A 116531-nucleotide genomic window follows, 5' to 3' on the forward strand; every position below is an offset into this window, starting at 1 on the left:
TCTTTATTAGTTGTAAGGTTATAAGCAACCTGATGCGTGTTATCACACACGAGGCTTGAGAAGCTCAGGAAATAAAGGCTTTTATTTGCTGTAACAATGCAGCTACTAATTATATACACGATCCCAGACTGAGGGGTCTCAGACAGAGCAGAGACCTTTATACCTCTCCCAGGAGGCGGAGCCCGACTGGGATGTACCACGATAACTATAATACAAGGTGTAACAGCCCAACCCTAACCCCAACAGCAACAAGTAGAACAACCCATCCCTAACCCCAACAGCAACATATATACATACTTGTAGTATTGGCCAGACCCTGGCTCAGTACTATCTAGTGGGAACCAACAATGGTTCACCACATTCACCCCTCCTTTGAAGACAAAGGCCGGCGGGGTACAAAAAACAGAATAATTTGTCATCAGTCTATAAGTTCAGACGGTCAGGGGGACCGCACCGTCGTTGTGACCTCCTCAATACCAGCGATGACACCGGAGTAGGCACTCGCGGTGGCGTTCTCCCCAAGGCGATGTCCAACTGTTCCTCCACAGACTCACGGGCCGGTTGACCCTGAGGTGATGGTAATCCATGGAGTTCCGACACGCCCTGAAGTGGCGACCATCCTCTGGACTCAGGCAAGCTGTACACGGGAGTAAAAGGGTTAAGTAATGGTCCCGATGCTGCCCGCGCCATGTCCAGAGGGGAAACAAGAGTTATGGGGTTTGTAACAGGGGGTATGGGAGCGACAGGGGTTTCTACGTCCCCTGCTGGCGCCAGGTCTCGGATCGAGACCGTGTCCTCTCGCCCATCAGGGTATGCCACATAGGCATACTGAGGGTTGGCGTGGAGGAGATGGACCTGTTCGACCAACAGGTTGGACTTGTGGGCCCTTACATGTCGCTGCAGGAGGACAGGTCCTGAGTACATCAACCAAGACGGTAATGAGGTCCCAGAGGAAGACTTCCGAGGGAATGAAAACAGCCTCTCATGGGGAGTAGCGTTGGTTGCCGTACACAGGAGTGAGCGTGCATCAGGGAGCACCTCTTGCCAACGGGAGACTGGAAGGCTTTTTGACTTCAACGCCAGTAAGACAGCCTTCCAAACTGTAGCATTCTCACGTTCCACCTGTCCGTTACCCCTAGGGTTGTAGCTCGTGGTTCTACTAGAGGCAATCCCGTATGAGAGCAGGTATTGCCTCAAGTCATCGCTCATGAACGACGAGCCCCTGTCGCTGTGAATGTAGCTGGGGTACCCGAACAGGGTAAAAAGATCACGGATGCCTTGATAACTGTGGCAGCAGATGTATCAGAGCAGGGAATAACAAAAGGGAATCTCGAGTACTCATCAATGATGTTGAGGAAGTACACATTCCGATCTGTTGAGGGAATGGGGCCCTTAAAATCGACACTCAGTCTTTCGAAGGGACGAGTGGCCTTGACTAATTGTGCCCGGTCAGGTCGGTAAAAGTGCGGTTTGCATTCCGCGCATACCCGACAGCTTCTTGTTATGGACCTGACATCTTCCACCGAGTAGGGCAGATTGCGGGCTTTTATAAAGTGGTAGAGCCGAGTGACCCCAGGATGGCATAGGTCATTATGGAGAGCCTGCAAACGGTCCTCCTGTATACTGCGCATGTTCCACGCGAGAGGGCATCCGAGGGCTCATTGAGTTTCCCTGGACGATACATGATGTCATAGTTATAGGTGGAGAGTTCAATTCTCCACCGCAAGATCTTGTCGTTCTTGATTTTGCCCCTCAGCGTGTTATTAAACATGAACGCCACAGACCGCTGGTCCGTGATCAGGGTGAACCGTTTTCCTGCCAAGTAATGGCGCCAGTCCCTGACAGCCTCCACAATGGCCTGGGCCTCCTTTTCCACTGCTGAATGCCGAATTTCGGGGCCTTGGAGGGTGCGGGAAAAAAAGGCGACGGGCCTGCCCGCCTGGTTAAGTGTGGCGGCCAGGGCGAAATCAGATGCATCGCTCTCCACCTGAAAGGGGATGGACTCATCAACAGCGTGCATCGTAGCTTTCGCGATGTCGGCTTTTAGTTTATCAAAGGCCAATCGGGCCTCTGGTGTTAGGGGAAAAGAAGTGGACTTGATGGGCGGACGGGCTTTGTCCGCGTAATTGGGAACCCACTGTGCATAATAAGAGAAGAAGCCTAAGCATCTTCTCAGTGCTTTTGCACTAGTGGGCAGGGGAAGTTCAAAGAGGGGATGCATACGGTCTGGATCAGGGCCAATAACCCCGTTTTCCATCACGTATCCGAGGATGGCTAAACGGCGCGTACGAAACACACACTTCTCCCTCTTGTAGGTCAGGTTCAGGCGAGATGCAGTGTGTAGGAAATTCAGGAGATTTGTGTCGTGGTCCTGCTGGTCATGGCCGCAGATGGTGACGTTATCCAGGTACGGGAAGGTAGCCCGCAGCCCGTTCTGGTCCACCATTCGGTCCATAGCACGCTGGAAGACCGAGACCCCATTGGTGACACCAAAGGGAACCCTGAGAAAGTGATACAAGCGACCATCCGCCTCAAAAGCCGTATCTTGTCGGTCCTCTGGGTGAATGGGGAGTTGGTGGTAGGCAGACTTGAGGTCTATGGTGGAGAACACCCGGTACTGCGCAATCTGGTTGACCATGTCAGATATGCGCGGGAGGGGATACGCATCCAGCTGCGTGTATCTATTAATGGTCTGACTATAGTCAATGACCATCCGGGGTTTGTTCCCACTCTTGACCACCACGACCTGCGCTCTCCACGGACTAGCGCTAGGTTGTCTGATCCTTTCCTTGAGGAGCCGCTGAACTTCAGATCGAATGAAGATCCGATCCTCAGCGCTGTAACGCCTACTCTTAGTCACAATGGGCTTGCAGCCTGGCACAAGATTCTGGAACAGGGCGGGTGTGGTAATCTTCAGCGTCGAGAGGCTACAGGCGTTGGGCAATTTGGAGGCTGCTGTTCTCCCACTGAAAGCGAAGGGAGTGGCCCACCGTACTGTAGGGTTACACTCCTCAAGTGGACCATGAAGTTTAGTCCAAGAAGTATTGGCGCGCAAAGGTGCGGCAACACCAGGAGCTTGAAACGCTTGTAAACTGTGCCTTGCACCGTTAAAGTTACCACGCAACTCCCTAGCACGGTGACAGACCGGGACCTTGATGCCATAGAAATTGTCTGTTTGACAGGTTGAATCCGGAGTCCACACCGCTTCACAGCGTCTGGGTGGATAAAACTCTCAGTGCTCCCGCTGTCAAACAGACAATAAATCAAGTGGTCATTTACCTGAATGTCCATCATAGACTTGTCAAGTCTATGAGGCTTGGCCTGGTCCAGGATGATCGACGCCACCATTGGTTCATGAACGCCACTGCAGGCAGCTGAGATTGACGAGTATGACCCCTGCTGGTCGTTCACGGTCGGTGCCGACCAACATGGCCGCTCCCATAGGTCGCACGTGGGTGATGGCGCAAAACTCAGCGACCCCTGGTGGTCACACGTCTCCAACTCCGTCGACCGTAATGGCGTCGTCCTGGCCTCGCACGTGGACGAAACCCTCGACGATGTCGACGACGAAGAACCGGGCTCTGAGGAATCGCAGGCCACACTGCTGTTCCGAGAAGCAGGTGTAGATCGGCACACTTTCGAATAGTGCCCCTTCTTACCGCAGGCGGAGCACAACACAGCTTTAGCGGGACACCATTGCCGAGTATGCTTCACTCCCCCACAAAAGTAACACCGCAGGCCGCCCGGAGCTGCTGCCGTCGTCTGGCCCGAGTGTGAGCACGCCATCACGCAGCATTTCGAACCCGAGGGACGAGGAGGGATTGGCGACTGCTCCTGCCATGTTGTCTCCACGTGGTCTTCAGGATACAATACTAGGCTTTTGGAGGCCGTCTCCAACATCTCCGCTAGTTCTATTGCCTGGGTGTGGTCAAGATTACCTTTCTCCAGTAGTTTGAGTCGGATGTAAGATGATCCGACTCCTGCCACAAACGCATCTCGAGCGAGGTCATTCATATTCTGCTCTGCCGACACTGCTTTGTAGTTACAGCCCCTGGCTAGCTGTAGGAGCTCGTTCGCGTATTCCTCCATCATTTCGCCGGACTGCCGTCGTCGAGTGTCTAAGAGTAACGAGCATGTATTTCGTTGGGCGGTTTAATATAACGCTTCTTAAGAAGCTCGAGGGCCTTTGTGTAGTCGGTGGCCGCACGGATCGCGAAGTAGACGGTGTCGCTTACCCTCGCATGGAGGACCCGGAGTCTGTCATCATCTGTGGTGACCGCTGCGGAGGCTGCCAGGTAGTCCTCAAAACATTTCAACCAGTGGTCGAAGGTGTTAGAGGCGCCCGCCGCACGTGGATCTAGTGTAAGGCGTTCAGGCTTCAGTATCTGCTCCATACTCTCTCTATATCGTTTTTTTTCCGACTAGAGTTTATTTACAGCAAATAAAATTGATGCACGTTATCACACATGAGGCTTGAGAAGCTCAGGAAACAAAGGCTTTTATTTGCTGTAACAATGCAGCTCCTGATTATAGACACGATCCCAGACTGAGGGGTCCCAGACAGAGCAGAGACCTTTATACCTCTCCCATGAGGCGGAGCCCGACTGGGATGTTCCACAATAACTATAATACAAGGTGTAACAGCCCAACCCTAACCCCAACAGCAACAAGTAGAACAACCCATCCCTAACCCCAACAGCAACATATATACATACTTGTAGTACTGGCCAGACCCTGGCTCAGTACTATCTAGTGGGAACCAACGATGGTTCGCCGCACAACCTTACCACTCTGAGTAAACTAATTCCTCGTAACCACAGAGAGAAGTAATATCAACCTTTAAATGGCTTCCAAAAACGAAGTGTCACTGATAGAGATCCAATTTAATATCAATTAAGTTAATTCCAATACTCAATGAGCTCAGTCATGAGAGCATGACAGCATATTTCCCCAGTCCCAAACAAATGGCCACAGTAAGAAGCCTCACAACACCAGGTTAAAGTCCAATAGGTTTATTTGGAATCATGAGCTTTCGGAATGCTGCTCCTTTCACGATTCCAAATAAACCTGTTTGACTTTAACCTGGTGTTGTGAGACTTCTTATTGTACCCACCCCAGTCCAATGCCGGCATCTCCACATCCAAACAAATGGGTAAGGGATATATCATAAAACATTATTTTATCTTAACAAGTAGTAAAGTAAGAAATTATAATGAGTAGGATAATCCCATGTGTAATTGATGCCTTACTGTGCCAGTCAAGGGACAATGGGAAATGACATCAATAAATGGTCATCATCCTCAAGAAATTAATTGGAAACTGATCATGCCCATCTAGAACAATCACAGATTGATTACACACCCACAAGCCAATTAGGAAGTAGCCTTGCCTCATTTGGACCAGTTAGAATGCAAAAACGTCTTGGTCTTTTGGCGAATATCAAGTGTCCGATCAAGCCCAGGAAGCCTCATCTTGTCAACTTGGATCTTGTTTGTCTGCCTTCTGGGGACCTTGACTTGGATTCAATTGGATTTTGAATTTGTTGTTTGGAGCAAGCAAGGAATGGATTTGGGTTGCCCAGTCCACTCTGAGCATTGACTTTGTAACTTTAATAATTGGCTAAGTTCAAGCATCAGATCAAGAACAAGATGGGGTGCTGTGACTTATGTTGTCAGCTTGGATCTTGTTTGACTCTCTTGTGGGGACCATGAATTAGATTTGAATTTAGTTTTTGGAGCAAGCAAGGAATGGATTTGGGTTTGCCTGGTCCATTCTGAACATTGGTTTTGTAACATTAATGAAGGAATTTTTTTTTAAGAATCGTTGGTTGTGGCTTGGAATGTGTTCATGAGCAGAAGCTTTCACTGACTAAGTTACACAGCATGTCCCTGGTGTCAGGAAGGAAGCAGAAGTTACAGAGAAAGAACAGAGACCGAGTATCAACATGGACCAAGGTTGAACTGGAAAGCAAGAGGCCCACGTAATATGATAGTTAAGTCCTGCCCTCTCTTTAATAGGTATTAACTTATTGCAACTTATTAAAGCTTTCCTGAGTTACTTCACCAAACTGCCTCCTGTTGCCTAAATGGTTTTAACGTCACTAATGAACACGATGAGAATTTTCGTTCAAATAATACCTAACTAGACATTTGGGACTAAATGGGAACACTTGTTTTGACAAAGGATCTCAGTGAATCTACTCGGCCGTCAGTGCAGTCAGAAAGGGGAAGCCTTTAGATTGCAGAATTACTGTGAACCTGCCAGTGACTACTGACAGTTCTGACAAGATGTCAGTTAGAATGATCTCTCCTCTCAACCGAGGTAGGACAGAAAAGATGTGCAGCAAAAGTGGCCAAACACCTATTGCAGAATGGTTGGAGAAGTGGGATCGGGATCCTTTGGAAATGATAGTTACATAAGAACATAAGAAATAGGAGCAGGAGTAGGCCATCTAGCCCCTCGAGCCTGCCCCGCCATTCAATAAGATCATGGCTGATCTGACGTGGATCAGTACCACTTACCCGCCTGATCCCCATAACCCTTAATTCCCTTACCGATCAGGAATCCATCCATCCGCGCTTTAAACATATTCAGCGAGGTAGCCTCCACCACCTCAGTGGGCAGAGAATTCCAGAGATTCACCACCCTCTGGGAGAAGAAGTTCCTCCTCAACTCTGTCTTAAACCGACCCCCCTTTATTTTGAGGCTGTGTCCTCTAGTTTTAACTTCCTTACTAAGTGGAAAGAATCTCTCCGCCTCCACCCTATCCAGCCCCCGCATTATCTTATAAGTCTCCATAAGATCCCCCCTCATCCTTCTAAACTCCAACGAGTACAAACCCAATCTCCTCAGCCTCTCCTCATAATCCAAACCCCTCATCTCCGGTATCAACCTGGTGAACCTTCTCTGCACTCCCTCCAATGCCAATATATCCTTCCTCATATAAGGGGACCAATACTGCACACAGTATTCCAGCTGCGGCCTCATCAATGCCCTGTACAGGTGCATCAAGACATCCCTGCTTTTATATTCTATGCCCTTCGCAATATAGGCCAACATCCCATTTGCCTTCTTGATCACCTGTTGTACCTGCAGACTGGGCTTTTGCGTCTCATGCACAAGGACCCCCAGGTCCCTTTGCACGGTAGCATGTTTTAATTTGTTTCCATTGAGATAGTAATCCCATTTGTTATTATTTCCTCCCAAGTGTATAACCTCGCATTTCTCAACGTTATACTCCATTTGCCATATCCTCGCCCACTCACTCAGCCTGTCCAAATCTCTCTGCAGATCTTCTCCGTCCTCCACACGATTCACTTTTCCCGTTCGATCAGAAACAGGTGGACGAGAAGAAATTAAGAGCTGAATTGGCAAGGAGTCTTTTGGCTCTTTGGGATATGGATGGTTTGGAGAGCCCGGAGTCGGAGCTCAGCAGTCAGCCATAATATTGCAACAGCAGAGAAGATGCAGTTTGAATGACAAATCTGCCTTAGTTGTACATCCACTTGGCAGGAGTTCACAGAGTGTAACAAGGCACAAGAGAGGCTCACACACCAGCTGAGATGCCAGTGGAGCTTGAAGCAGTTAAGCGGACTCAGAGAGAAGTTGGTCACTGCCTATGGAAAACCGCAGGCGTTCGTGGCCAAATTGCGAGATGACAGACCAGCTGCTTGTGTGTCTGACCAAAAAGCAAAACAATCCGTTTCTCTAAATTCAAGCTCGCCATAACGGCTCAGATGCGGTTAGTCAGAGGAATTATAGATGCTGCAACCACTTGTTCCGTGGAAGAGGTTGTGAAAGCGGGTATTTGCCACGTCTAATCTCACTATAGCAGCCTGCCGTGAAAATACCAATTGCTCAAAGCATTTCTGAAAATTACATGGTCTTTAGAGTTCAGAAATTCCACTTAGAAATATTTTTTCTCTCAACATTACACTCACTCGGCAGTTATTTTTGCCGGCAAGTTTCTATGAATTGTTCCAGGAAGAATCGACTAGACGTGCAAAGTTGGAAGGGAAGATGGGTCAGATACATTTGTGTTTGTTCTGCAGGTTTGCGAGTTGTGCAAACACATTATTGTCCATGGATTTTAATTGCAATAAAATAGAGCAGTCAGTGATTGTTTTAAAGTGCGACAATGTGAACAGAACATTTGAACCATCGGACCCCTACAGTGTAGAAAGAGGCCATTCAGCCCATCGAGTCTGTGCCGACTCTCCGAAACCGCCTCTTACCCATCTTAACCTATCGCTGTGTTGCTAAGTTTCACGCAGTAAACCCTCTCCGGCTGTAGGACTTTGCCCTGCATTCCTTCTCCCTCGGTGCTTCATGCCCTAAGATCCGGATTGGCGACCATAGATAAAATCCATGATTTTAGTTGGTAAGGTGCTGCAGTGGTTTGCCGTTGCCTTTTCCATATGGCTGGACATTTCACTCTCCCATTCTTACGGCCTACCATAAATGGTTTTGTAAGGATATACCGGCTGTTACTCGATCTGTCTGGCCACGTTATAAACTCATCTTCCATTGTGATCAAGTCCTGGAATGAAACTTGAATCTGGAGCTTCTGGCTCAGGATCAGGGACATTATTAGAGCACCACACAGGTCCCTCGGAGCCTTTCTATGTCGAGCTTATATTTAAGATTCCGAATGTTTAACTCAAACTCAAGTTGAAACATCTTCTCTGGACTTACTATTTCAAATGCCTTCAACATTACAAGAACCTCTTTTAGAAAGCTGCTGAATCTCTCATTTCCGTAGGAAATTCAGCCTTTTTTGATATTTATCAGCTGCAATATTCATATCACCTTTGTACATTTATGATCTTACCGTGGAATCTTACAATTTAAATGTGTAATTATTATGTTACGGAAAGCAGTTGTAGCTACATGATGTTTCGAATTCTGTCAATTATCTTAGTGATTGCTTTCATCATTTAGGGAACGATTAAAATGTTCACCCAATAAACCGTGCACTGGAGCATCGATTCCGACGCAATAACTGAAAGTTCAGGTTGAAATGTTCATCGGGTCAGGGGAACTTGACGGGTGCAGCGGAAGTGCCCGCACAACTGTGTTTAACGTAAAAAGGATTGACCAAGGGAAAGACAGAAGAGACAGGAGGAAAAGAACTGTTGTTTCCGAGAGCAACATGATCCTGAAAGAGGAGCACAGAATACATTCAAACCTAAGGAACGCATAGGGAAGAGGTCCCAGCATTTTTCTGTCCTGTTTCTCAGAACCTGTTCGGTTTCGGGCTATTAGTATAACGCCATGTAGCGAAAAGCAGTGCATAGGGACAGGGAGAGATTTACAGTGTGAGATGGAACATGAGGCGAGCGGACAAAGTGCAAGACAGAGAGTCTCACTGTGGCAGAAATGTGGACGGAGCGAGATAGGGAGGAAATGGCAGAGACGGACACGCTAAGAGACAGGCTAAGACTGATAGAGATAGAGAAACTGAATGGGATTGAAGACAACCAGGGAGACGAGACAGGCATATTGAAATGATTAATGAAGGTAATAGTTCTTGCACACACTCATTCTCTAATTTCCCTAAACTTGGAATCCCAGTCGCTGAACTACGCAAAGTCGCAGGGTACAAATTCATGGAACCTGCAGCGTAATATCACGGAAATATCTCTAACTTTGCTGACCTAGACCCAGCCTTGGGACCCAAGAGGCCTCCGCCCAGTCCAATAAAATAAGATAATTTCCTCACCACTTCCTGTACATTTGAATCCTGGTGTCCTTCATTTAGTTTAATTGTAAATCAGGAGGTAACTGCACATACCCACAATGAATCATCAGTTATTTCTATGGTTTGGATTTCAACTATCACAAACCCTCATCTTTGTTCTTCCGTAACTTTGCGGCTACATTGTCCGATTCTATTGACCCAGAATCCAATCAGTTTTGCACAGTCCTCCAATCTGACCAGCATCTTTTTGTTTTTCAACCCAGTTCACTCATACAATTCATAATGCGGTCCTGGCTCGGAAATAAACAAACCTAAACCGAGCATATAATTCATTACAAAACCGATTTAGAGAGGAAGGTAATTCTTTCCACAGATCCATGTGCTGTCCCTTTGTCACACCAGTCCTTTTCATTTCAGAATTTTCATGAGGTCCCTCCTTTCGTAAATCCGCAACCATCAGACATCCACTCTCTATATTTGTACCGTAAAAATAATTCACCAAAAATATTTATTTAACGGCAACACCTTCTGCCTCGATGGAGTGGTTAATGTAGAAAAGAGAAGAAAGCACATCTCAGACGATGAATTGTCATCAACTCAAAGAACACCGGGGCGATTCTCCCAGCCCGTTGCGCTGCTACAACGGAGGCCGTTTAGCGGGATCCCCGCTGAGCGCCACGGCCTCTGCGGGGCCAGGATTTCTGGCATCATCAGCTCCGCGCTGATTCCAATTACCATTGGCATCATATGAGCCTCTCCCCAGCAGGAGTGGTTCACTCCAGCGGGGTTTACAACAGCTCCCCACTAACAGGGGGCTGGCAGCCCGACCCCGTTGGAGTGAAGGGAGGCATGGGGGCCCCTCAGCAGATCGGGGGTAAGGGGCGGCGGGGGGGGGGGGGGGTGGGGGGGTGCCTCCGAAGCTGCGACTGTTGATTTTGAGAAAGCTGCAGCAGCGTTTGACAGGGTGCTGGAGCCGGTCGTCGTGATGGAGAACTCGCAGATGGATGTGATCAGAACAAAGCCCGATTGTCGCCGCTATTTGAATGAGGATATGTCCATTCTCCGGACGATGGCGTGTATAATGGACCAGCTGCAACTAACCATAAACCTGAGTGGCAGAGCCAGGCAGGAGTGGGACTCCTGTCTGAAAACCATTTCCAAACAGTTCGCCTCCAGAACGTTCCGGGGGCTGGAGAGGTGTCCGGTACAGAAATTTCTAACTGCCATGAAGGAGTGATGGAGAGAGCGGAGAAGGCCGTGGAGTTGAGAGGAAATCTCACTGGGCTTGTAATGCCCGTGGCTGTGGGAAGCTGGACTTTGCTCAGGATCTAAGCTGAGACTTTACTGCTTTTACACTTCATACTGACAGTAAAGAGGTTAGTGATGCCTCCCCTCCCCACCCAACCCCCTGAGCTCTGCAGTGAAAGGCAGCACCTCCCGCCCTCCAAAACAAATTGAACATTTAGTTTCGTGGATCCTGAGTGGCAGGTACTCCAGATGTTGAATGAGCAAGGAGACGGCTCCCAGTGGATCACTAACCAGTGTTGGTGCCTGTGTGAGAGTATCGAATCAGGCCAGCTCCACATTTCGCAGTGGATTATGCTGCTGTTCTTGCTGCCTCTACTGTCAGGAATGATCACTTGGAACAGAGTATTTAGGGCAGCACGATGGCACAGTGGTAGCACTGCTGCCTCACAGCACCAGGGACCCATGTTCAATTCTGGCTCCAGGTCACTGTGCAGAGGCTGCACGATCTCCCTGTGTCTGCGTGGGTTTCCTCCCACACTCCAAAGATGTGTGGGTTAGGTTGATTGGCCACAATAAATTGTCCCTAGTGTCAGGAGGATTAGCAGGGTACATACGTGGAGTTACAGGGCTAGGGGGGGTCTGGGTGGGATTGTGGTGGATACAGACTTGATGACCACCTCTTGTACTGTAGGGATTCTGAGCCTGAGTGTCAATGCATCCAAGGCTGAAGGAGGCCAGAAAAGATTGAATTGATGCCTGAGGAAGCCAAGCCTCCAACAGAAATTATCTTTATTTTCTTTAAACTTGTAGTGAGATTATGGTTTATTAAACCAACACCAGAGTAGCTGCTGCTATTGTGCACTGAAATTGGTCTTGCTTTGAGCCCACATTGTGGGGCGCCACGGTGGCACAGTGGTTAGCACTGCTGCTTCACAGCTCCAGGGACCTGGGTTCGATTCCCGGCTTGGGTCACTGTCTGTGTGGAGTTTGCACATTTTCCTCGTGTCTGCGTGGGTTTCCTCCCACAGTCCAAAGATGTGCAGGCTAGGTTGATTGGCCATGCTAAAAAAAAATTGCCCGTCGTGTCCTGAGGTGCAGGTTAGAGGGATTAGTGGGTAAAATATGTAGGGATATGGGGGTAGGGCCTGGGTGGGATTGTGGTTGGTGCAGACTCGATGGGCCGAATGGCCTCTTTCTGTACTGTAGGAATTCTATGATTCTATATTTTTTTCATCCCCATTCTCCTGCCTTTTTCCCATAACCCCGAATATTAATCAAGAACCTATTTATCTCTGAAGTGGTTGATTGGGGCTGAGTGGGAACGGGCTGCCAGGGGGGCCGGGGCTGTGGGGCGGCTCGGGACTGGGGGGGGAGGAGCAGAGGGGGGCAGATCGGGACTGTGGGGAGGGGGGGTAGATCGGGGATTGTAAAGGGGAAAATACAAGGGAGCACACTTTAAAATGGCAATACAAGAAAGCACACTTTAAAATGGCTGCCTGGCACATAAAGGATTAACTGGGAAAGCCAAAAGAGCAGACACAGGCTCCTGCTGTTCAGAAAAACCTAACAGACAAGCCATTTCCAAATCACAGACAGTGACTCATAGCAAACAAACACCTCAGGAAGCCAAAGCCAAGGGTCAAGACATCTTTTAAGATAAGGAAACCCCAAAACAAAGAGCTTAGATTAATGTTAAAGGAAGGTGGGAAATATGAATGCGAGGGAACCGATTAGCACCTGAACGAGACGAAACTAGCCATTGATAGATACAGACATAAGGAGATGTACCCATTCATAAAATGCTAAATGTCTATACCTGTTTGTACTTTTGTAAACATGAGGAAATGTACCCATTCATAAAATGTTAAATACTTGTACTCACTTAAACAATGTGATAATGTTCGAATCACCGGTTTACCCATTGTGCAAAGGGTATAAAAATGAACCACTCCTGACATACTATGGAGAGAAGGTTTGCTACAGACCATGTGCCTTGTCTCCACGGAGCTCCGTTTAATAAATCGTATTTTCTGAATCTCGAAGTCTGATGACTAGTGGATTTTTCCCACAACAAATGGCGTAGTCGGCTAGGATCCTATTACTGGTGAGACCGATTGGCCACGGTCGCAACCGGGGTAGAGATCACGGAACCTGTGACAGTCGGACTGGATCAGAAAATACGGTTTATAAGGGGGAAATATTTGTACTGTGTATTTGTGATAGTATTTGTTATAGTGATAAGTACTAACTGCTGATAGGAATAAAAATAACTGTGATTTGTGCTGATCAACAAAAGGACAAGGTAGTGCCTGTCTCAAATGCTCTGCCTTAGACTGGCTATTAAGAGCAGAAATCTGCCACGTGAAGGTCAGGAATTGAAGTGAGTGAGAGACACCAAGGGCACTAAAGGATTGTGAAGCACAAAAGGGCAGAAGTCGGTTTAACATCACCCTCTGTAGTGGTGAACAGACGCAGAGGTGCCAGCTGATTGCATGAATGTATTGAAAAGTTGGGAACTGTACTGTCAATGTGGTGAAAAGCGGGGCGGAACAGGAGTTTGATCAACTCTGACCTAAACCGAAATCCGGTGGAGAAGCACATTGCCGAAGTGGTAATCGTGGAAGCCGTGAGTATAACTTAAAACCCTGTAACGGCAGTAAAACACGGTGTGAGAATAGCAATAGTGGCCGGGGGTAGTGAAGTCCCTACGGTAGTTAGCACACTTTGCTAAGAGTAGTAATAGTGGCCAGGGGTAGTGAAGTCCCTACGGTAGTTAGCACACTTTGCTAAGAGTAGTAATAGTGGCCGGGGGTAGTGAAGTCCCTACGGTAGTTAGCACACTTTACTAAAGAATAATCGTGGCCGGGGTTAGTGAAATCTGCGAAATGGCAGATAGTGAAGTTAAAAGGGGATCTGCAGTTTCCCTGATTGAAATCTACATGATGTGGAGATGCCGGCGTTGGACTGGGGTAAACACAGTAAGAAGTTTAACAACACCAGGTTAAAGTCCAACAGGTTTATTTGGTAGCAAAAGCCACACAAGCTTTCGGAGCTCTTAACCCCTTCTTCAGGTGAGTGGGAATTCTGTTCACAAACAGAGCTTATAAAGACACAGACTCAATTTACATGAATAATGGTTGGAATGCGAATACTTACAACTAATCAAGTTTTTAAGAAACGAAACAATGTGAGTGGAGAGAGCATCAAGACAGGCTAAAAAGATGTGTATTGTCTCCAGACAAGACAGCCAGTGAAACTCTGCAGGTCCACGCAACTGTGAGAGTTACAAATAGTGTGACATGAACCCAATATCCCGGTTGAGGCCGTCCTCGTGTGTGCGGAACTTGGCTATCAGACACACGACAGCGCAGAGTCGCTGAGCAGAAACTGATAGCCAAGTTCCGCACACACGAGGACGGCCTCAACCGGGATATTGGGTTCATGTCACACTATTTGTAACTCTCACAGTTGCGTGGACCTGCAAAGTTTCACTGGCTGTCTTGTCTGGAGACAATACACATCTTTTTAGCCTGTCTTGATGCTCTCTCCACTCCCATTGTTTCGTTTCTTAAAGACTTGATTAGTTGTAAGTATTCGCATTCCAACCATTATTCATGTAAATTGAGTCTGTGTCTTTATAAGCTCTGTTTGTGAACAGAATTCCCACTCACCTGAAGAAGGGGCTAAGAGCTCCGAAAGCTTGTGTGGCTTTTGCTACCAAATAAACCTGTTGGACTTTAACCTGGTGTTGTTAAACTTCTTACTGTGAAATCTACATGACAGACAGGAAGGAGTTAATAAAGAGAATGCAAAAGGATGGCTGGGATACTTCTCAAACCTTAGAGCAGCAGAGAAAGTGGATAGATAAAGTAAAAAGAAACAGAACGAAGAAAATAGGAATAATGTTAACACATCAGTTAGCAGGTCTAATTGAACAGACAATTGCCTCTACAAGGAAATGGAGAGAGGACAAAGAAAGAATTAGAGAACTAGAATCCCAAGTGAGGGAATTGGAAAAACGAAATCAGGTTTTAGAAAGGCAAGGGGGAGGAGAAACTGATCCTCTACTTTCTTATGAGTCTACCCAGCAAGGGCCAACAGCACCCTCAGAAGAGTGGGAACAGCTGGAACACAACTTAGCGCCCATAACTAGAGGGGGGACCGCAGCGCGACCCAAGGCAAATTATAAACCCTTTACCCCAGGTGAGAGACAGCAGATAATGGCTTCCCTGGGCAAATTACAAACCAGAAGCGCGAACACTACATTCTGGGAAGAATTAGACACAATCTGGGTAGGACATCAATTACACCTAAGAGACGTACACCAGCTGGTCAGGGCAGCCTGTCCAGCGGATAAGTGGAGGCAGGTAGCAGGGGGACCCGTTGCCCCTATAGAACAGGATTATAATGGGGGACGGTGGACACATGTAATCCCCCTAACAGCAGAAATAGATGCCCAACAGGCACCCTTCTTACAGTTTAAAGAAGAAATTCAGAGGGTCTTAGGGAATGCTCCCACTAACTGGAGCAGAATTACCACCACAAAGCAGCTAAAAGGAGAAGGAGCCTCTGAGTACGGGGAACGACTGTTCCGAATATACCAAGAGTGCTCAGGACAAGGGAATCCAGGGCGAGGAGATCGAGCGTTCATCCAGGCTTTTAAGGATGGACTCTCTAGTTCTCACCAGGTCATCCTAAAAATGGGAGTGATTATGTCCCAAGATTACGATGAATTGGTAGAATGGGCTAGTGGCATACCTGCAGATGGATAGGAGAGATCTTAGTTTTTGTATTTCAGTGTGTTTGTGAGATCTGGTAGCCTGTCGAATGTAGGTGGTTGTTGTTGTAATTAGATTGAGAGCAGGGAGCTGTAGTAGCCTCTTTGTTCCTGTGGAATGTTTGCTACAGGCAGTGGGTGCAGTGTATTGCACCTTGGTTTAGCCTCAGGGGGCTGGGAGAGTGTTAAAACTGTTAAAGATTAAAGTGATAGGATTTCTTGAATTTACTTCTGTTTTGAGTCAATTACAGTTTGGAAGAAAGAAGAATAAAAGCGACTGTCTTAATCAATGTTCTGTATTCTCTTTGAATGTTTTACACTCATCCCAGTTTGAAATGATAAGTTTGAATGAAAAAGGATGTGCTGTGGAATGACTTGGAAGCTTCCATGTGTGTGTGTTTAAACAAAGTGGTTGCGTGGATGTTTTGTTGTTGTTTGCTTTAATGTTTTAATGTTAAGAAAGGATTTAAACCTTGGAAGGAAGCATGTGCTCTTTCCTTTGTCTTGAAGTAGAAATTATAAGAGTTAGTTGAGGAGTTAAGAGGAGAAAATAAGTTATTTTGTGGAAAGGTAGAAAAGCAGGAACAAAAGACTGAGGTAAATATATTGTCTATGAGTCAGTTTAAAGTATATCAAGTCAGTGAAATACAGTATTAATCGCAGAATATCGCGATTTACGAACGTCAGATAGTTTAGTATTCTGAACTAGTTAAAATTATGTACTGCCGTCGGAATTTCATATGCCATTTATTGTTCAAGGTTTGCCAAATATAAAAACACTGCAAAGCTTAAAATCTAGCCAGTTAAGAAACCAAAATGTTCCTAATCAAATAACTGGCATGTATTGTACCTGCTTTGATTTTGATTCGGCGCCTGTTACTTTTCCTAGAGTGCGGGGGTTTCGATCTGAAGCTCAGTTTAAAAATGGAAACGGCTTGAATTAAAAGGGTTTGGATATCACGGTTACGATGTGTAAAGTGGTATGATACAACTGCCGCTTGGTTATTGATATTATACAGTATAGCACTGCCATATAGACACAAGAATAACATCAAATCCTGAAAAGCCTTAACCAACTTTGTATGATATATTTATATACTATATATTGTGTATTGATAAAGACATAATTATTTTGTGAAGTACTGTGGTGCGGCGCTTGCACGCAAACAAATGATCAAATTAGAGATAATGTAAGAGTACATCATATAAAGATCGGAACTGTATGGCATGTGATTTTAATGGGGAAAGCAATGTCTTTTGATAAGATTACATACAAATGAATGGATGTCCAATTGCAGCCAAAAAAGGCCAGTACAAAGTGTTATTTAATTCACACTAAGCTTGCTATGGAAGGGGGATATATAGTTAAAATGTATAATGCACTAGCTAAAGACATACAAACATCAGGGAGAAGGTGGACAGAGGTATTGCCCACTATACGAATGAAATTAAGGGCGACCACAAACCGGACAACCGGATTAACCCCTTATGAACTAATGACAGGACGGGCGATGCAGTTACCAGAAAGCATCATAACAGGTGGGACCGATGTCGGTCCACTAAAAGATAAAATCAAGAGATACGTTCTGGACCTGAGCACCCAGCTAAAAGGGATGCGCAAATTGGTAAGAGATAATCAGGAGATAAAAGACACAGAGAGAGAGCTGGAAATGCTCCCTGACGTCCCAACAGTGGGAAGTCGCGTCCTAGTGAAAACATTACCCGACAAACCAGGGTTTGCACCAAAGTGGAATGGGCCACATGAAATTATAATTAGTGGGGACACCTGTGCCTGTATAGACATAAGAGGGAAAGGTGTCTGGAAGCACTGGACGCAGCTGAAATTATACAAAGGAGATAAGTAGCTAAATTGATGAACTAACAGAACTGCTTTCCTCAACACAGGCAAAGACTGCAAGCAAGAGCCGGCGTGCACGGGTTAATAAATGAAATAACTGTAAAAAATTGAATTGTAGTGTTAAGTTTTATAACTGTTGCGAATATGTATGTAATCGCGTATGTAATTGTATTATTTTGCGTTGTGGCAACTGTAAATCTGACTGGGCTAGAAGATAATTTGTTTTACAAAGCTCACATACATTTACATGGGAATCGGACTGTATGTTACCCGTTAACCCAATCTGTAGAAGCCCTATTTGTAGCCACCCCTGGGTGGACCCCTCATGACTTATATACTGAAGATACATCAGAGACCCCCTGTAAGGGACAGATTGGCAAATATAAAAGAGGTTTACAGGGGAGATGTGTGGGACTTGTAAATCCCACAAATCCTACATGCGAGGGGTCCCAAAAGGAGGGAGGAAAAGCTTGCCCAGATACTGCAAGCTATCCGCTTTGTTTCACGGGGCAGGGATGGGGATGTGCCTATGCCCTAGTCCCTAAGAATGATTCTTGTGTACAGACACAGTGTGTCCGTCAACATTGTCGGATTAACAAGGGACAGATTACTTGTATTTGTGACGAATGGAAATGTTTAAACATAACCGCGGGAAGACAGCTTATTTGCGGGCAATGTAATGGAACTCACGTAAGGTCAGCCAAATGGACATACCCCTTTGATACTTACCAGGTGGTGGGATCAAACGGGAAGCCAAATAAACTGAACAATTGACAGAAACACCAAACCTCCCAAACCGTTTTGCGGTAGGAACAATCGGGCCACTGACTGTTCCATGCCCTCAGAAGGGGTACATTCGGAGGAGAATAGTAACCCGGGCTATTAGCAGGGAATTCTGCGCTGACTGGGAAGCCCCGGGTACACTAGGATCCTCACTGGGGTATGGGTTCCTCGGAGCTTTATCTCTAGGAGGGTCAGCCGGGGTAATTGGAGCAAAGAATAGAAACCACATTGTTTGTGGGCTAACAATCCTGGAAAACAGCACTTCAAAAGCATTGGAGACTGTCAACCAAGAAATGGCTGAATTAAGATTGTATGCTCAGCAGACACGATACGCAGTGGACTACCAGTTAGCACAACAAGGGGGAGTATGTGTAATCATAGGCAACAAATGCATAACCCATGTCACAGATGAGTCTTACAATATTACACAGGTCATCAATGACATCAGGACGCAACTTGATAACTTTAGACAGGGACCCAAAAGAGGAAGTAGTTGGCTGGCATGGCTGGTGGGAGAATCCTGGGAATCGTACCTGTTACATGAATTGATCATACTCATTGTCGTTATACTTGTCTGTTGTCTGACTGTGGGATGCCTTAAAGTCTGTTTTAAAATAATGTTGACAAGAATTGTGCCAGGAGCCAGTGTGTACATCGAAGAAGAGCCCCTAATGAAGATCCCCAAAGACATCAAAAGAAGCAAAGAAGGAGAGAAGAACGAAGACCTGTATATGTGAATGTATGATTGTTGGTCTGAGGATTGTCCAAGCTATAATCCGACCAAAAGGAGGGACTGTAAAGGGGAAAATACAAGGGAGCACACTTTAAAATGGCAATACAAGAAAGCACACTTTAAAATGGCTGCCTGGCACATAAAGGGTTAATTGGGAAAGCCAAAAGAGCAGACACAGGCTCCTGCTGTTCAGAAAAACCTAACAGACAAGCCATTTCCAAATCACAGACAGTGACTCATAGCAAACAAACACCTCAGGAAGCCAAAGCCAAGGGTCAAGACATCTTTTAAGATAAGGAAACCCCAAAACAAAGAGCTTAGATTAATGTTAAAGGAAGGTGGGAAATATGAATGCGAGGGAACCGATTAGCACCTGAACGAGACGAAACTAGCCATTGATAGATACAGACATAAGGAGATGTACCCATTCATAAAATGCTAAATGTCTATACTTGTTTGTACTTTTGTAAACATGAGGAAATGTACCCATTCATAAAATGTTAAATACTAGTACTCACTTAAACAATGTGATAATGTTCGAATCACCGGTTTACCCATTGTGTAAAGGGTATAAAAATGAACTGCTCCCGACATACTATTGAGAGAAGGTTTGCTACAGACCATGTGCCTTGTCTCCACGGAGCTCCGTTTAATAAATGGTATTTTCTGAATCTCGAAGTCTGACTACTAGTGGATTTTTCCCACAACAGGGATGGTGGGGGCAGGGGGTGACATGCGAGAGCCAGAAATTGAGGGGTTGTGGGGTCTGTGTGACAGCGATGGGGTTGCTGTGCTGGCCAGTGATCGAGCGACCGATCAGGAGGCCAGTAGTGTGAGGCTGCTGTGTGCATGCACCGATCTCCACTCTGGCAGATTGGCGCATGCGCAGTGACCCGTTCAGTGCTATGCTGCTGGCCTCTTCAGAGGGAATATGCCCACCCCCTGATTTCCAGCGTGAATCTCACTGTGACACTCTGCAGTGCACAGAGTGTGGGAGATTCATTTTGAAAATCCTGCTGTAAAAAACAGCGGCATTTACTCCAGTTTTTACGCAAATTCAGCACTTAGAATCTTCTTGGGAGAATCCCAGCCCACCACACTGGTAGTGGTACCAATACCCTGGTGAAAGAATTGGGATTTTTAGGAAGGCTTTCGCAGAACAGGGGGTGAAGAGGGGAAGAAGTTTGTGAGATAGGTGTCCGGAGCTGATATGACGAGAGGCATGTTTAGCATTGTAGCAAAAAGGAAGGAAAAGCCAGATTCAGAGGAATGAACAGTTCCAGAATATTGAATGGAGAGAGTAACGGGAATCTGATGAAGGAATTTAAACAGGAGGATGAAACATTCCCGATTGACTGTATTAGGGACTGAGATATCACAATGTTCATAAACAGAGGGATTGTTGCTAAATAAGAAAATGTGGTGCAGGATAAAGTACAGGCAGCTGATTATCGGTGAGTAAAATTTACAGAGGATTGAGGTTGTGAGACTGTATTGGAAGAGAAAGGGGGTTGGACATGGAATTAGACATCAAAATTAACATCGGTTACAAGGACATTAGCTGGGAAATGGGATGTAAAGTGCACATAACTGTCCATGGGTGCCGAAGCCGATGTCCTTCACCTTCATAAAGCTCCATCTGATTCATTTCGGTATTCAACAAGCAGGATGACATCACCCATTCAATGGAGAGGTGAGAAAGGTGGTAGGTAGAGATAGATGTTTAGAGAGTTTATGTGGAAACAGATCTGACAACAAAGGAAGTTTTGAAAGGTTAGTCATGGCACAAAAGAATTTGAGAAGTGCTTCGAAAGGTTAGTCATGGCAGGAATTAATTCCAGCCTCCCAGATTGCCTGGATCCACGACAGTTCATCGATCGCTACAACAGGTCCACAGCAAACGCCACCTCCCTGGCCCTACATCCAGCCCTGGATAACAAATACACTTATATCAGACTCCTACTTATTAACTACAGCTGAGCCTTCAACACCTTTATTCCTACTAAACTCACTCCAACTCCACGGCCTAGGGCTCGGCTCCTCCCTCTGCACCTGAATCCCAGACTTCCTAACCCACAGACTGCAGTCAGTAAAGATAGGCAACAACACCTCCTCCACAATCATCCTCAACATTGGTGCCCCACAAGGCTGTGTCCGCAACCCCTTACTATACTCCTTATGACTGTGTGGCCAAATGCCCCTCCAACTCGATTTTCAAGTTTGCTGATGACACCACCCTAGTCGGTAGGATCGCAAACAATGAGACAAAGTACAGGAAATAGATAGAGAATGTGGTGAACTGGTGTGATGACAATAATCTCTCCCTCAATGTCAGCAAAATGAAGGAGATAGTCATTGACTTCAAGAAGCATAGTGGAGGACATGCCTCTGTCTACGTTAACAGGGATGAAGTGGAAATGGTTGAGAGCTTCAAGTTTCTAAGTCACCAACAACCTGTCCTGGTCCCTCCATGACAGCACTATAGTTAAGAAAGCCCACCAACACCTTTGCTTTCTCAGGAGGCTGAGGAAATTTGGCATGTCCGCTACGACTCTCACCAATTTTTACAGATGCACTGGAGAAAGCATTCTTTCTGGTTGTATCACAGCTCTGTCCAAGACTGCAGGAAACTACAAAGGGTCGTGAACAAAGCCCAGTCCATCATTCAAACCAGCCTCCCATCCATTGACTCTGTCTACACTTCGCGCTGCCTTGGAAAAGCAGCCAGCATAATCAGGGATCCCACGCACCCCGGACATACTCACTAGCACCTTCTTCCATTGGGAAAAGGATACAAAAGTCTGAGGTCACCTATCAACCAACTTAAGAACAGCTTCTTCCCTGCTGCCTTCAGTCTTTTGAATGGACCTACCTCATATTAAGTTCATCTTTCTCTGCACCCTAGCTATGATTATAATACTACATTCTGCATCCTTTCCTTTCCTTCTCTATATACGGTATGCTTTGTCTGTGTAGCGCACAACAAACAATACTTTTCACTGTATACTAATACATGTGACAATAATAAATCAAATAAAAGCTGTTACTGGACATTAACTTGTAGATTAAGAAAAAGCACGTCCAGGCATAGTCCAGTGGGTTAATCCATGGATAAAAGTTGCAGCATGAGAAAAGATGAGGCATTCCTGGAAATTAACTGCCGAGAATTAAATTGGGATGAGTGAAATTAAGGAATAGCAATTCCATTGTGTCCATCATTGACAATGATGAATTTGCTGACTGTGTTCAAATATGCAAAATGGTCGCAGGATAAGGAATGATTATGCTCCTGACCAGTCAAAGATACAATGCTCTTATTTTTTAAATTCCCATATGGGCTGTGGATGTCGCCAGCGAGGCTAGCATTTATTGATCGTCCCTACTTGCACTTGAGCATTTGATTTGATTTATTACAGTCACATGTATTAGCATACAGTGAAAAGTATTGTTTCTTGTGCGCTATACAGACAGAGCATATCTTTCATAGAGAAGGAAATGAGAGAGTGCAGAGTGTTACAGTCATAGCTTGGGTGTAGAGAAAGATCAACTTAAGCAAGATAGGTCCATTCAAAAGCGTGACAGCAACAAGGAAAGAACTGTTCTTGAGTCAGTTGGTATGTGATCTCAGACTTTTGTATCTTTTTCCCGACGGAAGAAGGTGGAAGACAGAATGTCCGGGGTGCGTCAGGTCCTTAACTATGCTGGCTGCTTTGCTGAGGTAGTGTGAAGTGTAGACAGAGTCAATGAATGGGAGGCTGCTTTGTGTGATGGATTGGGCTACATTCACAACCTTTTATCGTTACTTGCGGTCTTGGGCAGAGCAGGAGTCATAGCAAGCTGTAATACAATCAGAAAGAATGCTTTCTGTGGTGCATCTGTAAATTTGGTGAGAGTTGTGGTTGACATGCCAAATTTCCTTAGTCTTCTGAGAAAGTAGAGGCGCTGGTGGGCTTTCTTAACTATAGTGTCGGGGGGACCAGACAGGTTGTTGGTGATCTGGACACCTAAAAATTTGAAGCTCTCAACCCTTTCTCCTTCATCCCCTTTAATGTAGACAGGGGCATGTTCTCCTTTACACTTCCTGAAGCCGATGACAATCTTCTTCGTTTTGTTGACATTGAGGGAGAGATGATTGTCACCGTAACAGTTCACTAGATTCTCTATCTCATTCCTGTACTCTGTCTCATCATTGTTTGAGATCCGACCCACTACAGTGGTGTTATCAGCAAACTTGAAAATCGAATTGGAGGGGAGTTTGGCCACACAGTCATCGGTGTATAAGGAGTATAGTAGGGAGCTGAGAACACAGCCTTGTGGGGCACCAGTGCTGAGGATGATCGTGGAGGAAGTGTTGTTGCCTATCCTTACTGATTGTGGTCTGTGAGTTAGGAAGTTCAGGCTCTAGTCGCAGAGGGAGAAGCCGAGGCCCAGGCCATGGTGTTTGGAGATGATTTTTATGCGAATAATGGTGTTGAAGGCTGAGCTGTAGTCAATAAATAAGAGTCTGACATAGGTGTCTTTGTTATGTAGGTGTTCCAGGATTGAGTGCAGGGCCAGGGAGATGGCGTCTGCTGTTGACCTGTTGTGGCGGTAGGCAAACTGTAGTCGATCCAGGTAGTCTGGGAGGCTGGAATTGATTTGTGCCATGACTAGCCTTTTGAAGCACTCCATAATGATGGATGTCAGAGCCATCGGCCGATAGTCATTAAGGCATGCTGCTTGGTTTTTCTTAGGTACAGGGATGATGGTTGTCTTCTTAAAGCAGATAGGGACCTCAGAATGATGTGAAGAGAGGTTGAAGATATCTGCGAATACCCTTGCCAACTGATCTGTGCAGGATCTGAGTGCTCGTCCGGGTACCCCATCTGGACCAGTCACTTCCCGTGGGTTGACCTTTGAGAAAGCTGCTCTGACATCCATCAATGATGACCCCAGATACAGGTTCATCCAGGGCTTCCAGGGTGCAAGGTGGCGCTGATCTGTATTCTTGAACTGCAGTTCCATTTGTGTTGGCACACCGACAGTGCTGTTAGGGAGGGAGTTCCAGGATTTTGATCCACTGACAGTGAATGAATGGTGATATTTTTCCAAGTTAGGAAGGTGAGTGTCTTGGAGGGAAATTTCCAAGTGGTGGTGTTCTCATTTGTCTTCTGACCTTGTTCTTCTGGATGATAGTGGTAATTGGTTTGGGAGTTGCTCCCATTGATGTATTCCTGCAGTGCATCATATAGATGGTGTGCACTGCTGCCACTATTTGTTGGTGGTGGAGGGAATGAATGTTTGTAGAAGGGATGCCAATAAGTAGATTGCTTTATCCTGGATGATGTCAAGCTTCCTGACATTGTTGGTGCTGCACTTATCCAGGCAAGTGGTCAATATTCCATCACACTCCTGACTTGTGCCTTGTGGACAGGCTTTGAGGAGTCAGGAGGTAAGTTACTCACTGCAGGATTCCTCGCCTCTGACTTGTACATGTAGACATAGTATTTACATGACTAGCCCTGTTCAGTTTCTGGTCAATGGTAAACATGAGGCTGTTGATTGTGGGGCATCCAGCGATGGTAATGCCATTGAATGTCAAGGGTCGATGGTGAGATTCTCTTTTGTTGGAGATGATATTTGCTTCGCGCTTGTGTGGTGCATGTGTTACTTGCCACTTCTCAGGCCAAGTCTGGATATTGTCCAGGTCATGCTGCATTTGGACAAGCACTGTTTCAGTATCTCATGAGTGGTGCAAGATGCTGAACATTGTCAGCAAACATCCCTGCTTCTGATCGTATGATGGAAGCAAGGCCATTGATGAAGCAGCTGAAGATATTTGGGTCGAGGACACTGCTCTGAGGAACTCCTGCAGTGATGTCCTGGAACTGAGATGATTGAACTCCATTACAACCATCTTCCTCTGTGCTAGGTATGACTCCATCCAAAAATTGGGCTTGTGGGAGCAACGCTCCCTCTCTATCACCGGGAAAAACCTGGTCATCCGGTGCGAGGTACTGTCCGTGTTGTTGTACGTGACGCAGGTCTGGCCTATCCTCAAATCCTGCGCAGCAGCAGTGACCCAGGCCATCTTCAAATTTATCTGGAGATCAAAGATGGATCGCGTCCGGAGGGAAGCGATGCACAAATCTCCAGAGAACGGAGGGAAAAACGTTCCCAAAGCCGCCCTCATCCTGATGGCCACCTTTGTGTGCGGCTGCATTAAGCTGTGTGTAGATCCACGGTACGCTAACAGCAAGTGCCACTACTTTTTGAGGTTCTACCTGTCCCAAGTGTTGCGGAGGATGGGTCTGGCCACACTGCCATGGAACGCTCCAAGTAGTTGGACTGTACTGCAGCACCTGTCCTTCGTGGAGAAATTTTTCCACAAACACACCTTTGACCACATGGCGATCGAGCAGTGGTCAGCACGTAATGTCCTTGAGGCCCTGAGAGAAAAGGAGACGGCAGATCCTGTCGGATGGTTCCCTGAGCAGACTGTCAGTGTCATCTGGCAGAATGCCTCATCACCAGAACTCACAAAGAAGCACCAAGACCTGGCTTGGCTGGTGGTGAGAAGGGCACTCCCCATCAGATCCTTTATGCACGCTCGAGGTCTCATCACCGCACGCTGCCCTCGAAGCAGCTGCAGGGGTGATGAGATGGTCACACACCTCCTTGTGGAATGTGCCTTTGCAAAGAAGGTCTGGAGTGAGATGCAGTGGTATTTGTTGAGGTTCGTCCCGAGCAGTTCGGTGACGCGGGACTCTGTGTTCTACGGGCTGTTTCCGGGGACGCACACCGAGACAAATATCAACTGCTGCTGGAGGGTCATCAACTCGGTGAAGGGCGCACTTTGGTCCGCCCAAAACTTGCTGATCTCCCAATTGAAAGATTTGTCCTCGACCGAGTGTTGCAGACTGGCACATTCCAAGGTCCAGGACTACGTGGTGAGAGATGCGCTCAAGCTTGGGGCAGCCGCCGTAAAGGCACAATGGGGAAAGGCCACTGTGTAAAGCCTTACGACCGAGGCAGACCAAGGGCCCGGTAACCGCAGAACACCCTCGGCCTGCATAACTGTGTGCTTATCTGAAAAACAAAAAGCACACAGTAAAATCTGATGTATGTATATAGTTTAAGTGCTGAAATAGAATTAATGTAATGTCATGTAAATAAGCATAGTATTGTACTGTAAAAATTATTCTTTTTTTGCACTGTTTGTAATTTTTGGATCTGTTGTTTTGCAATGGTTTATTTGAGAGTTTTTTTTATGAATAAAGTATATTTTTGAAATTAAAAAAAAGTCAGCAGGAGGACCATAAGCAACGGAGAGGCGAGTTGAAATTCTTTGATCCTTTTATCTGTATAAGGGCAGTATGGCAGTTAGGGCAATGGTATGCTTCTCCTGCCAGGTATGGGAAATTAGGGAGGAATTTAGTCTCCCTGACAACTTTGTCTGCAGGAAATATGTTCAGTTGCAGCTCCTCACAGACCGCATTGTTCGGTTAGAGCGGCAGATGGATGCACTGCGGAGCATACAGGAGGCAGAGAGTGTGATAGACACTAGTTACAGGGAGGTTGTCACCAGAGGTTCAGACAGGTAGATGGGTGACCACTAGGTGTGGTGAACCATCGTTGGTTACCACTGTGGGGTTATTCTAATGTTGCCGTTGGGCTAGGGTGTTCACACTGTGGGGTTGTTATAATGTTGTTGTTGGGCTAGGGTGTTTACACTGTGGGATTAATATACCTGTGGTGGTTGCTGTTGTGGCACATCCCAGTCGGGCCCCGCCCCCTGGGAGAGGTATAAGACCCTCTGCTCGGGCGGGACCCCTCCAGTCTGGAATGGTGTACTCGTGTTTAAATAGTTCCATTGTTAGACAATAAAAGCCTTCAATTACAGAAGCCTTGTGTCTCGTGCTCGATTGTCGCGCATCAATTTTATTGTCTAACACGAAACTCTCGACAGAAAGGAGAGTATGGAACAAATGCTAAAGCCAGAGCGTCTGACGCTGGATCCACGTGCGGTCGGCGCCTCTAACACCTTCGACCACTGGCTGAAGTGTTTCGAGGACTACCTGGCAGCCTCTGCAGCAGTCACCACGGATAACGACAGACTCCAGGTCCTCCATGCGAGGGTAAGCGACACTGTCTACCTTGCGATTCGTGCGGCCACCACTTACCCGAGGGCCCTCGAGCTTTTGAAAAAGCGATACACGAGACCTCCCAACGAGATCCACGCACGTTACCTCCTCGCTACACGACGTCGGCAGTCGGGCGAAACCATGGAGGATTACGCCAATGAGCTCTTGCAGCTTGCCAGGGGCTGCGACTGCAAAGCTGTGTCGGCTGAGCAGTACATGTACGACCTCGCCCGAGATGCGTTTGTGGCAGGGGTAGGGTCTTCGTACATCCGGCTCAAGCTGTTGGGAAGGGGAATCTCAACCTGACCCAAGCTATGGAGATGGCTGAAATGCTGGAGGCGGCGTCGAAAAGCTTGGCCCTGTATCCGGAGGACCACGTGGAGACAACGTGGTAGGAGCAGGCACAAATCCCTCCTCGCCCCACGGGCTCGCGCTCCCATATCGACCCGACGACGGCGGCAGCCCCAGGCGGCCCGCGGTGCTACTTCTGCGGAGGAGCCAAGCATCCACGGCAACAGTGTCCTGCTAAAACGGTGGTCTGCAATCAATGCGGTAAAAAGGGGCACTACGCGAAAGTCTGCAGATCGAAGCCCAAGAACGGCAGTGCAGCCTGTGACCCTCCAGAACGGAGATCATCTCCATCGGCGTCGCAGTACCCATGAGGTCCGTCCATGTGCGAGCCCAGGTCGACGCCATTGTGGCTAGCGGAGTCGGAGGAGGATGACCACCAGGAGTCGCTACGCTTGGCGCCCTCAACCATGTGCGATTCATGGGGGCGGCCATCTTGGTCGACGACGACCAGGAGCGACCAGCAGGGGTCCTCAGCATCAACCTCGGCTGCCTGCAGTGACGTCCAAGGGCCAACGGTGGCGTCGATCACCCTGGACCAGGCTAAGCACCACAGGCTTGACTGTTCAATGATGAACATTAAGGTAAATGGTCATACTGTTTATTGTCTGTTTGACAGTGGGAGCACCGAGAGTTTTATTCACCCTGACACTGCAAAGAGGTGTGGACTCCGGGTTCTACCTGCCAAACAGACAATTTCTATGGCATCACGGTCCCGGTCTGTACCGATCCAAGGACGTTGTGTGGTAACTCTGAAAGTGCAGGGCACAATTTACGAGCGATACAGGCTCCTTGTGTTGCCGCATCTTTGCGCGCCAATTCTCCTCGGACTAAACTTTATGGTCCACATGAAGAGTGTGATCCTACAGTACGGTGGGCCACTCCCTTCGCTGACAGTAGGGGATCAGCCGCAGCCTCCAAATTGTCCAAAGCGCCCCGCATGCAATCTTTCCACACTAAAAATCACCACACCCTCTTTATTTAAGAATCTGGTACCAGGCTGCAAGCCCATCGCTACTAAAAGTAGGCGTTATAGTGCTGAAGACCGGATCTTCATCAGATCTGAGGTTCAGCGACTCCTCAAAGAAGGGATCATACAGTCCAGCGTTAGTCCGTGGAGAGCACAGGTCATGGTGGTTAAGAGCGGGAACAAACCCCGGATGGTCATCGACTACAGTCAGACCATTAATCGTTATACGCAGCTGGATGCGTATCCTCTCCCGCGCATATCTGATATGGTCAATCAGATTGCGCAGTACCGGGTGTTCTCCACCATAGACCTTAAGTCCGCCTACCACCAACTCCCCATCCGCCCAGAGGACCGACATTACACGGCTTTTGAGGCGGATGGTCGTCTGTATCAGTTTCTTAGGGTTCCATTTGGTGTCACCAATGGGGTCTCGGTCTTCCAGCGTGCTATGGACCGAATGGTGGACCAGAACGGGCTGCGGGCTACCTTCCCGTACCTGGATAATGTCACCATCTGCGGCCATGACCAGCAGGACCATGACACAAATCTCCAGAACTTTTTGCGCACTGCATCTCGCCTGAATCTGACCTACAACAGGGAGAAGTGTGTATTCCGTACGCGCCGGTTAGCCATCCTGGGATACGTAGTGGAAAACGGGGTCATTGGCCCCGATCCCGACCGTATGCGCCCCCTTACTGAACTTCCTTTGCCCGCTAGCGCAAAAGCACTGAGGAGATGCCTCGGCTTCTTCTCCTATTATGCGCAGTGGGTCCCCAACTACGCGGACAAAGCCCGTCCGCTTATTAAGTCCACGACTTTTCCACTCACGCTAGAGGCCCAATTGGCCTTCAAGGCATTGAAAAGCGACATTGCGAAAGCCACGATGCACGCGATGGATGAATCCATCCCTTTCCAGGTGGAAAGTGATGCATCTGATTTCGCCCTGGCCGCCACACTAAACCAGGCAGGCAGGCCCGTCGCGTTTTTCTCCCGCACCCTTCAAGGTCCCGAAATTCAGCATTCAGTGGTGGAAAAGGAGGCCCAGGCTATTGTGGAGGCCGTCAGACACTGGCGCCATTACCTGGCGGGGAAGCGGTTCACCCTGATCACGGACCAGAGGTCCGTGGCGTTTATGTTCAATAATACGCAGAGGGGCAAGATCAAGAATGACAAGATCTTGCGGTGGAGAATTGAGCTCTCCACCTATAATTACGATATTATGTATCGTCCAAGGAAACTCAATGAGCCCTCGGATGCCCTCTCGCGCGGAACATGCGCTACTATGCAGGAGGACCGCTTGAACGCCCTCCATAATGACTTGTGCCATCCTGGGGTCACTTGGCTCTACCACTTCATCAAAGCCCGCAACCTGCCCTACTCTGTGGAGGATGTCAGGTCAGTAACAAGAAGCTGTCGGATTTGCGCGGAATGCAAACCGCACTTTTACCGACCTGACCGGGCACAATTGGTCAAGGCCACTCGCCCCTTCGAGAGGCTGAGTGTGGATTTTAAGGGCCCCCTTCCCTCAACGGACCGGAACGTGTACTTTCTTAACATCATAGATGAGTACTCCCGGTTCCCGTTTGTTGTCCCCTGTGCGGATACGTCGACTGCCACGGTGATCAAGGCATTCCGTGATCTTTTTACCCTGTTTGGGTACCCCTGCTATATACATAGCGACAGGGGCTCGTCGTTCATGAGTAACGACTTGAGGCAATTCCTGCTCTCATACGGGATTGCCTCTAGTAGAACCACGAGTTACAACCCTAGGGGCAACGGACAGGTGGAGAGAGAGAATGCTACAGTCTGGAAGGTTGTCCTATTGGCGCTGAAGTCCAAAGGCCTTCCAGTCTCCCATTGGCAGGAGGTCCTCCCAAATGCGCTTCACTCCATTCGCTCCCTCCTGTGTACGGCAACCAATGCTACTCCCCACGAGAGGATGTTCTCATTCCCTCGGAAGTCGTCCTCGGGGATATCTTTACCAGCCTGGTTGACGTACCCAGGACCCGTCCTTCTGCGGCGACATGTAAGGGCCCGCAAGTCTGACCCCTTGGTCGAACCGGTCCACCTCCTCCACGCCAACCCTCAGTATGCCTATGTGGCATATCCTGACGGGCGAGAGGACACAGTCTCGATCCGAGACCTGGCGCCCGCAGGGGACGTAGCAACTCCTGTCGCTCCCATACCCCCAGTCACGAATCCCCTATCACTTATTTCTCCCCCGGACGTGGCGCGGTCAGCACCGGGACCAGTGCATAACAGTTATACTCCACTGTACAGCTTGCCTGAGACTCGGAGATCGGCGCCATCGCAGAAGGTACCGGGATCCCCTGCACTACCGCTTCATCAGGGTCAACCGGCCCGTGAGTCCTCGAGGGGACAGCCGGACGCTGTTTTGGAGAGAACACCACCGCAAGCACCTGCTCCGGTGTCACAGCCGGTATTGAGGAGGTCACAACGACGGTGCGGTCCTCCAGACCGTCTGGACTTGTAGATTTTTTTTTTGTATATATAGTCTGTTTTCGCACCCCGCCGGCCTTTGTTCTCAAAGGAGGGGTGAATGTGGTGAACCATCGTTGGTTACCACTGTGGGGTTATTCTATTGTTGCTGTTGGGCTAGGGTGTTCACACTGTGGGGTTGTTATAATGTTGTTGTTGGGCTAGGGTGTTTACACTGTGGGATTAATATACCTGTGGTGGTTGCTGTTGTGGCACATCCCAGTCGGGCCCCGCCCCCTGGGAGAGGTATAAGACCCTCTGCTCGGGCGGGACCCCTCCAGTCTGGAATGGTGTACTCGTGTTTAAATAGTTCCATTGTGAGACAATAAAAGCCTTCAATTACAGAAGCCTTGTGTCTCGTGCTCGATTGTCGCGCATCACTAGGTGAGGCAGACAGGTAGTGCAGGAGCCTCCTATGCCTATTCCCCTTTCAAACAGGTATACCGTTTTGGATACTGTTAAGGGGGATAGCATGTTTGGGAGAAATACCAGCAGCAGCCAGGCCTGTGGCACCACAGCTGGTTCTCCTGTGGGACAAGGTCATGCAAAGAGCAAACGAGCAGTAGTAATAGGGGACTCACTAGGTAGAGGCACAGATAGGCATTTCTGTGGCCGCAAGCGATACTCCAGAATGGTGTGTTGCCTCCCTGGTACCAGGGTCAAGGACGTCTCTGAGCAATTGCAGGACATTCTTAAGGGGGAGGGTGAGCAGCCAGAGGTTGTTGTACATATTGGTACCAATGACATATGTAGGAAAAGGGATGAGGTCCTGAAGTGTGAATATAGAGAGTTAGGCAGAAGGCTAAAGTGCAGGTAATAATTTCAGGACTACTACCAGTGCCACATGCTACTGAGAGTAGAAATAGGAAGATTAGGCAGATGAATGCATGGCTTGAGAGCTGGTGCAGGGGACAGGGATTTAGATTTTTAGATCATTGGGATCTTTTCTGGGGAAGGGCTGACCTGTTCAAGAGGGACGGGTTACACCTGAACTGGACGGGGACTAACATCCTGGCGGGGAGATTTGCTAGAGCCACTCAGGAGGATTTAAACTAGTTTGGCAGGGGGATGGGATCCAAAGCAGTAGGGAGACAGAAGAGAAGTTTGAGGACAGCACAAAAGTTAAAGAGAGCACATTAAGTAGTAAAGGCAGTGTCAGTAATCCTAGTAACAGACAGATCAGGCAAAAGCAAGAGAGCAAGGGGAGTCCAGATTAAACTGCAATTATTTCAATGTAAGAGGCCTAACGGGCAAGGCAGATGAACTCAGGGCATGGATGGGTACGTGGGACTGGGATATGATAGCAATCATTGATCCACTGGAGCAAGCTGAGAGGGGTGATTGAAAAGCAGCAGTGCTGGTAAGAGATTAATTGGATTAATTGAATTGTTTATTTATTTAATTAGTCAGCTAGTGTGTGTATTTTTTTGGCCTTTACTTTAACAGCAGTTTTTCAAGTTTAAAGTGAAAACTAGAAGTGGGCAGCAAAGGAGTCTGGGAAGGGTTTTTATTTTAACTTTAAAAGTCAGTTACCTGGGTGGTTCCCCCTCAGTAGTAGTTTTTTTTTTCTCTCGGGCCCCTAGCCCTATAAATTGGTGCAGAGGAGATACCCGATCCTCTACACTGGTAGAGGATCCCACCCTTCCATCCTCCTCTAACCTAATTATAAGTGTGGGGAAGTTTTTTGTTTTCTTTTTTTCTTGCTGGTAATGGCTTCAGGGATGGCAGTTCAGGCAGTATGCTGCATCTCCTGTGGGATGTATGTGGTGAGGAAATCCAGTAGTGTTTCAGGAGATTTTAGTTGTAAGAAGTGCATTAGATTGCAGCTTCTGGAGGAGCGTGTAAAGGAGCTGGAGGGGGAGGTAGAGGAACTCCGCATAATTCGGGAGGCGGAGGTGGAAGTTGATAGGAGTTATAGAGAAATAGTAACTCCTAGAAATGAGGCTTGGGTCAATGCCAGGAGGAGGGGTAAGAAGCAATCGGGAAGACAATCCCCTGGGGCGGTTCCCCTCCATAATAGGTTTTCGGTGCTGGAGGCTACAGTTGAGGAGGAATCAACTGAGCATAGAGAGCAGATCTCTGGGGGTGAGCCGAGTGAGAAAGCTCAGGTGGTTAGGGGCTGTAAAAGACTGGGCCTTGTGGTTGGGGACTCCACAATTAAGGGGACAGATAGGAGGGTCGGAACTAAAGGTAGGGACTCAGGGTTGGTGTGTTGCCTACCAGGGGCTGGGGTCCGGGATGTGTCGGACAGGGTATTCAGGACTCTTAGGGGGGAGGGAGATAAACCACAAGTTATTGTACATGTGGGGACACACGACATAGGGAGGATAGGGGAAGGGGATATTAGGCAGGGATTTATGGAGTTGGGGTGGAAACTAAAGGCCAAGACTGACAGAGTGGTTATCTCTGGACTCTTGCCTGTACCACGGGATAGTTTAGAGAGGAATAGGGAGAGGGAAGGTTTGAATTCATGGCTGAGGGGATGGTGCAGGAGGGAGGGGTTCAGGTACTTAAGCAATTGGGGCTCGTACTGGGGAAGGTGTGACCTCTATGAGAAGGATGGTCTACACCTTAATCAGAAGGGGACCAATATCCTGGGGGGTAAATTTGCTAAGGCCATGCAGGGAGGTTTAAACTGATTCGGGGGGGGGGAGGGATCCTGAGTAGTGGGGCTGAAAGTGAGGGATGCATGGATGGGGACTGCAATGCACGGCATTGCAGAGGTGGGGTGGAGCAGGGTTTGAAATGTGTATACTTCAATGCCAGGAGTATTCGCAATAAAGTGGGTGAACTTGCAGCGTGGATCAGTACCTGGGACTTCGATGTTGTGGCTATTTCAGAGACATGGATAGAGCAGGGGCAGGAATGGATGCTGCAGGTCCCGGGGTTCAAATGTTTTAGTCGAAGTAGGGAAGGAGGTAGAAGAGGGGGAGGGGTAGCATTATTGGTCAGAGATTGTATCACAGTGTCAGAGAGGAGGTTTGATGAGGACTTATCTGTTGAGGTAGTATGGGCGGAGATTAGAAATAGGAGAGGAGAGGTCACCCTGTTGGGAGTCTTTTATAGACCTCCTAAAAGTTCTAGAGAGGTTGAGGAAAGGATTGCGGAGTCAATCCTGCTTAGGAGTGAAAGTAATAGGGCAATTGTTATGGGGGATTTTAACTTGACTAATATTGACTGGAATTGTTATGGCTCTAGCTCGTTAGAGGGGTCAGTTTTTGTTCAAAGCGTGCAGGAAGGTTTTTTGACTCAGTATGTAGACAGGCCAACTAGAGGTGAGGCTATATTGGATCTGGTGCTGGGAAATGAGCCAGACCAGGTGCTAGACTTGGAAGTTGGTGTGCATTTTGGTGATAGTGACCACAATTCGGTTACGTTCACCTTAGTGATGGAAAGGGATAGGCATGAACCTCGGGCCAGTGGTTTTAGCTGGGGGAAGGGTAATTATGAGGCTATTAGGAGAGAATTAGGAAACATAGGTTGGACTAGGAGATTACAGGGACTGGGAACGTCCGACATGTGGAGTTTTTTCAAGGAGCAGCTACTGCGAGTCTGTGATAGGTATGTCCCTGTCAGGCAAGGAGGAATTGGTAGGGCTAGGGAACCGTGGTGCACCAATAAAGTTTCTTTGTTGGTTAAAAAGAAAAAGGAGGCTTATGTTCGGATGAGACGTGAGCACTCGGGTAGTGCACTAGAAAGCTTTAGATTGGCTAAGAGGGAGTTGAAGAGCGAGCTTAGAAGGGCTAAAAGGGGACATGAGAAGACTTTGGCGGATAGGGTTAAAGAGAATCCTAAGGCGTTCTATAGGTATGTCAAGAACAGAAGGTTGGTTAGGGCAAGTTTAGGGCCAGTTATAGATGGCAGAGGGAAGTTATGTGTGGAACCGGAGGAGATTGGTGAAGCATTGAACCAATATTTCTCTTCGGTGTTCACGCAAGGGGACATGAATATAGCTGAGGAGGACACTGGGTTGCAAGGGAGTAGAATAGACAGTATTACAGTTGATAAGGAGGATGTGCAGGATATTCTGGAGGGTCTGAAAATAGATAAATCCCCTGGTCCGGATGGGATTTATCCAAGGATTCTCTGGGAGGCAAGAGAAGTGATTGCAGAGCCTCTGGCTCTGATCTTCAGGTCGTCGTTGGCCTCTGGTATAGTACCAGAAGATTGGAGGTTAGCGAATGTTGTCCCATTGTTTAAGAAGGGGAACAGAGACTTCCCCGGGAATTATAGACCGGTGAGTCTCACTTCTGTTGTCGGCAAGATGTTGGAAAAAATTATAAGGGATAGGATTTATAGTTATTTGGAGAGTAATGAATTGATAGGTGATAGTCAGCATGGTTTTGTGGCAGGTAGGTCGTGCCTTACTAACCTTATTGAGTTTTTTGAGAAAGTGACCAAGGAGGTGGATGGGGGCAAGGCAGTGGACGTGGTATATATGGATTTTAGTAAGGCGTTTGATAAGGTTCACCATGGTAGGCTTCTGCAGAAAATGCAGATGTATGGGATTGGGGGTGATCTAGGAAATTGGATCAGGAATTGGCTAGCGGATAGGAAACAGAGGGTGGTGGTTGATAGTAAATATTCATCATGGAGTGCGGTTACAAGTGGTGTACCTCAGGGATCTGTTTTGGGGCCACTGCTGTTTGTAATATTTATTAATGATCTGGATGAGGGTATAGTTGGGTGGATTAGCAAATTTGCTGATGACACCAAAGTCGGTGGTGTGGTAGACAGTGAGGAAGGGTGTCGTAGTTTGCAGGAAGACTTAGACAGGTTGCAAAGTTGGGCCGAGAGGTGGCGGATGGAGTTTAATGCGGAGAAGTGTGAGGTAATTCACTTTGGTAGGAATAACAGATGTGTTGAGTATAGGGCTAACGGGAGGACTTTGAATAGTGTGGAGGAGCAGAGGGATCTAGGTGTATGTGTGCATAGATCCCTGAAAGTTGGGAATCAAGTAGATAAGGTTGTTAAGAAGGCATATGGTGTCTTGGCGTTTATTGGTAGGGGGATTGAATTTAGGAGTCGTAGCGTTATGTTGCAACTGTACACAACTCTGGTGCGGCCGCACTTGGAGTACTGTGTGCAGTTCTGGTCCCCACATTACAGGAAGGATGTGGAGGCTTTGGAGAGGGTGCAGAGGAGGTTTACCAGGATGTTGCCTGGTATGGAGGGGAGATCCTATGAGGAGAGGCTGAGGGATTTGGGATTGTTTTCGCTGGAAAGGCGGCGGCTAAGAGGGGATCTTATTGAAACATATAAGATGATTAGAGGTTTAGATAGGGTGGATAGTGATAGCCTTTTTCCTCTGATGGAGAAATCCAGCACGAGGGGGCATGGCTTTAAATTGAGGGGGGGTAGTTATAGAACCGATGTCAGGGGTAGGTTCTTTACCCAGAGGGTGGTGAGGGATTGGAATGCCCTGCCAGCATCAGTAGTAAATGCGCCTAGTTTGGGGGCGTTTAAGAGATCCGTAGATAGGTTCATGGACGAAAAGAAATTGGTTTAGGTTGGAGGGTCACAGTTTTTTTTTAACTGGTCGGTGCAACATCGTGGGCCGAAGGGCCTGTTCTGCGCTGTAATGTTCTATGTTCTAGGTTCTATTACTGAAACATGGCTAAGGGAGGGACAGGACTGGCAGCTCAATGTTCCAGGGTAAGATGCTATAGGAAAGATAGAACAGGAGATAAGCGAAGAGGGGGAGTTGCACTTTTGATTTGGGAAAGCATCACGGCCGTACTGAGAGGGCATATATCCGAGGGTTCAACCACTGAGTCTATATGGGGAGAACTGAGAAATAAGAAGAGGGAAATCACTTTGATAGGGTTGTACTCTAGGCCCCCAAATAGTCGGCGGGAAATTGAGGAGCAAATACGTAAGGAGATTACAGATAGCTCCAAGAAAAATAGGATGGTAATAGTCGGAGATTTTAACTTTCCCAACGTTGACTGGGACAGCCATAGTATTAGAGGGTTGGATGGAGAGAAATGTGTTGAGTGTATTCAGGCGCAATTTCTCATTCAGTATGTGGATGGCTGGACGAGAAAGGGGGCAAAACCTGACCTCCTCTTGGGAAATAAGGAAGGGCAGGTGACAGAAGTGTTAGTGAGGGATCACTTTAGGAACAGTGACCATAATTCTATTAGTTTTAAGATAACTATGGAGAATGATAGGTCTGGCCAAAAGTTAAAATTCTAAGTTGGGGCAAGGCCAATTTTGATGGTATCAGGCAGTTAATTGGGGGAGTCTGTGGGAAAGCAAAGGGACGTTTGATAAGTGGCAGGCTTTCAAAAGTGTGTTAACCAGGGTTCAGGGTAAAGACATTCCTCGAGGAGTGAAGGGCAAGGCTGGCAGAAGTAGGGAACCCTGGATGATTAGGGATATTGAGGCCCTGGTCAAGAAGAAAGAGGCACATGACATGCATAGGCAGCTGGGATCAAGTGAATCTCTTGAAGAGTATAGAGGGTGTAGGAGTAGAGTTAAGAGAGAAATCAGGAGGGCAAAAAGGGGACACGAGATTGTTTTGGCAGATAAGGAAAAGGAGAATTCAAAGAGCTTCTACAAATACATAAAGGGCAAAAGAGTAACAAAGGAGAGAGTAGGGCTTCTTAAGGATCAACAAGGTCATCTATGTATGGATTCACATGAGATGGGTGAGATCCTAAATGAATATTTCTCATCAGTATTTACTGTTGAGAAAAGCAAGGATGTTAGGGAACTTGGGGAAATAAATAGTGATGTCTTGAGGAGTGTAAATATTGCAGAGAAGGAGGTGCTGGAAGTCTTAAAGCGCATCAAGGTAAATAAATCCCTGGGACCTGATGAAGTGTATCCTAGGACATTGTAGGAGGCTAGGGAGGAAATTGCGGGTCCCCTCGTCAAGATATTTGAATCATCGATAGTCATGGGTGAGGTGCCTGAAGATTGGAGAGTGGCAAATGTTCTGCCTTTGTTCAAAAATGGCTGCAGGGAAAAGCCTGGAACTACAGGCCAGTGAGCATCACATCTGTGGTGGGTAAGTTGATGGAAGGTATTTTGAGAGATAGGATCTACAGGCATTTAGAGATGCAAGGACTGATTAGGGACAGTCAGCATGGCTTTGTGAGTGGAAATTCATGTCTCACAAATTTGATTGAGTTTTTTGAAGGGGTAACCAAGAAGGTAGATGAGGACAGTGCAGTTGATGTTGTCTACATGGACTTTAGCAAGGCCTTTGACAAGATACCGCATGGTAGGTTGTTGCATAAGGTTAAATCTCACGGGATCCAGGGTGAGGTATCTAAATGGATACAAAATTGGCTTCTTGACAGAAGACAGAGGGTGGTTGCAGAGGGTTGTTTTTCAAACAGAAAGCCTGTGACCAGCAGTGTGCCTCAGGGATCAGTGCTGGGTCCATTGTTATTTGTCATTTATATTAATGATCTGGATGAGAATATAGGAGGCATGATTAGTAAGCTTGCAGATGACACCAAGATTGGTGGCATAGTGGACAGTGAAGAAAGTTATCTCCGATTGCAATGGAATCTTGATCAATTGGGCCAGTGGGCTGATGAATGGCAGGTGGAGTTTAGTTTAGACAAATGCGAGGTAATGCATTTTGGTAGATTGAACCAGGGCAGGACTTACTCAGTTAATAGTAGGGCGTTGGGGAGAGTTACAGAACAAAAAGATCTCGGGTACATTTCATAGCTCCTTGAAAGTGGAGTCACAGATGGACAGAGTGGTGAAGAAGGCATTCGGCATGCTTGGTTTCATCAGTCAGAACATTGAATACAGGAGTTGGGACGTCTTGTTGAAGTTGTACAAAACATTGGTAAGGCCACACTTGGAATACTGTATGCAGTTTTGGTCACCCTATTATAGAAAGGATATTATTAAACTAGAAAGAGTGCAGAAAAGATTTACTAGGATGCTACCGGGACTTGATGGTTTGGGTTATAAGGAGAGGCTGGATAGACTGGGACTTTTTTCTCTGGAGCGTAGGAGGCTGACGGGTGATCTTATAGAGGTCTATAAAATAATGAGGGCTACAGATCAGCTAGATAGTCAATATCTTTTCCCAAAAGTAGGGGAGTCTAAAACTAGAGGGCATAGGTTTAAGGTGAGAGGGGAGAGATACAAAAGTGTCCAGAGGGGCAATTCTTTCACACAGAGGGTGGTAAGTGTCTGGAACAAGCTGCCAGAGGTCGTAATAGAGGCAGGTACAATGTTGTCTTTTAAAAAGCATTTAGATCGTTAGATGGAGAAGATGGGTATAGAGGGATATGGGCCAAATGCGGACAATTGAAATTAACTTAGGGGTTTAAAAAAAAGGGCGGCATGGACAAGTTGGGCCGAAGGGCCTGTTTCCATGCTGTAAACCTCTATGACTCTATATTAAAATCTCATTCTCAACTGTGCACACATTTATCTGTAAATAGTTATAAATAATGGTGAATATGATGAAGTTATTGATCCGGTGATTGCTCATGAAAGACTTTGATTTTGAATATATAGATTTGGATATCTACTACCATATTCAAGGATATACACTGTTGTTAAGACCCAGGTCAGAAGCCCCAAGGTGTTTCATTAAGATAGCCTGGACCCTAAGTTTCGACCTTTGAATTTGGCATGAATGAGCATAAGGTAAACTCCAGGTATGATTCAAGTGAGGCACTCGGAAGCTTTTATCAAACAAAGTTTATTTCAGCACACAGTTACAATATAATGAGTAAAAGTAACTTTTACAAATTACAAAAATCGAACATGATGTAGTATAAACCTGAACAGCTAGTTAACTATGATGTTCCAAGTCAAACAACACCCACAAATGTACACCCCTTTCTCGACTTGGCACAAAAAGCAAGTATGCTTACATGATGCTGGATTTTGAAGCTTTTTAACATCTGCTGTGATTTGGTCCTTTTAATGTTGGATCAAACCTCTGAGGCTTCCCAGTCCTGGAACTTTCCAAAAAGCCTCTGGAGAGAGGGAGACAGAGACAGAGACAGAGACAGAGAGAGAGAGAGAGAGAGAGACAGACAGACAGACAGAGACACTGCTTGCCTCACCAGCTTCTAACAACAACTTGCAGACAGCAGAATTTCCAACTCCAGCGAGAGGAGAAATCAAGAGACAATGCTCTCTGTCTCAAGTCCAATAAACAGCTGATAAAAAAAAGAAACTAAAACCTTGGACTTTCCTGCAAAATAACTGTCCCCAGGCATCACCTGACCTGTCAATCATGCTCCACCCAACAATTCCAAAAGGATCACAGAACCCCAGGACATGGCATTAGTCCAGATTAACAATAAATATGATGTTCATTATATTATTTTCTCTAACAATTAGAGGACACTAGTTACAGACAAAATGGTGCCAAAATAAAATGCTAGGAGCTGCTTGAAAAAAACTGCAAAGAAACATGATTAAAATACATTTCTTAAAGGCAAAGTATTGCCACACTATTCGGATTCTAAGGTTGCTGTTTCCTTTATAATACGATGCCTAAAATCAAATGCATCAGTGAAACTGTGGCCTAACTATTGGTTTATATAAATGTACAAATTCTATTTTTTCTCCCTATTTTGTAAAACCTGAAATACTGCTTTGTCTTGCTATCAATCTATCTCTCTAAACCCGTACATTTCAGGAAATATCTGACCATCCATTGCTCTGCTGGGTTGTGTTGCTGTTGCTTGATTCTGACAAAGGAATCCTTTATCAAACACACTGCCGAGTAGAGTGAAACAAAGCTGATTTGCAGAGCAGGGTTAACATTTAATTAAAATTTCATCTTGCATGCCACTAACATTTCCATTTTGAAGCGGAATTAAAAAATTTTAAATGAACATTCATGAAATGTTCAGGTTTTCCTATCATTTCCAACAGTTTTCTTTATTTTCACTGTGTTTTTGCTTCCATTTCTTTCACTCATTCAGTCGAAAATACTAACTTCCCCTAAACAAATACTATCTTTCCCTAAGGGTGCTAACAATTAGCTTCTGCTTTAGTTCCTCACTGTTAACCCCTTATAGAAACATAGAAACTCGGAACAGGAGGCAACCATTTAGCCCTTCGAGCCTGCTCCACCAGTACCTATAATCATGGCTGATCCTTAATCTCAATGCCATGTTCCTGCTTTCTCCCCATATTCCCTAACATCATTAAAATCTAAAAAAAATAAATCTAAATATATTCAGTGACTTGGCCTCCACAACCTTCTGTGGGAGAGAATTCCACAGGATGACTACTCTTTGAGTGAAGAAAGTTTCCTCATCTCAGTCCTAAATGGTCTACCCCGCATCCTGAGACTGTGTCCCCGGCTCTCGATTCCCCAACTAGGGAAAACATCCTCCCGAGTCTATCAAGTCCCTGTTATAATTGTATATGTTTGAATCAGATCTCTTATCTTCCTTCTAATCTCTAGTGAATGCAGGCCCAGTCAAACCAACCGATCCTCATGGGACCGTCCTACCTCAACTTATTTGTCCAGTGACATATCATTCAGCAGGGCATTAGTTTTTAAGCATTTTCTTATTTACAGCAGGGCTAATCACATAAAAGTGGAGCTTCACAACATTTCAGCTAATTTACAAAGAGGTTTATTGTGAAAACTTATAAAGGGCATCATGCTGAGGATCAGAGAATATCATACAGTGTACAGGATTCTAAGTTTAACTACGTGTGCAATTTTACTGTCATTGACATCACAAAATACAAATAAATGTACTTTCTTAGGTATTGTTCGAATACCTATACATTGCAGTCCCGGTATGGTGTAAACCAGGACATAAAAAAGAAAGAAATTTGGCAATCCAACTACACAAATAGTTAACACACACGGTAGAAATATTAAAATGTCTAATGGGATGTTGGTGCTTATCTGAAGGAGCTTGGAGTACAAAGAGGTGAAAAAGTGGCTCCATTTCCCCTTTACCAGAATGAAACCAAGGATTAAATGTTGAATAATGGGGATAATATTGCCTTATATTGCATGAGATGGGAGATGTGAAAAATAATGGCTCTTATCATTACTATCCACAATGATCCCAGAACAATCTGGTAACTTTGACACAGAAATGTGATGTTTGATGTGACCTTCTGCGGTGGATGGCACACATCTGTGTGCCAATTTGCTGTTGAAACAAAGATCAGCATCATTGCAAGGGAAAAAAACAGATGGGAAACAGTGAAGTTGCTATTGAGAACAAAAAATTAAATCTGGTGATGGCTAGGTTCGGATGTGGCAATGTATATCAGTAACAGAGTTTATATAAAGGGAGGAGGTTACTGGGCTCAGAAGAGCACTGAAATCATTAGAAAGAAGGCAAGCTGAATTAAGATGCAGACTGAAATCATGAATATAAGAAGTCACTCAGTAGAGATTAGGATACAATACCTAATGGAGGATTTTAGAGCTGGCAGTAAGAGAATTATACAGAGACTGAGAAATGTCTTGCAGTAGCATCTTCATGAAGTTGCCGTCCCTCTTTCTTGCACAGACTCACAAGCCAGCAGTGCCCTACAAGTCATCAAGTAAGTTTTTGCCTGCGGAAACAGAAGTGGAAACATTGACTCCATGTATGTTTAAATAAAATTGGGGAAATGCATTAATTTTGCTTATGTGCAGCAAAAAACTATGTTTCTGGAAGGGTGGAGTGGATTGTTGGTATGTAATGTTGCGTAAAGCCACCAAATAAACTGGAAAACACGATGTGGCATAAGCTCAGAAAATAAATTTACATGGTGCTTGAAGCTTGCACACTTGGGAGTTTGATGCGCTATTCAGAGACGAGGCTTGAAGCTCAGTAAATGAAAGGCTTTTATTTACTGTTAACGAAGCTACCAGAACTTATATACACTATCCCAGACTGAAGGGGTCCCGGCCAGAGCAGGGACTCTTATACCTCTCCCAGGAGGCGGAGCCCGACTGGGATGTGCCACAACACTACAGTACAAAGGTGTAACAACCCCACCCTAACCCCAACAGCAACAGTAGCACAACCCAACAGTAACATATGTACATCCTTGTAGTACTGGCCAGCCCCTGGCTCAGCACTATCCAGTGGGAACCAACGATGGTTCACCACAGAGTTCATGCCAAAAGAGAATGTTGTTTCAACTTATGGATATAAGCTAACAGTTCTTAGGTGGTGGTGTTCAGTTGTGGATTGAGTAGCAGAGATAAAGGGCCCTATTTTACGATTTTGATTCTAAGTGCTGGGCGAACTTGAAACTGGGAGTGTTTCAAATCCGACTTTTAGACCCGTTCTCAGGTGCCCCCATACGCACTCTGCCTGAAAAAATATCAGCGATTCCTAATCGCACTGCAGAAGCCTGTGGGCGGGGTACCCAAAATCCTGCAGCTCCAATTGGTGCCTCCAACTGCGCATGCACAGAAAAAGAACGATAGAATGCGGCTCCCCTGCCACATCGCTCCCGGGCTGGATAATGCCTCCCCCTGCCCTCACAGACATTGCTCAACCCCCACAACATTACTGACCCCCTTATCCCCTCACCTCTTCCGCCATCCAGACCGATCGCGGGGCCCTCCCACCTTCCTCCCACCGATCTCAGGCAGAGAGATGTCGGATGCCCAGAACGTACCTCCTCACTAACTGGAGCGCCCAAATCAGACTTTTGTAGAGCATGTCTGTTTCGCACTGAATCTGGATGATGGTGGTAAAGGGGAAAGTGCCGGTAAGGTTGGGAGTGCAGTCCAATAAGTCAATTTAAATGCATGGAAATGCATTTAAATGGTCGTCGCACCCGTTTCGGGCACGGTCCTGATCGCGGCCATTTTGGGGCCCTGGTAAAGGGGGAACCGGCGCGGAGGCGGGCTCGGATCATGCTACCCGCCTCCAATTTGGGCTTGATTTTACCAAGTTTTCACACCTGAAAAAGGGCACAAGCAATGGTAAAATCGGGCCCAAAGCACATGACAGGATCTAACATGCCCACACACAGGAATATTTTAAAAGGTGGGGTTGCAGATGTTGATAAGAAGCACTAACACTGAATTTCATACTCTCCATGCCGAGTAAAGGCATGTTATATTTTAAAACTTATGAATTTGATCTTTATACCATGTGGAATGTTTCAGAACTGATTTTTAAAAATGAAAAATGTGCTGCAAAAGATAGCCACCAACGCTCATGAGGCCTGATGTCTGAATTCAAAAACTGCCACACTCACTCACGAGGACTAAAGGACACAATATAGAACCATCCACATTCTTGGACTATTCAGCGGACATTCAAATTGAATTTGTCTTTCTGAAATAAAGATGGTGATTGTCTTAACCCTTCTCAGGCTCAATGTCTACAAACACTAAACCAGGTTTTGGCTAATCCGCACCAACGTCATATTTGGAAAGGGGAACTGTGAGATATCAAATAATATCATAATGACGTCTGTCTCCTTTTTCATCTTTAAATGCTGTCTACAGAGTCACAGAAGCAGCAGAGAAAGCAATAAAATCTATGCCTTAAGAACCAAAGAAAGTAAAACCATAACTTCAAGCCTCTTTGTTTTCTGGTTCACCAATATTGAAATCTGATCTCCTGGGAACATGTTTGTGTAATCAACAACGTGATCTGCAGAGAGTTTATCTCTTTGACAGAATCCTGTTAACTATTTCAGCACATGATCCTGGCCGTTGAAGTTACACTTCAGGAGTGAAGACCTCATTGCCATCATGTGTACAACGCACGTTTTCTAGAGTAGGACAATCATGTAAATTATGACCTATTCATTTTGCTCATAACTTCTAGAAGTGCACTGTTCTCTTCAACTGCACTTTCTTCGAGTGCATGACTGCAAGTGGCTTCGATAGTGTTAGACTGAGTGAGTAAATAAACAATTGTCTTTACTTAAACCCATAAAGAGCCTGCTGCTAGTTATCAAATTGTCCACACACTCAGGGCGAAAGTAATACTTAACAAAATTGTACTCATTATGGATAACAGGAAAGGTAACAAGGATTTCAGTAGTTTTGCATCCCGGTCAGTCACAGTGGTTAGCACTGCTGCCTCACAGCGCCGTGGACCCGGGTTCAATTCCGGCCTCGGGTCACTGTCTGTGTGGAGTTTGCACATTCTCCTCGTGTCCGCGTGGGTTTCCTCCGGGTGCTCCGGTTTCCTCCCACAATCCAAAGATATGCAGGTTAGGTTGGCTGGCCATGCTAAATTGACCCTAGTGTCAGGGGATTAGCAGGGTAAATATGTGGGGTTACGGGAATAGGGCCTGGGTGGGATTGTGGTTGGTGCAGACTCGATGGGCCAAATGGCCTCTTTCTGCATTATAGGGAATCTATGATCAGTCATATGTCCAACAAGATTTGCTTGACACTGCATATCATCACAGCACTTGCAGATCAGAATTTTCCACTGCCTTGTCATGTGATATCCCTATCCTGAGAACAAATCAGGGATCTTCACAGGGACAATGCTGAAAGAATGTTTCCCCTTGTGTGAGAGACTAGAACTAGGGGACAGAGCTTAAGAAGAAGGGGTCACCTATTTAAAATGGAGACGAGGAGATTTTCTCTTCTCTGAAAATTGTGAATCTTTGGAACTCTCTTCTCCAGAGCACACTGAATCTTTTAAAGGAAAATATTGATAAATTCTTGATGAACAAGGGAGTGAAATGATACCAGGGCTAGGCAGGAATGTGGAGATCACAATAAGATCAGCCATGATCTGATTAAATGATAAAGCAGGCTTGAAAGAGCCAGATGGATGACTCAGCTTCAAATTCCTCCGTAGGTTTGTTAGCAAATGGAAATACATACATTTCATTTATTTGTTAAAAGAAGATAAATGATTTGTGAAATTTTCTATCCACGTACCTTGTCAGCTCATTGTATACTGACTGATCCTGCAGCTGTAATTCCTGTTAAAATTAGAAGGCATTTCTTGTGAATAGAAAGAAAACATGGTAAAAGAGAACTGAGGTGCAATGTAGAATAAATTGTAAATGAATGAATTAAAGCAATGCACAAAATGATGTCCTGACCATGTAATTAGAGGTTTCATCAAGTGGTTTTGAAACTTGCTCCTGTGAAAATGCAATTTGAAAAACAAAATATAAATCAGCTGCACCAAAAAAATCCATTGTAATTACTTCAAAATGTTGAACAATTAGCATGTCATATATCCCACAATTCAAGCTGGAATGCTGCTTCCTGGAAGGGACAGAGAGCACAAATGAGAAATTTTGCATCAAAAGAGTCCATGCTGCAGATTTCCATTGTCTCAGCAACACTTCGAGTTTGCAAACTGACTGTAATTAAGCATCTCACCCACTCTCTGAAGCAACAACCAGCACAGAAAATAACACATTGGTAATGATTGAATGTACTGATATTCACATATGATTGGTCCTTTTCCTAACCATCTTCATTGAAAATTGGTTTGAAAATAACTTTAAACCAGGCATTGCGTTTCTCAAACTCACTGTAGTATACAACATGATGGGGCACATTGATCTCCTTATCAAAGTCCTGCCCCAGTGGGTTACTGATGCCATTGAACCATCTATCTCAGAGTAATAGTTTGGAATGCAGATGGGTGATGAGACAAGCACCTGGAGGAAACAGTCCAATGGGCTTCCCCAGGGATCTGTTGCAGCAAACAAAACAGTCTCAAGTATATTCCACCTCCACAGTGCCAACAGCAAATTCAACATCTCCTTGAATGGTATGTCGTATGCTCCAATCAATGACTCACATCATTTAAGACTGCCCCTTGACGACATTCAGTGGAGGGATCAGAGACTTCCATTTAGCCACTGTAGAAGCTATTGTTTGGCTCAGTGATTACTGCACACATTTTAAAAAACTGACATGCCTTCCTCCTCCCACTGATGTGCCAACTACAAGCATCTCCAGGGAAGAGGAGACAGCATCTCACTCACTCTTGGAAGCAACCACCAGCACAGAAAATAACACATTGGTGGGAATAAGGTTTTTGGTTCCATGGTTACTGCACGGTGGGTGGGTACATTACACTTGCATAAGGCAGATTTCGGAGGCAGAGAGGTCCTGTGGTGGCAGCAGTGGGAGGACTGCTGAAGACCAGGACCATGATAAGCCTGAGGCAGATAATGAACCTCTGGAGTCATCCATCAGGCATCCCATGCTGGATGTCCAATGCGATATACAAGGAGATCTGGCAAAGATCGATGAGAATCTGCATGTCATGGCTTCTGCCATGGATGAGTTCATGCATTTATCCTGAGCACCGGTGCACAGCCTCCTCCATTGACATGTGGTGATTCTCATGGACAGGCAGATTTAGGAAGAGCATCAGGGGTTCCAGGGGTTGTGCTCGGACCAGCAATCCAACACACCAGTTGTAACCTCAGGAGGTCACGGCCGGTGTGAGATGGATGAGGCAAACCATCTCAGCTCGATGTCCGTCCATCACTGATGAACAGGGCAGTCCAAATGTACCTCATACTGGCAGACCAGCTGCCTGCTGTCTCTGTGATCTCCTCCTCGGGCGCTCGGGATTCGTGCACCTGCTACTCTGCCCCTCTTCCAGTGAATGCTGCATCTGGTGTTGCCATCATTACTGAGGCATGTCTAGCCATGCCACTTGATACACCCTCCCAAGCAGAGCCTTCTCAGGCTTCCCTGTCCAGAGAACAACCACCAGAGTCACCAAGGCCACCAGGACAGCAGTGAGCAAGCTGCCTCTAATGCCACTGCCAGCGAGGCAGGTGACACAAGGATGCAGTACGCGCAAACATAGTTTAAGGCATCTTGAGCAGAACAGGATCTTGTCATGGGTGACATCATTTGCATTAAATATTTTGAAATTTCTCTATAGTGTGGCCAGAATGGGTTTTCTTTTTTGGTGCACTGAAAATGAACATAAGAACATAAGAAATAGGAGCAGGAGTAGGCCATCTAGCCCCTCGAGCCTGCCCCGCCATTCAATAAGATCATGGCTGATCTGAAGTGGATCAGTTCCACTTACCCGCCTGATCCCAATAACCCCTAATTCCCTTACCGATCAGGAATCCATCTATCCGTGATTTTAACACATTCAACGAGGTAGCCATAAACATAAACATGATTTTGCTTTTGTGGGCTGAGCTGACTTGATGGTTGCAATGGATGCCAGGTGCAGCACAGGCATGTAACTGTCTTGCTGAGTCTGCAGCCAGAGTTTGGGTTTGGTCTTGCACATCATGATTGTTTGTAAAGGAGACATTGCCATTGGCATAATGTATCAATGCCTTGGAGGCCTAGCTGAAGGATCACAAGATCACGGCACCCCTGCCTCCCAGAAGGTTCCTCTCGTCTGCCTTTGGAGCTATTTCACTTTCCTCACACTCCAGTGAGTCCCCCGTTAGCAAAGCCAGATTGTGCAGAGCACAGCATGCTATGACTATACGTGAAGGATGCTGCAGTGCTCCCCAACTGACCCAGGCATCTAAAGTGCATCTTTAGCAGTCCGATGTCCTCTCCAACATCTCTTTTGCGTAGGCATGACTGATGCTGGAATGGAGTCATGTGTGATCCTTTCAAAGGATAGCCTTTGTCACCCAGGAGCCATCCATCCAATCATGCAAGAGCAATGAACAGCCTTGGTACCTGTTTGTGTCACAAGATATAAGATCATGTGAACTGCCAGTATAACAGCAAAGAGTGGATAATCTGTGTCCTGGGGTCACTGACGATCTGCAGGTTCATTGAGTGAAAGCTGTTTTGTTTCCCAAGACTTCCGGCCCACCTGCTGGTGCCAGGATGGCCAAATGAGTGCAATCTAAGGCACCCTATCGCCACACAGCCTCTGGCTCTCTTTGTCTGGCTGGCTTCTATTATCCAGTAAGATATGTCTGAAAATTTGGGGGGGGGGGAATTTTCCCAAACCCCCTGCCACAGGAATCATAGCGGATGGGTTGTGGACCATGCAAAGGTCCGTTGACCTTGGGAGGGATTTCCCAGTTTTGGGGTGAGCATGGTCGGAAAATCCAACGCATAGTGTCAGTGACAAGCTTGACACAACTGTGTGCAACTGATTGAGACATGCCACACAAGATCCTTCATGGGCCCCTGGAAAGATTGGAGCAGAACTTGAAGGCCACTGTGACATTCATAAACACTGGCATGGGGTGCCCAACAATACAGCTGGAGATGATTTCTGGCCCAATCATCTGGAGGTGGAGCCTCCTTTGCGACTGGACCTCGGACATTGGGAGAAGTTGGAGTGCTGCCTGCAGTCTCTAACCACAGAGGAATAGTGTCTCCTGCAGACCCTATCATCTTGAACTCTGTGCGGGCCCTGCAACCATTAATTCTCAAAGGTCTCTCCCTGGAATGTTGCTCATGCTTAGCTGGGCTCCTCTCCCTCTTGCCCCTCTCATCCTCTTCAGAGCATGTTCCACCACCTGATTATGGTATTCCCACATTAAGGTGAGATACACAATAAAGTGTGCCTTGCAACTAAAAGTGCATTGTGCTGCAATTCTCAGACAGAGCTACCAGAGAAGATGAAGTCCTCGAATGTAGCCAGGCAGGTAGAAATGCTACAGCAATCAAAAGGAAATCTGGTAGAACTCTGAACGAAACAAACACGCACATGCAGTCAAAGTCCTTGTGCTCCAGTGATCTTTGAATCGGATGTCAATTTTCTAAAAATGTGTTGCCCACTTGCCTCTTCAGCCTGTGCAGTGGGCAAACAATTGAACAGGCAACATAAAATCATGGTCAATAGGCTTTTCAATGGCCTTGAATTGTCGGTTGGCGGGGTCCCAATCTCCCACATGCACCCACTGACCTCAGTATTGCATGAATTCAAAATCACACTGGGATGCCCGCCCAACAACAATACGTGCAATTTTATGTACATTTGGGTTGAGCATGTGTCCAACCTCAGAGCATAAATTACAGGCCCATGTATTAAGATAACTGTACCAACCTCTTGTTTTCTTGGAATATTTTCATAGATCGCTGCTGAATTCTCACCAATTTCAGCAGAGGGGTCTGTGAGAATACAGCATCATGAATCAGCCACCAACATATGATCATAGAATCATACAAAGACACAACGCAAAAGAAAATCTTTCAGTCCACGAGTGCCTAAAAAGTAATCTCTGCACCTCGCAGCTGTATTTTTTGAGAATTAAGTTGCACCTTTATCAACATTTACTGATCCGCTGAGGCTGATAACATTTTCTCATAATTTCCCCAATCACAATATTTTGAGTTTTGAATCTTCATTATCTTCCATGTCCTAAGAAGAATAAACCAAAACAACTCCAGTCTCCCCACGGAACTGATGTCCTACTTCTCTGGTACTATTCCACGAAATGTTCAGTACACACTTTCCAAGATTGTAACATTATTCCGAAATCAATGAACCATTCTAGGTTATGGAATCATAGAATCACAAGATCCCTACACAGCAGAAGGAGGCCATTTAGCCATCAAGTCTGCAGCGACTCGACAACATCATCTTACTCAGGCCCATCCCCAACCCCATCCCCATAATCACGCATTTATCCTGCTAATCCCCTTCACGTATACATTTTTGGACACTAACGGGTAATTTATCATGGTCAGCCCACCCAAACTGCACATCTTTGGACTGTGGGAGGAAACCGGAGGATCCAGAGACAATCTACGCTCACACGGGGAAACTCCACACAGGCAATCACCCAGGAATGGAATTGAACCCAAGTCTTTGGCGCTGTGAGGCAGCAGTGCTAACCACTGTGCCACCCCAAATGCCAGTAGAGTTGGAACAGTTGCCTCATGTTCTAAGAAATTGCAGTTTATGTGTCTTATTCTTGTTTCTACTTTTTTGATTCAATTTTATGCTTGCTAATTTCAAGATTTCTGGGGTTGTTAGATTAATTTTATGAGATAATCAGGCAGGCTTAATCAAGGAATGCAAAATAGATCAATCTACCAACAAGATTTTGACTTCGTGTGATTATCTGTAATGAGTGATAGTGAATCATAATTCTGTTTTACATTTTTAAAGATAAATAAGGAGAGATAAGAAATGGGCCCCTGATTCACTTTCATCTATTTTACATTCAGACACATATCTGTGACAGTATAGGCTTTAACAGTGCCTTTTGATTTGAAATTAATTTCAATAAGCATATATCAGACAGATTTTTGAAACTTTATATTTGCACTTCAATGCAGATAACATGGACATGCTGGTGTCTCACTCACTGTTCACAGTTGGAGTAATGTACGTAGCATATTGCCCTTCTGTTGGAACTTTCATCCTAAACAAACATGCAACATAACAAAATGTAAATATTTAAGGAGAATACTGTTATGGTCTGCAATTATGATCTGCAACAGAGGTTTGTTAATGCCTTATTATTAGTGAAAAGTGTTTTACTAACTGGAAGGAAGAAATTTAAGGTATACTGGGCAATATCCACAATTTATTATTTCAGAGGACATGAGTGTCGCTGGCTAATGTTATTGTTCATCCTCAATTGCCCTGGTGGTGGCTAATCACCTGCGTGTGCCGCTTCTATTCATGGTGTGTAGTTTCTTCCAGAGAGCTGTTTGAGAGGGAGTTCAAGGACATTGACCCAACGACAATAAAGTAGCATCAGTCAAGACCAAATAGATTCAGGTTGGGACAGAGCAAATAAATTAATCGTGAATTGGAGATATAATTGAGATTACCAGTGCAAAGCCATACATTTCTGTCCTTATTTTAAAACTCATAATTTATATCACAACTAATATCAAAATTGGGAGCCAATGGGGAAGCAGAGGTAAGCTAAAAGATTCACTGTATTACGATTGGAGTATTTGGGAAATGCAACACGAAGTCGCTGCATCAACAACAGTAGAGGAATGTTAAAATACTTGGATAAGGAGCTTAGTAAGGAATATTTTTATCAATCCAAATCATAACCCACCAATATTACCTGTGTAAACATGCCTTATAACTATATACGTTTGAGCAATACATAGAAATAGATACTTTTGAAACAACTTTTCACATACTTTTCAATTCACTTGCCCAAGGACAAAACTACAAAAGGTGCTACAGCATCCAAATACAGTATTTACCAGCATGCTTTCCTTTTGATCAACCATGCACTTATCCCGCTGACTGATCCCAGAATAAAAAGAACAGCAATCACTATGCCTGCAATGAGACCACTGCTTAATTTGTTGGAGCTGAGTTGATCTGAAAATGCAATTAAAACAAGTACTGAAACTTATATTAAATTCCAGAAACAATTGCACTTCAGTAACAATGTATACATATTTAAGAATCTATTGTCCAAAGTGCTATGGACCTATTTATTGAAATTAATGAACAGATGCATGTCTAATGTTATATTTAATGTCTTTCAGATTGCATTATGGAAATCTTAATAGCAATTCTATTTTTACTAAGTTCCAAAGAACAGTATAAACAAACATTAGGCAAATAAAGCACATTATCATTTCAATGTTGTTCAAAATATATTGGTGAAATATACAGTGAAGTATTTACTTACCTTGTACAGTTACCTGTATGGTAGTATTTTTGCCTTTCTCTGTTATGTTGTTATTCGCATGGCAAGTATAATTCCCATCAGCACTCAAGCTTATTGATTTAATGTTATACGTTTGTCCTCTCTTTAACAGCTGACTCCCATTGTACCATTCATACGTAGCAGGGGGCACTGAGAGGGCAGCACAATTTATTGTAAGACTTTTCCCCAGTTCTACCTGAATTGGCCCTGGGGGAGTATTTGTGACTTTCTCTGGGCCATCTACAAAGGAACCTAGAAAATGTCTGAATTCTATTTAATGAATATATTCACCAATATTAAATACAAACAAATGCCTGAGTACTTACAATTAACTTGCAGTTTGGTTACTCCAGAATTACTGTTAAAATCATTGCTTGCATTACATTTATATGTTCCTGAACCATATCTGTTAACACTGATTATTGTCAGTGTAACATTGTCAGGAGATGTTATTGTTCGGTCATTATCCTTGATAAGTTGATTATCCTTATACTATATCCGTGACAGTATAAAGCCTGAGGCATGACAAGTTAGGTAAATGGTATCCATGTTTTCCACTGGTTTTGAATTGTTGGCCAATACAGTGACATTAGAAACAGGCTCTGTAAGAATAAAATGGGTAATTACAATATGTCCTTTTCTCTTCTCCATTTAGTGGTCATTCTTAAATCCTCATTTTCCTCATTAATAATGGCTTTCAACTCCAATTCGATCTGATATTTGAATGGAAAGCAGTGGGGGCATTCCCCCATCCCATCCACCACGGGATTTGTAGCAGGTGGAGGGCAGACCATGCAAAGATACATTGACCTGAGGTGGCATTCTCTGGTTTTGGGGTGAACGCGGCCAGAGAATCCCACCCCAGATATACTGGATCTGATTTCACATCAAGGTAGAATCTAACAGACACAATCAAATCTGCAGTAATTAGTGCTACTAACTGTTCTTGGTTAAAGATGACATAAAAACCCGCTCCCATCCCAGCTGATGTTATAACAGGGAGATCCCAGAATGGAATCTTGGCTCAAAAGATGGTAATTTTTATTGTTTTAATAAAACGTGGAGGAACAGATTTACAGGACCACTAAGTAGTTTTAACAACAAAAAACATTTCTAAAACATAAAAAGTTGATGAAACAATATTCCTTTACTCCTTCATTTAACAGACATGTTTTAAGATTAATGTGGATTACAAAGTATTTTAAATTACAAAGGTTTCGTTAACACAAAGTCCCTTTTAAACACACACATTGTCTGTGGTCAAATACCACTCCGAACCCAAGTTAGTGTCAGTGGATTTCTCCTTTTCCTTGAATTCTTCTGAACAATACCTTGGTTTCTGTTCTCTTAACTTCAGTCACCTTAAGACATTCTATCTGTCCCAATTCCCTGGTTATCTGGACTGTAACTTGTTCCTTAGGAATCCTGCATTTTGCAACTCCTTTGTCCTCTCCAGCTTCTCCTGGCAGAGTTGAGAGATGTTCAGTCCCTAATGTCTTGTCTCCAGCTGCAATATATCCAGCTAAAACTAAAAATTAAAAGCTTTTCAACCATTAAAAGGACCACTGGTTACTAAGCAATGCCTGCTACTCATATTTTCCCTTCATACCACAGCCCTCTCTAAGCGCAACAGAAATGCAGTTGGAACTTAACCAACCCCCACACATGCCCTCCACCCTGGAAGCCTTGGATGAACCTGTATCTGAGGTCACCATTGCAGAAGTCAGAGCAGCTTTCTCGAAGGTCAACCCATGGAAAGCACTGGCCTGGATGGGGTACCCGGACGAGCACTCAGATCTTGCGTGGATCAGCTGGGGAGGATATTCGCAGACATCTTCAACCTCTCTTTACTACAATCTGAGGTCCCTATCAGCTTCAGGAAAACAACCATCATCCCAGTACCAAAGAAAAGCCAAGCAGTGTGCCTTAATGACTATTGTCCAGTGGCTCTGACATCCACCATTATGAAGTGCTTCAAAAGGCTAGTCATGGCACAAATCAATTCCAACCTCCCGGACTGCCTGGATCCACGACGGTTCGCCTACCACCGCAACAGGTCCACAGCAGATGCCATCTCCCTGGCCCTGGACTCAACCCTGGAACACCTAGATAACAAAGACGCCTCGGCAAAGCAGCCAGCATAATTAAGGGCCCCATGCACCCCGGACATTCTCTCTTCCACCTTCTTCCGCTGGGAAAAAGATACAAAAGTCTGAGGTCACGTACCAACCGACTCAAGAACAGCTTCTTCCCTACTGCCATCAGACTTTTGAATGGACCTCCCTTGCATTAAGTTGATCTTTCTCTACACCCTAGCTTTAACACTACATTCTGCACTCTCTCATTTCCTTCTCTATGAATGGTATGTTTTGTCTATATAGCACGCAAGAAACAATACTTTTCACTGTGTGCCAATACATGTGACAATAATAAATCGAATCAAATCAAACATACAAACACCTTTGTCCAGCATGAATCTAATTTCCAGGTACAGAAACATTAAATTAAATCCACTTAAAATTATACCTTAGTTCTAATGTTTATCAATACACATATAAATCTCTTAAAACGACTTTTGTTTTCCTAACTAACACTTGTGAAATCATTGGACAGCACTCACCTTGTTCCAATCTTATCCATCCAATTGATGCAAAAAAGGCAACAACTTCTCTTCCCATTGCTGCATCATTATTGCTGCTTTACACAAAAATTATACCCTCCTATTGCCTACATGTTGCCCCTTCGCAATTCCCCCCTCCCACCTTTCTCATCTATATGCTATCTCAGTCACATCATTCAAAAACACAGGGCTAGATTTTATGGGGTATCGGTATCCCCACATTCATAAATTAAGAAATTGGGGGGAAAGGAAGGGAAGCCCACCCCACTCCGATACCTAGCCAGAAAGCATTTCATTCTTGGAGAAGTACTAATTTCTTTAAGCTGATATATTTGACCCTATTGGCACCAGCCTCCACGAGCTGCAGGACAATCAAATCTACTTTCCAGTTCCATCAGTGACACTGGAAGCTTTGGCTGCTGCTGCGATTGCATGGAGCCCTCAATGCCAAACAGCCAGGGTGTGTGAAAGGTAAGTTGTGGGGAGAGAGAACTGGGTTGGACAGGCCAGAGCCTCTTTTAGGGCAAACCAAATAAACAAACTCAAGCTAAATCAGGACAAAGTAAAAGGGGCAGCTCCCCAAAAGGAGGGGGAACAGCCCGAACAAAATCAAAGTACAAAGGAAATTTTAAAACATCAAATTATAATGGACAGGCCAGAGGAGGTAGATAAACGGGAAGATGAAAGATCTTGCTATCCTTCCAATGGGTTCTCTGATTAGCCTGATCAGAAATCTTGTAAAAAGGCTCCAGTTCACCTTCCAAGTTTGATGCAGAAATAGATTACATTAAAATTACCTTGAGATAATGGTTATCCTAATCAGATTATTTCTCCCTGTTATGGCTCAAATTTGTAAAGGGCCAAAGACATGGACACCAGATACTAACCACTTTCAGGCCTCAACTTATCTGGGCTGGCAAGGTATGTCAAAAATTTGACCACTGGTCAAGCAAGTTCTTTCCCACTGCCACTACGTAGTGGACACCTGAGCTGTATTTTCCACTAACAGAATGTTGTCTTGGCTCAAAATGATGTTATGCCAATCAAGCAATTGAGCAACATGGTGTATGAATTTCAGTGCTGGTGTGCTAACAGATCATAGAAATCCTACAGTGCAGAAGCAGGCCATTCGGCCCATCGTGTCTGCACCGACCACAATCCCACCCAGGCCCTACCCCCACATATTTACCCGCTAATCCCTCTAACATCTCAGGAGCAATTTTAACCTGGCCAATCAACCTAACCCGCACATCTTTGGACTGTGGGAGGAAACCGGAGCACCCGGAGGAAACCCACGCAAACACGAGGAGAATGTGCAAACTCCACACAGACAGTGACCCAAGCCGGGAATCGAACTCGGGACCCTGGAGCTGTGAAGCAGCAGTGCTAACCACTGTGCTACCGTGCCGCCTAATAGATAATTAGGCCATAGGACTTACTGAATGGCTTATTAAGTCTAACAGCATATTCCATTGGTTGCAAAGAGGCAAAGTACAGATCGCACTCAGCCAGGCTGTGCTTGCAAAACCAAATCAAAACTTCAACTTTTGCAACTGGGTGCCACTTGTTCAATAGCTACAATTTTTTTTAAAGTAATTAGGCAAGTTTCTAACGTGGCTCTTTTACACTTGCTCAGTCCTTTGATGTTATTTCTCTCGCCCATCGGATTGTCATCTCAAACGTCCCGCCCTTCGACCCTCTTGGGCCAAAAATGCAAAGTCTGGGGTGTCTTCACTCCCTACCCTTGTAGATGGAAAAAGATCTTCATCCCCGTGGAGCTCCTCCTCCCCCACCTCCATCCACTAGGGGAGGTCAGGTCCGGGGTGGCACCGGTCCCGCTCGGCCTCCGTGATCCAGCCCTCCGGCATGTGTACTCCTTCCGGAGCCAGGTATATGTCCGCCTGGCCCGGGAGGAGTGCCTGGAAGGGGGCTTTAATGTCCTCTTCGATGGGACTACCTACCGGGTCTTCTGGTCCGCGGACGGCATGCGGTGCCATGCCTGTAAGGAGGCGGGGCATATTAAAAAGAACTGCCCCGCCTCCAAGGCGGCCGCCAACCCCCAATCCGAGGCGACCGCAGCTGGCGCTGCAGCCCCCTCTCCCCCCAAGCAAACACCACCTGGCCCCCCGCAAGGGGAGACCACGCCGGCAGCAGCCGCCACCTTGGCTGCCGGCGGGGGGGGGGGGAGTGGAGCCTCCGCGAGGCCAGAAGACCCCGGGGAAAGGGAAAAGCAAGAAAAAGGGGGGTAACGCAACCCCGACCACCTCCACCCGAGTCACACCGGCTGCCGGCTCGGGGAAAACATCCACCTCCGGCCCCCCACCCAAACCATCTCCCGGGCCCGTGGGCGCCTCAGCATCCTGTGCTGGGCCCGGTGTCGCGGGTGTGCGCGCTCCCGGGTCCAGGGCGTGGGGGGGTATGTGACCCCGAGCCGGCACAACTAAAACCGACAGGGGACGTGACGGGGAGGTGAAAGGGGCGTGGCAAGGCGAAGAGGGGTGGAGTGCGGGGCGCATCTCCCACCTGCGGGCACGATAATAAAAAGAGGTGCTGCCCCTCGGGAGTCATGGGGTTCGAGGTTTGTGCGCCTCGCTCCCCATTCATGTCATCGCCTGCCACGCCCCCACCTGTTTTTATGCCTTGTCCTCAGACTGGGGGCAAGAAAAAGTCCCAAATTAAACACGTGCTGCTGCAGTCCCCCGGACGGGTCTCCCCGAGGCCGGGTGGGAGTGGGGCCCCCGCGGCCTCGTTCAGCCCGGTCGACTTTAACCCGGAATTCTTTTATAGCCTGCCGGGGGACTGGAGCAGCACCCCGATGTTCGGGTCCCTGGGCGGCGGTGGCGAGGAATTTGTCTCCTCCTCTCCGTCCCAACCTTTGATGTTGGGCACCCCCGACATGAATCCGGCGGGTTCTCTGGGCTTGGGCGGGTGTCCAGGCGTATGGGGCGGAGCGGGGTACTCAGCCGCCGTCGCCCACGGACCCACAAACCCAGGGACAGGAGCCCGGGGGGAACCACTCCTCCGCCGATCCTGGGGGTGGGATCGGGGGGGGGGCGCCGCACGCCCTGTGGCGGGGGACTCGGAGTTGAAGGGCGACGGCCCCGAGGAGGTAAGCTGCTTGGTGGTGGGCACGGGGATTGTTTCAGGGTCCACCTGTAGCGAGGCGGGGGACTCCCCCGTGCCCCTCACTGAGTCGCCCCTCACCCCCTCTGGGGAACTCAGGGCCTTTATCAAAGACCATTCTGGCCGCCCTGACAGCGTCCGACTGGCCCTCGACCGTTGGTCGGACCTGGCGCTGCTTGTCCGGTCCACGCGGGCCTGCTCCCAGGCCGCTTCAGACCTGACTGAAAGAGAGCGGCGTTGGGTACGGGAGTTCCTCGAAGGGCTCAAGGGGGAGCGGACTGGCGCGCCTTGCGCCAGCGTTCCCCCACGCACTTAGATAAATGGTGACGTGGCACAATGCTACTGACATGAAGGTGACTATAGCCAGCCTCAACGTCAACGGCAGCAGCGAGCCACTCCTCAGGTTCCAGAACTTCTTGGTCCTCCATGACGGGAAGTATGCGGTGTGCTTCCTACAAGAAACCCGTACCATTCCGGGAGACGAAGCCCGATGGCTCCTAGAGTGGCGAGGGGGGGTCTACATGAGCCGCCTCACGCTCGCGCTTCTAGCGGGGTGGCTATCTTGGCCCCGAGTTTTCAGCCGGAGATCTTGTTGGTCAAGGAGCCGGTGCCAGGCCGGTTGCTGCACTTGACGGTCCGTGAGGGGGGCGTGGTCATTCACTTGCTGAACATCTACGCCCCGGCCGCCGGACCACAGCAAACGACTTTCTACGAGAAAGTGTCCGCTCATCTCGACACCATCGCGGGGGGTGAATGGGGGGCACTGCACCATCGAGGCACGGGACCGCACCGGCCCCTGGCTGCGCACCCCGGCGGTGGTGAAGTTGTTGGGCCTGCTCGGGACCCGCGACTTGGTGGACGTCTGGAGACATCTCCATCCTGGCTCCAGAGCTTTCACTTTCGTGAAGCCCGGAGGCGGAGCGTCCAGAATCGACCACCTTTACATTTCAAGGGCGCAGGTGTCCAGTGTGCCGTCGGCCTCCATGCGGCAGGTGCCGTGCATGGACCACCACCTGGTGTGGGCGGAGTTTGTTCTGTCTCTCGTCCGGGGGGGGGGGGTCCGCGTACTGGCACTTCAACAACACGCTGCTGGAGGACGAGCGCTTCCTGGTCTCGTTTCGTCGATTCTGGGCCGGCTGGAGAAGGAAGCGGGGAGGCTTCCCCTCCTTGAGGCTATGGTGGGATGTGGGCAAGACTCATGTCTGTACCTTCTGTCAGGGGTACGCGAGGGGGTCAACGAGGAGGGGGAAATCCAGGCTCAAGGAGTTGGAGAAGGAGGTTTTCAACCTGGAGGCACGCCTCAGTCAGCGCGACGCAGACCCGGCCCTGCGGTTAGAGTACAGGGAGAAGAAGGGCGCGCTGCCGGACCTGCAACTGGTCGGGTCCCGCGGCGCGTACGTGAGGTCGCGGCTCCAGTTCCGGGTGGACCTGGACCGTGGCTCCCCCTTCTTCTACTCGCTGGAAAAAGGGCGGGCTAACCGTCAGCAGCTCCTTACACTGCTGGCCGACGACGGTTCCCCCGTCTCGGATCCGGCGGGCATCTGGGCCATTGCCCGGGATTATTACACCTCCCTCTTCTCTCTGGATCCATCCAGCAAGGATGCCCGCAGAGTTCTGTGGGAGGACCTTCCGCAAGTCAGCCCGGAGGGCGTCGGCAGGCTTGAAGCCCCCATCACCATGGCCGAGCTGACCGGCGCCCTCAATGGCCTCAGTCGGGGCAAGTCCCCGGGGCTGGACGGGCTGACAGTAGAGTTCTTCAGGGCTTTCTCGGACGTCCTGGGGGGCGACTACGCAGGGGTCCTGGAGGAGAGCAACGCCACCGGGGAGATGCCCCTTTCGTGGCGCAGAGCGATCATTGCCCTGATGCCAAAGAAGGGGGATCTCTGGTGCCTTAAAAACTGGCGCCCGGTCTCCCTCCTCAGCACGGATTATAAAATCTTTGCCAGAGCATTGGCTTCACGCCTTGGGTCCGTGCTGGACCACATGATCCACCCTGACCAGTCCTACACGGTCCCGGGCCGATCAATCCATGATGATCTCCATCTGGTCCGGGACCTAATCCACCATTCCCAGAGGGCTGGTCTGTCGAGCGCCACCTTGTCTTTAGATCAGGAGAAGGCGTTCGACAGGGTGGAGCACGAGTATTTACTTGGAACTCTGCGGGCATTCGGGTTCGGGACGCATTTTGTCGCCCGGATCCGATTACTGTGCTCTGCTGCAGAGTGTCTGATTAAGGTTAACGGGTTCCTGACGGCGCCCCTTCGCTTTGGGAGGGGAGTACGGCAGGGCTGCCCCTTGTCCGGCCAACTTTATTCTGTGGAGCCATTCCTGCGCCTCTTGCGGGGGAGGTTGTCGGGTTTGACTCTGCGCGGCCCGGACGTAGGGGTGGTCCTTTCGGCTTACGCCGATGACGTGCTCCTCGTGTTCACGGACCCGGCTGACCTGCGGAGGATGCGAGAATGCCAGGCGGTGTACTCCGCCGCGTCCTCCGCCAGGATCAACTGGGCCAAGTGCTCCGGACTCCTGGTCGGTCCGTGGGAGACGGACCCCCTTCCAGAGGAGCTCAGACCTTTCACCTGGAGCAGGACCAACCTCCTTTACCTGGGGGTCCATCTCTGCCCAGCCGAGGAATCCTGGCCGATGAACTGGTGGGAGCTGGAGGCCAAAGTCTCCGCCCGCCTGGGTCGCTGGACAGGACTGCTCCGAGTGCTGTCCTACAGGGCACGAGTTCTCGTCATAAACCAGCTGGTTGCCTCCATGCTGTGGTACCGGCTGGTCACTTTGACCCCTCCCCCTGGCTTTGTCACCGATATGCAGAAAGCCCTCGTGCGGTTCTTCTGGGACAACCGACTGCACTGGGTCTCTGCCGAGGTTCTGCATCTCCCGCTTGAGGAGGGTGGACAAGGTCTGGTGTGTCTCCGCACACAGGTAGTGACCTTCCGCCTCCAGACCCTGCAGAGATACCTTTACGTCGAGCCTCCTCCATGATGGCGTGCGATGGCGACGTATTTCTTCTGCCAGTTGCACGGCCTCAATTACGACGTGCAGCTCCTGCATATCAACCTGGGGCGTATTCCGAGCTCCTTGTGGGAGTTGCCCGTCTTTTACCAGGACCTCATTAAGGTCTGGAACGCAGTCGCCTCGCAACGCAGCTCTCCCCCGTCAGGAGAAGCGGCTCTCGTGCGAGAGCCGCTGCTCAGGAATCCGCACCTCCAGCCGTACAACTTCAGGTGGCTGGCGGAGAGGAGGGCCGTGGACGGTGGGGTGACCAGGATCGGGGGCGTGCTGGATGGCGGAGGAGCGGGCTGGATGAGCCCCCACGTGCTGGCTGAGCGTGCGGGGTCGACCAATATATTGGCTCCCCAATATACCATGCACACGTACATTGGTACATTGGGGAGACCATGCAGACGCTACGACAACGGATGAATGAACACGGATCGACAATCACCAGGCAAGAGTGTTCTCTTCCTGTTGGGGAACACTTCAGCGGTCACGGGCATTTCGGCCTCTGATCTTCGGGTAAGCGTTCTCCAAGGCGGCCTTCACGACACACGATAGCTCAGAGTCGTTGAGCAGAGACTGATAGCCAAGTTCCGCACACATGAGGACGGCCTCAACTGGGATCTTGGGTTCATGTCACACTATCTGTAACCCCCACGACTTGCCTGGACTTGCAAAATCTCACTAACTGTCCTGTCTGGCGACAATACACATCTCTTTAACCTGTGCTTTAGCCTCTCTCCACTCACATTGTCTGTACCTTTAAGACTTGATTACCTGTAAAGACTCGCATTCCAACCATTATTTTGTAAATTGAGCTTGTGTCTTTATATGCCCTGTTTGTGAACAGAACTCCCACTTACCTGACGAAGGAGCAGCACTCCAAAAGCGAGTGGCTTTTGCTACCAAATAAACCTGTTGGACTTTAACCTGATGTTGTGAGACTTCTTACTGTGTTTACCCCAGTCCAACGCCGGCATCTCCACATCATTCCCAGAGAAACCCAGGAGACGGACACAGAGCATATCTAATGTTGCAACCACTAGCACCTCATAGGCGGGACGGATTGTGAGGACTGAAAGCTTTTCAGACCAATGGGCAGCTGGCAATGGGTGGCTATGGGATTTCACAGTACCTTCATTGCAGTGTTAATGTAAGCCTCCTTGTGACACTAATAAACTAAACAAGTCATTGAAGGGGACACGGCCTTGGTGTCAACTCTATGTTCTGGAAGGACGAGGGGTGGTAGGGTGGGGCAAATAGTGGTCTGCCATTCGATATGAAAGTGCCAGCGCTTCCGCGGCTGCACAGCTGTTTGGAGTGTGACAACTACCCAGGAAGAAGGTGACATGATGGTAACACCTGGCATCCTTCTTCACCTCTGAGAATGCCTATGCCCTCTCATATTCCTGTGAGCCCTGAGCCTCCTATGAACTGTTCATCATCATCGACGAATAGGCTATGCCCCAGGTGCTAAATCTAGGTATGGCTCAGGGGAAAAGGCATTCACAGGCAGGGCCACGGGGCCATTGAGAGGTGTCCTTTCACTTGAACATGATTCACTCCATAACTGATGAAGGGAAGGGAGGGATATGCCAGACTGAATGCCATGATCAAATATGAAGGGCCATTGGGCTGTGTCCCTGCCCATGCAAACTAGCTGGTTAGGGCAGAAGCTCTTCAAGTCTGTGCTGGGCAGTGGGAGTGGTGAGGGTTGGCCAACCTTCATACATGATATCATAATGGCATAAGGGAGGATTTGAGGGGCAAATGATGGATGACCTTGCTGACCCTCTCTCCTTTCCACCTCATTAAAGATTGAAGATGAATTTCTGTCTTCAGCCGGCTTTATTCTTGCTGACTGCTGCTGAGGCAAATAAATAGAGAGAGCGCCAGGGTCAACCCAGCACTACATTAAGTGACATTGGAAGATCGGGGGCTGCCACAGAAGCTCAAGTGCCGGCTGCCCATCAGGATGAGGAGGGGGTCAGAAGACAGTGATACTGTAGGCCACATGTCTACAGGAAGCACTGGTCTTATCACGAGTTCTTGGTCAAGATATGCTGCCGAAGACTGTGCCTTCACAGGGACACAGTGTGATACCTATGCCAGGTTCTCACACACCTGGCACCAAGAGCAGGACACCTGCTCCCAGTGTAGGTGAAAGTTATGGCTGCCATGAACTTCCTTGCCACCTACTCTTTCCATTCTCAGGTGAATTGAACACCCATTGTGCTGAAACCCATTAGCATTTGAAACTCAGCCAAGTATTTGTAATGGCCATAGCTGTCCAAAAAATGGAGTATTCTTTGAGAAGGAAAAAATAGAATATTTTCATTTCAATTTCAAGACAGAGTGCCTGTCAATCAATGGATAGGAAGAGGTGGCTAGGGTTTTTCATGTCAAAAGTAAGATTTTTTAACCAGACTGAACTCTTTAAATCACCGTAGAAAAGATGACAGCATAGGCTACTTGACATTCTGTAACCTTTTCTCATTGCATTATGATACTTTATCCATTGGAAAAGTACTATAATGTATATGAGCAATTACACAAAGCTAGTCAGAAGAGGGTCAAAACACCTTTAAAGTAGTTTCTTATGATAAATCATTGGACTAAAAACACACCTTCATTATAATATTGCACCTAATAGTGAAATTTGATGTCAAAATATTTTAAGTTTATTTATTCGTGCCACAAGTAGGCTTGCATTAACACTGCAATTAAGTTACTCCCGTGCCTGTTCAGGTACACTGAGAGAGAATTTAGCATGGCCAGTGCACCTAACCAGCATGTCTTTTGCACTGTGGGAGGAAACCGGAGCACCCGGAGGAAATCCACACAGACACGGGGAGAACGTTCAGATTCCACACAGACAGTGACCCAAGCCAGGAATCAAATCCAGATCCCTGATGCTGTGAGGCAGCAGTGCTAACCACTGTGCCACCGTGCCACCAAAACACAAATTTTTCAGAATATTTAGAACTCTTCAGCAGGCTTTCCATTTTCTTCATTTTCTCAAACATGGCAAGCTTTTACTGAGCTTTGGACAGGCCAATAGCTACGTAGCCTCAGCAGCACCCCCAGAAGTGGTGCACCCTACAAAGACATGAGGGAGGAGCAAGCCAGAGTTGATTGGAAAGGGAGCCTAGCAGGGAAGACAGTGGAACAGCAATGGCAGGAGTTTTTGGGATTTTTCAGGAGGCACAACAGAAATTCATCCCAAGGAGGAGGAAACATGCTAAGGAGAGGACGAGGCCTCCATGGCTGACAAGGGAAGTCAAGGTCAGCAGAAAAGCAAAAGAGAAAGCATATAAAGTGGCGAGGATTAGTGGGAAGACTGAGGATTGGGAAGCCTTTAAAAGCGAGCAGAAGACTACTAAAAACGCAATACAGCGGGGGAGAAGATGAAATATGAGTGTAAGCTAGCTAGTAATACAAAAGAAGATAGGAAGAGTTTTTTTCCCCGATATATAAAAGGTAAGAGAGAGGCAAAAATAGATATTGGACCACCGGAAAATGAGGCTGGAGAAGTAATAATGGGAAACAAAGAAATGGCAGAGGAACTGAATAGTTACTTTGCATCAGTCTTTACAGTGGAAGACACCAATGGGATGCCAGAAGCTCCAGGAAAATCAGGGGGCACAGGTGAGTTTAGTGGCCATCACTAAGGGGAAGATTCTGGGGAAACTGAAAGGCTGAAGGTGGATAAATCACCTGGACCGGATGGACTACACCCCAGCATTCGAAAAGAGATAGCTGATGAAATTGTGGAGGCATTGGTAGTGATCTTTCAGGAATCACTGGAGTCAGGGAGGGTACCACCGCTGTTTAATAAAGGAGGAGGCAGCAGATGGGAAATTATAGGCCAGTTAGCCTGACTTCGGTCATTGGCAAGATTTTAGAGTCCATTGTGAAAGATGAGATCATGGAGTACTTGGAAGTGCATGATAAAATAGGACTGAATCAGCACAGCTTCTTTGAGGAGGTAACAAGGAAGTTAGATAAAGGAGAACCAGTGGACGTGATTTATTTAGATTTCCAAAAGGCCTTTGACAAAGTGCCGCATAAAGACTGTTAAATTTAAAAGCCCATGGTGTTAAGAGTGAGACCCTGGCATGGATAGAGGATTGACTGACTGGCAGAAGGCAGAGAGTGGGGATAAAGGGGTCTTTTTCAGGACGGCAGCTGGTGACTAGTGGTGTGCCTCAGGGGTAGGTGCTGGGACCACAACTTTTCACAATATACATTAGTGATTTGGAAGAAGGAACTGAAAGCACTGTTGCTAAGTTTGCAGATGATACAAAGATATATAGAGGGACAGGTAGTATTGAGGAAGTGGGGGGCAGCAGAAGGACTTGGACAGTTTAGGAGAGTGGGCAAAGAAGTGGCAGATGGAATACAATGTGGAAAAGTGTGAGGTTATGCACTTTGGAAGGAGGAATGGAGGCATGGACTGTTTTCTAAATGGGGAAATGCTTAGAAAATCAGAAACTCAAAGGGACTTGGGAGTCTTTGTTCAAGATTCTCTTAAGGTTAACATGCAGGTTCAGTCGGCAGTTAGGAAGGAAAATGCAGTGTTAGCATTCATGTCGAGAGGACTAGAATACAAGAACAGGGATGTACTTCTGAGGTTGTATAAGGATATGGTCAGACCCCATTTGGAGTATTGTGAGCTGTTTTGGGCCCCGTATCTAAGGAAGGATGTGCTGGCCTTGGAAAGGGTCCAAAGGAGATTCACAAGAATGATCCCTGGAATGACGAGCTTGTCATATGAGGAACGGTTGAGGACTCTGGGTTTGTACTCGTTGGAGTTTAGAAGGATGAGGGGGGATCTTATTGAAACTTACAGGATATTGCGAGGCCTGGATAGAGTGGATGTGGAGAGGATGTTTCCACTCGTAGGAAAAACTAGAACCAGAGGGCACAACCTCAGGCTAAAGGGACGATCCTTTAAAACAGAGATGAGGAGGAATTTCTTAAGCCAGAGAGTGGTGAATCTGGAACTCTTTGCCGCAGAAGGCTGTGGAGGCCAGGTCATTGAGTGTCTTTAAGACAGAGATAGATAAGTTCTTGATTAATAAGGGGATCAGGGGTTATGGGGAAAAGGAATGGGGATGAGAAAAATATCAGCCATGATTGAATGGCGGATCAGACTCAATGGGCCGAGTGGCCTAATTCTGCTTCTAAGTCTTATGGTCTGATGGGGCTCCAAACAATCGCACTGTCCAAAGTGCTGGAGCTCAAAAGCTCAAAAAACCAGGTAAGTCATGGTCTTACACCAGGGTCAGGATGGGAACCTTGGAGGGAAGGATTCATGACACCAAGGCCAGGAGTGAAGAGAGCACCTGGGATGTTGGGGATTTGGAGGGGGTGGGGGGCAATTGCAGACCTTGGGGGTGGGTACCCAACCTGTAAAGCGGGCCAGTGATGGAGGTGCTTCCATCTCACACCGCAACTCCCCCACCCCCTTCCAAGATCCAAGTAAGCTTATCTACCGGAATTTCTTTTATCAGTCTCAAAATTAAGGCTGAGTAGAAAGCAGATCTTAAGTGACCAATAACTGGCAGGTTGGAGGCAGATAATTAGGTGGCAGGAAGACCAACGAGGGAATTTTTTCAGGCTTTCTGCCTGCAGATTTGTCACCCAGAGCTCATACAATTCTGCCTGTCAGGTTTCCAGAATTGGCAGATTTTACTTAAATGCCTGGAATTGACTGTAAAATTAACATAATTGCCATGTATTTCCAGTATCTTTTCTTTAATTGCAAAGACTTTTGTGGACTTCCTGGAATAATTATTTTGTTTTGAAGAATGAGGGCCTGCTAAAATCCAGAAAATAGTCCACAAGCATGAACTAAAGTACAACTTCTCATAAATTATCTAGGTTCTGAGGTGATAGAACAGAAATTGTAATCGAGCAGCGTTTTGGCTTGACTGATGGCCAATATTACCTAATCTTGAAAGCAAGTGACCAACTTTTTTTTTCAACTTTAACTGTTCTTCACTTGATTGGGAAAATTAACATGTCTATAAAATTAATTTGCTGGTGTGTATTTCCAGCATATTGCTTTTAATTGCAAACACTTTAATGCAACCCTTGGAATAATTAAGTTTGTGGTTTATCCGAATGAGGATGAAGTTAAAGAGCCCTTTGGACCCCAAAAATCAGAAGATGGTCAACATGCAAGAATTATAAAAATCTTAATGGCAATTAGTTTGTTACTAAGTTGGAAATGGATAGAAATGGATTCACAAAATGAAGCACATCAGGGTGACGATTTTGTTAGGTTCTTGGTGAGTTATACAGTGACACATTTACTTACCTTGTACAGTTACCCGTATGGTGGCGTTTCTGCTTTTCTTGGTTATGTTGTTATCAACCCGACAAGTGTAATTCTCACCAGGAATCGAGCTTATTGATTCAATGTTATAAGTTTGTCCTCTCTTTAACAGCCCACTCTCATTGTACCATTCATATGTAGCAGGTGGCACTGAGAGGGCAGCACAATTTAATGTAAGAGTTTTCCCCAGTTCTACCTGAATTGGCCCTGGGGGAGTAATTGTGACTTTGTCTGGACCATCTACAAAGGAATCAAGAAAATAGGTGGTTTCTTTATGACTAAAATAATTACGAATATTAAATCCAAACTTTTGAGCTCCCTATGTACTTACAATTAATTTGCAGGTTGGTAGATCCAAAATCGCTGCTAAAATCATTGCTTGCATTACATCCATATGTCCCCGAATTGTTTCTGTTCACACTGATTATAGTCAGTGTAACGTTGTCCAGAGATGTTATTACTCTGTCATCCTCCTTGATAACTTGCTTATCCTTATACCATATCCGTGATTGTATAAAACCCGAGGCATTACAAGTTAATAAAATGGTATCAATGTTTTCTACTGGGTTTGAATTGTTGGACGATACAATGACATTAGAAACTGGTTCTGTAAATAAAATTAAAAATGAAACTGGGTTACTTAATTTTCTATATCCAATTCAGTGGCCGTTTGAGTAGTAAACTTGCCACCTTAAATTCATGACCTTTCTTCTTTAACAGTTTTTACATTTACATCAGAGCGAAATCAGACAATCAAGGAAAAAGGCAAGGTGTAGTTATCCATAAAATTGGCAATTATGTGTGATGATGATGATTTGAAATTTGCATTTTCAATTAAAGGATCATAAATGGACGGCATGGTGGCACAGTGGTTAGCTTGGGTGACTGTGTGGAGTTTGCATGTTCTCCCCATGTCTGTGTGGGTTTCCTCCGGGTGCTCCAGTTTCTTTCCACAGTCCAGAGAAGTATACGTTAGGTGGATTAGCCTTGCTAAATTGCCCATTAGTGTCCAAAGATGTGTAGTTTAGGTGGATTAGCGGGGTAAATGTGTGGGGTTATGGGGATAGAGTGGGGTTTGGGCCTGATTAAGATGCTCTTTCAGAGAGAAGGTGCAGGCTCAATTGGCGAATGGCCTCCTTCTGCATTGTGCGGATTCTATAAATAATACTTGCAAAATAGTAATAAATTTGTGTGTTTGAAGAACACAGAAAAACATGGTTTATTGAAGAGTAGCAAGAGGTCTGTGGAAGGCTAACAAAATCATTGCTTTTCACCTTTGTTTAAATTTTGATTTGAGTTTAATGAGTCTTGTCTGTTATGTGATGGCGATAGTCAAGGCTCATTCCTCAGTTCAAATTAATTATGATGTTGGTTTCAACAATATCATAGAATTCATAGAAACCCTACAGTGCAGAAAGAGGCCATTCAGCCTATCGAGTCTGCACCAACCACAATCCCACCCAGGCCCTACCCCCATATCCCTTCACATTTACCCGCTAATCCCTCTAACCTACGCATCTCAGGACACTAAGGGGCAATTTTAGCATGGCCAATCAACCTAACCCGCACAACTGTGGACTGTGGGAGGAAACCAGAGCACCTGGAGGAAACCCACGCAAACACAAGGAGCATGTGCAAACTCCACACAGACAGTGACCCAAGCCGGGAATCGAACCCAGGTCCCTGGAGCTGTGAAGCAGCAGTGCTAACCACTGTGCTACTGTGCCGCCCCTGCATCATTGGCGATGTTTGATTTTTGACTCAATGTATTGTATTTTTATTGATCACTTTTATATGCTGATCATTAAAAGTACAGATCACAAAATAGAGAAAAATATACCATTCATTCTTAATAAAGATACGAACTGAGAATTTCTAATTGAGAAAGATTAATTGAATTGATGTAACGTTCTGGAAATTCGAGCCCTGAGAAAGGACTAAAATGATGTGAGCAGGTAATAAAAAAGCAGCTGGAGTGTGACTCCAGAATTTCTGCCCCCAATTCTGGAACTGACTTATTTCACCATAGCTGGAAAGGGGGTGGCTCAGAAGCCGACATACTGCTGTCTGGACTCCTGCAAAGTGATTTGGAGGTAGTAAAAATCCAAAAGGTAAGTAAAAATGTTGCTAATTTAACAGGTCATCATGATATGTCCCAGCAGGAATTATGTCTATATTTATTAAAGTGAGTGATGATAATGCTGTGATTGGAAAAGGTAAGTGAGCATTAAATAAGTTGGTTGCTGGATGTTCTTTCGGACAACTGGCAAGTTGTCAAGGGAAAAGAGCAGCATAGAAATTGAAATATCTTCCAATTCATTAGAATTAATTATCCACTGGATAAATATTCTGCACTGTGCAATACTGAAAGGCTTTACCAAAGTGAGATTCAGAGTTTTTTATTTAAACTTCCCCATCGCTTTCTTCATTCTTTAAATTTCAGCTCAGTCAACTGTTTGAATATTTGAAGGCTTTGACAAGATGTATGAGCACTCAGTCATTCTTTGACATTCAGCTCAGCTATGTGTTTGGCTAGTTGAAAGCTTTGACATTTGCCTGATCTCAAAAACATTAATACAGTTTTCAACAAAGAGTTTGTTTTGACAGTTCCCCTGGGGAAGTTGGTGACTTAGCCGACTTCCACAAGGCTAATGAATGCTGAACTGTACAGCTTGTTATTTCACTGGCTGGGATTCTCCGACCTCACCTGCGGATGGGATTCTCTGGTCCTGCTGCTGTGAATGGAGATTTGTCTGAGCATCAAATTCTCTGTTCTCCCTGGCAGCAGTGGCAGGGTGTACAATAATGGAGAATTCAGGCCACTGTCTTTGGAAAATATTCTTTGCTTGTTTTAACATATTTATGAGTTTTTGAACATCTTCCAAATGTTATTATGAGTCTGAATTCTGGTTACGTAGAAAATATTGAGGGATGATTGAAGATAAAAGGGGGTTTATAGCATCACATCTGGGAGTAAGGTGGGTTTGTGTATAGTGGTGGTGTAGTGGGGATATAAGGGAGAGATGAGGAAGGTGAAGCAGGGTGGAGGAAGAGATTGAGAGAGGTTTTACACCGATTTGCATGTTTAATATTATTTGGAGGTGACGTTGCAATGATGCACTGAGCTGAATGAAGATGGGCCTTTCAACTTGCCCACTTCGTCATCAGCCTGCTTCCACCTTTGCCTCGAACATGCTGCCTGATTTCCTATTTTACCTCAAAGATGGAAATCCAACCCTCTGTTTCTGTTTTTCATAAAGATATTAACCCATGAAACATAAACAAGCTAAGGCCACTTTTGACTGCATTATTTCCTTTATATCAAAATAATAATTGCATGATTATAATATTTGATTGTTAAAGTTAAGGCATAAATTGATTTGGTGATATTACAGCTGGAAAGCTTAATATGTTATTATGAAATTCCTCTGTCGATTACTCCAACGTCAAAAGAAAGTAACACACATCCTAACATCATAGATAATAATATCACAAGGCACCTTAAGCCAACATTTCCAACTTTAAACCTAAATTTAACGTTGATATATATATATATATCTTTAAGCTGGAAGCATTTTATTGTTAGTATTTAAATATTTGGCAACAACTTGCGTTTGTTTACCTATGTCTTTGTCTGCTGTATTTGTCTACACCTCTGACCAAATCCAAGTGATCCCATTCCCCAGGAACTTAGTATCGCTAATATGGAACAATTTCTCCACAAACTAAAAATGCTTGTCAGTCCGTGGGATCATTGCTACCAGAATTGAGTTCCAACAACCAAATTGATTTTATCTGTTGGAAAGGGCAGACCTTTGATTTGCCTGTCCTCTTATTATTTGAGCATGGGTGGGGTTTAATTTCTTGTCTGCTCAACATTTCAGATCCTGTAATCTTTCAAACAGCAGTTCAAGCAAAGTGAAATGACAATTGAATATCTTTTAAGAAGGTATATTCACCTCTACAAAACGATTCTTGGGATAAATATTCTATTAACAATTAACAAAAATCAGTTTTAATACTTGGCCACTCAAACTCAGTTCAGGCCATTTCAATGATTTTAAGTTAAAATTAGACTCCATCTCTAGGCTTACAAGCTAAGTTCAAGGCTGTGAAATTTTAAGACAAATTTGGACAAAAAAAACAAGGAATCATAAAACATAGGGTGGAATTTTCCATTGTGTTGGAGATGTTTCATTTTGGGTGAGTTAAGTAGAGAGTAGTTCTCCGGCAGTGTGCTGAGATATCTTGCCGTATTTTTAGACACTTAGGGGCAACCTTACCAAAAAAGATTCTAAGTGCTGAACAAGCGTGGGAACCGAAGTGAGCCCCCAGTGCAATTGTACAGCTTAGAAAAGAAATAAGGCAAAGTGTGAGTCTCACCAGTTGCGGGAGTGGGTGGAGCCTATTCACGCCGGGAAGCTGGCTGCTGAGCTGTAGGGCACCATTGTGCCGGCGCTCAGATCTCCCGGTGCACTGTGTACATTGTATGCACAGGGCACTGCGAAATCTCACACTCCATTCCCCCAGGCGATCACTATCCTCAATTCCTCCCTGCAAATCACTGCCCCGGCCAATCCCCGATGCAGAGTACCGCTTCCCCTGGACTCCCATCATGGGCCCACCCCATTCAGGCCCCGCCTCTCCCCTTAGGCCCACCCCTTTGGCACTACCCATTGGGCACTGCCAGGGTGCCAGGCTAGCACTGAGGCAGGCACTGCCCAAGGGGCACTGACTGGCACTGGCCCCTGACCACCTGGGGGGCTTCAATGGCCTCCAGTCCCACCGGTGAGTTCGTCACGTCAGATCCCCATTGGTGGGATAATATGTGATCCTTGTCGGTGGGACCTCCATCGGCGAGGTCGTTAAGACTCGTGAGCCCAGATGATTGCGTCTGGGACTCAGTAATTATATTTAATAATCTTTTGAATATTGAAATCAGTCTTGCACCTGCTGATTTCACCGACAGAACAAGGCCGGTAACATTGGGAGAGGCAAGAAACCAGGCATGAGCCCAATTTTTCATCTCTCGCCCGATCTTACCGGCTCGGCACATCAATCGGTCGGCATGGCAAGCAGGTAAGATCACCCCCGAAAGGAAAAAAAATTGCATGAGTTTCATGCCAATGGCATGTTGACTCTGATCACTCTGTCCCCTATTACTTGAGCTCTTCCATCAGGAGAGGCTCAATTTTAATGCCTCCCAGCATTGCCCAGCACTTGTTCCAAGACCAGTTAGTGAGGAAGACAACACCAACGCTCTTAGAGGTAGCACTGACCAGAATGCTAAATGGGGTGAAGCTGAGGTGGGACCTCCTCTACCCTCTTACCTGGCAAGGGAGGCAGTGGCAGCATTGGTAAAAACAAGCTCACTAAATAAGACAGTGGGAATCCAGTGCAGAAAATGGATGAATGACCTCATTCATGCAACCAGACTAAGTCACTCTTCCAATTTCTCAACACCACCCACTCGCACACTCATCACTCGTCCCCTGGGAGTTCACCCACTGCCAGCTCACTGAGCCCCAACACTTGCACCCTCACATTCCTCCGTATCTCCCTTGTGGCTTTTCTCCATCACATCCCAGCTCCCACTCACCAACCACATGCCAGGAATCTTTGACCCTGCACGCATCCCGTTTACACTCTTCCCATCTGTCTCGTTGCAAGACAAGCTGGCTCACAGGAGAAAGGAGCGAGCACAGGTGCGTTGAGTTATGCCCAAGCTGAAGATCCTCACTCCATTTGAGGAGAAAGCCCGAGAAATTGCCAGGGAAGAACAGGACTGCTCCTATGCTGAAGTTGAGATTGGCATTACAGGAAAAAGGATCCACATTCATCTGTCCCACCAGCTTCACATGAGTTCTGTCTCTCCTATTTAGGAGCGACATGATGGCACAGTGGTTAGCACTGTTGCCTCACAGCGCCAGAGACCCGGGTTCAATTCTGGCCTCAGGTGACTGTGTGGAGTTTGCACATTCTCCCCGTGTATGCGTGGGTTTCCCATCAGGAGCTCTGGTTTCCTCCTGCAGTCCAAAGATGTGTGGACGAGTTTGATTGATGTGGAGATGCTGGCATTGGACTGGGGTAAACACAGTAAGAAGTCTCACAACACCAGGGTAAAGTCCAATAGGTTTATTTGGTAGTACAAGCCACTAGCTTTCAGAGTGCTGCCCCTTCATCAGGTGAGTGGGAGTCCCACTCACCTGATGAAGGGGCAGCGCTCCAAAAGCTAGTGGCTTGTGCTACCAAATAAACCTGTTAGTTTGACTGGCAATGCTAAATTGCCCCTTAGTGTCAGGAAGATTAACATGGTAAATGTATGGGGTTATGGGGGATAGGGGGATTGGGTGGGATTGTTGTCAGTGCAGGCTCAATGTGCTGAATGGCCTCCTTCTGCACTGTAGGGATTCTATGATTCTATTCTAAATCTATCCTTATGCTCTGCCATGCACTTGCAGGTAAATCGGTTGAGCAGCCGAGCCCATCCTGCAGTAGGACACTGGAGACCACCAAGGACAGCAGCTCCAAAGACGGGTTTTCACACATTTGCATAGAAGAGGCATCACAGCTGTCACCTGCTCCTTCCACCAGCATAACCCAGTGGCAGGCTCCTGAGTCACTCACTGGTGAATATCTCACTTCTGATGATCCACAGCTAGCGGAAACAAGGATGTCCCAAGAATCCGGCACTCGGAGGACTGCTGGAGACCAGGACACTGCTGAGCCCCAGTCAGGTGACATGCCCCTGGACTCAGTCATCCTTCAGCTGCTAGAGCTACAAAAGCAGAGTTGTGAACATCAGGAAGGGATGTCAACTACTCTCCTCAGGTATCAAGGCCGACTGGCAGAACCTGTAAGGGAAATTGTACTGGATATTGTATGAGTTTAGTATGAAATTCAGATTCACTTGTAAGGGAAATTGTACTGGATATTGTATGAGTTTAGTATGGAATTCAGATTCATAGGTTTTAGTGAAATAATAAAGCAGATTTAGATAAGTAGTGAAATGGGTATATAACCTAAAGTAACTTCGTGTGACCCAATATAATCAAGTGTAGTCGATATGATCAAAGTGGAGAAACTAGAGAAGTAATATAGCAATCACTAATTAAGGAAAGCAGACAATAGTCACTTAAGAAAACAAGGAAGACTGCTCGGTGGTTCAACTTAATAGTGGACCATAAACCAGCAGAGAGAATGTCTTTTCTGCTAAACACATTAGTGGACCATAAATCAGCAGGGGGATGTCTTTTCTTCTAAACACATTCGCCTTAGCTTACAAAACCACGATTATTGTACAAACAGAAAAGTTCAGATAAGAGCAAGAGTTATAACCACCATGGTTTAAGAAACGAAGAGATATAACAGGGAACGACCAAATGTAAAGAAAACAGATAAAGGGTCAACTAAAAATAATGGTGGCCAAAGAAAGATAGGGCTGTAGGGTAAGATAACAACCAAGGACAGGCTGTAAAAGGGAGAGGAGGATCTTGAAATATGAGGCTGAAATGTACATAAAAGACTGTAAGCCCAAGGGCTCTTTGGAGTGTTCCGGACGTTCCCGACTTTATCTCTTGTGCTGAGAAATAAAGTCTATTGCTTGGAAGATCGCTGCTCAGACTCTCTGTTTTAATTGATGTGAATAAATTGTCGTCCTGGGGAACCACGACAAAATTGGCGCTGCTTAGCAGGGTTGGTGAGAGATCGCCCAGAAAAGCATCTGGAAGGAGTGGCGGAGACGGTGGTCCAGCCGGAACCGAGAGGTCCCCAGCCGGCCTTCTGTCAACAAGGTAAGCAGACTTGCATGCATGTAAATCCTTGTTGTCAGAAAGGGGTTTTCTCGAGGCCCGGTGCGCCCGGCTCTCTGCTGGTCCTGGATCTCCCCAACCCAAAAAGATATCCTGCACAGGTAAAACCAAATTGTGTAAAAATTTTGAGAGACTGAGTCTGATCCGAAGAGCAGAATTTTTGCATGCAAAAGCGCGCTGCGAATACTGTATTGTCTGTGAATGGGTAAAAAGTGAGACGGGAAAAAGGCCGAAAGCTAAAGTAATGCAATTAGGTTAAGTCAAGCGGTTTGGAGCGGGTTTTTCAGGTCACGACTTGCCCAGAAGAGAGTAAGTGTGGGAAAATCTGCCAGTCCAAACCTACCCAGGACCTCGGGTAAGGGACGTCAACCGAGAGGGAGAGAGATCAGTGAGAGATCACTCTCTGACCTAATACAGTAGCCAAAAGCACAGGAGTGGATTCTAAGCACAGGAAAGGGGAGTAGCAGCTAGAATAGAGGAAGTAAAAGACCAATTTGAACAAACTGGTCTGAGAAAACAGCGTGAAGGACAGAAATAAGAGAGAGAGTCGGAATATAGGTAGGGTAATAACTAACAACTTGAAAAATTACCCTGACAAAACTGCCTGGTGACAAGATTGAAAATAACTAATCTTTGAATAATAACAAAAACGGAAGCAACACTGGATTGGAAAAAGATTACACACATAATTAACTTAGAGGAGATAAAGAATGAGTGGCCGTATGTAAAATGGGAAAGAGTAGTCGATAGGAATTGGATAGACGAAATAAAATTGGAAACCCTAGAGAAATTAATAAAGGGATCTGACCGATACAGGATTCTTATACACATAGACGAGCAAGTGAAAACCTACTACCCTCTGGCCCGGGAAAGGAAGATAGTGCCGGGACAGGGGACTACGGGGAAGTGGATATCAGGACCCCGGTTAGAATTACAAATAGTGGCAAAAGAAATCCAAAGGAAAGGTAAACAGGGGACTGAGCACGGAAAAACAATACAGCAAGTAATAATCACTGTAATACCTAACTCTGACGGACTAAGTGACAAAAATTGCGACAGTGATCCAAAAAGATGAGTAATGGCGCACCAAGTTAAGACACCAGTGGAGATATTAGGGGATAAGTTCCCAGCCCTTAGGGGAGATATAGAACACGTCTCTAAAAAATGGGCCAAAAGAACAAATAAGACCAATACACAGTGGCCGGAGGAAGGCACATGGTCCATAGAGAGGTGTGAGGACCAGAAGGGAATGATAAAGAACTATAAGATTAAGGATAAATCGAGCAAAAGAAGGGAGAAGCGAGAAAAGGAGTTAGAGATATTAGCCCTATTCCAACAAGAAGGGAAAGAGAGAAGAGGGGTATGGAGGGGAGGTAGAATGCAGATGCCAGTACAACTTGAGGAAAAAGCAAAATTGGAAGATCCAAACGTAGCCCCACCCCCATACTTAGAGAAACAGAGCTCCACGGGACTGTACCCAGTTATATCAGGCAAAATGAATTTTGAGGGAGAATATGACATAGAACAGATGACGAAGGTGGAGAAGGGACACGGAGAGGGACATTTTAATAGACCCACTGACCAACTCCATGTTCCGGGCTGCAATCCTAGAGGGCTTGCCAGCCCCAGCTAAGACAAGGCTGGAGGAAGTGGTGGGCTTGGACTCAAAAAATTACCGAGAGTTTGTGGATTATGTTGCCCATGCAGTAGAGAGACATCGCAAAGATGAAAAGAATGCAGACAAACAGCTGAAGGAGGTACAACGTAAACTCCTTCAGGCACAGTTGGAGGAGATCAAAAGCAAGGATAAACTGAAGGCAAAAGAGGATCTCGCACCCAGAAAAATAGCACCAATGATGGTGGAGCAAAAGCCAGAGGAAACACCTGCACTAATCAAAGGGGGGAGCGGAGATGGAGGCCAGCCCGTCATAACCTATAACATTTCTGCCTTCCCACTGTACATGAACCCAGGAGCCTATGGCCTAAATTATCAAAACCCATACGCCCTGCAAAGTCAGACTGACTGGAATAGAAATGGGAAAGGACAGGGAGGTGGTAGGTCACCCTATCAGAATCAGAGAGGACAGGGACAGGTTAATTATCAGACTCCGAGACAGGGACCATTGCCTGGCCCTTCAGGTGTGTGTTGGGGGTGCGGGGAGGCAGGGCACATAAAAAGGAATTGCCCGCGGAATTTCCCCAGACAGGGAGAAAACCAGCAGCAGACAGGCCAACAACTGATCCAAGGATCGCCAAACAGCATCCCGATGTTTCAAGGGCCGGTAAACCATCAGAATTCCCCATAGGGAGGCCCAGAGAACCCCGAAATGGTAGGACAGTACGTACAGATAACAGAAACTGCAGAGCAGGAACCTATAGTTAACGTTAGAGTAGGAGGGATCGAGGTCCCCATGATGATAGACACCGGCGCCACATGTACGTGCATGCAAACGAAATATGCGGATCACTTACCATTGTCAAACCAGTTTGTAAAAACTGTGGGGTTCTCGGGGAAAGTAACATTAGCTCGAATGACGACGCCGGTGCCTGTTACCATTGGAAATAAGACAACCCATGTACCTATTTTAGTATGTGATAAAACTCCTTTAAATCTATTGGGAAGGGATGCAATCCTAGGTTTAGGACTGAAATTAGAATGCACTGAACAAGGAATTGATTTGATGGGAATGTATCCACTTGAAATACCAGGAAAGGAAGGGGTTAATGTATATTGGTTGGGAGATATAGAGGAACAAGTTAAAAAACAGATATGGGAAGTTTGGGGAAAGCTTATAAACACTTGGGTTCCACAAGCCAAATGGCCAAGAACAGAATTACACAGTACAATGATATTTGATGAAGGGCAGGAACCTGAGATACAGGAGAAATGGGAAAGGGAGGCAGGACGAGAACAGGAAATAAAGTCAGGAAGTATTTTAATCGGACTAGAGGGAGTAGCCCTCACCATTGTTAGGAATGAATGGGTTAACAAATGGTTCTCTGTATCTGGGGCGGAGCCACATGTCACATTGAAAGTGAATCCGGGATACAGATCAAAAGACCTAGGACCAATGGTGTTGAGAGCACAAGATTTAGAATTTGTCCAGACAGACAATGTAGATATTTGGACGTCCAGCAATGGACAAATGACGAAAATAATTTTGGATGTTAAAATGCTTGGGAAACCGAAGCAGATAACAATAGGAGTGCAAATCGAGAAACAGGAACTGGAGTGGAGAGAGAGGTTAGAGCAGGATTTGAACTCCCTCCCGCAGGAGTTGTGGTCCAGACAGGACACGGATGTAGGGAGGGTCAAAAACGCTAATCCAGTTGAAGTCAGATTAAAGACAGGATGCCAGGGGCCGTATAGGCCGCAATACCCAATCAAGACAGAAGCAATTGAAGGAATTAGAGGGACGATTAAGGGATTGATAGAAGCAGGGGTATTAAAAGAAACCCGGAGCAGGTGTAACACACCGCTACTACCAGTGAAAAAGGCGGACGGAGAAAAATGGAGATTGGTGCATGATCTAAGGGCAATTAATGAGGTAGTGGAAGATATGCCAGCAGAGGTTCCAAACCCTTATACCTTGATGACAAATATACCACCTGAAAGTAGATGGTTTACTGTAATAGACCTATGTTCGGCATTTTTTAGTGTGCCACTAGCTCAAGAAAGTCAGTATCTCTTTGCATTTACGTACGAGGGGAAACAATACACATACAACAGGATGCCCCAAGGATTTAAACATTCCCCACATGTATTCAATCAGGTGTTGAGAGCAGATTTAGAAGGAATACAGTTGGAAGGAACACTGATACAATATGTGGATGATTTATTATTATGCACAGGAACACAAGAACAGTGCAGGAAGGATAGTTTAAAACTATTGGAAAGACTAGCAGAAGGGGGCCATAAAGTTTCCAGGAAAAAGCTGCAGCTGTGCCAAAAAAAGGTAGAATACTTGGGAAGAGAAATATCAGCAGGACAGAAGGAGATAGCTTCACAGCAAATAGAAGCAGTACTAAAAGTTCCGAAACCACAGACGGTGGGACAAATGATGACATTTTTGGGAATGACAGGATTCAGTTCAGAATGGGTGGAAAGCTATGCCGAAAAAACGCAGGCACTACGAAAGATAATGAAGGAGGCAGGGTGTGACGAATTAAAAGCCAAACTAAAATGGGATAAAGATGCTTCAGGCGCATTTGAAAATGTGAAAAGAGAAATGGCACAGGCACCAGCATTGGCCTTACCGACCTATGACAAGCCCTTTGACTTATTTGTGAGTAACAGAGAAGCTGGATTTGCTACAGCAATATTAATGCAGGAAAATTGCAAGGGTAGACAAAGGCAGGCTGTAGCATATTACAGTACCAAGCTAGACGACGTAGCAATGGGATACCCTCCGTGCTATCAAGGTCTGGCAGCAGCTTGGTGGGCGTACGAAAAGGCAGCCACGGTCACAATGGGATATCCGATAAACATACATGTATACCATAAGGTAGCTGAATTGATTGAGCAAGGAAAATTTGTGCTGACACCTGCTAGGATCCATCATTATCGAATGCTAACCACATTTCCAGATATCACGATTATAAAGTGCAACAGAGTAAATCCAGCTGATTACATGCCATTACCTCATGAAGGAGAAGAACATGAATGCTTAAGAGAAGCAAAAACATTTATGAAACTGAGAAAAGATTTAAGAGCAGAGGGACTAGTGACAGAAGGGAAAAGGATACTGTATGTAGATGGCTCATGTTACAGGGATCACTTAGGAAACCACGCAGGCTATGCCATAGTTGAACAGAAAGGGGAAACACTTGAAGTCATAGAAGCAGAGAAATGTGAACAGCCCTGTTCAGCCCAACTGGCAGAACTTAAAGCATTGACCAGACCATGTGAGCTAGCAAACGGGGAAGCATTGGAAATTTATACTGATTCGGCCTATGCCCACGGGGTCTGCCATCTGTTCGGGGCAATATGGAAGCAAAGGGGATTTATGAAAAGCGGAGGAGGACCAATACAACACGAAGGTCAAATCAGGGCTTTAATAAGGGCCATGATGGGTCCAAGGGAATTAGCCATAATTAAGTGTCAGGCGCATAAAAAGGGAGCAGACAGCATCACACAGGGAAACACCAAAGCCGACAAGGCAGCTAAAGAAGCGTCAGGATGCATTGAGGCTACGATAGCCCCAGTAGAAATAGCAAGGCCGCACCCAGGGCCAGGTACGGGGGATATCGAACCTCATATCACATTAGAAGATGTAGCACAGTTACAGGAGGAAACCTCTGTAGCTGAAAAGGCAATGTGGAAAGATAGAGGAGCACTACAGGGACAACAGGACAGGATATGGAGAAATGGGGAGGGATTGGTCATAGCACCCACATCATTACTAACCGTACTAATTAGCGAAGCGCATGGAGTGGACCACTGTGCAAGAGGAGAAGTGGCTAGAAAGATCAAGGAAGGAAGGATTCTGGTCACCATACCTGCAAAACTCGATTGACTACATACTAAGTCAGTGTGAGGTGTGTGCTCAGAATAACATCAGGAAGGGCATTACTGCCCCAATAGGGCATATACCCATTCCTGAAGGACCATTTAAACATCTATGCATGGACTATGTGGATATGGGAAAGGTGGTGAGGGGGAAAAGATACATGTTAGTGATTATTGATAGATTCAGCAGATGGATAGAAGCAACGCCATCCAAAGATCAAGGATCTGGAACGGTGATTAACTTCCTGTCAAAAGAAATTATCCCAAGATTTGGCATACCCACGCAATTAAGTTCAGACAATGGATCTGCTTTTATAGGAAGGGCACTGAGAGAGACACTCTCGGCACTCCGAATAAAGCAGAAGTTTGGATGTGTATATCATCCTCAATCCCAAGGAATGGTAGAGAGAGCAAACGGGACCCTTAAGGCTAAAATAAGCAAAATTTGCAGTGAAACAGGGAAAAACTGGATAGATGCTCTGCCATTGGCTCTAATGCAATACAGGAGTCAGGAAAACAGAATCACACATTTGAGCCCACATGAAATGATGACAGGAAGAGTAATGCCGGTACCCAAGATCAGGGGATCAGGAGGTCCTACGCTAGAATGTTTAGATCAAAGCACAAAAGAATATATACAACAATTAACTGTTATACATAGAACTATATTTGAACAGGAAAAAGCCAAGGAGGAGGAGAATCCGGTAACAGAACATCAGATCAAGCCTGGAGATCGAGTATACATCAGAAAGTTCCGGAGACGTTGGAACGAACCGAGACGAGAAGGACCGTTTGAAGTCACCAAAGTGTCTCCCACGGCTTTGCAAGTAGAAGGCAGTACACTGTGGTATCACTTAAACCATTGTACCAGAACGGTACCAGGGGTGGGGGAGAGAAGGGAAATTGAAGAAGTACACAGAGTGGATAGAAGTGATAGCGAGGAAGAAATAGAAATACACGGGGAGAATCGTGGGGAGGAGGAACAGAGCCAAGGAAGAACAAAAAGAATAGAGGATGATGAAAGTAGTTCTGTACATGAGCTGGCTGATGATACAAATGCCCAGCCTGAGCCTATTAGTCAAGGTGCCGAGGGAGGTGAGGACAGGGAAGGGGCCCCATTCCCCACCTGGGACTTGGAAACTATTTCCCTTAGGGACTTCCGTGACCCATAGAAAAGGAGAATGGGATACAGAAGACATAAGGGTGCAGAATCAGGAAGATAGAGTATTAAGACGAACAAAACGTGAACGATTAGTGAGCACAAATACTATTTGGGAAAAAGCGCAGAAAAACAAATGGTGGAAATGGGCTGAGTAGACAGGTCAGAAAAACAGTGATGGGAAAGAGTGTGTAGTATGTGCATCAGAGAAACCTAACACCCAAGTAACTGATATACCATGGGGATCAGGAGACTGTAGAACCAGGAAACAAAGCTGGAGAAAGGAAAATTGCCGTCCATATACCACACATATACGGTATCATATGATAGGGAATCGGAACTACTCGTATGAGAAGACAGACTGTTCCGGATCCGCATGTGATAACCTTTGTAAAGGTGAGTCGCCGTTGTGTCAATACCACTGCATCCTGTTTGCTGGGGTAAAAAAGGGCATCTACAGCTTGACCCACAGATGTCCAAAGTGGCCAAAAACGGCAGTGGACGCGGTCCCAAAGGAATGGAGTGTAGAGCCCAACTTACAAATCCAAGATTGCTATTGGAGGGAAAGTAGCACAGGAAGTAGTGTGGGAAATTACACAGGAGAGTGTGAAAGGATTTGGAATATAACCGATGTTCTTAGTCTGATCATCTCAGAAGGGGGATGGACACCCCCTCCTTATGTGTTAGACTATCAAGAAAATCAACTGGCCGATCTCTGGTGGCTTTGTGGCCCGGAGAAAGGGCTATTGGCAAAATTACCACAGAATTGGAAAGGACTATGTGCTCGAGTTATGCTTGCCCAGAGCATTGTGATACTACAGGTGGAAAGAGAAATTAAATCACAAAAAGTTAAGAGGGCATATACCCCTGACCCTACGGTAAAATTGGACGCAATCGGACAGCCCCGCGGCATCCCGAATGAGTTCAAAGCTAGGAACGAAATAGCTGCAGGGTTTGAATCCCTCTTTGTTTGGATCACACCCAGCAAGAATACTGAGTGGATCAATTACATCTATTATAATCAGCAGAGGTTTATTAATTATACGAATGATGCCCTGGAGGCCTTAGGAGAGCAGTTGGATGCGACCAGCAAAATGGCGTGGCAAAATCGACAGGCGTTAGATTGGCTCCTGGCAGAGAAAGGAGGGGTGTGTGTTATGTTTGGGGATCAGTGCTGCACATTTATCCCTAATAACACTAATCCAGAGGGGTCATTTACACAAGCCATGAATAAGTTAAAAAATCTTAAGAAAGAAGTGAAAGAAAATGCTGGGTTTGGGAATGAGGTATGGAGTTGGCTGGACAGAATATTAGGAAGATGGGGGGCGTGGTTTGCCAAAGCTGGAGCTGTAGCAATCGCAACAATAATCATTCTGGGATTGATATTTTGTTGTTTTTTACCCGCCCTGAGATCCTTCCTTACCAGAATGGCAGCGCGGCAGATGGTGACGCGGATGATAAGCAGCTCACGCTCGAGAGAAAAAACAGAGGAATGGGAAAATCTTGAGCCGCCCCCGCTGAGTGGATTCACAATGACCTTGGTCGAAGTTGAAACTCGTCACTCTGTAAAATAACTACAATAGTGGAAGATCACCTTGTGGAAACAACAGCACCTTGCTGAAGTCCGCACGAAACCAGGAGAACTTAGTCTGTACACAGGAATCAGTCTTTTTCCCTTCCCTAGACAAGAGTGGGAAGGTTTTTGGCTGATGACTGTCAGGGGCAGGCAATCTGGAGGAGCAACCCAAAAATCAGAACCGGGATAGACAAATTATGATAAAGTTAGAATAGGGACACTGATCCCTGACCAAAATATTCGGCTCCTCCACATCGCCTGCAAAGAGTGATTAAAATAAAATACAAATGGGATTGAGCGAGGGGATTATTTGAGCTTGGTAATTGGGATGAGGCTAGGGAATAGCCTCAAAGGGGGGACTTGTAAGGGAAATTGTACTGGATATTGTATGAGTTTAGTATGAAATTCAGATTCACTTGTAAGGGAAATTGTACTGGATATTGTATGAGTTTAGTATGGAATTCAGATTCATAGGTTTTAGTGAAATAATAAAGCAGATTTAGATAAGTAGTGAAATGGGTATATAACCTAAAGTAACTTCGTGTGACCCAATATAATCAAGTGTAGTCGATATGATCAAAGTGGAGAAACTAGAGAAGTAATATAGCAATCACTAATTAAGGAAAGCAGACAATAGTCACTTAAGAAAACAAGGAAGACTGCTCGGTGGTTCAACTTAATAGTGGACCATAAACCAGCAGAGAGAATGTCTTTTCTGCTAAACACATTAGTGGACCATAAATCAGCAGGGGGATGTCTTTTCTTCTAAACACATTCGCCTTAGCTTACAAAACCACGATTATTGTACAAACAGAAAAGTTCAGATAAGAGCAAGAGTTATAACCACCATGGTTTAAGAAACGAAGAGATATAACAGGGAACGACCAAATGTAAAGAAAACAGATAAAGGGTCAACTAAAAATAATGGTGGCCAAAGAAAGATAGGGCTGTAGGGTAAGATAACAACCAAGGACAGGCTGTAAAAGGGAGAGGAGGATCTTGAAATATGAGGCTGAAATGTACATAAAAGACTGTAAGCCCAAGGGCTCTTTGGAGTGTTCCGGACGTTCCCGACTTTATCTCTTGTGCTGAGAAATAAAGTCTATTGCTTGGAAGATCGCTGCTCAGACTCTCTGTTTTAATTGATGTGAATAAATTGTCGTCCTGGGGAACCACGACAAACCTTATGTCTGAGGAGGTGATGCTGGCACTCCAAGGCAACCAGACCAACACTGAGGGTGGTGTCCGTAGTGGAGATCTTTGTGCAAAGCATTCATTCCATGGTGGGGGATGTCCACTCCAGGTTCAGACCATGAACGTCATGGTTCAGGGCATCAACTCCATGGTTTAGGGCATCAACTGCATGTGCAAGCAGTGATCCACAAGTGTCAGTGCTAAAGAATGGCAAGGTTTCTAAACCTCACTCTAGCTGCCCCTCAATCCCATGATGGAATCTAGGGACAAAAGCAGAAAAATGCTGGAAAATCTCAGCAGGTCTGACAGCATCTGTGGAGAGAGTAGAGCCAATGTTTCAAGTCTAGATGACCCTTCGTCAGAGGGATCCAGGGCCCTTGCGCACCCATGGGGAGGAGGCTAGCTGGTGCATAGCCTAGGCCTTCCACCCAGGAGACCTTGGGGGTGTCCAGCATATCTGACTCCCCTCTTCCTGTGACCCACACAGCTCCGACCTCACATACCAAGAAGTGTGGCACCACCACACCTATGCTCCCTGAAAGCAGGCCGGGCTCCTTAAGGTTTCAGCCCTGCAGAGGACACCCACCAGGCAACAGGGCATGGCAGACAACAGGCTGTGGACCCTGGGGAAGCACCAATATGTTGCGGTAGGGTTAGGAAGGTAAATAAATTATAGTATCACAGCGTGGGTATGGGTTACGTTAGGCACTTTTACATTTTGAACACTTACATTAATATGTGACCATCTGTGTTATGCATTAAAAATCACTTGTTGCATTTTATGCACCCCCATTCTCATTTGATTGCTGTATGCCCTGCCATTTGTCACATAAAGACAGGTTGCCTACTAACGGCACCGCCTCCATCTCCTCTCTGAATCTGACAGTTATTGTTTGCTCTACCCTCAGTGAAGGGGGGCAATGATACTAATGAGGAACTCCACCCCTGGCCCCTCACCCCAACCCCTTGGTCAAGGCCACCACGCAGCCCAATCATCTGGGGAAGTCTGATCTCACCCAAGTGTCCCAGTGGCTATACCCTTGTTCGGGCCATTCCTCTGGCACCAGTGACTCTGATCCGCACTGGCACTCCCTAACTAAGGAGGTGCTTGCATTAGCAGAGATGGAGCTATTCCCATATCATTGCCCTGAGATTAGCCAGGTCCGTGGGAGTTCATAAGCTGCCTTAGCCAGGCAGTAGTCAGACATTTGCAGTAGATCCTTGAGGAGCATTGCTTTGACCTCACTGTAAGTCATCACACCCTCCTGCATATATGGACCATGGGCAACCGCACCCTTCCCATGACAGGAGCAATATCAGGGCTGGTCATGCTGCCACCACATGGTGAGGAAGGGCCACTCTGCATAATGTGATCTCAGTGCCCAGCCTAGTCCTGATCATCACTGAAGTGAGAAGCTATCATGAAGTCCTGGGCTTGTGCGAAGCCAGCTATGCGGGGAACCCTAGCTCTAGTGTCTTGAGCAGCTTGGTGCCAGTCAAAATTAATGTGGTTACACACTCTCATGAAGAGTGCATTGGTGACCTCCGTATAGAGGCCTGGGAGATGCCACAAAGGTTATCAGTGGAGCCTTGAGATGAGCCACTTGCATAGAGATATAGGGCAACAGGCAGTGGGTGGCCTCTGAGACCATGTTGCGCCAACTTATACAGAACCTGGCAAAGGTGAGTGACAGTGTCGCTGGCCATACAGAGTCTCCTCCTCCACTCCAGGTACATCATCCACCATCAGTCGACTCTGGCCCAGTGGTGTCATCTCTGAGTGACAAATCTCTGTGGTGCAACTTTTGGCAGTCGAGCAGGACCTGCCACTCCTTCCTCCTCAGACTATTGGAGATACTGGATGTTTTGTTTCAAAGGGAGAAGTATTCTCTACTCATCTACCAAAATAAGTAAACAAATTAAAATTGTGAGAGATACAGGAGCAGATCAATCATTGATGGTGGCTGATGATACAATTTGTATTCCAGAAAGTTTTATGAAGGCAAAAGTATTAGTAAGAGTTATCAATGGAAGCGATGAACCAGTTTCTTTGTGCAAAGTTTGTTTAAGAAGAATTTTGTAAATTGAATTATTCCTAAATTACCTATTGGATGAATAGATTTCATTCTAGGGAATGATTTGGCTTGTGGAGACAGTGATGTGATGACAACTGTGTTGCAACAGGCAGTTAAACATGGTTTAAATTGTAACACATGAATTGGCAACCAGAAGTACACAGGTGCAAGTCCACAGATCCTTGAAGGTGATGTCACAGGTGGAGAAGGTAGTGAATAAGGCATATGGCATGCTTGCCTTTATAGGACGGGGCATAGAGTATAAAAGTTGGGGTCTGATGTTGCAGTTGTATAGAACATTGGTTTGGCTGCATTTGGAATACTGCGCCCAGTTCTTGTTGCCACACTACCAGAAGGACGTGGAGGCTTTAGAGAGAGTGCAGAGGAGGTTTACCAGGATGTTGCCTGGTATGGAAGGGCTTAGTTATGAGGAGAGATTGGGTAAACTGGGGTTGTTCTCACTGGAAAGGCGGAGGATGAGGGGTGACCTAATAGAGGTGTATAAAATTATGAAAGGCATAGATAGGGTGAACGGTGGGAAGCTTTTTCCCAGGTCGGTTCACGAGGGGTCATAGGTTCAAGGTGAGGGGGGTGGGAGGTTTAACACGGATATCAGAAGGATGTATTTTACACAGAGGGTGATGGGGGCCTGGAATGCGCTGCCGGGCAAGGTGGTGGAGGCGGACACACTGGGAACGTTTAAGACTTATCGAGATAGTCACATGAAAGGAGTGGGAATGGAGGGATACAAAAGAATGGTCTCGTTTGGACCAGGGAGCAGCGTGGTCTTGGAGGGCCGAAGGGCCTGTTCCTGTGCTGTATTGTTCGTTATTCTTTGTACTGAAATTGCAAAGTGATCTTTGAGTCAATGACCTGGGACACTGATTTGTCAGCAATATTACACCAGGTGTAACATTTGGAAAAAAGGACAGCTTGCCAAAGTCTTTTGAGAACTAAACTGAGATAACATAGAAATTGTGCAAAAGTTTGAAGGGTTAGAATGAACTATAAAACATCAGAGAGAGGAAATGATTAACATAGCTCAAACAGAATTGAAAAAAACTTATTGGAAAAGGGACACAAAAACAGAAAATGCTGGAAAATCTCAGCAGGCCTGACAGCATCTGTGGGGAGAGAATAGAGTAAGAAGTTTAACAACACCAGGTTAAAGTCCAACAGGTTTATTTGGTAGCAAAAGCCACAAGCTTGCGGAGCGCTGCTCCTTCGTTGGTTCGCAGGCAGGAAACAGAGGCCGCGATTCTCCCAAAAAATTTCAAAGTGTCGAATTTGTGGGAAAACTGGTGTAAATCACGCTGGGTTTTTTTCAGTGCGACTTCAGACAAGAATCTCCCACACTCTGTGTAATGCAGAGGTCATAATGGGGAATATCATTAAAAGCTCGGGGAGCAGGACCTATTCAGCGGGAGGCTGATAGTTCCGAGCCTCTCCGCATGCGCAGTGGTCTCTATCTGTCAGCCTGCAGTTTGCTAGCCAGCTCAACCACTGGCCAGCCCGGGACACTCGCAGTGCTGGCCCCCCACGACCCAATCGCTGTCCCCATGACCATTCCTGGGCCAGCCCAGAGCCCTCTCCTGTCCCGGAGCACCCCGATCTCCAGCCCACCCCACCAGCAGTGAAGATTCCCCCTCCTACCACCTGCAGGCTGACCCCCCACCATGGCAGACCCCCCCAGCAGACCCCACCCCCACCCGACTGACTCCCCCCCCACCCCTCCAGGCTGCCCCATTCTCTGGCCTCCCTCCAACCCTGACCGATCCCTATGCAGAGTGGCAGCGGGAACCTCCACGCCCATGGATCACCCCGTAGGCCCTGCCCCCAGCTGGCCCCACCCTAGGCCCCACCCCAGCTGGCCCTGCCCCATGCCTGATGGGCAGTGCCAAGGTGCCCCCTGGGCATGGGCACTTTGCCCCTTGGGCAATGCTGGGGGCATAGGTTGGCACTGCCAGGGTGCCCATGCCTATGGGCCACCAACCCCCCCCCCCATCGCTTGACCCCCTGGGGGGGCCCTAATTGCCCCCTCCTCACTCCAGTTACAGATTGTGTATCAGTTACCGATTATTCACCTCAGCGGAATGCTGAGGTGAATAATGATCGTTGTGGTGTTTGAAGTATGCGGCCACTCCGGAGAGGAGGGATTCATTCCTCCGGTGGGGAGGAGGGATCGGCCGCAGAGTGGCAGCGGAACCCCCTGCCCCCTCCCTCCCCACCGATCGGCCGCAGAGTGGCAGCGGAAGCCCCTGCCCCCCCCCCCTCCCAGAGGATGATACTTCACACCCCCTCTCCTCCCCCCCCCCCCCAGGAGATGATTGGTCACATCCTCTCCCCTCCCACCCCCCCTCCCCCAGAGGATGATAGGTCACACCGCCCCCCCCCCCCCCCCCCCGCCCCCGCCCCCAGAGGAGGAGCTGGGTCAGAGAGCCGTTGCAGTCTGTGACCCCGCTCTTCGGAGGCAGCAGCGGTGATTTCGGATTTTTATTCAGCAGGTCGATTAGAGCGCGGATCCGCATCGGACCAGAAGACGGTAAAGTGGGATTTGGCGGTGGAATTGAGCGCGCGGTTCATTAAGTCGATTTAAATGCATGCAAATGCATTTAAATTGTCGGGCCACGCGATTCGGGCGCAGACCGGACCCGCACCCGAATCGGGTGACGGTAAAGCCGCGATCTGCTCGGAATCGGGTGCAGATCGCAGTATAGGCCCGACGCACAACTTTACCGCGACTTCGCGCCCGAAAACGGTGTTTGAAGTGGAAAACGGGCACAAAGTTTTGGTAAAATCGGGCCCTGTGTGTCAGTTACAGGTTGTGTATCAGATTGTGTATCCACTAGTTCCCCAAAAGTGGGGAGTCTGAACTTCATTGCAGTGAAAAATACTCCTGGCGGGGTAGGAGATGCTAGCCGGCCCAGAGATTCAGTCCTGGGCCCGCTAAGTAAATTTAAATTGTATTTAAAACACTATTTAAATATTAGCCGCGCCTCCCAGCCAATTTTCAGCGCCGCGCCAACGCCGCCAGAAATCCGGGCCTGGGAGGCACAATTGCAGCACAAACACTTGCGGGAATCCCACAAATCGGTCAACATGTGATTCTTCCGACTCGTGGGGTCCCATAGTGCTTGGGTCCCAGCTATTCACAATATACAAGAAAGATTTGGATGAGGGAATCAGATGTAATGGGTAATGTAGTGGGCGATACGGTAGCACAGTGGTTAGCACTGCTGCTTCACAGCTCCAGGGACCTGGGTTCGATTCCCGGCTTGGGTCATTGTCTGTGTGGAGTTTGCACATTCTCCTCGTGTATGCGTGGGTTTCCTCCGGGTGCTCCGGTTTCCTCCCACAGTCCAAAGACGTGCGGGTTAGGTTGATTGGCCGTGCTAAAATTGCCCCTTAGTGTCTTGAGATGGGTAGGTTAGAGGGATTAGCGGGTAAATATGTAGGGATATGGGGGTAGGGCCTGGGTGGGATTGTGGTCGGTGTCGACTCGATGGGCCGAATAGCCTCCTTCTACACTGTAGGGTTTCTATGATTTCTATGGTAATATGTACAACTTTGCTGATGCCATGAAACTTGGAGGGAAGGTGAATGGTGAGGTGGATGTGAAGAAATTTAGACAAGTTGAGTGAGTGGGCAAATGTGTGGCAGAAAAGAAAAAGCGAATTTAGCCACTTTGGATGGAGAAACAGAATGACAGAGTATTATTTAAATGCTGATAGATTGAGAAATGTTGATATACAAAGGACCTGGATGTCTTAGTACACCAGTAACTGAAATGAAGCATGCAGGTACAGCAAGCAAGGCAAATGGTATGTTGCCCTTCATTGCGAGAAGACTTAAGTACAGGAGCAAGGTTGTTTTACCACAGCTGTACAGGTCCTTGGTGAGACCGCACCTGGGGTATTGTGTGCACTTTTGTTATCCTCAGCCTAAGAAAGGATATACTTGCCATAGAAGGAGTACAACAAAGGGTCACCAGACTGATCCCTCGGATGGCAGAGTGTTGTATGATGAAAGATTGGATCAACTGGAATTTAGAAGAATGAGAGAGGATCTAATTGAAATATATAAAATTCTGACAGAGTTGGACAGACTGAAATTGGGGTGTTGTTTCTTCTGGCTGTCGGGGGCGGGGGGGGGGGGGTGATCGCGAACAATGGGTCACAGTCTCAGGATAAAGGAAAGCCATTTAAGACTGGGATGAGGAGAAATATCTTCACTCAGAGGGTGGTGAACCTGTGGAATTCTCCGCCACATAAGAAAATAGATAGATTTCCAGACTCTAAAGGTGTCAAGGGGTTTGGGACGAGCGCTGGAATATGGCTTTGGGATAGGATCAGCCATGATCATGTTCAATGGTGGAGCAGCCTTGAAGAGCCAAATGGCCTCAACCTGCTCCAAATTTTTATGTTTTTATGTTTCTACTTGACTTGGAGCTATGCCACTCATCAATCTGAAAAATTGCTTTCCTCTCTTCACCGATAGTAATTAATATTTCCTAATTTTGGTAGAAAGCATGGCTGGCATTTTCCAACCTTGCCCGCAGCTGGGATTATGCGGTCCTGCTGCTGTAAATGGGGATTTGACTGAGTGCCAAATTCTTCATTCTCATGGGCAGTGGTAGCGGGGCATGCAAGACCGGAGAGTTCTGGCCCATGTGTTTCTGGCAGCTTTTTCTGTTTAAAGGTTCAGTCACTATGCAACAAATTTGCAGTAATGGACGGCAGGTTGTTCGATAGTTGCTTTTGGCCCCTGACCAAGAAACTGTGTCACACTAAATGAAGGAGAGGGCCCAGGATTTATTGATGTTGCCCGGCACTCACTATGCTGAGAGGCAGAAGCTAGCAAGGAGATGTGTTTCAGTAAGTTGTGAGAAGCCTCCAGAATGACCCTGGGGAGGGAGTGAAAACATGTAGCAAGGATTGTGAATACCCAGAATACCTCATCTGGCAGCAGTGCCAGTAAAGATTGAATGATCTCACTTGAATGGTCAAGATCGGTAAATGCATCAGCACACTGGACCTCACAACCACACAAGTGACACCACTCCTATTGTGCCAGGCACCACATCCTGACATTCAGGACTCACTCACTCCCTCACATCTACATCTTAGCCAGACACACTTTGCAAGCATATCAGCCACATATACATCTGTCGCTGCCATCATATACTTCTCGCTAATATGCAATGGCAGGCATCACACAATAAATGATATTCAGTCCTCTCTCCTGAAGAAGAACATGTGGACAAGTCAAAGAACCAGCACCTGAGGAGCAGATTAAGCTTTGGATCATAGGCAGTATTGCTACAGAGATAATGGCATCCAATGCAGCATAAGCCATGCTAGATGATGGTAAGTTGTTGCCTGGTGCACTTTGTGCACCACCTTCTGACTCTCATCCTGAAAGGTGACATGAAATGAAAACTGCAAACAGAGTAACTGTGGATCAGCCCGGCCTCTTTCTCTTATCTCCACACTGCTAACTACTCCCACCCCTCAATTATTTTATGCTTTTAGATATCTGAGAAGTGGTAGCTGTTCAGCCCCTTCAGAAAGAATGAGAAGTGAGAGGAGGAACTTACCCTTGAAGAAGTACAGTCACTTGACTGAATATTTGCAGCCACCAGCTCAGATATTTGCACAGTGTGTACCTTCATGGTTAGTTTAGAATCAGGATCTGCACGAGACATAAGTGGGCTGTAGCCAGGACAAGGAAATAGGTCAACTCCTGTGCCTCCTCATATTTCCCATGCCTCTTCCTTGCTCCCTCATACCTGCATGCCCCCAAAAACTCTCCATAGCCACTCACCCAATATCCACTGTATGCACATCTTATGAGATGTAATAATGTCCACTACAACTCACACCAATTTTTGCAGATGCACCATAGAAAATATTCTTTCTGGATGTAGCACAGCTTGTTATGGCTGTTGCTCTGACCAAGACTGCAATAAACTACAGAGAGTTGTGAATGTAGCCTAGTCCATCACACAAACCAGCCTCACATCCTTTGACACCTTTTACACCTCCCGCTGCCTCGGAAAAGCAGCCAGCATAATCAAGGACCCCACGCAGCCTGGACATAGTCTCTTCCACCGGGAAAAAGATACAAGAGTCTGAAAACCTGTACCAAGGACAGCTTCTTGCAGTACATGCAATTTTGGCTGAACTCCAAATTCTCTGTGCTCACTTGCAATGGAGCGGGTATGGATGAGATCAGAGAATCCCGCCTGTGGTTTTGGAAATTCAGCCAATGATTCAAATTGAACTCAGCTGTAACGGTCATCCAATTGGCATTGAATACAATGGCCCCATTTGAAATTAAAAGAACAGGTAGCCAGATTTTTCAAATGTTCAGATATTTACAACAGGGTCCCTCATACATATTCTACAATGGGTTTGAATGCATAAGAACATTTTTGACATGGAAAAAGTGCCCTAATGCATCTCAATACACAATGCTCTCAATGTATTAATCAACTTATCTTTTAAAGACAGAGCCTTATGATAATTATTGCATTAGAAACACAATGAAAGCCATTAAAAAGCCTGAAATACATACTTAAATATTTAACAGAATGTATTATCATACGCCATATAAACTGCCTTTAAATCTACCTGCAAAAAGATTGCCAACTCCGACCAGAGTTTTCCCCATGGTTCGCAACTCTTGCAGAGCCATAAACCATGTCTCCTGGATAAACTGGTCCAACTGCATTGAAGTTGCACAAGCTCCCAAATGTCCATCCCCACAATGGAATCAGCAATGTCAGGAGTACAAGGTGTGAGCTTGCAACCTGCACCCTTATCCAGCAAAAATGGTTGCCATTAAGAAGGGGGCAGGGAATTCAGTCGTAAGGAGGGCAATCAAAGTCCCAGAGGATACGTTATAGGGGAAGGGAGGGGAAAACAGGTCCAGAGGTCACAAGGCCCTAAGGGGAGGGCGTCCACGGTAAGATCGCAGCTTCTGACGGAGGTGCCCTCCCCTTTCCTGCCCTTGGCACACGAGATCGAAGTTCATTCAGCTTCCAGCTCTCCCAGGATCTATCATCTACCCACCAGCCTGAAAATTAAGGCTGGATGAGAAAAGGCCCTTAAATGGATACATAAGGGCCTTAATTGGGGCAAGTGCAGGGGCTGGCCATCTGAGGCCCAGCATAAAACTGTGAGCAGGTCAGTGTGGGCAGGATCTGGACAGAATCCTGTCTATGGAATTTCAAGCTATCACCACCCTCTCCCCCATCAACCACCATCACCATTTCAGAACCTGCAGTGGGGAAGCATAAAATTCTGGCCCCTGCATTTAAAATCATGAATTCAGCACTGTTGGACCAAATAATCAATACTTTAAAAGGACGTGCAGAAAAATCTTAGGGTATATTTAAATGGTCTCTGCAAATGTTGCAATAAGTGACCAGGAGGCCTGGGTCCACTTTTTAAAACCAGACTTGGTTACTACAGTGTATGGATTTGGTTAATATTATTAAAGCATCAAACCCAGGTGATGTGTAACTATCAACTAATCTGGTCTGACATGACTCTCCTCCTGATTTACAGAATGCTTGCCAATTAAGGTCTGAGAGCAACTTTTGTGATCTCACTCTGGACTTTTACTGCAAATAAAATATGAGTTGTCCATTTAAATATCATTTGTGGAATATTAGGCAGCAAACCAAATTGAGCCTAATGTTTTTTTTTACTTAGGGATGAGAACATGATTGAGTGAGTAAATCAACAATACCAAAATAAAATTTGCGGTTCACTTCACTAATATAATCAAAACAAAAGTTTACAGCTGGTATGAAATGCTTTAAGATGTATAAGAAACAAACTAACAAATAGCTTTCACCACTGATGCCGGGCCGGGAGGGGGGGTGGGCGCGGGCGGGGGGCGGCGGCAGCATCCTCCCTTTCTTAGAAAGCAGGCTCTGTTTGAAAATGTAAATGCAAGTAGAAAAAGTAGGAAACCGATCAAGGGTTAAAACAATTTGATATTTTGATACTTATAGCATTGTGAAGATTATTTATCAATGCAAAATACAGCATAATCCACAATTTTATCAGCAAAACTAATAGGACCATGGAGCTGCATTTTCTTTATCAATGACCTCTTCATTTTCACTCTATTCATAAATTAACTAGTAGGCACCTTCACAATTTCACGAGTGAAGAAAGAAATAAAATTGAGAAATGTGTTACCTATCTATTACAACTATTTGTTTTGTTGAGGCACTGTACCTTTTTGTTAAATTGTTAAATGCCTGACAGGTATAATTTCCAGTGTTATTCAAAGTAATGCTAGTCATGATTAGTCGTTGCCCTTTTTGTTGAAGAGCGGTATCGTTGAGATACCATTCCAATTCTGCAGGTGGATTTGAGTCCGCAGAACAAGAAAAGGTAATGGTTCTTCCAGTAAAGTAAGCAGAAATATCAGGGTCTATGGATATATTAGGGAGTTCCGGTCCATCTAAAATAAATGCACAAATGTATTGTAATAAATTATGCTAAAACAAAAAGCAGTAGTGGACTATACAATGAGAGGAGATCACCACCACCACAGAAACTACATACTTTGTGTTTTCTACACACTGTCAATCATGCTGGTACTAAAATCAAGAAATTGTGCCATTTTCCCCAATGTTTTAGTGGAGGGACCTAATGTCAATTTCCCATTATGTAATGTTGGGGGCTCAGTGTCAATTTTCCCAAGTATGTAATGGTAGGGCTCAATACCAGTTTTCCATTGTGTGATGATGAGACCCAAATTCCACTTCCCAGTTTGTACTGGTGGGGCACAATATCAGTTTCCCAATACTAGTCTACCACTGAGCAACCAATTAGCATTACACAATTGGAAGTGAAGCATTTGAAGGGTAATCTTTGGAAAGTAGATGACTACGGCCATAATGGCTTTTCTCCTGGCATTGATAGAGCTACAGAGCACCACAGTGATTTGGCATGGAGTCAAACAGGCCTTACCCCTCCATGTGTTCAACAGTGCAGTGCAGTGTGTGTCTGGCAGTTTGAGGCTACTTCACTAAGCTCAATCAGGAGCAATGGTGACACAAGATTTGAATAGGCAAAATTGCAAAAGCACTCTGCTTCTGATGCTTTCTAGTCACTCATGTTAAACAGACATTGTTGGAGTTCAGAGAGGATCTATTTCCTGTAGTGAGCTGGAAGTTGGATAACGTACAGCTTCTCTTAAAATGCATGATTTGTAAAAGCCTGCTGGCCTCATACTGTAGTACTGTTGTATCAAATATTGTGATTTTTAAAATATAATTATTAAATTTGTTCAAATAGGAATCTCATTCCTCACTGTTACCTGAATTTCATTTTTATTTGGGATCTAAAATGAACTGATTAACTTAAATGCAAATATCAAACTCTAATTGAATCAATAGTTAGTGATAACTGTTCTGATATTATTTATTTAACCCATATGGATGAGATTATCTGCTTTCACCACGAGTCGAGTTAAAATTGAATAGTTATGTTCAGTGGCAATTGGAATCATCACTCAATAGCTTGCACACTCCAAAAAGTTATTTTGTGTGAGATTATTTTGTAAATAAATAGATGTGTAGGCAACACAAACCGTTCACTGTTCACCACCACCACCCATCAATGAATATCCTTATTACCAATCCTGTTTGAAAGTCAAAATATTTCAAGCATACTTCTTCAAACAAACTCAGAGCCAATTAGCCTTGATGTTGTATGCAAGTAGCTCACCATTTTTACAAGTTTCAATAAGTAATTTTACATGCAAAGATTCAAAATTTTCTCTTTTCCAATCTCAAATTCAGCAGGAATGGTAATAAGTTATAAAAATAATGATCCTTTGGGACACTTACAGGTGACATTTAAATTGTATGGGTCACTTGTCATTCCACTAAAGGAGTTGAATGCATAGCATGTGAATCCTCCATCAGACCGCAACACTCCAGAAATAGTCAGTGTGCTATTATCATCACTTAGATCAAACCTGTCATCAGGATTAATAGTGCTATTGTCCTCAAGCCACTGATATGAAACTGCTGTGCCTGATGCGAAGCACGTCAGAGCCACTGTGTCATTGTGTTCTACTGGGTTAGTGGCATTGGCTTTAACATTGGGCTTGGAAACAGGTTCTGTCAAAACACAGGAAAGTAATTAGCGCACTTCAGAAAGAGGTTTGCAGGATGGTTTGAGCGCCAGATTCTGAAGTTGCATTTGTGTACTCGATTTTCATCTGTGAATTCTTATAGAAAATAATTCCTGATACTTAAACCTTAAACTCTGCAAGTTTCAAATGTTTATACCAGAGATTCAGGCGAGGCAGAGCAAAGACATGTGTGCTCTGTCAATGTGGAACTCTGTTCTTCCTATCATTTACTTTGTAACATTTAACTTTTATCTGTAATGTTGTTCTTCAGCTCATAAATGTGAATTCACTACAAAATGTACAAGTGCAAACAAAAAGGATGAAACATTAAGGGGGCGATTCTCCCAAAAAAGCTCTAAGTGCTGAATTTGTGAGAAAAATGGTGGAAATCACGATTGTTTTTTCAGTGGGAGTTCAGACTCGAATTTCCCACACTCTGTGCAATGCAGAGGTCACAATCGTGAATATCATTAAAACCCCACGGGGGTGGGGCCTATTCATACCAGAGTCTGACAGTTCCGGGTCTCTGCGCATGCACAGTGACCCCGATCTGTCATCCTCCCGATCGCTGGCCAGCTCGATCGCTGGCCAGTCCGGGACCCCCTCACAGCTTATCCACCGGACACCCCCACGGCCCGATTGTGGCTCCTACAAGCATTCAAAGGCCAGCCCCAAACCGCAGCCCCCCACCCCACCCGGAGCGCCCCTATCTCCTGCCTCACCCCCCCAGCAGTGACGATCCTCCAACACTCCTCACCCCATCAGAAACCCCCCCCCCACAGAGTGGCAGACCCCCCCAGGAGGCAGACGTCCCTCCCATCGGAGGCAGATCTGCCGTCAGACAATGCCCCAGCCTGCCCCGATCACTGGCCTCCCTCCAGCTCCTACCGATGCTGTCTGCAGAGTGGGACCTCCCACCCCACCAATTGCCCCCTAGGCCCCACTCCCATCTAGCCCCATCCCCTCGCCCCCCCCCCCCCTCCTTTGGCACTGCCCCTTAGTCCCTGCTCCCTTGGCACTGTCCCATGCCTGGTGTGCAGTGTCACGTTGCCCCCGGACATGGGCACTTTGCCCATTGGGCACACAGGGCACAGACTGGCACTGACAGGGTTCCCATGCCCGGAGGGGACCACCCCCTGGGGTGCCCCGATTGTCCCCCCTTCACTCTAACGGGGTCCCCAAAAGTGGGGAGCTACTCTAAACTGCGTCGGAGTGAAATTGCACTGGCTGGGTGGGAGATGCCATCGGGTCCAGAGAACTCAGTCCCGGGCTCGATAATCACATGCAAATAACACTGAAAAAATAGATTAAAATGACTTACCTGGTGTTCCCACCGATTTCCTGCCTGGTCCTAACTGCGCCGGATATCCAGCGCTGGGAGACACGCATGCATCAGGAACGCATGCGCGAATCCTGTGAATCGGCGCATGCGCGCATCTCCTGACTGAACCCGCCAAAACAGCGGGTCGGAATGGGAGAATCGCCCCCAAAATGTTGGAATCTACCCAGCTATTGTTCAGTACCTTGTGAAGGAAAGAATTCTTGTGTGGATAGAAAACAACTAGCTGGATAAATAAATGAAGAGACAAAAACAAGAGGCTAAGGTAAAAGTGACATACATACATGCATACACAGGGACATGTTCTCTGTAAACAGGAATGTAATCTTGTATTGTTCTATTTCTGATTACCTGGGAGTAATCTGTTAATTATTGTTTTGTGCCGATCAACATCTTAGTCAATTAGAGTCAACTTTAAATTGTTGTTATAGTTTGAAATTTGGTATTTTTCCTTTTGTCCTGATGAGTGCAGAGCAAAAAGCTTCAACCACATGTCACTCTTTACAGCAGTGTTCAAACTCTGTACAACCTTCACCATTTCTGCATAGCCCTAGACATTTCCCCTTTTCAGATAACAATCCTGTTGAATGTATTGTGAACCCGCCTTCAGCACACTCTCATGTAGTGCATTCCAGATCCTGACCACTCCTGTGTAGTAAAATGATTTCCTGGTGTCACCATTGCTTAATTTCTAAGGAGAACAGTCCAGCTTCTGCAATCTATTTTCTAAACTGAAGTTTTACATCGCTGGAGCAATTCTCGTGAATTAATTCTGCACCTTCACTCATGCCCTTAAAGCCTTCCGCAAGTATGGTGCACCAAACAGGATGCAATGCACCAGATGAGACCAAACAGTATTTCATGTGTTACACCTTGACATCACCAGATAAGAGGCATATTTCACCTAAACTACCCCTTCCCTCAGCAAACAGAAACCATTTTCAAATAAATGTAATCCAGCTATTAATCATTTTAATAGCGTAATTTTATTGACTTGCAACATCAAGACAGATTGTGATGTCAATTATGATTATTCTTTCACTCTGATAGCAACTTCTTCAGAATTATCTGCAGCAATTCATTTAGCATCTGTCAATTTATAGTTCTCTATTAACATCCTCCAATTAAATTTAATTGTGGTCGGAAAGGAAAATACATGGGAATTTTTTTTCAGTAATAGGAACAACATTTCTTTCCTATAACATTAGCAGGGTGGACAGCAGTAATTTGATTTTACTTCTGAGAAATTGCAAGACAGAAAATGCCGATCGATCATTAATTTGTTCTAACAAATAGATATTAATACACGGACACTCCAAGGGGAAGCACAATCATTGGACATCATTCTGGACACTAGCAGTTTTGTCAAGGTGAAGTTATTTTCAAAGTTCCGTCCAAACCGTTTAACTTCCATCTGGCTATCAGTCCAAACTTTTGTAACTGGAAACTGGCATTCGTACGAGCCAAGGTTCCTGTTCCTGTTTGTTCAGAATTTTGAGCGCAATGCCATGAATACCCCATGCGCTGGAGACTAACTCTGACCAAAATAAAAGCAAATTACTGCGAATACTGGAATCTGAGAAAATGCTGGAAAATCTCAGCACGTCTGGCAGCATCTGTGAGGAGAGAAAAGAGCCGATGTTTCGAGTCCAGATGACCCTTTGTCAAAGCTTTAACAAAGGGTTGTTTGGACTCGAAATGTTGGCTCTTTTATCTCCTTACAGCTGCTGCCAGACCTGCTGAGATTTTCCAATATTTTCTCTTTTGGTTACTAACTCTGACCACATTGTTTCAGGCAAATGGACATCTACATGGGGCGGCATAGTGGTTAGCCCTGTTGCTTTGCAGTGCCAAGCATTGAGCAGTGCCAAGATGCAGGGCCAGAGGGGGCAGGGCCAGACCGGGTTCGATTCCGGCTTGGGTCACTATCTGTGTGGAGTTTGTACGTTCTCCTCGTGTTTGCGTGGGTTTCATCCGGGTACTCTGGTTTCCTCCCACAGTCTGAAAGATGTGCTGGTTAGATGGATTGACCCGAACAGGCGCTGGACTGTGGTGACTCGGCGAATTTCACAGTAACTTTATTGCAGTGTTAATGTAAGCCTTACTTGTGACTAATAAATAAAAACTTTGAACATAAATTGCCCCTTAGTATCAGGGGGACTAGCAGGGTAAATATGTGGAGTTACGGGGATAGAGCCTGGGTGGATTTGTGGTCAGTGCAGGTTCATTGGGCCAAATGGCCTCCTTCAGCACTGTAAGGATTCTATGGATTCTATGAACTGGCCAAAAAGAGGGGCGATTTTACTGTTGCGTCCCACTCGCCAAAGGGTGGGGCAAGCTGGTAGGATCATGAAAAAGCTGAGAGATCAGGTTTACTCCTGATTTCTTGCCTCTCATGATCCCATTTCTGGCGCGAGGCTCAATAATTTATTCAAATTAAATTTAAATATGTTTTACATTGATTTAACGAGCCCAGGACTCTATTGTCTGGGCTCACTTGTTTCTGTGTCCTCGCCGGGAGACATTTCCTCTGGTGAGGATCACAGCTGGTCTCCAGTTGTGATAGTCGTGCCGGTAGCACCTTGCTCAATGCCAGCATGGGCACTGCCAGTCTAGCACTCTGGCAGTGCCAGCCTGACACCCTTGCACTGCCCATTGGGCACCTTGGCATTCCCCATCAACAGTGAGCAGTGCCAAGATGCAGGGCCAGAGGGGGCAGGGGCAGACCGGGGGTGGCTGGTCGGTAGTGGGGGGTGGACCCGTTATGCACTCTGCATTAGGAATCATTGGGGGGAGGGAGAGGGGGGGCCCGGTGGTGCTCTGAACAAGGATCAGTGGGGGGATGGGAACAATCAGGACTGGCCATGGGGAGTTGCAGTCAGTGATTGATGAGCGGATCAGGCCAGTAATCGAGGGGGCGGGGGGGCTGCGGTTCAGGCTGGCAATCAGGTGGTGGGGGAATTGTGGGGTAGATTAGGCTGGGTAGGGGAATCGCAATAAACCGTGGGCCCCCATGGTAGTTGGGGAGTTGCTATGTTGAGGCAGGCTGACAGCAGCAGAGGCTGAGGGACAGGCCTCTGCTGCTCGAGACCTGCACATGTGCAATGGCACCCTCTGCTGCCCTTAGCAGTGCTCGGGAGATTTCAGTCCCTTGCCCAACCCCTTCCAGGTCAGAAACGGTTCTGAGGATTTATTTTACCCTGAGTGCATAAAATAGCAGATTTGAACTCGCCCAAAAAATGGATCAGAAACTCTCCCGTTTTCATGGCTGTCCTCAACTTAGAATTTTTTTGGTAAGATTGCCCTCTATGGATATGTTAGCATTCAATGGTTATGGCTATAACTCACTTCTGTTTAACATTCTTCTGTATTTAGCACCATTTCATTTGATTCTTTCAGATTATGCTGACAACTGCGCGCATACAATACGGAACTACCACACCTAAATTAGGGTACATTTATTTAATTATTGGAACTTTGATGTGAGATTTCTTTATTTTCAAGCCATTTAGGACTAAGATGAGGAAGAACTTCTTAGAGAGTTGTGAACCTGTGGAATCTCTACCACAGAAAGCTGTTGGGCCAGTTTGTTAGATATGTTCAAGAGGAAGCTTGATGTGGCTCCTGTGCTTAAAGGGATCAAAGAGTATGGAGAGAAAGTGGGAATAAGATACTGAAAGTGAATGATCAACCATGATCATATTGAATGATGGTGCAGGCTTGAAGGGCTGAATAGCCTACTCCAATGCCAATTTTCTATGTTCCCATGTTTCTAACACCGGTGCAGTTGTAATATAAATTCAGCCCGACCAAAGATAATGGAATAAGGTGGTGGAGATTGGAGATTCCCTGGAAATGCAGTGCAGTTGGTTCTGTGCTCAGGTGGGCTCTAACTTGACAGCTTCATCTATCAGTGCACCGGGGTGGCACAGTTGGTAGCACCGCTGCCTCACAGCTCCAGGGACCCAGGCTTGATTCCCGACTTGGGTGACTGCCTCTGCGCAGTTTCCCCAGTGTGTGTGGGTTTCCTCCGGGTGCTCCAGTTTCTTCCTACAGATGTGGAGATGCCGGTGTTGGACTGGGGTAAACACAGTAAGAAGTTTAACAACACCAGGTTAAAGTCCAACAGGTTTATTTGATAGCAAATGCCACTAGCTTTCGGAGCGCTGCCCCTTCGTCAGGTCCTGACGAAGGGGCAGCACTCCGAAAGCTAGTGGCATTTACTACCAAATAAACCTGTTGGACTTTAACCTGGTGTTGTTAAACTTCTTACTGTGTTCTTCCCACAGTCCAAAGACGTGCTGGTTAAGTGCACTGGCCATGCTAAATTCTCCCTCCGAACAGGCTCCTGAGTGTGGGGACAGGGTATTTTCACAGTAGTTTCATTGCAGTGGCAATGTAAACCTACTTGTGACACTAATAAATAAACTTTAAATTAGTGTGGTGGACTATAATTCTGCAGCACCCCTCTTCGGACGGCAACTGCTGCAATTCTGGCTGTGATTTCTATTTAAAACAACCTTTCTTCCAACAATTCCGCCATACGACCCCGAAGCACCAGGGTGCAAGTGTGCACCACCCCCCCCCCCCCCCGCCCCCCGCTCTCCCGGTGACCCAATGCTGATGTCATCATGCTGGCTGGCGTCATCCCGCTTGCGCAGAAGACAAAGACTTGTCACTTACCAAGGACATTCAGAGTGATGGTTGCTGTTGATTCACTGCCGGTTTCTGGTATCATTTTAACAGTGTATTTCCCACTGTCCGAAACTGTCACTGACTTCAGCAGGAGCGATCCGTTAGGAAGGAATAACTCAGCCCGACCTTCGTAATCACTATTCATAATAAAACCTGCACCGACCCACTGAGCGACAGTTCCATCCTGGAATTCCCAGTTCCCACTCTTCACCGCAGCTAACGGCTTCACTGAGAAAAAAGCGTTTCCTTCTTCGGTCACATTAATCTGACTGTTTTCTGTCTGGATGATTAAACTCTGGGGCTCCGCTGAGGAAAGAAAATCACATTGAGAGAAGCGGTCAAACTCAACACAACACAGACTTTTCTAAGTGTTAATAACAACATCTCCGGATTTCCTTTCTGTGTAGTTTCTCCAATTACTAAAATAAATGATGTGAGAAAGTGATCCTCACCCACAGATATCAATAAACAAACAGCTAGGGCGGTCAGTGTCTCCATTCTGAGAACCGCGCCAGTCCCTGTTCCACTCGCTGACTGATCCACTCTTCCTGGTAAAGAGCAGATCATTTCACTCATTCACTGAAACCGCAATGCTGATTGGACCGAATACTGCCCGTATTTTCAGATGCAGGCTGGCGTTCTGAGTATCACTGACTGATCCACTCTTTCTGATCAGTTCACTCATTCACTAAGGCCGCAATGAGCGAGTGCTGTTTACTTGAGGGGAACTTGTGCAATTGGAGCTGTTAGATACCAATATGTTGTTTTTAGTAAAATTGCTGCCTGGCCCTTTTCTTTTGTGTTCGATCTCTTTTCCAGAGCCACAGGTTCGAAATATTTATCCCAAATCAAGAACTGTCTGTCCCGCAGACTGTTGCACCCACGCTGAGGCTCCGGCTGACTTTCAATGTTAACATTTTAAATCGCATTAAGGCCTCTCCAACACCCCCTCTCCCCCCCCCCCCCATAATCTCTGTCAATTTCATTTACCCTCTGAGATCACTGCTCCCGCCCCTGCCCACCCCTCTCCCCAGAACATGCCGGATTTTAATCCCACTCCATTGGCAGCCTGTCATCAGCTGCCTCCGGCCTGGACTCCAGAATCCCCCATCCTAAACATCTCCGCGTCTCTGTTCAAATCGCTGCTTAAACCCTTCCTCTTTGACAGCACTGCGAAACAGTTTGTGACGTTTTGGTAGGCTAAACGTGCTACAGAAGTGCAAATTGTTGTTCTGTTTAATGACGTTAAAAGGATGATTGTGAAACACCATCGGGTAGAATTTCTTTCTGAGCCAGGAATACAAATCGGGGTGCGATCATATTGGCCGCCCAAAGACAGTGTCACTGACTACAATAGAATTGAACGCAAGTACATTCTTTGAGAAGTTACTTTTGAAGATTATTTGAGAAGTGGGTGTTTTGACACACCTGCAGGAATTTTCCTACTCCTGGGTCAATTTCTGCTCCCACCCCGCTCCGATCACCATCCCTGAATCCTACTCCCTTTCCCTGTCTTCTCTGCCACATCGAACTTATTCCTCCTCCGCGATTCGTTAGCTGCCCTCACCCCGAAACCCGATTTTTCCGTCCCCTCCACCACTCCGATAATGTGTCCGCTTCCTCATTCCAATCAGGTGAGCTTCTCGCAAGCAGGAAAATGCCTGGATACAGGGAAAAAAGTAATTCAGGGTGCAGACTTCAAATCGGATCATAAGTGGCAGTAGCATCGGTGCACAGATCTGAGTTAGTAATGTGTTGGGCTGTACTCCCGAAGCTGTACTCTCGAAGTCCCAGTCCTATTCTCCACCTCAGATGTTGACTTCACTAAAAAAGTGAGTTGCCCAGGGCAACCACTTCAGGGTGGTAAACCCCGGAGCTCAGCTGAGCAAAGAAAATGAACATGAAGGAAAAAGTAGAAAAAAAGTCACATTTTTTCGAAAGCGAGTACGTCATCTTTTGTGTGTTTAATCCTTTTTATGACAACCACTTCTCTTGTTTCTCTAATCATTGAAAAACAATAGACCGGTAAGTAAGTAATCCTCATCCTCGGTTATCAATAAACAAACAACAACCGTGGTAAGCTCTGAAGAGCTGAGAAAATCAAGCTTCAGGTTGAACATTATCAGCGTAGTCATTCAGTTGGCAATCATTGCCAATGTAGATCAATTTCAATTTACCGGATCGAAAATGGCGACGAATTGGAATAGTAGCATTAAATTCATAACAAGCCGAGCAATTGTCCATTCTGCAACTCGTCGTATGAATACAGAGGACATCCAACATCGGCCTGCACTTGAGAAAGCTCCTTGCAAAATCCCTAACGTGAAACATTGTGCTGGGCACAAAGAGGATGATGTGGAGATGCCGGCGTTGGACTGGGGGTAAACACAGTAAGAAGTTTAACAATACCAGGTTAAAGTCCAATAGGTTTATTTGGGAGCAAAAGCCACAAGCTTTCGGAGCCTTAAGCTCTTTCTTCAGGTGAGTGGGAATTCTGTTCACAAACATTGTTTGTACCTTTAAGACTTGATTAGTTGTAAGTATTCACATTCCAACCATTATTCTGTAAATTGAGTTTGTGTCTTTATATGCCCTGTTTGTGAACAGAATTCCCACTCACCTGAAGAAGGAGCTTAAGGCTCCGAAAGCTTGTGGCTTTTGCTACCAAATAAACCTTTAACCTGGTGTTGTTAAACTTCTTACAAAGAGGATGACAGCTTCTGAAATGTGGCTCTAGTGAAGACTCCTTAGAATCGGTTGGACAGAACAAGAGCATTTCGCATTAGTAACCTTTTTGGCTAAGTCAGATCAAGCCCACAATGGGGTACAATGTCTTATCTTCATAGAATCCCTACAGTGCAGAGGAGGCCATTCGGCCCATCGAGTCTGCAATGACAACAATCCCACCCATCGCCGTAACCACACATATTTACCGTCAACCCTCTGATAGTAAGGGGCAATTTAGCATTGGCCAATCCGCCTAATCTGTACATTTTTGGACTGCGGGAGGAAACACACGCAGACATGGGGAGACCCAAGGCTGGAACTGAACCTGTGTCGCTGGCGCTGTGAGGCAGTAGTGCTAACCACTGTGCCACTCCTCTATTTTGTCAGCTTGAATCTTGTTTGTCTCTCTTGTGGGGACCGTGAATTGGATACAATTTGAATTTTTTTTTAGCAAGGAATATATTTCGGTTTGCTCTGTCCACTCTGAGCTTTGACTTTGTTACTTTAAGGATTGAGTAATTTTTTTAAAATGAAGGTAAATTTGGCCTTTTGGCTCAAATCAAGCCCAAGATGTGGTGCAATGCCTTATCACTTGGATTTTGTTTGTATCTCCTGTGGGGACCTTGAATTGGATTCAGTTGGAATTTGAATTTGGTTTTTGGAGGAAACAAGGAATGGCTCTGGGTCTGCCTGGTCCACTCTGAGCAGTGGCTTTATAACTTTAAAAATGGAGTTAAAAATGTTTTTAAAATTAAGAGAACTTGACCTTGCAGATGGAGCTCAGCATCGATAAACATGGTTGTGGCCAGATGGGTGTGTCCATTGCAGGATAGACTTCCTGTTTGAGTCCCTGTCACAATGTGACAGGGCTGACCAGCAAACTGGACAACACGTCCTGACTCCTGATGGAAACAGTAAACAGATGCCAAGCTGCACAGCATCTTCAGCAATCCTGCAGATGGAGCGCAGCGTAGACCACACGGTCGCAGCCAGACTGGTGTGTCCGCTCCAGGATTGACTTCCTGTTTGTGTCTCACGTGTTCATGGTCAGTTCCACTAATGTCAAGCTGGTGTTCTTCTCTGACCACTGCCTCCTACTGGCCAACTGTCACCTACAGGTAAACAGAGGGTGGGCAGGGGGACATGGAAGCTAACTGTAAAACTGTTGACCCCAGAGAACCTTGAGGAACTCAAAAGGTTGGAGATCCATGAATCCCCTTGAAGGGGGGATTTATTAACCAGCTATAAGGTTTTAGACAGAATACATAAGTACGACCAGCAAGGAGTTAAATGATTCTTGAAAGAAAGATGATAAGCAAATGAAACAAATAGTTACACATAAGTGGATGCATTAAGGGAATTAAATAAGTAATTATGATTTTTAAACATGTATGCTGATATTTTAAATGTATGTTAAGTATTGAATAAATTGTTGTCCATTTTAGCCAAAGGCAAGTCACTGCAAGTTATGATGGTAAAGGCGAAAAGTTCAGAGGCAAAGCACTGGGAACCTCAGTAGTTAGCAGAATTCATATCAGAAAGTTTCTGGTAAGGGAACACATGTTGCAACTTTATGAATAGGGACATTCATTGCCTAGACATAGAATAGATACTTACCTGGACGCAGGATCACGTGTCTATCCAGTTTTGGCAATGAACCAGTGGGAATGTTCACTTTGACCTCTATATTGAGTGCCCATAGTTACACGGCAACAGGGAAGTGAGTTCAATCAAGATGGGAGTCAACATCCAGATTAAATGGACAAATAAGATATCATTATGCTGGTTGGTAAAATGCGAATGGCTGAGTTACTTCTCAGGAATTATTATTGAAGTATGTTTACTAAGTGTAATGGATTTTGAATTAATATGAGGCGGGAATGATTGATAAGAAAATCAAGAATTGATTTGTTTTTGATTGTACACGTTAGATTCATCAGGGAGGTTCTGCCACTCTATTCCAGAGCTGCTTAACCCTTTTGGTAATCTCCGAGCTGCTTGTTGTGTTTGGTTTAAACAGAGATATCTGCCTCATGAGTTTTGTATTGTCTGTAGTTAAAGGAAGCACCGGCCATTTCAAATTACCCCACAACACCCCTCTTTGAGTCTCCATTGCACTGGTGGGAAGCACTCAAGGAGAACATTAAGAGGTTCTTCATCCTTAAAGGCGTTCAGAAGGAGAGAGACAGGGGAAATGTCCCAACTCCAGAAAAGCATGCAGATTCTACTCTGGCTGCAGTTGATACGGCTCAATGTCAAGGAGGATCTCCAGGAGATGAAGAGACTGCAAGCCTTATTCTTTGCCTTGGGGGCCTCCAAGGTCATCGTCCGCTCTGTGGAGCAGGATAAAATGTGCTTGCATTTCTTCTTCCAAAAGGTGCACAGAGAGACTTCTGAGATCAGCAGCCTGAAGGAAGAAGGTGGTTCAGTGAAGTCATCGCAGTCTGACATTCTGAAGATCAGCAAATCCTTCTATGCTGGACTGTATGGCCTGAAGCCAACAAACAGCACCACCTCCCAGTACTTCCTGTCGTCTATCATGGAGGTCTTAGACAAAAGGGATCAGGAGAGTCTGAACAAACCATTAACTCTGGACAAGCTGACAAACATCATCAATTCCTTTGAGATGAGTAAAAATCCCAGAAGTGATGGCTTACCAGCTGAGTTTTTTTCGGCTCTGGGACTGGATTGGCTCAGACCTGCTGGAAGTGTACGATAGTATGCTTCTGGGTGACAGCATGTCAGAACCGTCATCTACAAGCAGAAGGGGGAAAGGGTAGAAATTAGAAATTGGTGATCCATTTCACTATTGAACGTAAACTATAAAATTAATCGCCGACCAGGTCAAGTCTGCTCTGGAGTCAGTGATCTACCAAGACCTGAGCTGTACCTGGCAGGAACATCTCTGATAGCCTCACACTATCCAGGGATATGATTTCCTATGTGCAGGACAGGAGGATAGACACTTGCCTCAACAGTCTGGACCAGAAGGCATTTGACAGAATACCACACACCTATGTGATGGATGTGCTCTCAAACATGGGGTTTGTGGAAGGAATCCATAATTAGATCCAACTGCTCTACACAAACATCAGTCGTGTAGTTTCAATGAATGGGTGGGATTTGGAAAGCTTTCAGATCAAATCTTGCATCAGGTAAGGCTGCCCTCTCTCCTTCGTCCTACTTGTGTGTTGTATAGAACCTTTTGTTGAGTCCATCAGGAAGCATCTGGGCATAAGAGGAGTGACAATCCCAGACAGAGAAAAGCATGCAGGTAAAAGCCTTCCTGCACATGGATGATGTCGCCACCATCATTGATGCACAGGCTCCTAAACATCTGTGACCAGTTCGAACTCACCTCGGGAGCCAAGCTAAACCGGGACAAGTGTGAGGCCATGTTCCTTGGGAACTGGGCTGACCAGTCCTTTGTCCCCTTCATATCAGGTCAGGTTACTGGGGATATCATAGAATCCCTACAGTGCAGAAGGAGGCCTGGGCGGCACAGTGCTCAGCACTGCTGCCTCACAGCGCCAGGGACTCGGGTTCAATTCCGGCTTCAGTCACTGAGTGTGTAAAGTTTGCACATTCTCCCCATGTCCACGTGGGTTTCCTCAGGATGCTCTGGTTTCCTCCCACACTCCAAGCATGTATGGGTTAAGTTGATGGGGGCCATGCTAAATTGCCCATTAGTGTTAGAGAGACTGGCAGGGTAAATACATAGGGTTACGGGGATAGGGCCTGGGTGGGATTGTTGTTGGTGCAGGTTCGATGAGTTAAATCATAGAATCATAGAATTCCTACAATACAGAAGGAGGCCATTCGGCCCATCGAGTCTGTACCGACCAGAATCCCACCCAGGCCCTATTCCCAAAACCCTCATTTACCCTGCTAATCCCCCTGGCACTAGGGTCAATTTTGCATGGCCAATCAAACACAACCTAACCTGCACGTCTTTTGACTGTGGGAGTAAACTGAAGCATCCGGAGGAAACCCACGCAGACACGGGGAGAAAGTGCAAACTCCACACATGATGTGGAGATGCCAGCATTGGACTGGGGTGGGCACAGTAAGAAGTCTCACAATGCCAGGTTAAAGTCCAACAGGATTATTTAGATTCATGAGCTTGTGATTCCAAATAAACCTGTTGGCCTTTAACCTGGTGTTGTGAGGCTTCTTACTGTGCAAACTCCACACAGACAGTGACCCGAGGCCGGAATTGAACCCGGGTCAATGAGGCAGTAATGCTAACCACTGTGCCACCCTGTCACTTATGGTTCGGAGCAGCTGGGGCATGTGACAAAAACTAGGAGGAGCTTATTGCCAAGATAATGCAGAAACTGGGCACGTAGAAGCAATACTTCCTCTCCATTGCAGGAAATAACCTGGTTATCAGGTATGAGGTACTCTCAGGTCTGGCTCATACCCCGATACTATGCCACAACAGTCACCCGAGTCATCTTCAAATTTTCTAGTGATCCAAGATGGATCGTGGCCAAAAGGACACCTTGAAGAAATCTCTGGATAAGGGGGGAAAAATTGTACTCAAAAACACCCCCGTCCTGATGGCCATATTTGTGTGAAGCTGTGTCAAGATAGTTGGACTGTACCACATCACCTGTCCCTCGTGGAGAAACTTTTTCAGAAAAACACCTTTGACCACAAGGCAATCAAGCAGTAGTCTGAACGCAGTGTCCTTCGGACCCTGAGGGAAAAGGAGATGGTGGATCCTGTCGGATGGTTCCGAGCAGACTGTTAGAATCATTTGGCAGAATGCCTGATCACCAGAACTTTTAAACAACCACGAAGACTGAGCTTGGCTGGTGGTGAAAAAGGCAATCCCCATAAGATTCTTCAAGCACACCCAAAGTCTCTGCCTCTGTAGCTGCCCTCGAAGTGGCCGTGGGAGTGGGGGTAGAAAAGATGGTTGCACACCTCCTTGTGGAATGTGCCTTTCCAAAGATGATCTGGAGAGAGATGTGGTGGTAGTTGTCAAGGTTCATCTGGATCAGCTCTGTGATGCAGCAGTCTGTGCTCTACGGGCTGTTCCCAGAGGCACACTCCGAGACAAGCATCAACTGCTGCTGGAGGGTCATTAACTTGGTGAAACACGCTTTTTGGTCTGCCTGAAACATGTTGATATTCCAGTACAAAGAATTATCCTCAACCGAGTGTTGCAGACTGGCATATTCCAAGGTATAGGACTATGTGTTAAGGGTCACACTAAAGCTTGGGGAAGCCACTGCTCAGGTGCAGTGGGGAAAGGCCACTGCGTAAGGTCTTTCAGCCAATGTAGAATGAGGCGATAGCAACCAGGTAAACTGCCTCAGACTGTGTATATTTCTAACTGTGTACAACTTTATTGAAGCACTGCAGAGTGCAACATAACCAATGTATATAGTTTGTAAAGAATTTTGGACTTTGTAATGAAAATATTGAAATATATGTAATGTTCTCAAACTGAACTCAGTGTGAATTTTGACCTAGGGAGGAAATGTAAACGTTATTGAACTTTACTGTCGTAATAATTGGAAATGTTTTATAATATGTTTTTCAAACTTTATATGAATAAAGTATATTTTTGCCCTTGAGGTGACTGTGATAGGGAAGAGACCATTGTACACTTTTTTGTGGAATATGCCTTTGCAAAGAATGTCCGGAGAAAAAAAAATGGTATTAGTCAAGGTTCATCCCGAGCAGCTCTGTGATGTGGGACTCTGTGCTCTGTGGACTGTTCCCAGGGACACACTCCAAAACAAACATCAACTGTTGCTGGAGGGTCATCAACTCGGTGAAAGCTGCTCTTTGGCCTGCCTGAAACTTGTGGGTCTTCTAGTGCAAAGAGTTGTCCCTAACTGAGTGTTGCAGACTGACACATTCCAAAGCTCAGAACTACATGCTAAGGGACATACAAAGCTTGGTGCGATGGGGAAGGTCGCTGTCTAAAACCTTTCAACCAAAGTGATCTGAGGGGAGCAGAACCCCCTTGGGCTGAATGATTTACTGAATGTGCACAGTGAATATTACATGTACCCCAGTTGTACTGGGGCCACTGTAAAATAGAGAAGTAATAATAGGAAACAAAGAAATGGCAGAGGAACTGAATAGTTACTTTGCATTAGTCTTCATGGTGGAAGACACCGGTGGGATGCCAGAGCACGGTACGGTACGGTACGGCGGCACAGTAGCACAGTGGTTAGCACTGCTGCTTCACAGCTCCAGGGACCTGGGTTCGATTCCCGGCTTGGGTCACTGTCTGTGTGGAGTTTGCACATTCTCTTCGTGTCTGCGTGGGTTTCCTCCGGGTGCTCCGGTTTCCTCCCACAGTCCAAAGATGTGCGGGTTAGGTTGATTGGCCATGCTAAAAATTGCCCTTAGTGTCCTGGGATGCGTAGGTTAGAGGGATTAGTGGGTAAATATGTAGGGATATGGGGGTAGGGCCTGGGTGGGATTGTGGTCGGTGCAGACTCGATGGGCCGAATGGCCTCTCTCTGTGCTGTAGGGTTTCTAAGATTCTAAGCTCCAGAAGAATCGGGGGCACAGGTGATCGTAGTGGCCATCACTAAGGAGAAGGTTCTGGGGAAACTGAAAGGTCTGAAGGTAGATAAATCACCTGGACCGGATAGACCCCAGGGTTCTAAAAGAGATAGCTGAGGAAATTGTTGAGGCATTGGTGGTGAACTTTCAGGAATCACTGGAGGCAGGGAGGGTACCAGAGGATTGAAAAGTACCTAATGTAACACTGCTGTTTAACAAAGGAGGGAGGCAGCAGATGGGAAATTATAGGCCAGTTAGCCTGACTTCGGTCATTGGCAAGATTTTAGAGTCCATTGTTAAACATGAGATCGTGGAATACTTGGAAGTGCATGACAAAATAGGACTGAGTCAGCGCAGCTTCTTTGAGGAGGTAACAAGGAAGTTAGATAAAGGAGAACCAGTGGACGTGATTTATTTAGATTTCCAAAAGGCCTTTGACAAGATGCTGCATCGGAGACTGTTAAATGAGTTAAGAGCCCATGGTGTTAAGAGTAAGATCCTGGCACGTACAGAGGATTGGCTGATTGGCAGAAAGCAGAGATGGGGATGAAGGGGTCTTTTTCAGGATGGCCGCCAGTGACTAGTGGTGTGCTTCAGGGGTCGGCGCTGGGACCACAACTTTTCACAATATACATTAACAATTTGGAAAAAGGAACTGAAGGCACTGTTGCTAAGTTTGCGGATGATACAAAGATATGTAGAGGGACAGGTAGTATTGAGGAAGCAGAAGGACTTGGACAGGAGAGTGGACAGGAGATTGGGCAAAGAAGTAGCAGATGGAATACAATATGGAACAGTGTGAGGTTATGCACTTTGGAAGGAGGAATGGAGGCATAGACTATTTTCTGAATGGGGAAATGCTTAGGAAATCAGAAACACAAAGGGACTTGGGAGTCCTTGTTCACCATACTCTTCAGGTTAACGTGCAGGTTCAGTCAGCAGTTAGGAAGGCAAATGCAATGTTAGCATTCATGTCGTGAGGGCTAGAATACAAGAGCAGGGATGTATTTTTGAGGCTGTATAAGTCTCTGGTCAAACCCCATTTGGAGTATTATGAGCAGTTTTGGGCCCCTCTAATGAAGGATGTGCTGGCCTTGGAAAGGGTCCAGAGGAGGTTCACAAGAATGATCCCTAGAATGAAGAGCTTGTCGGATGAGGAATGGTTGAGGACTCTGGGTCTGTACTCGGAGTTTAGAAGAATGAAGGGGGATCTTATTGAAACTTACAGGATGCTGCAAACCTGGATTGAGTGGACATGGAGAGGATGTTTCCACTAGTAGGAAAAACTAGAACCAGAGGGCACAACCTCAGGCGAAAGGGACGATCCTTTAAAACAGAAATGTGGAGGAATTTCTTCAGCCAGAGGGTGGTGAAGGCTTTGGAGGTCAGGTCATTGAGTGTCTTTAAGACAGAAATAGATAGATTCTTGATTCATAAGGAGATCAGGGGTTATGGGGAAACAGCAGGAGAATGGGGATGAGAAAAATATCAGCCATGAGTGAATGGCGGAGCAGCCTCAATGGGCCAAGTGGCCTAATTCTGTTCCTATGTCTTCTGGTCTTACGGTACTTAAGTGCTTCAGTTTTTTTTATTCATTCGTGGGACATGGGTGTCGCTGGCTGGCCAGCATTTATTCTCCATCCCAGTTGCCCTTGAGAAGGTGTTGGTGAGCTTCCTTCTTGATTAACTGCAGTCCACATGCTGTGGGTTGACCCACAATGCCGTGAGGGAGGGAATTTCAGGATTTTGACCCAGAGACTGCGAAGGAATGTTGATATATTTCCAAGTCAGGATGGAGAGTGGCTTGGAGGGGAAAGTGAAGGTGATGATGTTCCCACGTATCTGCTGCCCTTGTCCTTCTGGATGGAAGTGGTCGTGGGTTAGGTGCTGTCTAAGGATCTTTAGTGAATTACTGCAATGTATCTTGTAGATAGTACACACTGGCAACTTGTTCTATGTAGACAACCTTTAGGTACCTTTGCACCATCTGAAAGGACCATTTTAAAATGTCTGTAACATTTTTTGTCTGCATTGAATCATCTCAGAGTGTATCTTGATGCATGTAAAGAACTTGAATATTATCGTACTTTGTTTGATGACCATTTTGGATTGTTTGTCATGTTCTTGCAGACATTTTATGAATAAAGTTTATTTTTGCAAAAATAAAGTAAATGCTAATTGCAACTTCATTTATGTAGACAACTTAAATACCATTGCATTTTTGTAATGACCATTTTGAAATGTCTGAGATGTTCCATAGAACCATCGAACTGTAGAATCCCTATAGTGCAGAAAGATGCTATTTGACCCATCAAGTTTGCACCAAATCTCTGAAAGAGCATCTTATCCAGCCCATCGAGTCTGCTCCACCATTCAATGAGATCATAACCGATCTGATGTGATGTGATAATCCTCAACTCCACTTTCCCACCTCACTGATTAAAACTTTGTCACTCAGCCTGGAACTTAACGATCCAGCCTCTACAGCCGTCTGCAGTGAAGAATTCCACAGATTCACTACCCTTTGAAAGAAGAAATTCCTCCTCATCTCTGTCTTCAGTGGGTGACCCTTTACTCTGAGATTATGCCCTCTGGTCCTAGATTCTCCTCGAAGGGGAAGCAACATCCCAGCATCTACCCTGTCAAACCCCTTGAGAATCCTACATGTCTCAATAAGATTGTCTCTCATTCTTCTAAACTCCAGTGAGCACAGGTCCCAACCTACTCAACCTCCCTTAGAAGAAAATCCCTCCATACCTGGGATCAATCTAATGAACCTTCTCTGGACTGCCTCCAATGCCAGTATAACTTTGCCTAGATGAGGGGACCACAACTGTTCACAGGTGTGGTCTAATGGGTGCCTTGTACAGTTTTCGCAAGACTTTTCTGTTTTTATACCCCATTCCCTTTGAAATAAAGGCCAACATTCCATCTGCTTTCCCTATGATCTGCTGAACTTGAATGCTCGCTTTTTGTGATTTATGCACAAGGACCCCCAAATCCTTCTGTCCTGCAGCTCCCTCTGCTCTTTCATCATTTCCATAATATTTGGCTCCTTTATTCTTATAACCTCACATTTTCCTACATTGCATTCCATTTGCCAAGTCTTCACCCACTCAATGCGGATTGGACCGAGCTCTGTTCACTTGACTGGAAACTCATTCCTCAGACCAGTAGCTATTATAGATTAGAAATGGTGATAATCTACAGAGGAGTTGGTATGTATCATGTGTGCAGCTCTTGGAATACAAAAATAAAAAAAAGTTGCTCATTTTGTCACATGGAATGCACTGGCTAAAAGGGTGGTGGGGAAAGGTTCAATGATAAGACTTGATGCCGCTACTTCTGCTCTCAACAGGGGGTGATTCTCCTAACCCACTACGCTGCTCTGACAGGTGACATCAGCAGAGGCCATTTAGCGGGCTTCCCGCTGGGCACCAAGGCCACCATGCATCTCTGGGCCCCAGATTTCTGGCACGGGAAATCGGTGTAGAGCTGATTTAAATATGATTAGTGGGGCCGGTGTTGAAGTCTCCGGGCCCACGAGATTCTCCCCACCGAGGACTGGTTCACTCCAGCGGGGCTTACAACAGCTCCCCACTGGAGTGAAGGGAGAACATGGAGGCCCCCAAGAGGTCCGAGTAATGGGGGGTGGCCCCCGGGCATTACCAGCCTGGCAGTGCCAGCTTAGCCCCCGGCACTGCCCGAGGGACAAAGTGGCAATGCTCAAGGGGCACCTTGGCACTGCTCACCAGGCATCAGGCAGTGTCAAGGGACAGGGGCAGAGGGGGGCTTATTAGGGCGGGACCTGCAGGGGGAAAGATCAGTGGGGGTGGGGGGGTGCCACTCTCAGTTGGGATCGTGTTCAGAGGGAAGGAAGGAGCTGATCAAGGCTGGGCGTCGGGTGGGGGAGGAGGGAGGCCTTCTGGAGGGCTCGGGGAGATCGAGGCGGGCTGGGGGTGGGGGCAGGTTGGCCCGGAGATGTCCGGGAGGCCAGAGATCAGGAATGGTGTTGTCAGAGTGGCAGTGATCGGGTTTGCTGTGCTGGCCAGCAATCGAGCATGTGCAGTGGCTCGCTCAGTGCAATGCTACTAGCCTCTTCAATGGGAATCTCCCAAA

General features: G+C 46.3%; 1 protein-coding gene across 1 annotated transcript; it reads right to left on the reverse strand.

Moving 5' to 3' along the window:
• Nucleotides 1-39707: 39707 nt before the first annotated feature.
• Nucleotides 39708-103698, reverse strand: LOC144508389 (cell adhesion molecule CEACAM5-like). Its single transcript, XM_078236261.1, has 13 exons — nt 103604-103698; nt 103140-103457; nt 96828-97103; nt 95167-95434; nt 92452-92453; nt 67961-68230; nt 52523-52780; nt 52086-52206; nt 51222-51277; nt 49954-50018; nt 46040-46081; nt 45873-45916; nt 39708-42571 (listed from the first exon to the last, which is right to left on the reverse strand). Exons 1-13 carry the CDS (start codon nt 103647-103649, stop codon nt 42556-42558), a joined length of 1782 nt encoding a protein of 593 aa, XP_078092387.1. The 5' UTR covers nt 103650-103698; the 3' UTR covers nt 39708-42555.
• Nucleotides 103699-116531: the final 12833 nt, after the last annotated feature.

The sequence above is a fragment of the Mustelus asterias genome, chromosome 20, assembly GCF_964213995.1.
Source record: "Mustelus asterias chromosome 20, sMusAst1.hap1.1, whole genome shotgun sequence".
Lineage (NCBI taxonomy): Eukaryota > Metazoa > Chordata > Chondrichthyes > Carcharhiniformes > Triakidae > Mustelus > Mustelus asterias.

Bases quoted from the DNA above. Each gene is read 5' to 3' on its own strand.
- LOC144508389 (XM_078236261.1), bottom strand. From the start codon at position 103,649: ATGGAGACACTGACCGCCCTAGCTGTTTGTTTATTGATATCTGTGG. The intron at 95,435-96,827 runs GTAAGTGTCCCA...CATTTATTTTAG, and splicing joins ATACAATTTAAATGTCACCT to ATGGACCGGAACTCCCTAAT. The intron at 46,082-49,953 runs GTTGGTACAGTT...GCATTTTCACAG, and splicing joins ATATTCCAAGAAAACAAGAG to GAGCAAGTTTCAAAACCACT.